Source organism: Saccopteryx leptura, chromosome 4 (assembly GCF_036850995.1).
Source record: "Saccopteryx leptura isolate mSacLep1 chromosome 4, mSacLep1_pri_phased_curated, whole genome shotgun sequence".
Classification (NCBI taxonomy): Eukaryota; Metazoa; Chordata; class Mammalia; order Chiroptera; family Emballonuridae; genus Saccopteryx; species Saccopteryx leptura.
This window is the reverse complement of record NC_089506.1, coordinates 146,507,928-146,652,106: the sequence shown is the minus strand read 5'-3', so window position 1 is coordinate 146,652,106 and position 144,179 is coordinate 146,507,928. Positions and strand designations below refer to the sequence as shown.

Genomic DNA, 144,179 nt, shown 5'->3' with positions numbered 1-144,179 from the left:
GTTCTTCTTTTTCTAGTTCCTTAAGGTGTGAAGTTAAGTGGTTCACTTGGGCTCTCTCTTGTTTGTTCATATATGCCTGAAGTGATATGAACTTCCCTCTTTTCACTACTTTTGCTGCATCCCATAGACTCTGATATGTCGTATTGTCATTTTCATTAGTCTGTATATATCCTTTGATCTCTGCACTTATTTCTTCTTTGACCAATTCATTTTTTAAAAGTGTGTTGTTTAGTTTCCTCATTTTTGGGGGATTTTTTCCCTCATTTTTGCAGTTGAATTCTAGTTTCAAGGCTTTATGATCAGAAAATATGCTTGGTACAACTTCAATTTTTCTGAATTTGCTGATGATGTTTTTGTGGCCCAACATATGGTCAATTCTTGAGAATGATCCATGTACACTGGAGAAAAATGTATCCTCAGTCACTTTGGGATGAAATGTCCTGTAGATATCTATCATATCCAGGTGCTCTAGTGTTTTGTTTAAGGCCACTATATCTTTGTTGGTTCTCTGTTTGCATGACCGATCTAGAGCCGTCAGCGGTGTATTGAGGTTTCCAAGTATGATTGTATTTTTGTCAGTTTTTGTTTTAAGGTCAATAAGTAGCTGTCTTATATATTTTGGTGCTCCTTGGTTTGGTGCATATATATTAAGAATTGTTAAGTCTTCTTGATTTAGTGTTCCCTTAGCCATTATGAAATGGCCATTTTTGTCTCTGAGTACTTTTGCTGTCTTGTAGTCAGCATTATCAGATATGAGTATTGCTACACCTGCTTTTTTTGGATGTTATTTGCTTGGAGTATTGTTTTCCAACCTTTGACTTTGAATTTGTTTTTATCCTTGTTACTTAGATGAGTTTCCTGTAGGCAGCATAGAGTTGGATTTTCTTTTTTAATCCATTCTGCTACTCTGTGCCTTTTTATTGGTGAGTTTAATCCATTTACATTTAGTGTAATTATTGACACTTGTGAGTTTCCTATTGCCATTTTATATATTGCTTTCTGTTAGTTTTGTGTCTTGTTTGATCCTTCTCTTTCGTTTTTCTATCTTTCGTTTTTATTTGGTTGTATTCCATACATCTTTCCTCTGTTGCTATCTTTTTTATCTCATGTGCTTCTGTGGTGGTTTTTTCAATGGTGGTTACCTTTAATAATGAAAAGGGTTCCTACCCTGTTCATTGTAGCGCACTATTTTGTGAGTACTTTTGCATTCCATCGTCCTTTGCTACTGTTAATCTCCATCCTCTCCCCCCTTTCTTTTTGTTGTTGTCACAGTTTAAATTTGGTTTTATTGTGTTCTTCTTGGAGCTTTTACTTGTGGATTTATTTTTATTTTTTGTTCTTTGTATCTGATTGGAGAACCCCCTTTAGTAATTCCTGGAGTGGGGGTTTTCTGATGATAAATTCCCTCATCTTTTCTGTATCTGTGAATGTTTTTATTTCTCCTTCATATTTGAAGGATAGCTTTGATGGGTATAGTATTCGTGGCTGAAAGTTCCTCTCTTTCAGGACTTTAAATATTGGGGTCCACTCTCTTCTAGCTTGTAGAGTTTCTGCTGAGAAATATGATGATAATCTAATGGGCCTTCCTTTATATGTTGTATTCTTTTTTTCCCTGGCTGCCTTGAGAATTTTTTCTTTGCCATTGGTTTGTGCCAATTTCATTATGATGTGCCTTGAAGTAGGTTTGTTGGGGTTAAGAGAACTCAGAGTTCTGTTTGCTTCTTGAATTTAAGGCTTCAGTTCTTTCCACAGGCTTGGGAAGTTCTCATTATTATTTGTTTGAGTATGTTCTCCATTCCATTTTCTCTCTCTTCTCCCTCTGATATACCTATTATTCTTATGTTATTCTTTTTGATGGAGTCAGATAATTCTTGTAGGGCTATCTAATTTTTTTTAAAATTTTCAGTCTCTTTCTTCTTCTCTCTGTTGTGCCTCAAGTTGCTTGTCTTCTATTTCACTAATCCTCTCTTCTATCTGGCCTGTTCTATTAGCTAAGCTTGTTACCTCATTTTTCAGCTGGTGAATTGAGTTTTCATCTCTGTTTGATTTGTTTTTATAGTTTCAATTTCCTTGGAAATATATTCTTTGTGTTTGTTGTTTTCTGAGCTCCCTAAATTGCCTTTCTGTGTTTTCTTGTATATCTCAGAGGATTTTTAGGATTTGTATCTTGAATTCTCTGTCATTTAGCTCCAAGGTTTCCAATATATTAAATTTTTTCTCCATAGATTTTTCCTCATCTAGCTGTGTCACCTCTCTTTCTTTTGTATCCATGATATTCGATTTTCTTTTTCTTAATGGCATCTGAGGGTGGTTTTGTTGATAGTATTAATGAGATTTAATAAAGAATAAAAAGTTTAAAAAAATCGAAACGAGTTGTTTTTTTAAAAAAATTAATAATGAAATAAAGAAAAATAAAATAAAATAAAAATTTAAAAAACGGAAATTATTCCCCCCCTCCTTTTTTCTCTCCTCTCCTCTCCCCTCTTTCTTGAGACTAAATAGAACAAACAATGCCTGTAATGGAGGGCCTGAATTGGGGAGAAGTAATAAAGGGGCAAAAAAGACCAAAAAAAAGGGGTATGGACCCACAAAAAGCAAATAAGAAAAGAATTTGGGTCAAGAATAAAATGATTTGCTTTTAGGTGTTGGTTGACTAAGAGTTATGATGAGAGGAATAAGAGGGAAACAGGAAAATGGGGGGACAAATTTAAAAATTACTATTGTAGTTAGTGGAACAAGAACTAGATAAAATGGAGAGCCAGGGATCGGAGCACTTTTAGTGTGTTAAAAAGGTGAAGTAAAAAAAACCCCAGAATGCCACAAACATAAGTTTGAATCCCAGATAAGATATTGTTCATTATTGATGTTTGAATAAGAGGAGACGTAAAGGAGAAAGGAAGAAACTAATATAGAGGGAGAAAAAAAAGTGAGTGAGAGGAAAAAAAGGGGGAACCACTAAAAGAAGAAAAAAGAAAAAAGAGGAGAAAAAGAGAGAGAGTTAAGGGTTTTGGAGTGCAACGCTCATAGAGAGAAAGGAAGAGGAAAGAAAAGATAATGGGAGATGTAACACTTATGGATAGTGTAGTTCAAGGAGAGGAGAGAGTAAGACTGGCAGAGAGTTAAATGACCAAATTGGGGGAGGAAAAAAAAAATATCAAGAATGAAGATAAGAGAAACAAACGAACAAATATAATAAAATGGGATAGGTTATAAAGTCTGCGGATTATTCTCGATTTTGAGAGGTTATCTTCTTGCTTTTTCTTTTCTCTCCCTCTTCCTGGTCGGTGACTCTGTACCCCGGGTTCTGCCCCTTTGGCATGCTCAGGTAGAGGTTTGCAGTTGATAAGTCTCTATGGCGATGTCGTGTATAGTGCTTCAGTCTCATTGGCAGTCGAGGCTCATTAGCATTTATAGGCTGCGCCAGTGAGAGAGTCCGTGTTCCTGGAACCTCTCTCCTAGTCTTTCCTTCCTCAATTAGTAGCCTGATAATCCAGCTATGGGGTTGCTGCTGCCTCTGCCTGGATAGTAGGAGGCTCAAAGAGCTGGCAACTCCCCACTCTATTCCCACTCAGCACAGGGCTCTGGGTAAGGCTCAGTCAGTCAGAGCTACTAGCATAATCAGGCAGGGTTTCCGCCCACTCAAAGACCTCTGGCTCTGCCACTCTGTGGGATAACACAAGCGCGCACTGCCGGGGCACTTGGAGGAATCTCTCGCCCACTATCTGCACGCGCAGACCAGGATATCAGGCTGGCAGTCTCACACTCCGAGTGAAATCTCCACCCGCACAGAAAAGTTCCAGCGTTGGAAATGGCTCTCGCTCCATCCCCGTGCGCGGCTTTTTCAAGGCACTGGGGTGGTCGGAGATTCTGCTTTTGGCCCACACAAAGGCCCCTGACTCTGCCCCTCTGTGGGACAACACGGGTGCCCACTCCCGGGGCTTTGGAAGGAATCTCTCGCCCACTATCTGCGCGCGCCGACCAGAAGATCGGGGAAAATGGCTGCCCCACTTGTCGTTCTTTGTCTTGGTTTCACACGAGTGTTAGCTTGTGTTGTCTGGGTTGCCACAGGAATAGTTTTTCCTCGGCTTGGATCTCCGTGCCACAGCCTGGTTTGGCCGTTTGTGCTGTGGCCTGGATCTATTCACCCCCTTTGCCCGCCTTAGTTTCTATATTCTCAGTTCTCAGTGAAAGCTGCCCTGTTTAGGTTAGTGAGGAAGGTGGAGCATTTCTTTCTCCCTATTTCCTTCGGGGTTTGATTATATATTTAGCCAATTTTTCGCTCGACCATACCTTCGGGTGTATTGCGAAACATCTGGAGGCTCCAAGGATAGGTTTTTCTGTTTCTGGTTGAAGATCTTGTTGAGTTTTGGGGGAGATTTATCGGTATCGCTTCCTACCGTGCCATTACTCTGACGTCATCCGAGTCTGATATCTTAATCCAACTACTCACATGTGTGTTTTCAGCTATCACCAGGCTAAATGCAGTGCAGAGCTCATTGATACTATTCAAAGATGAAATTATGAGACATTTTCATAAGTATAGATCTGCCTGACAAGATCCTGAAGTGTCTTTGAAGCTTCTTTGACATGTTGGGCCAGGTTACAGTAAGAGAGGACCAGCTTCTCTTCTGTATTCCTCTTTCTTCACTCCTCCTAGGGCTGAGAAGTGTCACACTTAACATCCCATGACCTAGACCACTTCTATTTGGATCTTCCCAGGATTTTGCAATTCAGTTATCCTCAATGGGGTGAGTCTACACCAGATAACATGATGCAGTCATCTCAGTTGGGTTATAGGATCTGCTGTCCCAGGAGTCCTACCTGGTAGCTCTACCAAGGACTCCTCCAATCTGAGGTATTGTTTATTTTACTAATGGTTGTAAGCAAACAAAGACCCCACTGTCTTACATCCCACATGGGTGGGAAAATCAAGCACAGTTAAAGAGAGGTTTGATGGATGGTATGTTTGAGGATCATGTGGGACCTTGCAAAGTTTATATATTTGTGGGTGCCTGATCCACTTAACACAGATATCTCTGCCAGCATCTTTAGACTTAAGTTTGAAGTGCTCTATCAGTCCAATGTCCAGTCAGCTTTCTTAACTTACAGACCTTTAAAGAGCCATAAGAATTTTGAATCATACATATAGAGTACCCTTTGTAGCAGGGGTCCTCAAACTATGGCCTGTGGGCCGCATGCGGCCCCCTGAGGCCATTTATCTGGCCCCCGCCACACTTCCGAAGGAGCACCTCTTTCATTGGTGGTCAGTGAGAGGAGCACAGGATGTGGATGCATCCTCATCCTGTGCTTCTGGATACTGTATGTGGCGGTGCCGCAAAGTGCGAAGTCGCTCACGTAGAGTATTACTTCCAGTGACGCAGGGCGCACGCATCACGGCTCCAGAAGCACGTCATATCACTTGTTATGGCTAGCAGTGACAAATATGGGACTGGACATTGACTATCTCATTAGCCAAAAGCAGGCCCATAGTTCCCTTTGAAATACTGGTCAGTTTGTTGATTTAAATTTACTTGTTCTTTATTTTAAATATTGTATTTGTTCCCATTTTGTTTTTTTACTTTAAAATAAGGTATGTTCAGAGTGCATAGGGATTTGTTCATAGTTTTTTTTTTTTATAGTCTGACCCTCCAACAGTCTGAGGGACAGTGAACTGGCCCCCTGTGTAAAAAGTTTGGGGACCTCTGCTCTGTAGTTTTTGCTGAAGGCAGCGATTTTCAACATTTTTTATCTCTTAGTACACATAAACCAAACTAAAATTCTACAGCACGCCAAAAATTATTTTATATTCTGCTGATCTGACAAAAAATAGGTATAATTTCGGTTCATTTCACATTGGAAAGCTATTGTCGTATTGGATGTGTCATTTTTTAATTTGACAATCTAAGGAAAAAGAGGTCAGTGGCCCTGACTAAATAGTCAGGTATTGAATGTTTTAAAATTCTTGCAGCACACTGGTGTGCCTGCTATGGCATACCTTTGAAAATTCCTGCCTTAAGGTGATGAAAGGTTGTGGAAGTAGATAAACAGCGATGGTTGCTTAACACTGAATTAATTATTGCCACTGAACTGTACACTTAAAAAATAGTTAATTAAAATAGCAAATTTTATTTTATGTTTATTTTACTACAATTTTTACATAAATAATGTTGTATATCAAAAACCATTTCACATTTAAATGTATGAATTATACAGTATGTGAATTATGTCTCAAGAAAGTGGTTGCAAAGGAAGGGAAAAGGAGTACTCTAAAGAAAGCTGTAATGCTTTGTCTGTAGCTTATATATGTCATGTCATGTCAGAAAACTTACACCGAATGTGTCTCACTTTTCAGAAAATCAAAATTCTTTTGAGTTTTCTTCTTAGTAAGGTTCAGAGAAAGTAAAAAGGTTTTTTAAGATTGTGCTTGAAAGGTACCAGGCAAATACAGCTTTAGCATCGTATTGAAGCAATCCCACATGGAATACTTCCAGACAAAATGGAATTCTCTATTAGTCCTTAGTTTTCTCTTTTCTTTTTTCTGAAAGCAAGGAAGTGAATTGTGAATATTTCCCACAAGAAATGCTGAGCTGGTTAATTTCTGATAATTACAAAATCATGGGTGGTCACTAGTTCAAAGAAAATTTTTCCCAAATAAAACCAAGTATGAGCGGAAGACTTTTACTGTGTCCCTTTATCCACTGCCAAAATGCAGTATCAATAGAACAGAATGTGAAAGTTGCAGCTTTGATATGAAAGGTACTGAAAGTATTCATCTTCTGGTAGTTGTTCTGCCATATGGAATGGAATAAAAGAAAAAATAATTATGCAGCATCAACTTGAATTATACAACTGGAGAAAAAGTAAGGCAAATCATAACCAGATGCATCCATGCATACATTTTATAATAAAAATTTTCTCTGCTATCACTAGGCACCCAATGCACTCTCTTGGCAGGGTGAAGTTATTGAAAATAATACAAAAGAAAATTTTAGACTAATGTATTATCATTCATTTACAGTAGAGAAATACTATCAGAAATGTCTTTAAAATATCAATATTAGCCTGGACCACATGAAATTGGTATTTTCTTAAGTTAAAATGGTCAAACATTGGTGAAGTGGTTGAATAATAACAATTTCATATGATTCAACCTAATACATAATTTTCATCCTAACTTAAAATGGCAGTCTGTTTTGTTCTTCATCATCACCGTTCAATAGAATAAAAGACATTTATTTAATTTTATGTAATTTATTTAATTTCAAGTTATTTCACATTTTAGCTCTTTAATGTAAAATGACTCCATAAATACGCAAATCAATTAGTGAGGTTTTTTTTACCCTTTAATTAAAAAACATTTTTTAAAGCTGGATATACCAAAATTCCTTCTTCCTCAGTCTGTTCAGGCTGCCTCTCAGCTGATCTTGAGGCGCTTCAAGGGGAACCTTCTCTATATGAGGTGAAGGAACATACTCTTCCCCAGATCAGCTCTGCTCCTCTCTCCTTTCTATAAAATAATGATGTAAGCTAAATACCACGCTTCCTCTCTTTACTACCTTGACAGACCCAGAGGCAGGTACTGTGGTCATGTCGAGAGATTGAACAATCTGAGCATGAGGTCTCGGGCTGCTGGAGTGGGACTGAGTGAAGTTTGATAGTAATGGAATGAGAGGGAAAAGGCAAATTCTACTCTAAATGAGCAACCTCCCTCCACTCAGGAAAATCATATCTCTTCTAGGGTCTGGAGATAAAGACTAATACTGCAAATAGAAGGTAAAGCCAAAGATTAAAAGCTAGATCAGCTTAGCAACAGTGTTAAAAGGAGAACAGGAGAAGCCCTGGCCGGTTGGCTCAGTGGTAGAGCATCGGCCTGGCGTGCAGGAGTCCCTGATTTGATTCCCGGCCAGGGCACACAGGAGAGGCACCCATCTGCTTCTCCACCCCTCCCCCTCTCCTTCCTCTCTGTCTCTCTTCCCCTCCCACATGCAGCCAAGGCTCCATTGGAGAAAGGTTGGCCCAGGCGCTGAGGATGGCTCTGTGGCTTCTGCCTCAGGTGCTAGAATGGCTCTGGTTGCAGCAGAGCGATGCCCCAGATGGGCAGAGCATCGCCTCCTGGTGGGCAGAGCGTAGCCCCTGGTGGGCGTGCCGGGTGTATCCCGGTCGGGCGCATGCGGGAGTCTGTCTGACTGCCTCCCCATTTCCAACTTCAGAAAAATACAAAAAAAAAAAAAAAAAAAAGAAAAAAAAAGAAAGGAGAACAGGAGAGAAGGGGGGTGAGAAGAAGGGAAAAACAGGATAGAGTTGAAAGAGAAAAAGAACTTGGACTTGGAGTGCTGCCTGTACAACCTAATGTAAAGATGTAGCAGTGGGGTTGAGAAGGGGCAGTGGATGGGCATTGTCTATATTCCAGAGCTCAGTGGCCAGGGCACAATCAATACACAAACAAATGCTTGGATGGTGTTCAGAAAACTGCAGTTAACTCCCACTGTGGGGATAGAATTTAGGTAGCATTACTGAAAAAAATGTCATGTTGTCAGTGACAATTTACTATTCAACAACTGGAAGAGTTCTGTTTGCAGTTAACACAAAGGAAACACAGCACACAATTTTGGACATTTTCCCAGGAGAAGAATAACCATTAAACAACTGTTCCTAAATTAGAGTCAAAGGTCAGAGGCAGTCTAGCAGTGACTGAGAAAGTTCTTTTCCAGCCCCAGCCAGATGGCTAGGTAGGTTAGAGCATTTTCCTGAAGCACAGAGGGTGCTGGTTTGGTCCCCGGTCAGGGAACATACAGGAGCAGATGGATGCTCCTGTCTCTCTCTCCCTTTCTCCCTTCCTATCTCTCTCTCTCTTTCTAAAATCAATACAATAAATATTTTTTTAAAAAGAAATTTCTTTTCCAGAGTTTAATATGAGACTAATATGAGGAGAAAGTTTTGGAATGGGGTTTTCAATACCTACGTGACCAGTTCACTGAATTCAGTTTACTGAATAAAATTTGCACTGTTAATCATTCTTTTCTGTTCTCAGATTGAAACCTTGGGTGGATCTCATGTTTCATATTCATTTGCAATTATTAACAAACAGTCTCCTCTCAGATTATACAATGCAAAGCTTAACATCCCATTTATACTCTGAGAGTTAGCTCTGTGCGTACTGGAGCCTGATCCAGGTTGTAAAGCCCATGGTGGGGAAGGAGGGTGTGGTCATTATTTTTCTTGATTCCTCCCAACTCTTACTTATCTCTTTTCATTTTGCTCTTTCATGGCTCCTTTGGGGTTGGAAAGCAGGGGAATAGATATATAGAAGTAAAGGAAGTTTCTTTGTATTATCAGCACAGATATGCAGACAATAGGAAAAATTACATTTAAAATTATTGCACATTTGTCAAATTGAATTAATGTACTGACTCATGGATTTTCTAACAGCTTCTTCACCCACCATTTACCTTTACCAACTCCCAACACTGATCTTTCTTTAACTTCTCCACTCTTCCCTTCAGACCACTAATAATATAGCCTCTGACTTTCTTGTTTATATTTTGGTAGGTAATATAATCAGCATATGTTTTCTATATATGCTTTAATCTGTAACATTTAAATTCACAGATGACATATAAAATCTTTGTGCCTTCAAACTCACACAGTGATTGGCTTAGATCATTTTAAGGCTACACTTTACAATATAGCTTAGTAGATCTCAAAGGTTTTAGTGTCAGGGCTCCTTTATTCTCTTAAAGATTGAGAACTCAGGATTTTGATTAGTTATAGCTATTAATACTTACAATATTAAATATCAAAGCCAAGAACAATTTAAAATATGTATTTATTAATTCAATTAAAAATAAACTTATTTCATGTTAACATAAATATTTTTATAAAAATATATGTCCTCAAACATAAATATTTAGTGAGATCAGTAGCATCCATTACCATTTTACAAATCTCTTTAATGTCTAGCTAATAAAAGACAACTGAATTCTTTTTTTTTATAATAATTGTGGTAACATTCACATAAAATTTACCATTTTCACCATTTAAAAACATACAGGTCAGTAGTATTTAGTACATTGACAACCATCACTATTTCTGAAACATTTTCAGAACCCCAATAGGAAAATCCGTACCCATTAAGCAGTCACATCCTATTCCTTCCTTCCCTCAGCCACTGGCAACAACTCACCTGCTTTTTGTCCCTATGGATTTGCCTATTCCTGATACTACATATAAAAGGGATCATATGATATGTAGTCTTTTCCATCTGGCTTCTTCCCTTAGCATAATGTTTTGAAGGCTCGTGCACGTAGTAGCATATAGCAGCACTTCATGTCTTTTCATGACTGAATAATACTCAGGTGTATATGTACATTACATTTTGTTTGTTCATTACCCTGTGGACGGAAAATTTGGGTTATTTCTACCTTTTGATTATTATGAATAATGCTGTAATAAATATTCATATACAGTTTTTTGTTTGAACTTCTATTTTCAGTTCTCTTGAGGATCTGCTTAGAAGTAGAATTGCTGGGTCATATGGAAATCTATTTCGCAGTTTTTGAAGAATGGCCAAACTGTTTTTCACAACAATTGCACCATTTCACATTTCCATTAGCATTGTATGAGGTTATTTCTCTGCATCCTTACCAATATTTTTTATTTACATTTTTAGAACTATGGCCAACCTAGTGGATATGAAGTGATATCTTATTCTGGTATTGATTTTTATTCCCCTAATGACTAATGATGATGAGCATCTTTTCTTATGCTTGTTGGCTGTATATTTTCTTTGGAGAAATATCAAAATAAGTCTTTGGCCCATTTTTTAAATGAGTGTTTGTCTTTTTATTGTTGAGTTGTATGACTTCTTTGTATATTCTGGATGCTAAACCAGAAGTATGACTTACAAATATTTCCTCCCACTCTGTAATATGTCTTTTCACTCTGTAGATAGTGCCCTTGATGTCCAAAAGTTTTTAGTCTTAATAAAGTCCAATTTATATTCCATTTTGTTGCTTATATTTAGGTCTTTGATCCATGTTAAGTTAATTTTTATATAAAGTGTGAGATAAGGGTCTAGGTTCATTCTTTTGTATAGGATATCCAATTATCCCATCACCATTTGTTGAAGAGCTTTTTCTTTCCCCCTTAATTTTCATCTTTGTCAAAAATCAATTGACCATAATTGTATAGTCTATTTCTAAACTCTCAATTCTATTCCATCGATCTACATGACTAACCTTATGCCAGAAACACACTGTTTTGATAAATGGACCTTTGTAGTAAGTTTTGAAATTGGTAATTATGAGACCTCCAACTTTGCTCCTCTTTTTCAAGATTGTTTTGATTATTTGGAATCCCTTACCATTTGATATAAATTTTAGCATCAGCTTTTCTACAAAAATGTCTGTTGGCATTTTGATACAAAATGCAATTAAACTGTAGATCTCTTAGCAAGCATGTTGCCATCTTAAAAATATTAAGTTTTCCAATCTATGAACACAGTCTGTCTTTCCATTTATTGATATTCTTTCATTTTAGCAAGGTTTTGAGGTTTTCTGTATATGTCTTGTATCTTACTAATTAAATAAATGTTCTAAGTATTAATTTTTCTTGATATTCTGTAAATTGAATTTCCTTTTCAGATTTTTCATTGTTAGTGTGCAGAAATACCAGTGATTTTATGTATCGGTCATGTATTGTCAACTTATCTAAATGACATATTATCTCTACTGACATTGCTGTACATTCAGTTTGTTGCCATATATTGTTTTGGTTAAGTGAAATCAGAAAATAGGAAGGAGATGATGTCAGAGTAATGGCAGGGTAGGAAGCGATACCGATAAATCTCCCCCAAACCTCAACAAAATCTTCAACCAGAAACAGAAAAACCTATCCTTGGAGCCTCCAGATGTTTTGCAATACACCCAAAGTTATGATCAAGCGAAAAATTGGCTAAATATATAACCAAACCCCGAAGGAAATAGGGAGTAAGAAATGCTCCACCTTCCTCACTAACCTAAACATGGCGGTTTTCACTGGAAACTAAGAATATAGAAACTAAGGCAGGCAAAGGGGGTGAATAGATCGAGGCTGCGGCACAAACGGCCGAACTAGGCTGTGGCACGGAGATCCAAACCGAGGAAAAACTGTTCCTGTGACAACCCGGGCATTACAGCTAACAGTCGCGCCAAACCCAGACAAAGAAAGACAAGCGGGGCAGCCATTTTATCTGATCTCCTGGTCGGCGCGCGCAGACCCCAGGAGGGTGTGCCCGTGTTACTCCACAGAGAGGCAGAGTCAGAGGCCTTTGTGTGGGCCGAAAGCCTCCGGGCCCCCCCAGCACCCTGGGAGAGCCGCACACAGGGAGGGAGCGAGAGCTAATTCCAACACTGGAACTTTTCAGTGCGGGCAGGAGGTTTCACTCCGAGGGCAAGACTCCGGCCTCACATCCTGGTCTGCGCGCACGGAGAGTGGGCAGGAGACTCCTCCCAGCACCTCGGGAGTGGGAGCCCGTGTTGTCCCACGGAGGGGCAGAGTCGGGGGCCTTTGTGTGGGCCGAGGGCAGAGTCTCAGGCTGCCCCAGTGCCTTGAAAAAGTCGCACACGGGAATGGAGCGAGAGCCAAGTTCCAACTGGAACTTTTCAGTGTGGGCGGGGGGCTTTCCCTCAGAGGGTGAGACTTCCAGTCAAACATCCTGGTCTGCGCGTGCAGATAGTGAACGAGCGTTTCCTCCAAGCGCCCCGGGAGTGGGTGCCCGCCCGTGTTACCGGACAGAGTGGCAGAGCCAGAGGTCTTTGAGTGGGCGGAAGCCCCGGCTAATTATGCTAGCGGCTCTGACTGACTGAGCCTTACCCAGAGCCCTGTGCTGAGTGGGAATAGAGTGGGGAGTTTCCAGCTCTGTGAGCCTCTTACTATCCAGGCAGAGGCAGCAGCAACCCCATAGCTGGATTATCAGGCTACTAATTGAGGAAGGAAAGACTAGGAGAGAGGCTCCAGGAACATGGACTCTCTCATTGTCAGAGCCTATAAATGCTAATGAGCCCCGACTACCAACGAGACTGAAACACAATACATGACATCGCCATAGAGACTTATCAACTGCAAACCTCTACCTGAGCGTGCCAAAGGGGCAGAACCCGGGGTACAGAGTCACCGACCAGGAAGAGGGAGAGAAAAGAAAAAGCAAGAAGATAACCTCTCAAAATCAAGAATAATCCGCAGACTTTATAACCTATCCATTTTATTATATTTGTTCGTTTGTTTCTCTTATCTTCATCCTTGATTTTTTTTTTTTCCTCCTCCAATTTGGTCGTTTAACTCTCTACTGGTCTTACTCTCTCCTCTCCTTGAACTATACTACCCATAAGTGTTACATCTCCCATTATCTTTTCTTTGCTCTTTCTTTCTCTCTATGAGGGTTGTACTCCAAAACCCTTAACTCTCTCTCTCTCTCTCCTCTTTTTTCTTTTTTCTTCTTTTAGTGGTTCCCTCTTTTTTTTCTCTCTCTCTCTTTCTTTTCTCCCTATATATTAGTTTCTTCCTTTCTCCTTTACGTCTCCTCTCATTCAAACCTCAATAATGAACAAATTATTTTATCTAGGACTCAAACTTATGTTTGTGGCATTTTGGGGGGTTTTTACTTCACCTTTTAAACTCACTAGCAGTGCTCCCATCCCTGGCTCTCCATTTTATCAAGCTCTTGTTCCACTAAATACAATAGAAATTTTTTAATTTGTCACCCCATTTTCCTGTTTCCCTCTTACTCCTCTCATCATAACTCTTAGTCAACCAACACCTAAATGCAAATCATTTTATTCTTGATCCAAATTTTTTCATTATTTGCTTTTTGTGGGTCCATATCCCCCCTTTTTTATTTTTTATTTTATTTTATTTTTTTATTATTTTTTTTCTTGCCCCTTTATTACTTTTCCCCAATTCAGGCCCTCCATTACAAGCATTGTTTGTTCTGTTAAATACAACATAATTCACAGTTCACCACAAGATTTTCTCAAGAAAGAGGGGAGAGGAGAGGAGAGGAAAAAAAGGAGGGGGGAAATAATTTCCTTTTATTTAATTTTTATTTTATTTTATTTTTCTTTATTTCATTATTAATTTTTTAAAAATAAAACACAACTTTTTTCGATTTTTTATTTTTTTAACTTTTTATTTTTTATTAAATCTCATTAATACTATCAACAAAACCACCCTCAGATGCCATTAAGGAAGAGAAAATTGAATATCATGGATACAAAAGAAAGAGAGGTAACACACATAGATGAGGAAAAATCTATGGAGAAAAAATTTAATATATTGGAAACCTTGGAGTTAAATGAGAGAGAATTCAAGATAGAAATCCTAAAAATACTCAGAGATATACAAGAAAACACAGAAAGGCAATTTACGGAGCTCAGAAAACAACTCAATGAACACAAAGAATATATGTCCAAGGAAATTGAAACTATAAAAACAAATCAAACAGAGATGAAAAACTCAATTCACGAGCTGAAAAACGAGGTAACAAGCTTGGCTAATAGAACAGGCCAGATAGAAGAGAGGATTAGTGAAATACAACACAAGCAACTTGAGGCACAACAGAGAGAGGAAGAAAGAGACTCAAAAATTAAAAAAAATGAGATAGCCCTACAAGAATTATCTGACTCCATCAGAAAGAATAACATAAGAATAATAGGTATATCAGAGGGAGAAGAGAGAGAAAATGGAATGGAGAACATACTCAAACAAATAATAGATGAGAACTTCCCAAGCCTGTGGAAAGAACTAAAGCCTCTAATTCATGAAGCAAACAGAACTCCGAGTTTTCTTAACCCCAACAAACCTACTTCAAGGCACATCATAATGAAATTGGCACAAACCAACGGCAAAGAAAAAATTCTCCAGGCAGCCAGGGAAAAGAAGAATACAACATATAAAGAAAGGCCTATGAGATTATCATGAGATTTCTCAGCAGAAACTCTACAAGCTAGAAGAGAGTGGACCCCAACATTTAAAGTCCTGAAAGAGAGGAACTTTCAGCCACGAATGCTATACCCATCAAAGCTATCTTTCAAATATGAGGGAGAAATAAAAACATTCACAAATACAGAAAAGATGAGGGAATTTATCATCAGAAAACCCCCACTCCAGGAATTACTAAAGGGGGTTCTCCAATCAGATACAAAGAACAAAAAAAAATAAAGCCACAAGTAAAAGCTCCAAGAAGAACACAATAAAACCAAATTTAAACTGTGACAACAACAAAAAGAAAGGGGGGAGAGGATGGAGATTAACAGTAGCAAAGGACGATGGAGTGTAAAAGTACTCACAAAATAGTGCGCTACAATGAACAGGTAGGAACCCTTTTCATTACTTAATGGTAACCACCATTGAAAAAACCATCACAGAAGCACATGAGATAAAAAAGATAGCAACAGAGGAAAGATGTATGGAATACAACCAAATGAAAACAAAAGATAGAAAAACAAAAGAGAAGGATCAAACAAGACACAAAACTAACAGAAAGCAATATATAAAATGGCAATAGGGGCCCTGGCCGGTTGGCTCAGCGGTAGAGCGTCGGCCTAGCGTGCGGAGGACCCAGGTTCGATTCCCGGCCAGGGCACATAGGAGAAGCGCCCATTTGCTTCTCCACCCCTCTGCCGCGCTTTCCTCTCTGTCTCTCTCTCTTCCCGTCCCGCAGCCGAGGCTCCATTGGAGCAAAGATGGCCCGGGCACTGGGCATGGCTCTGTGGCCTCTGCCTCAGGCGCTAGAGTGGCTCTGGTTGCAATATGGCGACACCCAGGATGGGCAGAGCATCACCCCCTGGGGGGCAGAGCACCGCCCCTGGTGGGTGTGCCGGGTGGATCCCGGTCGGGCGCATGCGGGAGTCTGTCTGACTGTCTCTCCCTGTTTCCAGCTTCAGAAAAAAAAAAAAAAATGGCAATAGGAAACTCACAAGTGTCAATAATTACACTAAATGTAAACGGATTAAACTCACCAATAAAAAGACACAGAGTAGCAGAATGGATTAAAAAAGAAAATCCAACTGTATGCTGCCTACAGGAAACTCATCTAAGTAACAAGGATAAAAACAAATTCAAAGTGAAAGGCTGGAAAACGATACTCCAAGCAAATAACATCCAAAAAAAAGCAGGCGAAGCAATACTCATTTCTGATAATGCTGACTTCAAGACAACAAAAGTACTCAGAGACAAAAATGGCCATTTCATAAAGGCTAAGGGGACACTGAATCAAGAAGACATAACAATTCTTAATATATATGCACCAAACCAAGGAGCACCAAAATATATAAGACAGCTACTTATTGACCTTAAAACAAAAACTGACAAAAATACAATCATACTTGGAGACCTCAATACACTGCTGACGGCTCTAGATCGGTCATGCAAACAGAGAACCAACAAAGATATAGTGGCCTTAAATAAAACACTAGAGCACCTGGATATGATAGACATCTACAGGACATTTCATCCCAAAGTGACTGAGTATGCATTTTTCTCCAGTGTACATGGATCATTCTCAAGAATTGACCATATGTTGGGCCACAAAAACAACATCAGCAAATTCAGAAAAATCGAAGTTGTACCAAGCATATTTTCTGATCATAAAGCCTTGAAACTAGAATTCAACTGCAAAAATGAGGAAAAAATTCCGACAAAAATGTGGAAACTAAACAACATACTTTAAAAAAATGAATGGGTCAAAGAAGAAATAAGTGCAGAGATCAAAAGATATATACAGACTAATGAAAATGACAATACGACATATCAGAATCTATGGGATGCAGAAAAGCAGTGATAAGAGGGAAGTTCATATCACTTCAGGCATATATGAACAAACAAAAGAGAGCCTAAGTGAACCACTTAACTTCACACCTTAAAGAACTAGAAAAAGAAGAACAAAGACAACCCAAAACCAGCCGAAGAAAGGAGATAATAAAAATCAGAGCAGAAATAAATGAAATAGAGAACAGTAAAACTATAGAAAAAATTAATAGAACAAAGAGCTGGTTCTTTGAAAAGATCAACAAAATTGACAAACCCTTGGCAAGACTTACCAAGGAAAAAAGAGAAAGAACTCATATAAACAAAATCCAAAATGAAAGAGGAGAAATCACCACGGACACCGTAGATATACAAAGAATTATTGTAGAATACTATGAAAAACTTTATGCCACTAAATTCAACAATCTAGAAGAAATGGATAAATTCCTAGAACAATACAACCTTCCTATTCTGAGTCAAGAAGAAGCAGAAAGCCTAAACAGACCTATTAGTAGAGAAGAAATAGAAAAAAACATTAAAAACCTCCCCAAAAATAAAAGTCCAGGCCCTGACAGCTATACCAGCAAATTTTATCAAACATTCAAAGAAGACTTGGTTCCTATTCTACTCAAAGTCTTCCAAAAAATTGAAGAAGAAGCAATACTTCCAAACACATTTTATGAGGTCAACATAACCCTCATACCAAAACCAGGCAAGGATGGCACAAAAAAACAAAACTACAGACCAATATCTCTAATGAATACAGATGCTAAAATACTAAACAAAATACTAGCAAATTGAATACAACAACATATTAAAAAAATAATACATCATGATCAAGTGGGATTCATCCCAGAATCTCAAGGATGGTTCAACATACGTAAAACGGTTAATGTAATACACCATATCAACAAAACAAAGAACAAAAACCACATGATCTTATCAATAGACGCAGAAAAGGCTTTCGATAAAATACAACACAATTTTATGTTTAAGACTCTCAACAAAATGGGTATAGAAGGTAAATATCTCAACATGATAAAGGCCATATATGATAAACCATCAGCTAACATCATATTAAATGGCACTAAACTGAAGACTTTCCCCCTTAAATCAGGAACAAGACAGGGTTGTCCACTCTCTCCACTCTTATTTAATGTGGTACTAGAGGTTCTAGCCAGAGCAATCACACAAGACAAAGAAATAAAAGGCATCCATATCGGAAAAGAAGAAGTAAAGGTATCACTTTTTGCAGATGATATGATCCTATACATCGAAATCCCCAAAGAATCCACAAAAAGACTACTAGAAACAATAAGCCAATACAGTAAGGTCGCAGGATACAAAATTAACATACAGAAGTCAATAGCCTTTCTATATGCCAACACTGAAACAACTGAGAACGAACTCAAAAGAATAATCCCCTTCATAATTGCAACAAAAAAATAAAATACTTAGGAATAAACATAACAAAGAATGTAAAGGACTTATATAATGAAAACTATAAACCATTGTTAAGAGAAATCGAGAAAGATATAATGAGATGGAAGAATATTCCTTGTTCTTGGCTAGGAAGAATAAATATAATCAAGATGGCTATATTACCCAAAGCAATATACAAGTTTAATGCAATTCTCATCAAAATTCCAATGACATTTTTTAAAGAAATAGAGCAAAAAATCATCAGATTTATATGGAACTATAAAAAACCCCGAATAGCCAAAGCAATCCTAAAGAAAAAGAATGAAGCTGGGGGCATTACAATACCTGACTTCAAACTATATTGTAGGGCCACGAGAATCAAAACAGCATGGTATTGGGAGAAAAATAGACACTCAGAGCAATGGAACAGAATAGAAAGTCCAGAAATAAAACCACATATATATAGTCAAATAATTTTTGATAAAGGGGCCAAGAACATACAATGGAGAAAAGAAAGCATCTTTAATAAATGGTGCTGGGAAAACTGGAAAGCCACATGCAAAAGAATGAAACTGGACTACAGTTTGTACCCCTGTACTAAAATTAACTCAAAATGGATCAAAGATCTAAACATAAGACCTGAAACAATAAATTACATAGAAGAAGACATAGGTACTAAACTCATGGACCTGGGTTTTAAAGAGCATTTTATGAATTTGACTCCAATGGCAAGAGAAGTGAAGGCAAAGATAAATGAATGGGACTACATCAGACTAAGAAGTTTTTGCTCAGCAAGAGAAACTGATAACAAAATAAACAGAAAGCCAACTAAATGGGAAATGATGTTTTCAATCAACAGCTCAGATAAGGGCCTAATATCCAAAATATACAAAGAACTCATAAAACTCAACAACAAACAAACAAACAATCCAATAAAAAAATGGGAAGAGGACATGAACAGACACTTCTCCCAGGAGGAAGTACAAATGGCCAACAGATATATGAAAAGATGCTCATCTTCTTTAGTTATTAGAGAAATGCAAATCAAAACTGCAATGAGATACCACCTCACACCTGTTAGATTAGCTATTATTAACAAGACAGGTAATAGCAAATGTTAGAGAGGCTGTGGAGAAAAAGGAACCCTCATACACTGTTGGTGGGAATGTAAAGTAGTACAACCATTATGGAAGAAAGTATGGTGGTTCCTCAAAAAACTGAAAATAGAACTACCTTATGACCCAGCAATCCCTCTACTGGGTATATACCCCCAAAACTCAGAAACATTGATACGTAAAGACACATGCAGCCCCATGTTCATTGCAGCATTGTTCATAGTGGCCAGGACATGGAAACAACCAAAAAAGCCCATCAATAGATGACTGGATAAAGAAGATGTGGCACATATACACTATGGAATACTACTCAGCCATAAGAAATGATGACATGGGATCATTTACAGCAAAATGGTGGGATCTTGATAACATGATACGAAGTGAAATAAGTAAATCAGAAAAAACCAGGAAGTGCATTATTCCATACGTAGGTGGGACATAAAAGTGAAACTAAGAGACATTGATAAGAGTGTGGTGGTTACGGGGGGAGGGGGGAAAGGGAGAGGGAAAGGGGGAGGGGGAGGGGCACAAAGAAAACTAGATAGAAGGTGACAGAGGACAATCTGACTTTGGGTGATGGGTATGCAACATAATTGAAAGACAAGATAACCTGGACTTGTTGAACTTTGAATATATGTAACCTGATTTATTGATGTCGCCCCATTAAAAAAATAAAATTATAATTAAAAAAAAAAAAAAGAAAATAGGAAGAAAATTCAGCCTCTCATAAATATGTAGTTAAGATAGGGAGAAAGGTTTTACAGTAATTCCTTTTTCCCAGATAATTGTGAATTTTTGTCTTTGATACTATACAAAGACTCATTAAGTAACAATTTTTTATTAATTTTAATTTATTGTGTTAACATGGATTCAAATGTCCCACTCAATATAACTCCCTCACTCCACCCTCTTGTTCCCTATTACCCACCCTTAGCCCCTCTCCCCCTAGCTCCCCCCTTCCCTTTGGGATTTACTGTCCTGTTATCTGTATCTCTGTGTTATGTATATATAATTTCACTAATCCCTTCACCTTCTCTGATCCCATCCCTTCATCCCCCTTCCCTCTGACAGCTGTTCCTCTGCTCCCTGTGACCCTGCCTCTGCCTCTATTCCATTCCTCAGTTCACTTTGTTCATTAGATTCCACATATAAGTGAGATCATAAGATATTTGTCTTTCTCTGCCTGGCTTATTTCACGTACCATAGTAATCCACAGGTCCATCCATGCCATCGCAAAAGGTAAACTTACCTTCTTTTTCACAGCAGTATAGTATTCCATTGTGTATATGTACCAGGGATTTTTAATCCACTCATCCACTGACAGATACTTAGGCTGTTTACAAATCTTAGCTATTGTAAACAATGCTGCAATAAACATGGGGGTGCATATCTTCTTTTGAATCAGTGATTTGGTATTCTTAGGCTAGAGTCCTAAAAGTGGGATAGCTAGGTCAAAAGGCAGTTCCATTTTCCATTTTTTTAGGAAACGCCATACAGTTTTCCATGCTGGCTCCATCAGTCTGCATTCCCACCAGCAGTGCAGGGGATTTCCCTTTTCTCCACACCCTCACCAGCACTTACTGTGTGTTGATTTGTTAATAAGCATTATTCTGACAGGTGTGAGGTGGTATCTCATTGTGGTTTTAATTTTCATTTCTCTGATGATTAGTGGTGTTGAACATTTTTTCATGGCCTATTGGCCATCTGTATGTCCTCTTTGGAGAATTGTCTATTCAGTTTTTTGCCCATGTTTTCATTGGATTGTTTATCTCTCTGGTGTTGAGTTTTAGAAGATCTTTATAAATTTTGGTTATTAACCCCTTATCAGACATATTGGCAAATATGTTCTCCCATTGTGTGGGTTGTCTTTTTATTTTGTTAATGATGTTTTTCTCTGTGTGAAAGCTTTTTAGTTTGATATAGTCCCATTTGTTTATTTTGTTCTTTGTTTCACTTGCCCATGGAGACAACTCATCAAAAATATTGCAGCGAGAGATATTGGAGAGTTTACTTCCTAAGTTATCTTCCAAGATGTTTATGGTTTCATGACTAACATTTAAATTGGTGCTCTAGTTTCATTTTTTTGCATGTACCTAATTTTCCCAACACTATTTATTAAAGACACTGTCTTTCTCCACTGTATGCTCTTACCACCTTTGTCAAATATCAATTAACCATAAAGGCATGGATTTATTTCTGGGTTCTCTGTTCTGTTCCATTGATTTGTATGCCTGTTCTTATGACAGTAACAAGCAGTTTTGACTACTATAGCCTTGTAGTATAACTTGATATCAATAAGTGTGATACCTCTCACTTTATTCATCATTTTCAAGATTGCTGAGGCATTTAATGTTCTTTTTTGGTTCCATATAAATTTTTGGAATATTTGTTCTATATCTTTGACGTATGTCATTGGTATTTTAATAGGAATTGAACTGAATCTATAGATTGCTTTCGGTAATATAAACATTTTAATGATGTTTATTCTTTCTATCTATGAACACGGTATATGCTTCTACTTGTTTGTATCTTCCTTGATTTCTTTTATCAATGTCTTATAATTTTCTGAGTACAAGTATTTTACCTCCTTGGTTAAATTTATTCCGAGGTACTTTTATTTTTTGTTACAATATTGAAGGGGATTGTTTTCTTAATTTCTCTTTCAGACAGTTTAGTGTTGATGTATAAAAATGCCACTGATTTCTGAATATTAATTTCATATTCTGCCACTTTGCCGAATTCATTTATCAAGTCTAGTAGTTTTTTTACTAAGACTTTTGGGTTTTCTATATACAGTATTATGTCATCAGCAAATAGTGATAATTTTACTTCTTTTCCAATTTGGATGCCTTTTATTACTTTTTCTTGTCTGATTGCTGTGGCTAGAACCTCCAGAACTATGTTGAATAATAGTGGTGAAAGGGGCCACCCCTGCCTTGTTCCTGATCTAAAGGGGATTGCTTTTCATTTTTGTCCATTGAATTTGATTTTGGCTGTCAGTTTGTCATAGATGGCCTTTATTATGTTGAGGTATGTTCCCTGTATTCCCAGTTTGCTGAGCATTTTGATCATAAATGGGTGCTGGATTTTATCAAATGTTTTTTCTGCATCAGTTGATATAATAATGTGATTTTTATCCATCCCTTTTTTTATATGATGAATCACATTGATTGATTTGTGAATATTGTACCAGCCTTGCCTCCCCAAAATAAATCCCACTTGATTATGATGTTTGACTTTTTTAATGTATTGCTGGATCCAGTTTGCTAATGTTTTGTTGAAAATTTTAGCATCTATGTTCATCAGGGATATTGGTCTATAGTTTTCTTTCTTTGTAGTGTCTTTACCTTGTTTCGTAATGAGGATAATACTTGCCTCATAAGGAGATTAAAAGTCGTCCCTCCTCTTGAATGTTTTAGCTTGAGAGGATAGGTGTTGGTTCTTCTTTGAATATTTGGTAAAACTCACCTGTGAAGCCATCTGGTCCAGGACTTTTATTTGTTGGGAGTTTTTTTGTTTTGTTTTGTTTTTCTTTTTTTTTTTACTTTTTATTGAAGCTGGAAACGGGGAGAGACAGTCAGACAGACTCCCGCATACGCCCGACCAGGATCCACCCGGCACACCCACCAGGGGCGACGCTCTGCTCACCAGGGGGCGATGCTCTGCCCCTCCGGGGTGTCACTCTGCCACGACCAGAGCCACTCTAGCGCCTGGGGCAGTGACCAAGGAGCCATCCCCAGCGCCCGGGCCATCTTTGCTCCAATGGAGCCTTGGCTGCGGGAGGGGAAGAGAGAGACAGAGAGGAAGGAGGGGTGGGTGGAGAAGCAAATGGGCGCCTCTCCTATGTGCCCTGGCCGGGAATCGAACCCAGGTTCCCTGCACGCCAGGCTGACGCTCTACTGCTGAGCCAACCGGCCAGGGCCTGTTGGGAGTTTTTTGATGACTTTCAATTTCATTTGTTGAAATCAGTCTGTTTAGGTTTTCTGATTCTCCCAGATTGAGTCTTGGAAGATTGTATGTTTCTAGGAATTTCTCCATTTCATCTAGATTGTACAATTTTTTGGCATATATATCTTCATAGTATTTTCTTACAATACTTACAACACTGTATTTCTGCAGTGTCAATTGTTACTTCTCCATTTTTATTTCTAATTTTATTTGAGTCCTCTTTTTCTTTCCTTATGAGTCTAGTTGAAAGTTCACCAATCTTGTTTACCTTTTCAAAGAACCAGCTGTTGATCTCTTGTATTGTTTTTTTAGCCTCTATGTCATTTATTTACACTCTGATCTTTATTATTTCCTTCCTTCCACTTCCTCTGGGTTTAATATGTTGTTCTTTTTCTAGTTCTTTTAGATGCAGGATTAAGTTGTTTATCAGAGGTTTTTCTTGCTTCTTAAGGTGTGCCTATAATGCTATAAACTTCCCTCTCAAGACTGCTTTTGCTGTGTCACATATATTTTGAGTTTCTCTATGTTCACTTTCATTTGTTTCAAGGAAATTTTAAATTTCTTCCTTAATCTTGTTGTTAACTCATTCATTATTTAATAACATGCTATTTAGCCTCCAAGTGTTTGAATGATTTTCAGTTTTTCTATTGTACTTGATTTCTAGTTTCATGCCATGGTGATCAGAGAAGATGCTTGATATGCTTTCATTATTCTTAAATTTATTGAGACTTGTTTTGTATCCTAACATGTGGTCTATCTTAGAGAATGTACCATGAGCACTTGAAAAGAATGTATATTCTGCTGCTTTGGGGTGAAAGGTTCTGAAAATAGCTATTAAATCTAGTTGATCTAGTGTATCATTTAAGGCCACTGTTTCTTTGTTAATTTTCTGTCTGGAGGATCTATCCATTGATGTTAGTGGGGTATTAAAATCCCCTACTATTATAGTATTGCTGTTGATCTCGCCCTTTATGTGCATCAAAATCTGCTTTTTATGTTTAAGTGCTCCTATATTAGGTGCATAAATATATACAATGGTTATGTCCTCCTGTTGGATTGCTCCCTTATCATTATGTAGTGACTTTCTTTATCCCTTACTATAGCCTTTGTTTTAGTCAATTTTGTCAGATATAAGTATTACTAACCCAGCTTTTTTTTTCATTTCCATTTGTATGAAATACTTTTTTCCACCCCTTCACTTTTGCACAAAACATTTTTTTCCATCCCTTTACGTTCAATCTATGTGTATCTTTTGTTCTGAGGTGGATCACTTGTAGACAATATATGTACAGGTCCTGTTTTCTTATCCATGCAGCTACCCTATATCTTTTGATTGGAACATTTAATCCATTTACATTTAAGTTTATCATTGATATGTCTTTATTTATTGCCATTTTATTCTTTTATCTACAATTCTCTTTTTCTAGATTTTTTTCCTTTGCTCTTTTTACAATAGGCCCCTTAACATTTCTTGTAGTACTGGTTTGGTTGTAATGAATGCCTTGAAATTTTTTTTGTCTGGGAAGCTTTTTATTTCTCCTTCAATTTTAAATGATAGCCTTGTTGGATAAAGAACTCTTGGATGTAGGTTCTTGTTTTGCATCACTTTGAATATTTCTTGCCAAACCTTCTGGGCTCTAGTGTTTCTGTTGAGAAGTCGGATGTCATCCTTATGAGGTCTCCAATAGAGGTAATTACCTGCTTTTCTCTTGTGGCTTTTGTATTCTTTCTTTGTCTCTCAATTTTGGATCTTTATTTATGATGTGTCTTGGTGTAGGCCTCCTTGTGTTCCTCTTTAATGGAACTCTCTGTGCTTCTTGAACTTGTGTGGCTTTTTCCTTCATCAATTTAGGGATATTTTCAGCTTGATTTCTTCAAACAGGTTCTCTATTCCTTTTTTGTTCTCTTCTTGTTCAGGAACCCTTATGATGTGGATGTTGTTTCTCTTCATGTTTTCACAGAGCTCTCTTAGAGTTTCCTCAGTTCTTTATGAGTCCCTTTTCTTTTTGCTACTCTGCTTCCATTTTGTGTTTATTTTTTTTTCTAAATTGCTGATTTGATCTTCCGCTTCATCCAGCCTGCTGTTGATCCCTTCTAATATATTCTTCATTTCTGATACTGTATTTGTCATTTCTGACTGGCTTTTTTTTAATGATTTCAATATCCTTTTTGATGCTTGCTATCTCTTTATTTGGGTGCTTATTTGTCCATCCATTGTTGCTCTAAGATCCTTGAGCATCATAAAAATTGTTATTTTAAACTCTGCATCTGGTAGTTTTGTTACTTCCATCTCATTCAGTTCTTTTTCTGGGTATTTCACTTATTGATTTATTTGGGTTGCATTTCTCTGTCTGCCCATTCTGTCCGTGTATTAGATAGCACTGTCTGACTTTGAAATTTTTGTGGAGTCTTTATGAAGATGTGCTCAGTGGTAGTGACTTCTAGTTCACCTGTTTTTCTTGTTCTAGGGATGCCTCTTGAAGGTACTATTTTCCATCTTGTTGTATGTGAGTATTAAATGCAGTTGGTAATTTCATGGGTAATGTTATTCCTTCAGGGTGGCTGTCTCTAAGCGTCAACCTTGAGTATGTGTATTACACACTGTGCAATGTTTGTCCTCTTAGGCATATTTATTCTCCACAGTGTCTGGTGCCTGTTAGACTCCACCTTTGGGTGCGCTGCTTGTCTAGGTAGCTAAGTCTAGGGTTGGTGCTGTCTGTCACCCACTACCAGTTGTGCTGGCTCTAGATCTTCTTGGGTTTGCTTCAGCTGTTGATTGTAACCCACTATGGGCTACCTGTCTGCAGCTACTGCACTTTTCACTGTTTGTGTCTGAATATTCTGTGCCTGGGTAGTGTGGGAGGAACTGACCTTTGTATAAGAATTATCTTCCTCCTGCTTAGAGGTGACAGCAGCTCTGTAAAAGCACCAAGCTCTGTAAGATTTGTCTCCACTGTTCAGCTTTTCCTCCTCCTCTTGCATCTACCATCTACCTGGTCTTCCCACAGAGTCTTCTGTAGAAAAACTATAGTGTGAGCTCAGACTGGCTTCACCCAACCAACCCCTCTACAGTTTGCATGCTTGGTGGGTTAGGGCAGCTGAGGTTGTGAATACAACATTTATGGGACTCTCTACTTCAGCAGTCTCTTGGTCAGGAGTTCAGTACAGGGAATGTGGCCCCTACTCCAGAACTTGATCTCTCAGCCACTGCTGGATACTCATATTTTATTTCTCCTCAACAAGGTGAGCAGTAGGTTCAGACTGAGTGTGGCCAATAGTCCCCTCTGCAGAAGTTCTTTCAGCTGGCAAGACCCTGGTCAGGGAGTAAGACTGAGGGAGTCCTGTCCTGGGGCTGACTATGCCCTCCTGAAGGTGGCTAAGCTCCTCAACCAGATCCAACAATAGACTCACAGGGACCCACACATTAAATATCCATGCTCCAAGCCTCTCTCCCTTCCCCCTGTTTAATCTAGCCCAGCAGAGCAGGATATCCAGTGCCCAGACCGGCTGACTGTGAAGCTCCACCCTATCCAATGCACATAAGCTGCTGTGATGGTGCTGATCACAGAAAATGGAACTTGACTCAGCTAGGCCAGGTGGAGGAGACTTTCCTTAGGATACCACTCTAGCAAGAGTTGTTAGGTCCTGAATCAATGCTTTCCACAGCCTGCCCCTGGATGTGCCAGCCCTGGGCCTCCCTGGCAGGAACCTGACACAGACCAGTGGGAGACACTGCCCATGACAGGCCTTCAGCAACTTTTTTAAAGCTACAAGAATCCAAACTTTGTGGCTGCCTCTGCTGGGCCCAGGTGTACATTGAAATACCAACCTGCCCTTGTAGGCTGGCTTTTACCTGCAATGGGCCTGGGGGAAGTTCTGCTTAAAAGGCCAAGTTTCCCTAGGTCGTGCCTCCTGTAACCTCTGTCTTCTGGCTGCTTGTTGGGCTCAGCTGCTGTAAAAACCTCTGCTAGGGTCTAGCACCTGCAGCAATTGAAGGATTAAGAAGGGTGGTGGGTGTGGCTCTGCCCATCGGCCCCAGGTGTCAGTTTGTCCAGACTTTTTTCACAGCCCTCAGTAAGGTGTGGTACCAGGAGCCTGGTGAGTATGGCCTCTGAGACCCAGTGGTGTGGTCTGGACAGTTTCTACTGAGTTTCTAATGAGGTGGAAGCACCAGTCTTAGCGTGGGGAGCAAGCATGTGGGGGAAGCTCCGGTCTCAACTTCAAAAACTGAGTCACTGATGTGCCCCCTGCTTCTTGGCCTCTCAGAATGATCCATCACCACAACTGGGGTAGAATAGACTCCCAAGGGTCGAACAGTTGCTTTTACCCAGGCTGATGCTGCACAGAAGGGATGCTCCGCCCCAAAGAGATGATTACTGCAGTACTGGAGAATGACTCAGCACAGGGGTTCTGGTGCTGTCCCCCACAGCATCTCTCTCTGGACCTCCAACTTTACACTCTTCTCACGCAACTCCTGTCCTCTCAGCTCTTCTTCTGGAGCTCCAGTTAAGTGTGAATGAGATTTTTTGTGTGGGCCCTTTACTTCATAGCCTGCATCTCCGATAGCTCAGAAACCTGGCTCTTTTCACTGCCAAATGCTGTCTGGGTGCCTCTTCTCGAAACTGGGTCTCTAGGCTGGGGCTCCAGGCCTAGGGTTGAGCACCCACTCCTCTCAGGGTGACCCTCCTTTATAGTGAGAGTCCCTCCAGACCCTCAATCACAGCTTGCTCCTGGGAGTGGGGTAGCCCTTTCTGCATCTCTACCCTTCCTAACAGTCTCAGTGTAGCTTCTTCTGTGGTCCTTGGTTATAGAGTCCTCTTTGTTTAGTTCAAAGTTGGTTTTCAAGATGATTGTTCTTAAATTAAGTTGTAATCTAATTTGGTTCTGGGAGGTGACAGTTGGAAAGTCTGCCTACTCTGTTACCATCTTGGAGTCCCCCTCTCAATAAGTAATAATTTTTTGAAGGTTAGTCACAATGTGGCATCTAATATCATATCAATAAGCATTTTTTACTTTGTCACATTAAAAGTCTTGGCCTTATACTTTTATTCATGTATTATATTGTGACATTGTACAATTGGAAAATATTGAGTCATTGTTATACAAATTTTCCAAGTATTAACACTTTTATTATATATTTTAAGAACCATGTCATTAATATCACCTCCGATTTTATCACAAAATCTTTCAGTTTTGGGACATTTCCAGGCTCACTGGAAGCAATAAAAGTGTTCTGAATGTAATTTTTGCTTGAGATAACACTGAAGTCTTATGGATGGTAAAAAATTCTGTTTTGTTTTCTTTTAAATAACTGACTTACTTTGCTTATTTAAAAAAAAATATCCAAGTCTATTGACTACATTTTTTTTTGTCATTCTTTCTATTAAATATTTTACCCTATAGTAAAAATAACTTGTTCAGCTCCCAACGCAAACAAAGGCTCATAATCTTTTCTTCCAGGCAACCATTATACTTTCATATGCAGCAAAAAAAGTTTATTCATTATTCCCACTTCATCTGAAAAAATAATAAATATCCATGTAGTCCAGTGTCAAGATTTATTAAAATGGCCTAGTCTGGGTGGCTCAGTGGATAAAGCATCAACCTGGAACACTGAAGTTGCTGATTCAAAACCCTGGGCTTGCCTGGTCAAGGCACATATGGGAGTTGATGCTTCCTGCTTCTCCTCCCTTCTCTCTCCCTACTCTGTCTCTGTCTCTGTCTCTCCTCTCTAAAATGAATAAATAAAAATCTTAAAAAAAGAAAAAAGATTCAATGAAATGAATACCTTTTACTGATTAATCAAGGAATATTCTTAAATAAAGTTTTTAAAAAATAAATATGCAGATCCAGGAAGATGGCAGCAGAGTAGGCAGATGCACAGACTCCCAAGTCACACCACCAAACTGGATTACAAATTTATTTAAGAACAATCAGTGTGAAAAACCAACTCTGGACTACAAGACCAGCTCTCAAAAACCAAGGAGCAAAGAAGAAGAAACACTGAGCCTGGTAGGGAGTGCAGAGGAGCAGTGAGTCTCCCCTGCTTACAGGAATAAAGGGGGTGTGAAGTTGAGAGCCCAGAAGGGCTCTCATTCCAAGGAAAAGAATAGTAAATATTGCTCACAGCCACTTGCCTGGGGAACTGGGAACGAGGTGTGTTGAAAGGGCTGGCTTATCTTCCAAAAGGAAAGGAGAGAGACAGACAGTGACTGGCATAGGAATGTATGGGAGGACCTGAGAAGCTGACTCATCCAGTGCTGGAGGCGGCCATAGCTGGGGGAGGGGTTGATCATTCCACATAACACAAGACTAAAGTGCTTCTGGATCATACATTGCAAGACATCTCTCCAACTCTAATCAGCGCAACAAGACACAGCTGAAAACAAGAAGTGGGGATGAGGGGCAGTAACTCAGGTCTCCATGGAGATCTGAAATACACCTCCCCTGAAGTGGAGAAAGTACCCTGCCCCCAGAGAGAGTAACTGGCATTTCAGGCTTTCAGAGTCTCAGGTTACACCCACCGCATTCCTGCATACAGTTTCAAATAAGCCCCCTGCTGAGATCAGTAACAAGACTACAACTGAGAAGAAAACAAACAAATCAAGACTACCAAGCAGCCCAAATCTGAAAGTGGATTACAAATAACAGCTGATGCCAACCCAAGAAGACCTAGAAATAACACAACTGAAAATTGGAGGCAGACAACACCAAACCTAGACTCAACCAGCCCTACAAACAACACATCCAAACACACAGACATAATGAGAAGACAGAGAAGTGTAATCCAAATGAAACCACAAGAGAAATCACCAGAAAAGGAACTGAGTGATATGGAAACAACCAAACTGCTGGATGCAGAGTTTAGAATAATGATTGTTAGGATGCTTAGGGATCTTAGAACAACAATGAATAGTCATTATGAACACCTAAATAAAGAGATAGCAAGTATAAAAAAGGACATTGAAATATTAAAAAAGAATCAGTCAGAGGTGACAAATACAATATCAGAAATGAAGACCACAATGGAAGGAATTAAAAGCAGGATGGATGAAGCTGTGGATCGAATCAGCGAGTTGGAGGACAAGAGGAACAAAGTCACAAAAGCAGAGCAAAAAAAGAAAAGAGACTCAAAAAGTCTGAGGAAACCCTGAGAGAGCTCTGTGACAACATGAAGAGAAATAACATCTGCATCATAAGGGTTCCTGAAGAAGAAGAAAAAGAACGAGGGATAGAAACTTTATTCAATCAAATCATAGCTTAAAACTTCCCTAAATTGATGCAAGGAAGGGTCTCACAAGTTTAAGAAGCACAGAGAACTCCATTTAAGAGAAATTCAAAAAGACCTACACCAAGAAACATCATAATTAAAATACCAAAGCTAAGTGATAAAGAGAAAATATTAAAAGCTGCTAGAGAAAAAAAGGCTATCACCTACAAAGGAGCCCCCATAAGAATGACATCTGACTTCTCAACAGAAACACTTGAGGCCAGAAGGGAATGGCAAGAAATATTCAAAGTAATGCAGAACAAGAGCCTAAAACCAAGACTACTTTATCCAGCAAGGCTATCATTTAAAATTGAAGGAGAAATAGAAAGCTCCCCAGACAAAAAAACAAAAACAAAAACAAAAAACAACCAAAAAAACACAACAAAAAACAAACACAAGGAATTCATTACAACCAAATCAATACTGCAGGAAATGTTAAGGGGCCTGTTGTAAACAGATCAAAGTGGGAAAAGAATATAGCAAAAGAGGAATACAGCTTTAAAGAATAAAATGGCAATAAACAGCTACACATCAATAATACCTTAAATGTAAATGGATTAAATGATCCAATCAAAGACATAGGGTAGCTGTTTGGATAAGAAAACAGGAACCATACATGTGCTGTCTACAAGAGACACACCTTAAAACAAAAGATGCACATAAACTGAAGGTAAAAGGATGGAAATAAATATTTCATGGAAATGAAAAAAAAGCTGAGGTAGCAATACTTATATCAGACAAAATGGGACTTTAAAACAAAGGCTATAGTAAAAGATAAAGAACATCACTACATAATGATAAAGGGAGCAATCCATCTGGAAGATATAACCATCATAAATATTTACGCACCTAATATAGGAGCACCTAAATATATAAAGCAGACCTTGATGGATATAAAGGGCGAGATCAACTGCAATACTATAATAGTAGGAGATTTCAAAACCCCACTAACATCACTAGATAGATCCTCAAGAAAGAAAATTAACAAAGAAACAGCAGAGTTAAAGGATACACTGGATCAACTTGACTTAATAGATATCATTAGAACATTTCACCCTAAGGCAGCAGAATATACATTTTTTCAAGTGCTCATGGTACATTCTCTAAGATAGACCACATGTTAGGACACAAATGCAGTCTCAACAAACTTAAGAAGATTGAAATCATATCAAGCATTTTCTCTGATCACAATGGCATGAAAATAGAAATCAACCACAACCAAAAAACTGAAAAACACTCAAACACATGGAAACTAAATAGCATGTTATTAAATAACAAATGAGTTAACAATAAAATCAAAGAAGAAATAAAAAAAATTCCTAGAAACAAATGATAATGAGCAAATAACTACTCAAAATTTATGGGACACAGCAAAAGCATTCCTGAGAGGGAAGATCATAGCACTACAGGCATTCCTTAAAAAGCTTGAAAAAGATCAAATAAACAACCTAACCCTTCATCTAAAAGAACTAGAAAAAGAACAGCAAGTAAGGCCCAGAGGTAGTAGAAGAAAGGAAATAATAAAGATCAGAGCAGAAATAAATAACATAGAAGCTAAAGAAACAATATGGAGGATCAATGAAACCAAGAACTGGTTCTTTGAAAGGGTAAACAAGATCAATGAACCTTTAACAAGACTCACTAAGGAAAGAAGAGAGAGGACTCAAATAAATAAAATTAGATATGAGACTGGAGAAATAACAACCGACACAACAGAAATGCAAAATATTGTAAGAAAGTACTATGAAGAACTGTACGCCAAAAAATTTAACAACCTAGGTGAAATGGACAAATTCCTTGAAACATATAATCTTCAAAAAATCAATCTGGAAGAATCAGAAAACCTAAACAGACCAATTACAACAAAAGAGATCGAAACAGTTATCAAAAAGCTCCCAAAAAACAAAACTCCTGGGCCCGATGGCTTCACTGGTGAATTCTACCAAACATTCAAAGAAGAACTAACTTTTATCCTTCTCAAACTATTTCAAAAAATTGGGAGGAATGAACACTTCCAAGTTCCTTTTATGAGGCGAGCATAATTCTGATTCCAGAACCAGGCAAAGACAACACAAAGAAAGAAAATTATAGGCCAATATCCCTGATGAATTTAGATGCTAAAATCCTCAACAAAATATCAATAGTAGCAAACTGGATCCAGCAATACATGAAAAAAATCATACATCATGATCAAATGGGATTTATTCTGGGGAGGCAAGGATGGTACAACATTCATAAATCAATTAATGTGATTCACCACATAAACAAAAGGAAGGAGAAAAACCACATGATAATTTCAATAGATGCAGAAAAAGCATTTGTTAAAATCCAGCACCCATTTATGATCAAAACTCTTAGCAAAGTGGGAATACAGGGAACATACCTCAACATGATAAAGGCCATCTATGACAAACCCACAGCCAACATTATAATTAATAGAAAAAAATTAAAAGCAATTCCCCTAAAATCAGGAACAAGGCAGGGGTGTGCCCTTTCACCACTCTTATTCAACATAGTACTGGACGTCCTAGCTACAGCAATCAGACAAGAAGAAGAAATAAAAAGTATCCAAATTGGAAAAGAAGAAGTAAAACTATCATTATTTGCAGATGATATGATATTGTATATAGAAAACCCTAAAGTCTCAGTCAAAAAACTACTGGGCCTAATAAATGAATTCAGCAAGGTGGCAGGATATAACATTAATACACAGAAATCAGAGGCATTTTTATATGCAATGAACTGTCAGAAAGAGAAATTAAGGAAATAATCCCCTTCACTATTGCAACAAATAAAATAAAGTACCTAGGAGTAAATTTAACCAAGGAGGTTAAAGACGTGTACTCGGAAAATTATAAAACATTGAAAAAAGAAATCAGGGAAGATACAAACAAGTGGAAGCATATACTGTGCTCATGGTTAGAAAGAATAAACATAATTAAAATGTCTATATTACCCAAAGCAATTTATAAATTCAATGTATTACCAATTAAAATACCAATGACATACTTCGGCCCTGGCCGGTTGGCTCAGCGGTAGAGCGTCGGCCTAGCGTGCGGAGGACCCGGGTTCAATTCCCGGCCAGGGCACACAGGAGAAGCGCCCATTTGCTTCTCCACCCCATCGCCGCGCTTTCCTCTCTGTCTCTCTCTTCCCCTCCCGCAGCCAAGGCTCCATTGGAGCAAAGATGGCCCAGGCGCTGGGGATGGCTCTGTGGCCTCTGCCTCAGGCGCTAGAGTGGCTCTGGTCGCAATATGGCGACGCCCAGGATGGGCAGAGCATCGCCCCCTGGTGGGCAGAGCGTCGCCCCTGGTGGGCGTGCCGGGTGGATCCCGGTCGGGCGCATGCGGGAGTATGTCTGACTGTCTCTCCCTGTTTCCAGCTTCGGAAAATGCAAAAAAAAAAAAAAAAAAAAAAAAAAAAAAATACCAATGACATACTTCAAAGTTATAGAACACATATTTAAAAAATTTATATGGAACCAAAAAAGAACACAAATAGCCTCAGCATTCTTGAAAAAGAAGAATAAAGTGGGAGGTATCACACTTCCTGATATCAAGTTATACTACAAGGCCATTGTACTCAAAACAGTGTGGTACTGGCATAAGAACAGACATATAGATCAATGGAACAAAACAAATAACCCAGAAATAAACCCACATCTTTATGGACAATTGATATTTGACAAAGGAAGTAAGAGCATACAGTGGAGTAAAGACAGTCTCTTTAACAAATGGTGTTGGGAAAACTGGACAACTACCTGCAAAAAAATGAACCTACATGGTGATGGGGCCAACTTGGACTTGGTGAACATGTTAAGGACACTACTCTTTTATGGATTCTTGCTGTATTGGCCAAGAGTTTCCTTAAAGGCTTTTAATCACTGTAAAAAAAAAAAATAGAAGGCTGGATAAAGAAGATGGGGCACATATACACCATGGTATACTAGTCAGCTAGAAGAAATAATGACATCGGATCACTTACAGCAGATTGGTGGAATCTTGATAACATTATGTGGAGCGAAATAAACGAATCAGAAAAAAACAAGAACTGCAGGATTCCATACATTGGTGGGACATAAAAGTGAGATTAGGAGACATGGACAGGAGTGTGGTGGTTACGGGGGGTGGGGGGAGGGAAAGATGGAGGGGGGGAGGGGAGGAGTACAAAGAAAACTGGATAGAGGGTGATGGGTGATGGAGGACAATCTCTCTTTGGGTGATGGGTGTGCAACAGAACTGAATGACAAAATAACCTGGAAATGTTTTCTTTGAATATATGTACCCTGATTTGTTGATGTCACCCCATTTAAATAAAAATTTATTTATAAAAAAAATAAATAAAACATCGTTCAGACTTAAATATAAATAAAACAAAAATAATATATAAAAAAAAAGAACCTAGACCACCAACTTACACCATGCACAAAAATAAACTCAAAATGGATAAAGGACTTAAATGTAAATCGTGAAACCATAAGTATCCTTGAAGAAAACTTAGGCAGTAAGCTCACTGACATCTATCGCAGCAATATCTTTGCTGAATTATCTCCACAGGCAAATGAAATAAAAGACAGGATAAACAAATGGGACTATATCAAACTAAAAAGCTTTTGCACAGCTAAAGGCAATATGAACAGAATAAAAAAACAAACCACACAATGGGAGAACATATTCAACAATACATCTGATAAGAGATTAATAACCAAAATTTATAAAGAACTTGTAAAACTCAACACCAGGAAGACAAACAATCCATTCAAAAAATGGGCACAAGAAATGAATAGACACTTCTCCAAAGAGGACATACAGATGGCCAATAGACAAATGAAAAAATGTTCAACATCACTAATCATTAGAGAAATTTAAATTAAAACCACAATGAGATATCACCTCACACCAGTCAGAATGGCGCTCATTGACAAAACAACACATGATAGGTGCTGGCGAGGATGTGGAGAATGCAGACTGCTGGTGGGAATGCAGACTGGTGTAGCCACTGTGGAAAATAGTATGGAGATTCCTCAAAAAATTAGAAATGGAATTGCCCTTTGACCCAGCCATCCCATTTACAGGAATATATCCCAAGGACACCATATCACCGACTGAAAAAAGAAATGCACGCCCATGTTTATGGTAGCATTGTTCACAATAACAAAGATCTGGAAACAGCCCAAGTGTCTGTCAGTGGATGAGTGGATTAAAAAGCAGTGGTACATATATACAATGGAATACTATGGGGCCATGAAAAAGAAGGAAATATTACATTTTGCAACAATATGGAGGGACCTGGAAACTATTATGTTGAGTGAAATAAGCCAGGCAGAGAAAGAAAAATATCATATGACCTCACTCATTTGAGGAATCCAAGGAATAATGAGAACTGAGGAATGGAATTGAGACAGAGGAGGGATCAAAGGGACCAGAGGGAAAGAGGATGATAGGATGGGATAAGCCTGAAGGGAAGGGGGGAGGGTGCTGTAGGGAGGAGGGTAAGGGAGATGGGAGGGGGGATGCATTAAGGGTGATCCTAGAATCTATGTAAACACAATTAATTAAATAAAAATATTTTAAAAATTGAATATGCAATACTAAACAATACAATGACTACTAATATAGTGTGTTGCCATTGTCTTGATTTATGCTAAGGATTTACTATGAGTGCACCTGATAACACAATAAATAAGGCAAATTTCTCCCTAGAATTATTGCAAAAATATTTTTGACCTTGACATTATGAAGTAATCTCAGGGATAGGCAAGGGTCTACAGATAATACTTTGACAATAGTTGATATAGCTATTGAATCTTATCAAATGTTTTTTTCTGCATCTACTGATAAGATCATATGATTTTTATCCTGTTTTGTTAATATAGTGTATTACATTGAATGGTTTGCATATGTTGAACCATCCTTGTGGCCCTAGAATAAACCCAAACGTGGTCATGATGTATTATTTTTTTAATGTGTTGTTGTATTTAATTTGCTAGTATTTTGTTTAGGATTTTTGTATCTGTCATCACCAGAGATATTGGTCTGTAGTTTTTGTGTGTATGTATGTGTTGTCATTGTCAGGTTTCAGTATTGAGGTTATGTTGGTTTCATAAAATGTGTTAGGAAGTTTTGCCTGTTCTTTTTTTTTTCTTTTGGAAGACTTTGAGAAGAACAAGTACCAAATCTTCTTTCAATGTTTGATAGAATTTACTAGTGAAATTATCTGATCTTGAACTTTTATTTTTTTACGAGATTTTTATGGTAATTTCAATTTCCTATTTATCAGTCTATTTAGGTTTTCCAATTTTTCATAATTCAGTCTAGGTAGGTTATTTATTCCTAAGAAGTTATACATTTCTTCTAGGTAATATAATTTGATAGCATATAGTCTTTTATAGTATTCTAGTATGATTCTTTGTATATCTGTGATGTCTGTGGTAACTTCTCTTTCATTTCTCATTTTATTAATATGAGTCTTTTCTCTTTTTCCCTTAGGGAATCTAGCCAGGGTTGTCAATTTTATTAATATTTTTAACGAGTCAACTCTTCATTGTATTGATTTTTGTACAGTCTTTTTGTTCTCTATTTCATCTAATTCTGCTATAATTTTTATTATTTCTTTCTTCTGCTTACTTTAGGCTACATTTGTTCTTCTTTTTCTAGTTTTTTTATGATGTAATGTTAGATTGTTTCTCTTGTTTCCTGAAATAGTTCTGCAATGAGTCATTGCTTTTTTTGCTGCATCCCAATAGTTTTGATATATCGTGTTTTCATTCCCATTTGTCTGTCTATATCTTTTGATCTCTGCTTTTACTTCTTCTTTGATCCAGACATATTTTGATAGTATGTTGTTTAATTTCTACATATTTAGATATTTTGATAGTATGTTGTTTAATTTCTATATATTTAGATATTTTGATAGTATGTTGTTTAATTTCTTTAGCTCCTTTTTGCAGTTGATTTCTAATTTCAAAGCATTATGGTCAGAGAATATGCTTGGTATAATTTCAATTTTTTTTATTTTGTTGAGGCTTATTTTGTGAGCCAACATATGTTCTACCCCTGAGAATGTTCTATGTCCACTGGAGAAAATGTATAATCTGATATTCTGGGATGGAAGGCTTTGTGTATATCAATTATGTCCATTTGATTTAATGTGTCATTTCAGGCTTCTTTTTTTTTCCTTTCTTTTTTTAAAGAGAGGAGAGGGAGAGAGAGAGAGAGAGAGAGAGAGAGAGAGAGAGAGAGAGAGAGAGAAAGAAAGGGAGTGGACAGGAGCAGGAAGCAGAAAGTTGTAGTAGTTGCTTTTCATATGTGCCTTGACCAGGAAAGCCCTCTGCTTCAAACTTGTGACCTCACCATTCCAGGTCCATGCTTTCTCCACTGTGCCGCCACCACAGGTCAGGCTAAGGACAATATTTCTTTATTGGTTTTCACTATAGCTATTGAAATGTCAGTTTTGCACAGACTGCCTGAACTTCATAAATGTTGAAAGACATAGATGTTAATCATTCTTGTCATAAACTCCTGGTTGAAGTTTTCTAGTCCCTTAGCAATGCATTTGGGTGCTCTCACTACACACATCCAACAAGCAATTAGCAGTTTCTATTTCCAGTTCTTATGAAACTAGAATTTTAATGGGTAAAAGGCGAATATTTAGAGAAAGGTGAATATGGATCAAAGAAGGTAGAACAAGGCAGGAGGAAAAGATAATTTACTATAGACCCATTTGGGTATCCACGTTGCATTCACTGCCAAGCTCTAGCCACCCAGTTTCATTAAAAAAATAATGTAGAAGGGCTAGCATATTTTACTAGACTACATTAGGGAATGGTTTTATGGCTTTGCCTTATAAGCGACTATAATATTTTTATACAAAGATTATCCTTTCTCAAATGAATGTCTTCTTTTGTTATCAGCATTAATTATAAAGCCTACATAAGTTGTGTTTGACAAAGCCAAAAATAACACACAAGGAATTTTCTTTTGAGGACTGGCATAGTAAAATATTTATGTTTCAGTGAAATGACCGAAACAGTAAGATGTAGGCATCTTTACAAACCAAATATTCATTTATATTGTTACTAGAAAGCCCGGCGGTCATATGAAATGACCACTGTTCTAGATATTATAAATTGTAATTAAAATAATTTGTGCAAAGGTGTCTGCTAATTCAAACTGAATTACCCAGGGCAGGCGGCGAAGACGCCCCTTTGCTTAGTGCCCCATGGGGTTTCCCCCTTCTACTTGCTTAATTGCTTAAAGTAGAGTGCAATGAAGGAAACCACTGGTGGTACATTTCTTAAGAGCCACCGCTAGCTCAATAAATAAAGGTGATTTAAATAATAAAATATTAATTCACATGTCAAAGATCTCTTTGTACACAACATTTCAATTAGTGGAACTACAATCTTTTCATACTTGCAACATTGAGAAAATCCTTTCTTGCCACGGTCAAATCGATTAGTTTCTAACTTGAAGTTTAAGGACTGACAGTGTTCACATTTAATATTCATGTCACCAGAGGAATGCTCAAAAATTAAAGTTTCTCCATCTGAAACTGTTTTAATCCTTTTTGCGTTTCGGTCAGCATTACTCTGTCGTTTTTTTGCATTTCTCTCCTGCCTTTGTTCAAGGGACTCATTTTGTTGAGACAGGCTTTTTTGTCTTGCATCTGAGGCAAGCCTTGTTTCTCTATGCTCATCAGTCTCATTTTGCCGAGAAAGACGCATTTGCTCTGTGACTGAAGCAAGCCTTGTCTTTCTCTGCTCAGTGGTTTCTTTTTGTCAAGAAAGCCGTTTTTGTGCAGCTTTAGCTCCTTTTCTCTCCTCTTCAGTGCTGTATTTTCTAGGAGGCATTCTTAAAAAAAATTACGTTAAGACGTAGTTTTTATGTAAAACAGATGATTGCCAATGCAAACAAATGTTCACCTTCCCCCTGACATGCTCAATTTGCATTCAGCCGTGGCAACTTAACCCCATTGGCTAGTACAGTTACGCAAGCAACCAATAAGCTATCGGCAACAAACAGACACTTAAGCAGCATATAATAAAGATGCTATAGATAACTAAATCTTTGGTATGATCTTAAGGATGGGGTAATGAAAGTGAAGTTAATCAAGTTTCTATTAATACAAATCAATTTTCCTACAAAATAACAGATTAGATTTAGAGTTGAAAAGTATTCCAAATGAAAATAAATTCTTTTCAAAACAACCAATCAAATAAATGAATTTCAGTGTGTTTCTTAACAGACTACTCACCCATCAGCATATACCACTGCCAAACACTGTTCTGTATAAAAAGGAAGGGAAGTTGCACTACTCTTGCTATATACTCTACTGAGTAAAGCCAAATATGAAATACTCTTTGAAGTCAGCAGGCATTTTTTGCTTCAAATAATTCTGAAGGGATTTAGAAGTAGATAGGATTAAAGCTTTGAAAAGGGAGTACAGGGAATCAGTTCAACCTTAACTGTAAGTAAAAGAAAAATGGTGAGAAGGAAGAGGGAAACTTTATTTAGATCTAACAATTGCTACAGTGGTAAAGCATATTTATTTAGAATTAATGGGGAAAGGGGATCCTAAATACAAACTCACTAATCAAAGTATGCAAGAAAGAATCAGTAAAAAATATCTTTAAAACCAAAACTAAGCAACCTCACAAATTTGAGTGCTTTGAAAAAATATTTTAAATGAAATTCTTGTAATCCCAATCAATCTGAGATTTGATCTCTTTGTCTCCAGCCAACCTCCCTGTTGCCCTAGTTACTGCAATAGTCTCCTAACTGATCTCCCTGCTTCTACCCAAGCCCTCCTAAGTGATGCTTTAAAAAGGTAGATAATATCCTTCTCTGTTCAAAATCCTCCCATGGTTTCTCATTTTGCTCCAACTAAAAGCTGAAGACCTGGCAACAGTCTTATCCCACTTGGCTTCCTCTAACCTCATTTTTATTTCTCTGCCCCTATGTGTAATCCACTCCAGACATATTGGCCTTCTTGCTGTTCCTCCAATACACTAGGTACAATTCCTCCCAGGGACCAACATGGCTCACACACTTAACTTTCTTCAGGCCTGTGCTATTCTATCAGCTTTCAACCAGGTCTTTCCTAACTCCCTGTATTACAAATGCAAATGCCTCCCCATCCAAAACTCTCCAACCTTCTTCTCTATTTACTTTTCCTCCATTAATTTATCACCATGCAATATACTAATATTTTCTTTATTTATTTTGGTTTTTTCTCTCTACCACTGTAAGAAAATAAGCTGCATGAGAGCAAGGATTTGGGCCACTTTGTTTAGCACCTATCCCCAGTGCTTAAAACAGGGCTCAAACACATAAGGTACTTAATTAACATTTGGGGAATGAATAGATGTAATTATGAAGGGAAAGACCCTGCACAAATATGAACGGTAGTTAACTTCAGAGCAGGGGTTACTTGGAGACAAGAGATCTCAAAGTGTGTTAATCATATAAGGAGACTGGCCTGAGGTTACTTGAAGGCAAGTGCCCAGGATTCTTGGAGGAATGCCATCAAGAACTAGATGTCCTTTATGATTGATAAGCTCTGAGACTCAGGCTCCTCTCGTGTCCTTGATCATGAAGGAAACAGTAGACGTGCAGGATTGGGGATGGTATGGTTGGGAAAAAGGCTTTTGTAGCATTCTAGTTTTGTCTGCTGAGCTGTGGCTTTTGGAACTCAATAAATATGCAGTGGTGCAGTCTCTCAGGGCTGATTCCACTTCTGAGTTTCAGCCCTCTGCTTATGCTACTTTCATCTGATGTGTCCTATTCCTGCAAGTCCAAACCAAAAAAGAAAAATTGTAACATCTGGCACCTAACGGAAGGCTCAAAAAGGAGCAAGTTTGAAGTCTCAGGATCATCAGGCCTAAGGGGAAAAACGTCCTCTCAGTGGTAAGCAAAACCTTTGGGATATCTTAGGCAGAGTCATGGGGAATTCTCCATCTATTGAGACCCAGTATATAAAAATACTGCAAGCATTGTTAAGGGGTCTGGTATAACTGTTAAAAATAAGAATTTTAAGTTACTTTTAAAAAAATGTTAGGGAGCATTGTTATTGGTTCCAGCCACAAGAAAAAGCTGCTTTAAGTTTGAAAACATGGAAACAAGTAATGAGAACTTTTCGCTGTGCTCATCAACAAGGAGGTATTATTCCTCTTTCTGTTTGGACTCTTCGTAATTCAATTTCCTTGGCTTTGCAACCATTACAGTCTGATTCTGAATCCTCACGGCCTTCAGCTCATGAAGTAACGTCTGATATTGATAATGGTTAGGTAAAAACCAATACGGGTTGAGCAGTGGCCACTAATAGGAGAGAAGCTTGAAGCTTTACATCAATAGGTACAGATTCAATTAGAATTAGGACATATAGAAGAATCACAAAGTCCTTGGAATTCTCTAGTCTTTGTAATAAAGATAATACTGGAAAATGGAGAATGTTTACTGGTTTTCTTTACAATCCTCTGAACTATCATTTTGTTTCTTTCTTATTCTTTGACGGAAATTTAGACCAGGGACTCCTGATGGATCTGAATAAAAAATCTCCCAGCAGCTGTGAGTTTTTTTCTTGGGAGATTTTGCTTAGTTCCATCCATCGTTAGTTTCTCTGAAAATGCCCTGACTAAGGTCAGGCAAGCATCCTTCTAGTCTGTGCTCTGAAATCCCAGGTTTCTCTTTGGTTTGTCTGCTTTATCTGATTCAAGTTTCTGTTTAGTTTTTGCTTAATGTTGTCTAAAATGTAATTTTTTAAGGCCTGAATTAAGTTCTTGCATGCAAATATTGGAAATGCCGGCTGGCTCTTATGTTGAAAAATAGTTTCATCCCTTCATCTTTTGTTTTAAAATTGGAATTTATAAGGAGCACTCATTTAAATTTAAATTGAATAGAATATGGATCCGTAAGACTTGCTAATTTGGTTAATGCATTATAAGGTGTATTCAAAGTTAGAAGCCAAATAGTAATTCAAGTATTAGGATTAATCAAAGTTATGTATTATACTTGTGTTTCTGTGCTGAAAGTTGTCTTGTTTGTGTGTAAAGATATGCTCAGACCTTTGAAACAAAGGAATTAAACAAAATTAAGCAGGGCCCTGATAAGTCATTTCAAGAATTTGCCTCAAGTTGCTTCAGGCAGTTGGCTGCTTGTCAGGCCACATCCTGCAAAAGGGGCCCTGAAGAAATCAGGAATTTGGCCTCTGATAAAGAAGAACATTTATCTTCTGAACAATTAAAGGAGCAACCTTTTTTTTGTTTTTTCTGAAGCTGGAAACGGGGAGAGACAGTCAGACAGACTCCCGCATGCGCCCGACTGGGATCCACACAGCACGCCCACCAGGGGGCGATGCTCTGCCCCTCCGGGGCGTCGCTCTGCCACAACCAGAGCCACTCTAGTGCCTGGGGCAGAGGCCAAGGAGCCATCCCCAGCGCCCGGGCCATCCTTGCTCCAATGGAGCCTTGCTGCAGGAGGGGAAGAGAGAGACAGAGAGGAAGGAGAGGGGGAGGGGTGGAGAAGCAGATGGGCGCTTCTCCTGTGTGCCCTGGCCAGGAATCAAACCTGGGACTTCTGCATGCCAGGCCGACGCTCTACCACTGAGCCAACCAGCCAGGGCCTAAAGGAGCAACTTTTTAAACTACAGTTTAAACTTTCTGACAAGAAGGTTTGACATATTATTAACCCTTTCAAAATTGACCAAGATAATTGGCCTCCGCCTCTTCCTTCTGTTGCTCCCTCTGCTCCACCACCATTTGCCTTGTATCTAGCCCTACCCACAGAAACCCCCTCTGCTAATCTATTTGTAGATTCAATATCTATTGTTGTACCTGAAAAACAAGCTAAGGGACCTATTCTTACACCTCTTATGAAACGAATAATGCACGCTAGACAAAAAAGGGAATTATAATTCCTAAGTCCAGCATTAGAAGCTTTTCCTGTCATGCTCACTCCATTTAGACATAATCCACAATTCCCCCAAGGAGGTTTTTATACTCAATATGACCAAATCCCTGTCAAAACTCTTAAAGAGTTAAAAATGGCTTGCTCCCAGTATAAAACTAACTCTCCTTATAGGCAGGAACTGCTATCCTCCTTCACAGACTCTGAATGTTTTATCTCAAAAAATTTAGAGATGTTAGCTCAGACTGTTCTTTCAAAAGTGGAATAGTTATGCCTAACCAGATGATGGCACAGTGGATAGAGTGTCGGACTGGAATGCGGAAGACCCAGGTTTGAGACCCTGAGGTCGCCAGCTTGAGCACAGGCTCATCTGGCTTGAGCAAAAAGCTCACCAGCTTGGACCCAAGGTTGCTGGCTCGAGCAAGGGGTTACTCAGTCTGCTGAAGGCCGGTGGTCAAGGAACATATGAGAAAGCAATCAATGAACAACTAAGGTGTTGCAACAAAAAACTGATTGATACTTCTCATCTCTCTCTCCGTTCCTATCTGTCTGTCCCTATCTATCCCTCTCTCTGATTCTCTCTCTGTCCCTGTAAAAAAAAAAAGTGGAATAGTTACAATTTATGACTTAGTAGAAGGATCAGGCTCGTATTCAAGCTAATCAGAATGCTAACTTTAACCCTCCTGTTAATATTATACAAGATAAACTTTTTGGACAGGGACAGTTTACTGATTTACAATAGCAATATAGGCAAAATATAGGGGTGAGGATTTGCGCTTATCTCCACAGATACAGGAGACCAGTAGATACCTTTCAGAAAATTGAAGCCTTGTCATGAGTCGGAAATAGATGAAAGGGAGATTTGACATCTTTGAGCTGCCAGGAGAAGAAATAAAAAGACTAAGCTTAGAGCCAAAGGTTATTAGAGAAATGAAGATGAAGGCAACTACAACACAAAAAACTGAACTGCCTACTTAGGGGCAACTGAAGAAACTTACCCAGGAGGCAAAAAAATGTTTTAGTTAGGACTAAGACTCCAAAAACACCCTTGACTCTGTTTCTGGCAATGTTGGCTGTTGTGTCCATAACAATAAGCAGAAATAACTATTCTTACTAAGTTTATATTCTTTCCACAAAAAATGTTGAATAGCCCGATATTGTGTCAAAATTATGTAAATCAACCTTTAGAAAAAATTTGTCATAAATATCCTCAATCTTTGATAATCCATTTTATAGATGACATACCAATAGCTTGTAAAAATAATGCTGAACTTTCAGTCATCCTTAAAGATGCTTCTGAAACCTTGAATCAATACAGTTTAATCATAGCTGAAGACAAAATTCAAACATTTTGTCCTTTTAAATATTTAGGGCATATTATTGAAAATCAAAAAATTATTCCTCAAAAAAGTCAATTTATAAACTGACTCCTTAAAAACCTTAATGATTTTCAAAAATTATTAGGTGATATTAATTGGTTGAAACCCTCCCTAGGAATCCCTACTTATGCAGTAATGAATTTATTGAAGGAGATTCTGATTTAAACAGTCCTAGACAGTTAACAGAAATAGCAAAACAAGAGCTCTCACTTAACAAAAAAATTATGCAGACTGCTTATTTAGGTCGAATTAACATACATCAATCTATTCAATTAATTATTTTTCCCTCAGAACATTCTCCTTCTGGCATCATATGGCAACAAAACAAGATATTAGAATGGCAATTTCTGCCACATAAGACTCAAAAGAAATTATGTACCTACTTAAAGAAAATCTGTATAGTACTATAATTATTAAAAGTAGACTTAGGATAAGAAAACTGACTAGAAATGATCCAGATAAAATTATTGTACTGGAAATTGATATTGATTGGCAAATTGCATTAGCTGATTATTTTGGCACCGTAAACAATCACTATCCTACAGATAAAAGAATTCAATTTTTTTAAAAAAGAACACAGTGGATTTTGCTGAGTAAAGTATTGGTTTAGCCAATTCAAAAGGCTTCTATTTTTTTTTTTCTGAAGTTGGAAACAGGGAGGCAGTCAGACTCCTGCATGTACCCAACCGGGATCCACCCGGCATGCGCACCAGGGGGCGATGCTCTGCCCATCTGGGGCATTGCTCCGTTGAAACCAGAGCCATTCTAGCACCTGAGACAGAGGCCGTAGAGCCACCCCCAGCACCCGGGCCAACTTTGCTCCAATGGAGCCCTGGCTGCGGGAGGGGAAGAGAGAGACAGAGAGGAAGGAGAGGGGGAAGGGTGGAGAAGCAGATGGTTGCTTCTCCTGTGTGCCCTGGCTGGGAATCAAACCCAGGACTCCTGCATGCCAGGCCGATGCTCTACCACTGAGCCAACCAGCCAGGGCTAAAAGGCTTCTATTTTTTATACTGATGTAAATAAATTAAATATAGCTAGGTATACTAGACCAGTGACAACAGTAATAAAAACTCCATATACCTAAGTTAAAAAAGCAGAGTTAACTGCTATATTATTACATTTTAGTAATTTTCTTTGCCCTATTAACATTGTTACTAATTCACAATATGTAGAACATATAATTAAACTTATAGAAACTGTTTATATTTCAAATGATAGTCCGAATTACACAAATTATTTTAAGAGTTACAACTTTTATTGTAGGAACAAAATTTACCTATCTATATAACTCACATTCATTCTCATACAGCTTTACCAGGTCCTATGTCTAATACAAATAATAAAATTAATCAGTTACTTATTAGATTTGTGGAAACAGCTGCTAAATTTCATGCAGAGACTCATATGATTAGAAAAGGTTTAAAACAAAAATTTAAGATAACCAAGCGAGAGGCTCAAAATATTGTTAGAAAATGTCCTCAGTGCAGAATTATAAATACTCCTCCATTACCAGGAGGAACAAATCCTAGAGGACAGAATAGTAATGACCTGTGACAAATGGATGTAACTCATATTTCTTCTTTTTGAAAACTATCTTATGTACACTGTTCTATTGATACTTATTCTTCCTTTCGATGGGCCACACCTTTGTCTGGAGCAGGGTTCTCCAAACTTTTTACACAGGGGGCCAGTTCACTGTCCATCAGACCATTGGAGGGCTGCCAAATACAGTGGTCCTCTCACTGACCACCAATGAAAGAGGTGCCCCTTCCAGAAGTGCAGTGGGGGCTGGATAAATGGCCTCAGGGGGCCGTAGTTTGGGGATGCCTGGGAGAAAAGTCTGATTGTGTCATTCAACATCTTATAGAAGCTTTTAATTTTATGGGCATTCCTAAAGCAATTAAAACTAACAGTGGTACTACCTATACATCTGCTAAACTTCAACAATTCGTAGGATTTTGGAATATTAAACATACTACTAGAATTCCATATAATCCACAAGGACAGGCAATTATTGAGTGCAGTAATCACATTCTGAAAATATATGTTAATTAAACAAAAATGTGGAGAAGGAAGGAGATTATCCCCTAGAATTATATTACACAAAGCTTTATTTATTTTAAATTTCATAAGCACAGGAGAGGATAATTTGCTGCAGACAGACATTGGACAAAAAATAATAATTCTAAGATTAATCAACCTGTGCATTATAAAAATGAGTTGGATCAATGGGTATCTGGTGTAGTGCAACATTGGGGAAGAGGGTTTTCTTGTGTCATTGCAGAATCCGGTGAAGTCCTTTGGATGCCTGCCCACCGAATTAAACTAACAACATGAGCAAGAGAAATAGATTCTCTCCATATGCTCCCATTGCTGAGATGGAAGAACCTCGAAAGAACCTTAAAGGTGCTGCTGCCTAGTACTGTGAGGGCTAAAATACCAAGTAAGGGTCAACTTAAAAAGCTGACCTTTGAGGGTAAAAAGATGCTACAAGCTACTGGAAAAGAACAAAATGCTACTAATCTGTTCTTAGCAATGATTGCCTTGGTAACAATTCCGGTAAGTATGGCTGAAATTGTAGTTACTGGGCATACATCCCTAATCCTCCATTAAGTAGAGCAATTCATTGGGAAAATAATGCCGTTCCTATTTTTATTATGATTCTAATTGGCTTGAGGACATTTTGATGATAGAGTCCCCTTAGTATCTTCAGAAGAAGGAATAAGATTAGAATATTATACAACAGGAGTTGAGGGATTACCTATATGCATAGGATATGAGCCACACTGTTTAAAAATAGAAGTTCAAGCTTGCTCTCTATTGTAAAAAAAATAACAGTAAAGGAGAAGAAAAAAAAGTTTGTTTTTGTTACAAGGATATGAATTTAAATGTAATACATCTGTACATGATCCTGAACCTCCACCCGATTTACCACCCTGTCACACTGCAATCGTTAATCAGCTAGGTGAATGGGTACATTGGGAAAATCGCAGAGGTGAAACTGCTCGGGTTTTACTTAATATTTCCTATGGGAACACCATACATTGGAGTCCTCATGGTTCCGCCTGAGTTAAAGGACCGGGTACTGATCTAAGGTGGCATAAGAACAATGGTTCAATTACAGCTGACGGTCCAGGTAATCATACTATCATATGGCATGGAGCAGGGAAGTTACCTCAAGCTCCTCACATAAAACTTGGTCCTATACAATATTATTTGTAAAATAGCTATGGCACTTAAACATATGTCAGCATGGAAAAGAAAAATCTAGAGAAATCATTCTTCTAATCATACTCTGTTAACCATTAAAAAGAATGAAACATGCCTGACCTGTGGTGGCACAGTGGCTAAGGCATCTACCTGGAATGCTGAGGTCACTGGTTTGAAACCCCAGGCTTGCCTGGTCAAGGCACATATGGGAGTTGATGCTTCCTGATCCTCCCCCCTGTTCTCTCTATCTCTTTTCTCTCTCTTTCTCTCTCTCTGCCCCCTTCTCTCTAAAAGTGAATAAATAAAATCTAAAAAAAAACTCACAAAAAACTTGTTAAAAGAATGAAAAGCATTTTATATCTGCTTGTGTTAGATTGCCTTAAGTGTTTATTACTGGTGAAACCAAATTGACAACTGAAAATTACTCTATAACTTGCAACAACTGTGCTTTTTATACATGTATTAACTCTTCCATTCCTTTTAATGAGAGTAATAAAAATCTATACATTTTAGCCTGACCAGGCAGTGGTGCAGTGGATAGAGCATTGGACTGGGATGCGGAGGACCCAGGTTAGAGACTCCGAGGTCACCAGCTTGAGCACAGGCTCATCTGGTTTGAGCAAAAAGCTCACCAGCTTAGACCCAAGGTTGCTGGCTTGAGCAAGGGTTACTCGGTCTGCTAAAGGCCCGCAGTCAAGGCACATATGAGAAGGCAATCAATGAACAACTAAGGTGTTGCAACAAAAAACTAATGATTAATGCTTCTCAGCTCTCTCCATTCCTGTCTGTCTGTCTCTATCTATCCCTCTCTCTGACTCTCTCTCTGTCTCTGAAAAAAAAAATCTATACATTTTAAGAGCCAGACAGGAGTATAGATTCTAGTACAAATGCATCGGATGTGGCGATATACAGTGGTGCAGTTTCTCAGGGCTGATTCCACTTCTGAGTTTCAGCCCTCTGCTTGTGCTACTTTCATCTGACGTGTCTTATTCCTGCGAGTCCAAGCTGTAAAAGAAAAATCATAACATAATTATTGTCTATATTTTGTCAGATAAGCATTATCTTCACTTTAGTTGTATATACTTCACAGTTCTATGATTCTTCATATGGACACAGAAACTTTTCTTTTGAACTTCTTGCTTATTTTTTCAGATACAGTTGGTTAAGCTGAGAATTGTCATAGAAGTGGTCTCTAAATACTTGGAAAGACCCAGACTAGAATGAGAAGATGCTGTTTCCTCTTTCATTCTCCCATTGTGCTTCCCCACACCCTAATCTTTCTACCTCCATGAACACAATACCAAACACCTAAGAAATTTAACTGGGTGTGTGCTCTCTAGACTCTATTTTGACTTGCACTCTACTTCTGGATGATCACTTCTGCCCTCATCCAGTTTCATATACTGGGTCATCCTTCATGCTTTCTGTTGGTGAAATAAACTTAATTAAATTCTGTCTGACCATCTTAGGTCTTTGGCAGAACAGATACAACAGCCAGCAGGTTATAGGTTCTAGGGCAGTGGTCCTCAACCTTTTTTGGGCCATGGACCGGTTTAATGTCAGAAAATATTTTCACGGACTGGCCTTTAGGGTGGGACAGATAAATGTATCATGTGACCAAGACAAGCGTCAAGAGTGAGTCTTAGACAGATGTAACGGAGGGAATCTGGTCATTTTTTAAAAATAAAACATCGTTCAGACTTAAATATAAATAAAACGGAAATAATGTAAGTTATTTATTCTTTCTCTGTGGACCGGTACCAAATGGCCCACGGCCCAGGGATTGGGGACCACTGTTCTAGGGTATTCACCTGCACCAATTTACTTATGTGACAATAGTGATTATAAAGATCATGAGAAACAAAGCATTTCAAGTTATAGTCTACTTAATTATAAACAAGTAATTACTTATTTCTATATGTACTACCTAACTAAAGAATTTAAGGATAGTATTTGTGAGGCTAGTTTTCATCTAGTAATATCTGTATAGATTGGTTACTGTCAAGTCATATTTAATACCCTTGAATTACTTACTGGTATTTATAAACAATTCTGGATGCCTGAAGTTATGTTGACTCATCCACATTATTGAAGAGTGGTTATTATGAAAATCAATATGTTTTAAAATCAGAGTGAACAGCAAGTAGGGAGGTCATCTGGTTCATCACTAGCAGAACATAGCTAAATCATGTAGTCTTTTGATTTGCTTTTTAAAAGACTTCTAGAGAAGAATCACAGTAATTTTTTCAATATATAGATTGTTTTGTGGTAGGCAGTTAGACAGCCCAGCAGGGCTAGCACTACAGGCCAGGCACAGAAAGCCACGAGGATGGAAAACCCGGAGTGACTAGCAATGGCAAAACTGAAACAAGGACCTCACCTTCAGGGTGACCTTCCTGCCCTTAGCTGGTCATGCAGATTAGACCCGCTGATTTCATATCACTAGTCATGGAATTTGGATCCTCCCCGACATTTCTTCCCCTGGCATTCATAAGTCATGTGTTTTTAGACCCTGAGAGGAAGAACAAACAAGAAAGCTGGAAAACAACACTTAAGCATTAACCCGTAGAGATATCATCTAGGCCTCAGTTGTGTTTCAGCTCCAGGCCCAGAAAAGCAGCAAAACCAGACAAAGAAAAGCCATGGCTGACCTCAGGACCAGCCATATTGACTAATGACCCCCTCCTCTAACACCAACCAATCACTGAGAACATGACCCACCGCGAAAGAACACACTTGGAAGCCTGATGAATATGCTATTAAGATCCTCCCCTGAAACCTCCCCTAAAATATCTACCCTTAAAATCCTTTCGGACAGAGGTCCCAGTGCGCTCTCCCTTCAGGGAGTATGCTTTTGTTTTTCCCTTCCCCCTTCTCCTTCTCCTTCTCTTCCCCCAGGTGTGTATTCCTTGCCCTCTCTTTCTCCTAATCTCTAAGGAACCCCACAGAAGTTGCAACCAGGGGAGGAGTGGCAGCAGCAGCTTGTCCTGGGCTAACCTCCTGAACCTGTCTCCAAGGTCCCCTTTCCTCTTTCTTTCCGAACGGTCAATAAATTCTTCCTTTACTTGCTGCATTTTGTCTCTTGATTGAATTTTTTCTCTCAAGAAGAATTGAGGTCCCTTTGCTCCTCCTGTAACAGTTTAATGATGAGGGGAGACTTTTTAGGTTTCACCCCATAATCCAATTTTAAATTCATCCAATATTAAGAATTTCCTTAGTGTACAACAGTCTTTTCCAGTTTTGCTGCTAGAAAGTAGGATTAGCAGAAAGGCTGATAAAAGGTATAGGAAGGAGCAGAGAGTAAAAAAAAAAAAGAGGAATGAATGATATCTGGCAGAGGGAAATCAAGAAGAAATGTAAAAAGAATTTAATGTTTTGTTACTCTTTCTTTTTTTTATTTCCAAGGGACTTGATCTGGTTCTTTTCTCCAGACACTCACTTTGAATACAAAGTACAGACAAAAATGATTAAGAGTTGAATGGTTGACTATTTGTTAACTGTGGATACAAGTTCAGTTATTCAACAATAAAATGTGTTCAGTCTTGATATTTTTTAATAATAAAAGCATGTGGTAATAAAAATTCAATTTATATAAAAAATTCTAGGAAAAGGCAAATGTTCTCCTACTTATTCGCCTGCCACAGCTAGTCCTTTCCAACCACTGTTATAGAGTCCTTTAGTAATTTTCCAGAAGGAAAAATGAAATGCATCTCCCTACACAGATAAATGGATATGTGTGGGGTGAGGGTGTACACATTTAAAGTTTTATCTAAAAAAATAACATCATATTGTTATAAAGTACTGCACCTCAGATTCCGAAAGGCACTATACCTCATTTCATGGAGTTCACGTAGAGACACCCAGTCCAGTTGAATTTGGAAAAGTTTTATTAAAGGAGGAAATTTATTAAATATGCCAGCCACATATAGCTTACATGGGGCAGCAGTCCCAAATCGTGTGCCCCTATAATAGTCTAGGGCAGGGGTCCCCAAACTACGGCCCGCGGGCTGCATGCGGCCCCCTGAGGCCATTTATCTGGCCCCCACCGCACTTCTGGAAGGGGCACCTCTTTCATTGGTGGTCAGTGAGAGGAGCATAGTTCCCATTGAAATACTGGTCAGTTTGTTGATTTAAATTTACTTGTTCTTTATTTAAAATATTGTATTTGTTCCCGTTCTATTTTTTTTTACTTTAAAATAAGATATGTGCAGTGTGCATAGGGATTTGTTCATAGTTTTCTTTATAGTCCGGCCCTCCAATGGTCTGAGGGACAGTGAATTGGCCCCCTGTGTAAAACATTTGGGGACCCCTGGTCTAGAGGCTGGATATATACCATTAATTATACATGGGTGGGGAAAAAGCCTGACTCATGGCATAAGCTTTGTTTTCACCTTTACAGGTTTGGGAAAAGGATGAAGGGGGGATGGGACACAATTCATTAGCAAGTTTATAACATTTGTCTATAAGATTCATAAAAAGATGTTTCTACACATTAAAACTTACAAGGTAACACAATAGTAAAAGTGTCACTCTACATATTAAAAGATATTCCTGTATTTTCTAGTGTTCATCTGCTATTCCTTTGTTCAGAGATATCTTTATTATATGCGGCTTAAGTGTCTGTTTGAGGCCGATAGCTTATTGGTTGCTTGCGTAACTGTACTAGCCAATGGGGTGAAGTTGCCACAGCTGAAAGCAAATTGAGCGGGTCAGGGGGAAGGTGAACATTTGTTTGCATTGGCAATCATCTGTTTTATATAAAAACTACATCTTAATGTAATTTCTTTTAAGAATGCCTCCTAGAGGCCCTGGCCAGTTGGCTCAGTGGTAGAGCATCGGCCTGGCGTGCAGAAGTCCCGGGTTTGATTCCCGGCCAGGGCACACAGGAGAAGCGCCCATCTGCTTCTCCACCCCTCCCCCTCTCCTTCCTCTCTGTCTCTCTCTTCCCCTCCCGCAGCGAGGCTCCATTGGAGCAAAGATGGCCTGGGCGCTGGGGATGGCTCCTTGGCCTCTGCCCTAGGCGCTAGAGTGTCTCTGGTCGCAACAGAGTGAATCCCTGGAGGGGCAGAGCATCGCCCCCTGGTGGGCAGAGTGTCGCCCCCTGGTGAGCGTGCCGGGTGGATCCCGGTCGGGCGCATGTGGGAGTCTGTCTGACTGTCTCTCCCCGTTTCCAGCTTCAGAAAAATACAAAAAAAAAAAAAAAAAAAGAGAGAATGCCTCCTAGAAAATACAGCACTGAAGAGGAGAGAAAAGGAGCTAAAGCTGCACAAAAACGGCTTTCTTGACAAAAAGAAACCACTGAGCAGAGAAAGACAAGGCTTGCTTCAGTTGCAGAGCAAATGCATCTTTCTCGGCAAAATGAGACTGATGAGCATAGAGAAACAAGGCTTGCCTCAGATGCAAGACAAAAAAGCCTGTCTCGACAAAATGAGTCCCTTGAACAAAGGCAGGAGAGAAATGCAAAAAACGACAGAGTAATGCTGACCGAAACGCAAAAAAGATTAAAACAGTTTCAAACGGAGAAACTTTAATTTTTGAGCATTCCTCTGGTGACATGAATATTAAATGTGAACACTGTCAGTTCTTAAACTTCAAGTTAGAAACTAATCGATTTGGCCCTGGCTGGTTGGCTCAGCGGTAGAGCGTCGGCCTAGCGTGCGGAGGACCTGGGTTCGATTCCTGGCCAGGGCACACAGGAGAGGCGTCCATTTGCTTCTTCACCCCTCCGCTGCACTTTCCTCTCTCTCTCTTCCCCTCCCGCAGCCAAGGCTCCATTGGAGCAAAGATGGCCCGGGCGCTGGGGATGGCTCTGTGGCCTCTGCCCCAGGCGCTAGAGTGGCTCTGGTCGCAATATGGAGACGCCCAGGATGGGCAGAGCATCGCCCCCTGATGGGCAGAGCGTCGCCCCATGGTGGGCGTGCCGGGTGGATCCCGGTCGGGTGCATGCGGGAGTCTGTCTGACTGTCTCTCCCCGTTTCCAGCTTCAGAAAAGTGAAAAAAAAAAAAAAAAAAAAAAAAAAAAGAAACTAATCGATTTGACCGTGGCAAGAAAGGATTTTCTCAATGTTGCAAGTACGGAAACATTGTAGTCCCACTAATTGAGAATTATCCACCACTCTTGAATAAATTATTGACTAATCAGCATCTAAATAGCAAACAGTACATGGATAGCATTCGATCCATTAATAGTTCGTTTGCTTTTGCGTCCATGGGAAACAAACCAATACACTTGCCTGGACCAGGACTTTATTGCTTTCGACTTCGAGGTTCTCCAATTGCACAAATCATTTTAATTACAATTTATAATATCTAGAACAGCGGTCATTTTGTATGACCACTGGGCTTTCTAGTATATACATTAACCTCATGCTTTCAGGAGGGGAGGGGTACTTTCCATGGGGACAAATGCCTGTAAATGGCCCATTAATATAAGAAAAGGTTTAACTTAATCTTTCTCTTCCTACACCTGGCTAGCCATTCACTGGCTTTCTTATAGGTGTGGGGGAAGGTCAGAGAATCCAAATCTCCTTCCCCTCTGCATTTACAATACAATGCCATCGGCCATTCTGGTTTTGATGCTAATCTCACAAGCATAGAAATCACACTTACAAAAACCCTCTGCAGGCCTAGCCCAAATTAATAAGATGTTCTCTAAGCTTCCTAAAATATTAATATTAATTCTGTAACTTTTGGTACCTTGCAACAATACCTCCTATATGGCAACTTACTTTTTTCTCTTTAAAACACATTCTGAAGATTTTTCTACATGCCTAGTCATGGGAGCTCCATGAGTAAAGAAACTTTTTAAAGTACTATATTCCCAATGTCTAGAATAGAGGTTTCACATTTACTTTTTCTCCAACAAAACATTGATAGATAAGTGAATACATCAAAAAATATAGTTCAACTTCATTGTTTGAAACAAAAGTATAAAATTACATTATTTGAATCTACCAGAGTACCTAGTTGGCTATTGATGAGCATTTAAAATATTTGCAGATTTTTGGCTATTACAATAGTAAAGATTCTTGAACATTTCTGTTAAATCATAACCTTATGTAAATATGTGTGAATCAAAGGGAATTACTTAGTAATATAATAGTTTGATCAATTGAATGTTTAACTATTATTGATATTGCCAGATATTGTACTGGGCCAAATCACAAAACCTAAAGGTTAGTGACAGAAACACACATTCTTAGAAACTACATATTCTTTCATCTACAGCCTTTTAATAAAAACTGTGTCAGATGAGATCTCAAAAAACTAAAAAGACTTTTGGCTTTGCTGAGCAATGGGGACATCCTTTTTCTCCAAGACAATGTATTTGTTCCTACTGGCCAGCTTTTTGGAACTTGGCTAAAATTCATGCTTAACTGCCTCCTTTGTACATTTTAATAAAATATAATTCTAGAAAGCCCGGCGGTCATACGAAATGACCGCTGTTCTAGATATTATAAATTGTAATTAAAATGATTTGTGCAAAGGTGTCTGCTAATTCAAACTGAATTACCCAGGGCAGGCGGCGAGGATGCCTCTTTGCTTAGTGCCCCACGGGGTTTCCCCCTTCTACTTGCTTAATTGCTTAAAGTAGAGTGTAGTGAAGGAAACCACTGGCGGTACATTTCTTAAGAGCCACCGCTAGCTCAATAAATAAAGGTGATTTAAATAATAAAATGTTAATTCACATGTCAAAGATCTCTTTGTACACAACATTTCTTGTGTAGATCTTTTCATCATTTTTAAGCTCGCCTTGCAGACGACCATCAATTATTTTTAATTTTATGTCTGTTCTTTCACGAACTCTTGAACAGGCAACATAAAGTTGACTGTGTCCAAATGCAGGCTCAGGTAAAAAAAATGCCAACACACTTAAGCGTTTGGCCCTGAGACTTATTGATGGCCATAGCAAAGGCAAGTTTTACAGGAAATTGTCTACATCTCAATTGAAATGGCAACCCTGTTTGAGATGGAGCCAAATCAATTCTTGGAATGACATGTATTTCACCTTTAGAGAAACCAGTCAAAGACTTAGCTATTATGACATTATTTTTCAATTGGAAGTCAAAAGCAATAAAGTCCTGGTCCAGGCAAGTGTATTGGTTTGTTTCCCATGGACGCAAAAGCAAACGAACTATTAATGGATCGAATGCTATCCATGTACTGTTTGCTATTTGGATGCTGATTAGTCAATAATTTATTCAAGAGTGGTGGATAATTCTCAATTAGTGGGACTACAATGTTCCCGTACTTGCAACATTGAGAAAATCCTTTCTTGCCACGGTCAAATCGATTAGTTTCTAACTTGAAGTTTAAGAACTGACAGTGTTCACATTTAATATTCATGTCACCAGAGGAATGCTCAAAAATTAAAGTTTCTCCGTTTGAAACTGTTTTAATCCTTTTTGCGTTTCGGTCAGCATTACTCTGTCGTTTTTTTTGCATTTCTCTCCTGCCTTTGTTCAAGGGACTCATTTTGTCAAGACAGGCTTTTTTGTCTTGCATCTGAGGCAAGCCTTATTTCTCTATGCTCATCAGTCTCATTTTGCTGAGAAAGACGCATTTGCTCTGCGACTGAAGCAAGCCTTGTCTTTCTCTGCTCAGTGGTTTCTTTTTGTCAAGAAAGCCGTTTTTGTGCAGCTTTAGCTCCTTTTCTCTCCTCTTCAGTGCTGTATTTTTTAGGAGGCATTCTTAAAAGAAATTACGTTAAGTCATAGTTTTTATGTAAAACAGATGATTGCCAATGCAAACAAATGTTCACCTTCCCCCTGACCAGCAATTTGTGTTCAGCCATGGCAACTTCACCCCATTGGCTAGTACAGTTACGCAAGCAACCAGTAAGCTATCGGTGACAAACAGACACTTAAGCTGCAAATAATAAAGATTATTGTCTTTTTATAAAAAGTTGAATAACTGCATCTTTGTTAAATATAAATAACAATTCAAGAGTATGCAGATATCATTGAGAAAGTATTTAAACAAAAGAAACAGGCAGCAGCCCTGTAGAAGTGGTTTAAATGCTATTACTCAGGCTTCTCACATGGCTGCCAGTGCCTATTGACATTAAAATAAGAAAAGTAACCTATATGTAGAAAGAAGGTTGTATTCACATTAACATTCATGAAGCCTAAGCAGCAGAAGCCCTACACATCAAGTAGGGGATATATCCTTTGTCTACTGATGAGAAAATGTCTCAGTGATAAATGGTTACAGACAGAGGTGTCACAAGGGCAACAGTATACAGATCAGCTCCAGCAAAGTTTAAAATATATTTTTAAGTTTTCCTCTCCTGCAGTTCTTTTTGTAGCATTGTGGAGCACAGTGACTATCCCCTCAAATAAAAGAAAAATATTGCACTACCAAATTCCTAACCTTTACTAAGATACTTCCCAGAAAACAAAAAATTATATACTTTGAAAATAATTTAAAACAAAGCTTTAAATGCTTCATGATGCATAAATACTGTATGTTGGAATCCATGGGAGTCTGAAAGACCAGAGTAACAGGCTTTATTGCAAGGAAGAAAGGAACCCTGCTGGGCACTTCTCCCGGGGAGAAGAGCGCTGGTTACAGACTAGGGGCGAGTTGTATAGTGTTTGGGAGATCCTGAGGGGATACTGAGGCAAAAGTCCTAGTATGTCCGGAATTCTCCTCCTTGGGGGGCTTTGAGCATGTGGGTGTTGAATCAAAAGTCCTGGTATGTCCAGAGCCCCTCCTTGGGGTGGCTTGTCAGCTTTTCAGAATTCTTCTGTCTCAGGGGCGATAGTCCAGTAAGGGTGAGGTCTGACAGATAAGCAGAACATCAAGAGAGCAGTTTGGAATACACATATCTATCATTTCTCAACTCTGTGGTTACATATAAAAGAAAGGCAGTTATTAATTTCATAATATATGGTAAGGGATGATGAGGAGAAAGGGGAGAAAAAATTGGAAAATTATTGTTTCTTCTGGAGAGAATTCAAGAGGGAACCTTGCCATGCCAAGTCCCTCATCCAGTTAAGGAGGTCGTTAACTTCTGTGCTGTGAGGTCTAAACCAGGCGATGTCCTTGAACACCTGAATGAGAAAGTAAAAAAATCTTGCGAGGTAATAATTGTGCATTGCTTGCTGTGAGTGCCAAGTGGACAGAGTGGCATGGTGATACATGGTCTCCTGGACAAACCTCATGAGACGTGCTGGTCTGGTTCCTCTCGAGTGGGAGGACATGTGGAGATTTTAAGAGACAGGAAACCTGTTGGTGTAAGTTTTTAGAAGGATTGAATATGTGTGGTTAAAAAGGAAGGCAGTTTGGAGAACATTCAGGAGGGAACTTCTCGGGCTGAGGGGCGGCTTCTTCCTGCTGTCATCCCTACCTATTTGATATTTTCCTCGTGAAGTTCTCCTTGGGGTATTGGGAAATAGGAGTGTAGGAGCATTTGATTATAGATAATTCTAGAGATTTCTCTCATCTGGGCCTGTAGGAACTTGATAAAGAAGGGGGAAAGTATGTGGAGATTAGGAATGCAGAGATAAGGAGGGTTGTATAGCGAGGATGAAAGTTCTTCCATGGTAAAGTTAGAGATATTCTTTCCTGGTAGCCCTGGAGAGAGAGCAGTTAGCTTGAATTAAAAGAAATGTTTCATGTCTGTTTGTAGGCTCTTCTTCAGCCAAGAAGACCCAGCGGTCTTGTCCCCTTACTATGTGAAGGGTAAAAAGACTGAGAAGCATTAAGAGGTGAATGCTATTCATTCCCCTAGTTCTTCAGGGATATGGGAGAGCTTTAGGGTTAGGGGACCTGTAGGAGTTGAAAAGTAGGATTTAGGAGGTTTGCTGATATAGGGTTTCAGATTTTTCTGTTTTGCAAGGGCAGGTTTCAGGGTTGGTGTGTAGGGTTAGGTAGATTTTTCTAATTTTCTGATTGGTGATGGTCTGCATGCAGTTCTGTAAGAAACTAATGAACAAATGTAAGAGGCAGGGTCCAAAAATTATAAAAATAAATAGGAGAGTGAGTGGACTAATGAAAGGCAATAGTCAAGATGCCCAGTTTGCTTGAAACCACTGATTCCATGTATACGGACGGATTTGCTGGGCTTCAGAGAGAGAGAGAGAGAGAGAGAGAGAGAGAGCAGGAATAAGACAGGGAAGTAGCCAGTCCCCCTGCCCCTAGACCTACTTTTATAGAAATTTTTAAAGCAACAAGGAGAGGATTTACCTGTATAGCTCATTTGGTCCTTAGATTGACTAGTGTACTAGAAACTGGAAGAGGCTCATGAGGTGGGATTAGGTTCATATTTGGGGTGAGATAGATTAGGGTACATTTTGGGCAGATAAAATATATTATGCTCACTTTGTTAAAGATGGCACTGCCCACATGGAAGCCTGTCGCCAAGGTGATATTAATGTGTGTTGGGCGCAGGCTGTGGGCAGGCAAGATGCTGGTAGCCTGGGGCTTGGTTTTAGGACTAAGCCTTTCCCACCCTTTTTGATGTGGGGTGGTACAATCCCATCATGCCTCAGAAAGTGACTTTGTATCAGAGACTTCCCTATTTTGTATATTGGATTAAAGGTTTTGATTTCTACACTATAAAATGGGGGCAGAACGGGAGCTTGCTCTCTCGGTTCCTGAGATTAGCATTAGAGAGGAGAGCAGAGAAAGGCCACGTGGAGGAGGCCAGGAGAAGCAGCGAAGATGGCGGAGTGTTGAGTGAGAAGCCAATTTCTGCAGAGTTTGTGCAGGGAGCAGGAAAGAGATGGGAAACAGAGGTCAGTAAGTCTGGTGAGCCAGAAGCCTTTGATTCTAGGACACTCGGATAAGTCAGTAGCTTTGTGAGCACTGAATGAGTGGGTTTTGGAGCCCAATGTGTGTTTTACTTGCCCACCGGGTGCAAGCTAGGATTAAAGATAATGGCCCACCAGTTTTTAGCTCTGGTGTGTGGACCTATCCATGTGAAAGTCAGTCCTTGGGTGATGTACTGCTGGAAGCGCCTCTTGGACAGTCTTTGAACAGTTTTTTGAGTAACCTATAAATCCTTCAAGTACTTAGGAAAAGGGTGGTTACATTTCTACACTTTGCAGTTAGAGTTTAAGTCCTAGTGACCGCTGCTTCTAGCTGGAATTAGCAGCAGGTCCCAGCCTACAATAGGTATGGGGCATTGAGAAAGAGGAATAAAGGACACATCATACATTTAAAAAAGTAACAAAATCAAACTGTCAATACCCACAGTAGACATCTTTGAGGGATAAATAAAACTCAAATATTCAGGGAAGGCATAGTAGATGGCCCTTGTGTTTACAAGAAATGAGTTCAGTTTATCTGCTACTTGGAAGAAATACCTTAGGCTCGTGAACGATATCTTTGGGTGTTCAGTGGCAATTCCCAGCATGCTGGGCAAGGTCGGGTCACAGGTAGCTGGAGCAGGGCTAGAAGAGACTGAACCCTCCCTCTATGGAGCAAGGGGGCAGCTTACCTTCTTGTGTCCCTCTTTCCACAGCACAGTCGTGTCAACCCATGCGGCTGGGAAGCCTGGCAGGCTTCAGTTCAATGAACTTTCTTTCCACTCTGGAGCTGGACCCTGATTGAATTCTATGAAGCCCTTTAGGGTGTGGGAGCCTTTAAGAATATATGCCAAAAGCTGGTATTTCCTGACCTCTTTTGGGCCTTATTTGCCTTTTCTGTTACTTTCTTGGCCATTATAGACCTTAAAAGCCATGCTCAGAAGATCTCATTGAGGGGCTTGACTAAGAGAGAAAAATTGGGAATCCAGTGTCTAAAAAAGCCTATTAGACCGAGGAAAGAAAAGATTTGATCTGTGGTGGTAGGTGATTGGAGACTGTGGAAGGTCTGGTTCGATCTAGGGTGAGACTTCAGGTTGTGGGGGTTAAGGTGATGCCTAGATAGACTACGGACTAAGAGTGAAGTTGAGCCTTAGCAGAGAAGACACGATATCCCTTCATGGTGAGGAAGTTAAGAAGGGTGGCGGTGTGTCTCCTTGAGGCAGGCAGGGAGGGGTTTTAGAGGAGTAGTTTATCTGCATATTGTAAGAGAGTACTAGTTTTGAGATTGCATGCTGTTAAATCCTGAGCTAGTGCCTGCTGCAACAGGTGTGGGCTGTTTTTGATCCCCTGGGGTAAGACAGTCCATGTAAATTACTGGGCCTAATTAGTGTCCGGGTCAGTTTAAATAAAGGTAAATGCAAACAGAAAGTAAGAGTCAGGGTGTAGAGGAATGGTAAAGAAGGCATTCTTGAGGTCTAGGATTGTGAATGAGTGGTGTTTGAGAAAATGTGTGACAGTAACTTGTAGAGATTAGGGACTACTGGATGGAGGAGAATTATCGCCTCATTGATTAGGAGTAAATTTTGTACGAGGTGATAAGCCCCTGAAGGTTTTTGAACAGGAAGGATGGGGGTATTGTAGGGAGAGTCTGTGGGGATGTGTAAGCCTGGTTTAAGAGGTGGGTAATTATTGGTTTAAGGCCTTAGAAACAGACACAGTTACATATTAAACAAAGATTTCAGATACACATTATGAATTAAGGAATTTTTTAAATATTTTATTTATTCATTTTAGAGAGGAGAGAGAGAGAGAGAGAGAGAAAGAGAGAGAGAGAAAGAGAGAATGGGGGAGGAGCAGGAAGCATCAACTCCCATATGTGCCTTGACCAGGCAAGCCCAGGGGTTCAAACCAGTGACCTCAACATTCCAGGTTGACACTTTATCCACTGTGCCACCATAGGCCAGGCTGAATTAAGGAATTTAAATGAACGTGCTTTACTTGTTTCAATTCAAATTATACTAGAGATATTTTCTGACAAAGAGACAAGACGGATCACTTACTCACATAGCTTAATATACAATTCTGCTTTTTAAAGTTTTTCGAGATGGCAGGGAGTTGCCAGCATAGAGGGGAGGAAGAGAGAAAGTAGATGGATGGACAATGTGAGCAGCTGGATGGAAACGAAGGAGGGTCAGAATTTGCAGGAGGAGGGGGAGGAGGAGGATAAAGTATTAGTGTGGCCCCACGTGGTCAGTCAGAGTCGTCAAAAGGATTTAGAGGTCTGAAGAGAGGGGAGGGGGCAAGGAGGAAAGAGGCAGTCACAGTTTGTAAGGAGGGAGGAGGGGTTCAAGAATACAGTGGAGAAGGGAGGGACCCCAGGCCAGCGGGGAGGAGAAAAAGAGTGTGGTGTTTGCAAGTGAATGAGAAACAGGATCCTGTGAAGGGAGGGAAGGAGGCTCTTGTAGGAAAGAGACTCGAGCCAAAGAGGTTCACTGAGGGACCAGAGAGGAGTCTGGTGCCCTCGGGGGTCAGGCAGGAGGGAGAGAGTTGGGAGTCCGTGAAGAAGGAAAGATTAGGAGCGGAAGTTTTAGGTGAGGTTTCTCTGGCCAAAAATGGCCTGCGTGTAGAACAGGCGGCACAGAAATTAAGGACAGGAGAGAAGGGAGAAGAAAAATCTGCATGTAAGGAATTTCTGATGCCTTCCCCGTCTGGTGGCAGAAATTGTCAGTATCTCTTAGGATATTGCAATGGTAGTAGAAAGCAACCTGGCTAGGTGCCTAGACTTTCAAGGAAGTCTGTAGAAGCAGGCCGCTCGGAGTAGAAACCTCCCAAACTATGAACCTCAGAGAGTAGGGTGAGTCCCGAAGGAGTAGAGGAGTAGTCTCTGAGGCCTGAGATTGGGAAGAGCCCACGTTCCGAGGGGAGTCTGTCTGGACGGTTTGGACTGAGAGGAGCCCACAGTAGAGGAGACTGGTGAGAGAAGGGGGCGTCCCCGCCTCCAGTCACAGTTCCGAGAGGAGAAAATCTCCGTAAAAAGAGTCTCAGACAAGAGGTCGTCACCCCAAGGCCAAGATCCCAGGATGCAGGAGAGTGGCCTGGCTAGGCGTGCCTAGACTTTCGTAGAAGTCCATAAAGGAGTAGAGGCAGACCACCCGTAGATATGGGGTCCGAAGTCAAAACTGTCCAACCAGGAAGGGATGTTTTTGGAGAAAAATTTGGAGGCCAACCGGGGGAGGGGAGGGGAGAAACTCCTTACCTTTTTGGTCTAGCAGGGGTTCTGGACAGGGTTAGACTGCCAGCCAATCAACCTACAATTACAGTCCAAACAGAATCAGGGAGTAAGCCCGGGACAAGCTGCCGCTGCCCATTGTTTCCCTGGTTGTAAGTTTGGATGGCAAAGAGGGATCATCCAGGCAGTTAGTACCCTGTCTCGGGTTTCGGCACCAAATATTGGAATCCATGGGAGTCCGAAAGACCAGAGTAACAGGCTTTATTGCAAGGAAGAAAGGAACCTTGCTGGGCACTTCTCCTGGGGAGAAGAGCACCAGTTACAGATTAGGGGCGAATTATATAGTGTCTGGGAGAGCCTGAGGGCATACTGAGGCAAAAGTCCTAGTATGTCCAGAATGCTCCTCCTTGGGGGGCTTTGAGCATGTGGGTGTTGAATCAAAAGTCCTGGTGTGTCCAGGGCCTCTTCTTGGGGCGGCATGTCAGCTTTTTTGAACTCCTTTGTCTCAGGGGCAATAATAGTCCAGTAAGGGTGAGTTCTGACAGATAAGCGGAACATCAAGAGGGCAGTTTGGAATACACATATCTATCACTGTATTCATACATTTTTAAAAAAAGTGCCCTGCATCCTGCACCTTGTCTATTTGCATCTGAAATGTACATGTTCATACAGTCAAAGTGCAAAGTCTGTAACATCAACACTGGGAGATATTAGGCCCATCAATAAAACAATTTACATTAGTGATTTTCAACCTTTTCCCTCTTGGCACACATAAAGTAATTACTAAAATTCTCTAGCACACTAAAAAAAATTTTTTGCAAGTCTGAAAAAATATAGCTACAATTTTAATTGATTATATATATAAAACCTCTTTTTGCTCCAAAGTGACTTTTAAGAAAACCAGGTGACTACACTTGCATATAATAATTTCTGTTACTAAGAATTAACCAATCAGATGCAACTTTATTATGTGACATTACCAATAAGATACAAATCTATTGTACAGCCTATATATTATGGTTCAAGATAGTACATTCACACCTGATGCTATTGTTGTATTAGCTGTTGCCATTTTTTTTAAAATCTGACAATATAAGGGAAAGGAAGTCAGTTCCTCTGACTAAATAGGTGTTACATGGTTTAAAAATTCTTGTGGTACCTGATCATGCAGTGGCACAGTGGACAGTGTCAGAACTCCGAGGTTTCCGGTTTGAGCATGGGCTCACCAGCTTGAGTGTGGGGCACTGGCTTGAGTGTGGGATCATAGACAGGACCCCATGGTTGCAGTCTTGAGCCCAAGGTTGCTGGCTTGAATAAGGGGTCACTGGCTCAGCTGAGCCACCCCTGGTCAAGGCACCTATGAGAAGTCATCAATGAATAACTAAGGTGCTGCAACTATGAGTTGATGCTTCTCATCTCTTTCTCTTCCTGTCTGTCCTTGTCTATTGCTCTCTCTCTCTCTCTCTCTCTCTAAAAAAATAAAAATAAAATTCTTGTGGCACACACACTGGTTGAAAATTACTGCTTTACACTTACATAAATTCAAATATATTATTGTACTTACGAAGTTCATCAGGATAATCATGTATGAAGTCATGAGTTTGCTATTGAACAAACTAGTGTCTCATACACCTCAACTTTAACTACCAGTGACTTTTGATTATTTTCAAAACAAAGTAAATTACAATTTGTAGACAGCTTTGTCTCCTTGAGAACAGGAAGCCTGAGAACCAGGGCTGAAGGGCAAACGTTTCCCAGGGTCTGACTCTAGGTGGCTCACTTTCCTCGCCTATATACACAAAAGCTGAAACAACCATCCCCGCCGCCCGAGGGCTTTTCTTCCGGGGTTCGCCTCTTCTGCAGCAGTCTAGAGACTTCAGCATAAAGAATAGTAAGCCTTGTGATTTTCCAAAACATGGACGTCCACACTATTCTTTTGAGCGCCCATCTCACCCTACAGAAACTTCCAGATGCCGCGCAAGAAGAAATGCACAGCAGTCTCCGACAAATCTTCAGCACCTCCGCCACTCAATGTTCCCTAGACAGTTTTGTCAGCGCTATGTGGACGAAGGACAAAGACGCACTCGACAGGTACCCGGGAATCAGGGACTAGGCTGACGACTTGGCCCGTAGCGCAACGCCTAGAAACGCCGGGCCTCGGCCAAACACGCCTGGAAGGAGCGGGGCTGGAACTTGGACCCCGCCCCCTGGCCCGGAGGCGTCCGTGCGCCTGCGCGCCCAGCAGAGGCCTGGACTTGAAGAGCCCGGGGTTTGAGCTCGCCCTTGCGCCTCCGCCCCCGCTCTCCGCCCCCTCCCACCTCCGCCCCCTTGACGCGATGACGCACGGCAGGTTTGCGGACGTGGCGGCCGCGCAAGCCCGGGAAGGCGGGGACTTTGGCCTCCGCAGCAGCGGTGGAGGGGGGCAGGGGAGGACGGTGGTACCCCAAAACGGAGGCTCAGCTATGAACTTGCCCGGGACGGCAGCCGTTTCTTCGTGACGTCCCCCTTGCTAACGGGACAGGTAAAGATGGCGGCGAGAGGTGGGGAGTGGCTTCGCCCCGGGTGGCGGGGTCGGGCCCCTGCGGCGTCCGCGGGCCATTGGCCGCAGGGGTGGCGGGGCGGCTGCAGGAGACTGGGACTGGGGAGACCTTGGGGACCGCCCTACCAAAGTCCCTCCACACATTGTTGGGGAAGCTGAGGGTCAGAGGAAGGGCTTCTACGTGCCCTGTTCCCGGTGCGACTCATTTTTCACCCAAACACCTGTATTTCTTTCACAACTGTTTTTGTATGGAATAGTCGCTGACGGCATCTTGTCCACATCGTCCAAGCGTGATGGTGTGACATAAAAATCTGATGTTTAACCATCGCAGGGGATGACAGGGAAAGGAAAAACTAGACTTGTGGAATGAAGAGGGAGGGAAGTTAAGTTTTCAAAAACTGAATTGGCTCTGGAGGGTACGGCCCCAGTGATCCTGACCCGGTGGACGCCTTCCTGCCTTGAACCCGTGGCCCTCTTATTGTTCCCTCTTTAAGGATGTCAGCGCGAAACACCCGACAGCAGTTACTCAGAGTGAAGGTGTTTGGGAAACCATTTTCACATACAGACTCAGCTCATGAATCCATTGGTAATTTTTGTGACTGCTTGTAATCTACGTAGCTGGCAGAGGTTTGTTTTAGTTTTCTGAAGAGGGAATTCGTGCTTTTTTCTTGCCCAAAGAAAACTAAGACAGGTGAAGAGAACTGAGTCAGATGACGGGAGGACTGTGTACTTCCTAATCTCTGGTTGACTCAGATAATTATCTGCCTGGGTCAAAGTCTAGCTTTTCATTTCAATGAGACACACAACCAATTCTTGATTATTCAGAAACAGAATACTAGTTTATGGTATTCTGCAGTCAGCATTTCATTACAAGGGGGAGTTAAGTGATAAAGTTCAATCTTTTAAGTATTTAGCAATATATCATAGACAGAAGTTGATATAAGTATCTAAAATGGCTTTGCTCAGTGACTTTCATCCATGCGAATCCAGTTTAGGATTTTAAGAACAAAATATGAGGGAAAAAAGTCTCTTACTACCTGTCCATTTCTCTTCATTTTTCACAACAACTGAAAGTGATCCTGTGAACAATTAATATGAAACTAAAACTGTGAATGTGGAGTTAGTTCTCATATTGTTCATTTTTAAAAATTTTCAATTTTATTTATTTTTATTTAGAGGGACAGACAGGAAGGGAGAGAGATGAGAAGCATCAACTTATCTTTCTGGCACTTTAGTTCATTTATTGCTACCTGTCTTGACCAGGGGGGCCCCCTCCAGCTGAGCCAGTGACCCCTTGCTCAAGCCAGCAACCATGGGAACATGTCTGATCCCACGCTCAAGATGGTGGCCCCCACGCTCAAACTGGTGTTTTGTGATACATGGTCTGTAAGACTGGATTACCTTTTCATCCCACCCTCATGTCGTCATTGCCAAATATACTCACTGTACTTCAACAGCTATAAAATTTGAACCTGAATTATTTAGTAACCAAAACCAATTGTTAAAAAAAAAACAACAAAAGATAAAATGTTCTGAATATAAGTTTCATGTAAAATCAGTCAAATGGATCAGCTCTATTTCAAAGTTTTCTCTGCCTTCTCCCCTCAACCCAGGTTTTGACAGTATGTCAGGAAGGCATCAGAATCGTAGTTTTCCTCTTCCAGGAGTTCATTCATGTGGTCAAGTACATGCATTTGGAAATTGTACAGAGGGTGATGTGTTGGAAGAGGATGCTGAAGTGTATGAGCTTCGATCCAGAGGAAAAGAGAAAATCAGAAGAAGCACATCAAGAGACAGACTTGATGACATTATAGTATTAACAAAAGATATACAGGAAGGAGATACTTTAAATGCGATAGCCCTTCAATATTGTTGTACGGTAAGTTTTAACTTGATTTTGCATAATGCAGTCCAAAATAAATTATTTTTCATAGCACAAATTGAAATAAATTACTGTCTTTTCCTCTGCTCCCCCTTTTCCTTTTCATGAAAATCTATCTGTTTGTGGATGTTAACTTTTTAAATGTTTAAGTGAATACTTGAATTTATTGTTATGTCTAAATCGGTGATTCTATTTTCAGTATTGAAAAATATCCAAATTTGTTATCTTCTTTTCCTGATCTAAGTTGTAAGAAAATGTATAAATATATAAGAAAGTTTTCCCCTGCCTCAATTTCCTGAGATAACACACTTGCGTTTCATTTCATACCTTTTTGTCCTTTTACTAATATGGGTGTTTGTATATATCTATATATACACATGTGTGTATACATATAGACCTTGGCCGGTTGGCTCAGTGGTAGAGCATCAGCCCGGTGTATGGGTGTCCCAGGTTCGATCCCCAGTTAGGGCACACAGGAGAAGTGACCATCTGCTTCTCTTCCTTCCCCTCTCCTTCCCCTCACAGCCAGTGGCTCAGTTGGTTTGCACATTGGCCTCAGGCGCTAAGGATAGCTGGGTTGATTTCGAGCATCTGCCCCAGAGGGGGTTGCCAGGTGGATCCTGGTCTGGGTTCATGTAAGAGTCTGTCGGTCTCCCCTCCTCTCACTTAGAAGGAAAAAAACATATATAAAATACTGTACTTGGGAAATTTCTGATTTTTGTGTTTAAAATTGTTTTATACCACGCCTGTTACTCTGCAATTGCCTTTGCTTTTTTTATTTCTTAGTTTATCATGGGTATTACCTCATAGCTTTATAGATTTAGTTCATCATTGTCATTAGCTATAAACTTTCCATAGGATGGATGTACTATAATTAAGCCATTCTTATACTGTGGATAGCCAAGATTTTCCCATGTTTTGCCTTGTACTCCAACAGTCATCATGACAATATCTTTAAATGGAGTTACTTTTATTTCTGTAGAATAGATTCCCAAAAGTGGGATTGATAGCTCAAAGGAAAGTTTTATTTCTCATTTTAGTAGATATTAAACTGTTTAAACCTATTTTATATCTGTCATATATCTTGCGTCCTTAGCCTAGAATCAGTTTTCATGTAAACACTTTGATATAACTGTTTAGAACATTGGTTTTAAAACTTTGTTCTCATGCTACCAATGGAATTTTGAAATGCATGTGTACCTCTTTGCACATTTTAAAGTGAACTTATACTTCCTAATAAATTAAAATAGTTACCAAGGATATAATTTCTATAAGGTTGTAAGTATTGATATTTAAAAATAAGACTGTTAGAATATTCTTTAAATGTATACATGGAATTCTAAATACTAATTCAGGATTTTCCCCTGAAATAATTTATTTTTAAAATATAGATATATGCTCTTTTTTATGAGCATGACATTTTATATCATTTTTTTCTGCTTAATATTTTTATTTTCATCTCCAAAATGTATTTTTATACTTGAAAACCAATTATGACTGTCATAGTTATCTGAAATAGAAACACATATTTATAAACTTTTATATATAAATTTAAGTATATTTTAAAAAATGCTGTATGACCATGAGGTGCTATTTTTTTTTTAAATTTTTCCATTGATTTGAGAGAGAGAGATGAACAGAGAGAGAGAGAAGCATCATCTCATTGTTTCACGCCATCGTTTCATTCAGTTGTGCACTCGTTGATTGCCTTTTGTGTGTACCCTGACTAGGGGTGGAACCTATGTCTTCTGGTGTGCTGGGTTGATGCTTCATCCACTCATCCTCAGCCAGGGCATATTCTGTTTTTTGGGTCGAGTAATAATTGCAATTATTCAAAATTGATCAAAACATATAAGTGTTGATTTAAAAGTAAAATAAAATGTGTTACTGAAACGCATTCCTTGATGAGGTCAGAAAAACTAGGTTGTATGGTTTTTTTGGCAATTCATGTTTGGCAATACCGTTTATTATTAAATCAGAAGATATCTGATCTCATCTTTTAATGTAAGTAAGCATGTGTATGTGTGGTTTGTAGAGAAATAAGAACACTGAGAAATTACACAATGTGCCTTAAATGATCAGTTATAGAAAGTAATGAAGATTTTAAATTAGATGAAAGACTAAAGATATCATTGTAGTCCAGTTTCATTGCAGAGACATTAGTTTTCCTTTCATGAAATTAAAGTTTTCTTAGAAATGTGAAATGTTATGTGAATACTAGAAAGCCCGGCGGTCATACGAAATGACCGCTGTTCTAGATATTATAAATTGTAATTAAAATTTGTGCAAAGGTGTCTGCTAATTCAAACTGAATTACCCAGGGCAGGAGGCGAGGACGCCCCTTTGCTTAGTGCCCCACGGGGTTTCCCCCTTCTACTTGCTTAATTGCTTAAAGTAGAGTGCAGTGAAGGAAACCACTGGCGGTACATTTCTTAAGAGCCACCGCTAGCTCAATAAATAAAGGTGATTTAAATAATAAAATGTTAATTCACATGTCAAAGATCTCTTTGTACACAACATTTTTGTGTAGATCTTTCCATCATTTTTAAGCTTGCCTTGCAGAGGACCATCAATTAAGTGTTCACATTTAATATTCATGTCACCAGAGGAATGCTCAAAAATTAAAGTTTCTCCATCTGAAACTGTTTTAATCCTTTTTGCGTTTCGGTCAGCATTACTCTGTCGTTTTTTTGCATTTCTCTCCTGCCTTTGTTCAAGGGACTCATTTTGTCGAGACAGGCTTTTTTGTCTTGCATCTGAGGCAAGCCTTGTTTCTCTATGCTCATCAGTCTCATTTTGCTGAGAAAGACGCATTTGCTCTGCGACTGAAGCAAGCCTTGTCTTTCTCTGCTCAGTGGTTTCTTTTTGTCGAGAAAGCCGTTTTTGTGCAGCTTTAGCTCCTTTCTCTCCTCTTCAGTGCTGTATTTTCTAGGAGGCATTCTTAAAAGAAATTACGTTAAGACGTAGTTTTTATGTAAAACAGATGATTGCCAATGCAAACAAATGTTCACCTTCCCCCTGACTTGCTCAATTTGCGTTCAGCCGTGGCAACTTCACCCCATTGGCTAGTACAGTTACGCAAGCAACCAATAAGCTATCGGCGACAGACACTTAAGCCGCATATAATAAAGAATTAAAAATAGGTCATGTTTTTTCAGTGAGATGGATGAAGAGGACAAAAGTATTCTTGGCATATGACAGTAATGTAGAAAATATTTCAAGAAGGAAATAAGGTGAACAATAGGAAATTTAAGGTGTTTCAGAAATAAGCATCATAGACTGATTGGGATGAAGCACTTTGAGGTAACTGAGGAAAACTTTGACCCCTATAAGAGAAACCAATGTACAGTTTTAACAAGAGTTCTGCAAAATGATGGGGAAGTCTGCTGTGAAATGGAGGGGACCCAGGAGAGAGGGTATTAGAATAATTCAAATGAAGATGATTAGGGCTTAGAATAAAATATTTGTCGGTAGGCCCTGGCCGGTTGGCTCAGTGGTAGAGCGTCGGCCTGGCGTGTGGATGTCCCAGGTTTGATTCTGGCCAGAGCACACAGGAGAAGCGCCCATCTGCTTCTCCACCCTTCCCCTCTCCTTTCTCTCTATATCTCTCTTCCCCTCCTGCAGCCAAGGCTCCATTGGAGCAAAGTTGGCCCAGGCTGAGGATGGTTCCAAGGCCTCTGCCTCAGGCGCTAGAATGGCTCCGGTTGCAAGGGAGTAGCGTCCCAGATGGGCAGAGCATTGCCCTCTAACGGGCATGCTGGTGGATTCCGGGCATGCTGGTGGATTCCGGTCAGGTGCATGCAGGAGTCTGTTTCTCTGCTTCCCTGCTTTTCATTTCAGGAAAATACAAAACAAAACAAAAAAACAATTTGTCACTAAAAATAGAGAAGAACCTGATAGAAAATGTAATCACATTATGTATCAGCTGATTTCTCATTTAGCATGAAGAATCATGAAAACAGCTTAACATTAGAGGAAAGATGACATTGGCCATAGTAGTGGGAAAATTAATAATGTAGAATTAGGGAGTTAAGATAAGCAATGCTCAAGTAGCAGAAAAAAGACTAACCTCACCAAAGGATTAATCATTTAAAGATGCAGTATTTAGTGCTGTATTCTACTTACTATATATTGAGTCATAGGAATTATTAAAAACATGCCAGTTATAAAACGGTAATAAACCCAAAAAAGTCCAAGGTTGGAATCCCAAATGCATTAAAGAAAATGAGCTTAACAGAAAATGTAGGTCCATTCATAGATAATCTAGGTAGATAATAAATCTTTGGAAACCTAGTTCAGAAAGAGTATTGAGCAATTATTAAGATATAACCAAGCAAAAGAACATTAAAAAAAAATAGGGTCTGGTTTAGGGTTTGTCAATGAAGCTGTTTTTCTTTTTTGCTTTAAATTTATTGGGGTGACATGGATAATAAAATTATATAGGTTTCAAGGGTATGACTTTATGCATCATATATGTATTGCACTGTGTGCACACCACCCAAAGTCAAATCTACTTCCGTCACCATATATATTTGATTCCTTTTATCCACTCCCTCCTTTCCCTATGGTAACCACCATACTGTTGTCTGTGTCTGAGTTTTTGTTTATTTTTCTTGTTTGTTCATTTGTTGCTTTTAGTTTTATATCCCACATATCAGTGAAATTATATGGTTGTTGACTTTTTCTGTCTGACGTATTTCACATATCATGATACTCTCGAGATTCATCCATGTTGTCACAAATATTCTTTTCTTATGGTTGAGTAAGTATTCCATTATATATATGTACCACATCTTTTGTGTGTGTGTGTGTGACAGAGCCAGAGAGAGGGACAGATAGGGGCAGACAGGAAGGAAGAGAGATGAGAAGCATCAATTTTTCACTGTGGCACTTGAGTTATTCATTGATTGATTTCTCATATGTGCCTTGACTGGGGGCCTTCAGCAGCCTGAGTGACCCCTTGCTCAAGCCAGTGACCTTGGGCTCAAGCTGGTGAGCCTTCCTCAAACCAGATGAGCCCGTGCTCAAGCTGGCAACCTCAGGGTCTGGAACCTGGGTCTTCCACATCCCAGTCCGAAGCTCTATCCAGTGCACCACCACCTGGTCAGGCCTGCATCTTTATCTAGTCATCTGTTGAAGGACACTTCGGTTGTTTACATGTCTTGGCTACTGTGAATAAGGCTTCAGTGAACATAAGAGTGCATATATCTTTGCAAATGTTTTCCAATATTTGAGGAAGATAATCCAGAATATGGGTTGCAGGGTCATATAGTAACTCTCTTCTAAATTTTTTTGAGGATTCTCCATACTGTTTTGCATAGTGGCTGTACGAGTTTATATTTCCCACCAGCAGTGAATGAGGGTTCCTTTTTCTCCACCACCTCTCTAATAACGCTTATTGTCTTGTTGATAGTAACAGTTCTTATAGGTATGAGGTGGTTTGTCGTTGTAGTTTTGATTTGCATGTCCCTAATAGCTAGTGAATTGAGTATCTTTCTATATACCTGTTGGCCATTTGTATGTCGTCTTAGAATAAGTGCCTATTCAGGTCTTCTGCCTGTTTTTTAAATGGATTGTTTGGTGTTAATTGTATGAGTTCTTTATATATTTTGGATCTTAACCCCTTCTCAGAGCTGTTGTTTGGAAATATCTTCTCTCTTTTGGTTAGTTGTCTTTTGTTTTGTTGTCAGTGAATCTTCATTTGCCTTAAGAAAATACACTCTCAGACAAGACCCTTTATCTTTACTGTCTCTCGTCTCCTGGTTATTCTTCAGTCTTCTCCTTCTCCTCCTCCCATACATACACTTCAAGGGAGTTGGTTTTTCCAACAGGAACTCTGTCTTCATTGGATTTGATAAGCTACCACTGATCCAGTTCACCACTCCCTCCTACAAACCCTCTCTGACCTTGGGTTTCTGATTTTCCTACTGTTAATATTTAAGAACAGCCTGACCTGTGGTGGCGCAGTGGATAAAGTGTCGACCTGGAAATGCTGAGGTCACCGGTTCGAAACCCTGGGCTTGCCTGGTCAAGGCACATATGGGAGTTGATGCTTCCAGCTCCTCGCCCCCTTCTCTCTCTCTGTCTCTCCTCTCTCTCTCTCCCTCTGTCTCTCCCTCTCCTCTCCAAGAATGAATAAAAAAAAAAAAACTTAAAAAAAAAAATTTAAGAACAGCTATTATTTGCATAATGTACAATATGTCACTATTCTAAATGTCCTTCATACATTTTAATTGATTAATCTTTACAACAACCATATATGGTAAATATTATTACTGTCATTTTACAATTGTGAAAACTGAATTTGTGAGAGGTTAAACAACTTGCCCCGAATCATACTGCTAGACAGTATCAGAGCCAATTTTCAAACCTAGATGATTCATGCTTTTAACCATTATATGTTGCTTTCCTGGTCACTCTTAATTTCCTCTGTGGATTTCTCTTACTCAACATATCCCTCAAATGTTGGCGTTCCTCCAGGGTCTTTCCTATGTCACCTTTTATTCCTGTCTTTTTTTAGTGAATCCATCTCTTGTGACTTCATTTACCATTTTTGCTGGTATTCCACAAATATATACCTCTAACTGAGATCATCAGCATTTCAGACATACATCTGTAACTATGTACTGGACATCTTCCACTTACATATTTAAAGCACCTCAAAGACAACATGTGTAAAATCTGCCTCCATTCTTTTTTCTTCCTCTAGTATTCCATATCTTAGTGAATGGCGTCATTATCCATCAAGTTGACCAGGCCAGATATTTGAGTTTTATTTATTGATCTGATGATAAATAATCAGGGCTAGGGTTACAGCTTTGATGGAAAAGATGAATGGGACTAACTCAAAAGACAGTGGGAGAGCCTGGCATAGTAATTGCTAATCTGAGAAATACTGCCGCCGACTATGTCTCCTTACAAGGGCAAATGGATGGAATACACAGATAGGGAAAGGGCTGTATAATATTTAGGGAAAGCTTATAAAAATGACTGACCTTGGTAGTTGAATAATGCATTTACACTGGTAAGTTTGGGAAAATGGCTTCAGAAATTAAACGAGGGGGTAAGTTTTATTTTATCAAGTATAAGATGTTTTTCACATTTTAACATCTTTGACGTTGGAATGGTGGCATCTTCCAATATTTGGTGGGGTATTTTTGCCTTAATGAGACATAAAATAGTGGCGTATCTTGGCTTGACGGCATCTTAGTTTTGATAAAATATGATAGTTTTAGTTAGGTAACTATATTACTAATTGCCACTTTATTTTTTTCTTTTTTAGTGAGAGAGGTGGGGGTTGGCAGATACGGACAGACAGGAAGGGAGATGAGAAGCATCAACTCATAGTTGTGGCACCTTAGTTGAGCCAGTGATCCCTTGCTCAAGCCAGCGACCATGGGGTTATGTCTGATGCCATGCTCAAGCCAGCTTCCCTGCACTCTTGTGCTGAAGGTGGTAACCTCAGGGTTTCCAACCTGTGACCTCAGTGTCTCAGGCAACCACTCTATGCACTGTGCCACTGCCTGGTCAGGTGCTAATTGCCACTTTGGAAGAAAGAACATAAGAATCAGTAATCCTTCTTTCACAAATTGTTTAGTGTGATATTTATATAGACCCTAGTCAGGTAGCTCAGTTGGTTAGAGCAGTGGTTCTCAAAGTGTGCGGCAGGGTGCACTGGTGTGCCCTATGGCAGTGGTACCCAACCTTTTTTGGCCCACAGACCAGTTTAATGTCAGAAAATATTTTCATGGACCAGCCTTTAGGGTGGGACAGATAAATGCACAAAATAAAAATATGCGACCGGCATAAAAAGTTGTATTTTTTAATGTAACTGTCGAACTTACAAGACAAGCATCAAGAGTGAGTCTTAGATGGATGTAATGGGGAAACTGGTCATTTTTTAAAAATAAAACATCGTTTAGACTTAAATATAAATAAAACAGAAATAATGTAAGTTATTTGTTCTTTCTCAGCGGACCGGTACTGGTCTGTAGCTCAGGGGTTGGGGACCACTGCCCTATGGTGTTCCAGAGAAATATGTGCCTGTTGGGGACCAAAAAACCAACAGGGTTTTTGGAGTTTATTTTTGGGGGACAGAGGTGTGGGGAATTGGCTGTAAGCTGACAGTCTGCCCAACCCCCACCTCACTTGCCTGATTAGGTTGCAAAAGGCTGTTAAGCTGTGGTGCTAGATCGTTTACACTACCCCCCATGTTCCCCGGAAAGACTGGAGGCAAGTTTTTTCTATCCTTTGTTTGGTGTAAAGTTAAGATGATATGTATGGTGGGGGTTTTCTACACTCAACACAATTAAAGAGTAAAAAGAGAGGAATTCTTCAATGTATTGACGAGGAAATGAGAGTTTGCCTTTCAAATATATGCCCAAACATTGAAGAAATCGCTAGGACACATCAGGCTCATGTTTCTCATAAACACAAGAATGAAAAAACTTAACACATTCATGCTGGGACCTGCCGAATTTACTAAATCTTACTAAGAATGTATCTATCTATATAAAAAGATAACTTTTTTTTTTTCTTCTTCTTTTTTCTTTCTGAAGCTGGAAACGGGGAGAGACAGTCAGACAGACTCCCGCATGCGCCTGACTGGGATCCACCCGGCACGCCCACCACGGGCAACGCTCTGCCCACCAGGGGGCGATGCTCTGCCCCTCCGGGGCGTCGCTTTGCTGCGACCAGAGCCACTGTAGCGCCTGGGGCAGAGGCCAAGGAGCCATCCCCAGCGCCCGGGACATCCTTGCTCCAGTGGAGCCTTGGCTGCGGGAGGGGAAGAGAGAGAGAGAGAGGAAGGGGGGGGTGGAGAAGCAAATGGGCGCTTCTCCTATGTGCCCTGGCCGGGAATTGAACCCGGGTCCCCTGCACGCCAGGCCGACGCTCTACTGCTGAGCCAACCGGCCAGGGCCACCCCTCTTTTTTATGAATTCTAAAAAGCATAACTCAAAAAATGTAACATTAAAAGGTTTTTTAATGTCAGAATAAATTTAATTGTCATATTTATTTTAATTACTGTAAACGCACGCTTAGACTTTATATTTTTTTCTTTGTTTGACTTATATTTTTCAGAAATTTGTGTATAGTGCACCTAAAATTATTTATAGATTTTAAATGCGCCCTGACTTCAAAAAGTTTGAGAACCACTGGGTTAGAATGTCATTCCTACATGCCAAGGTTGTGGGTTTGATCCCGTCAGGGCGCATACAGTGAATGCATAAAATAAGTGGAACAGCAATTCTTTCTCTCTCTCATCAATACATAAAATAAAAAAGAGAAATAGGATCCTAGAATCTACTTGAAAATAGCTAGCATTAATGTTACTTCCATAGGGGATATCCTAAGACTGGTAGATCAAAAGTGGTATAATTTTATCCATAAATAAAATACAATCTCCCTGGGTGTAACCACTTACTACTGTTAATTAAGCTCTTTTTCCCCCTCCAAAAATAAGTGGATGAATGAATATTTCTACCTCTATTTTGATTTAGAATTCAGTTGAATGGTTTTTTGTTTTTACAGGTTGCAGATATCAAGAGGGTTAACAATCTCATCAGCGATCAAGACTTTTTTGCCCTTAGGTCTGTCAAAATTCCAGTAAAAAAGTTTAGTTCATTGACTGAAACACTTTATCCTCCAAAAGGAAGACAGGCTTCACGTTCTTCATCTGCGCAACATGTTCCAGAACCACAGGATATTTTGTCACGTAATGATTCTCTTTCTTCCAGTGAGTCAGCAGGTAGCTTTTTAAAAGAAGTAGACCGAGACATAGAACAAATAGTAAAATGTACAGACACCAAAAGAGAGAACCTTAACGAGGTGGTGTCTGCTTTAACAGCACAACAAATATGTTTTGAACCTGATAACAAAAACATTCACCGGAAGGATCCTTATTATGGAGCAGACTGGGGCATAGGATGGTGGACAGCTGTAGTGATAATGCTGATAGTGGGTATAATAACACCAGTGTTTTATTTGCTATATTATGAAATTTTAGCTAAAGTGGATGTTAGTCACCATTCAACAATGGATTCTTCACACCTGCATTCAGGAGTCACACCTCCATCACAACAGAGAGAAATGGAAGGTGGAATTGCTCCAACCAAAGGAATACCCTTTGGCCAACAAGATGATCATAAGCTGTATAGTCACAATTCTCAGTCTCCTGCTGCTCAACACAAAACATAGCAATTAGCTCACAATTACAGTGTTTGTGGTCACATGTTCATCTGGAATGTGGTGAATCAGTTATATTCAATAACCACTTCAAAGTCAGAATTTAGGGAGATGAAGATGCTTTTGTTTTTTACTTTTTTTGAGCCATTTACAAATGGATCGAGTATAAAATCCCTGCAGTTGCTAATTGCTGATACTGAGAACAGTACATCTATGTATTTGTTATATCAATGCTTAAAGCAGAAATGAATTTAAATATGTTTCTAGGAAGTTCTTAACTTGGCAAACACTTCATTTTTCTTATTCAAGATCGGTTATGTTTAAATTTATTTATTGTTTGGTTTAAGGTTATTAATGTTCATTAAGCTGAATGATAGCACCAGATACCTACAACTGAAGAAAATTTACTACTGTGATTCATCAAAATATTTAGTTTTAACATTTGATTCTAAAATTATTTATGGTAATACATACTTAATATTCCATTTTAAAACTTTTTGAAAATAAGTTTAGCACATATGCTATGAAGACATAAGTAGGTACAAAAGTGGAAAAGCAGTGTATAATGTCTGTAATAGAGGCTAGGATAGAGATGAAATATTTTTAAACCCCAAAATAATGTTGTGGTTGGAAAGTTGCCAGTTGGTTACTAGAACACTGGGTTAGGTCAAGAACCTAAAAGCAATCTTTGTCTCTTAAAGAATGCTGCCTCTGCTTCTGATTTTGAAGTCATTGTGTTTGCCTCTGATATTTGAAAGCACTTTTGTAATTCTTTGATGAAGAGTATTATACATACATATACAGGTTAGCATTATTTAGAAAATAATTCCCTACATACTGTGATAAGTTATTGCTATGTTACATGTGGTAACATGCCTTAATTACATTTAATGCCTTATAAAATATGTAAGCTTATATTTTTATAATTAAAAGTTGACATTATTTCTAATGGTCCAATGGGATTCATAACATAGGCTATATAAATTTGTCTCCACTTTTACTATCAAGTGTAAGTTAATGGGGTCAAACCAGTTTTCACTGTCTGCCTCTGAGGTTTGTTGCAAAAAAAAAAAAGGTTAATTAAGCAAAAGCAGAAGTAAAGATACCTTTGGTATTAGCAATAACAGACACTTTTTATTTATTGATCCCTTAACCTGTTTTCAAAAAGAAAATGTCCAACTTAAACCTTTTTTCCCTTGAATAGCATAAAATTGGGGAACAGGCCAAAAGCATTTAGGCAAAAGAGCTTGATAGTGCCACTTTTTAAGGTCTGCTAGATAAGAAGTATTTGCATACTGATTCCATCATTTAAGTTTTTAAAAGTTGTGTTTTTAAAAATGTAACCAAAATGATGCATTAGACGCAAGATTTGGTGGAAATTGCCTGTTCTGTATATAATAAAGTATGAACCTTAAGACCTACAATACCACCTCATTTTCTGGCCTTATTTCCTAATTTTAATGTTTCAGCTTTTTGACCATTTTATGTTTCAAACTCCAATCTTGATACAAAGTAGTGTTAATAAAGATATGTGGTAAATAAGGTTTTATGTACCTTCAGTAGCAAAGTATAAAAAGACAGAACAAAGAAGTCAAATATTAAAGCCTTTGTATTAGAGCAGTGGTCCCCAACCCCCGGGCCGCGGACCGTACCAGTCCATGGGCCATTTGGTACCGGTCCGCAGAAAAAGAATAAATAACCTACATTATTTCCGTTTTATTTATTTTTAAGTCTGAACGATGTTTTATTTTTAAAAAGTGACCAGATTCCCTCTGTTACATCCGTCTAAGACTCACTCTTGATGCTTGTCTTGGTAACGTGATACATTATCTGTCCCACCCTAAAGGCTGGTCCGTGAAAATATTTTCTGACATTAAACCGGTCCATGGCCCAAAAAAGGTTGGGGACCACTATATTAGAGGACCTTAGATAATTACCAAAAAGTATTAATGTGGGAATTATAGCACAATGATTATTTGAATAACTTGTAGTTTAAAATTAAAAAATTGTTTTAATGTGCCTTGGGCATATTGAAAAGAGGAGTGTGATCTTTCTAATTTATGCTCGATGTTAACTTGGTCAGTTTACATTGTATTTATTAAGCCTGCTGAAAAAAATCAAGTGTTAGGGAAGAAAATAGAGTATTTTAAAGTAGAATGGCTAGATGTTTTTTGAAGAACTTTGTTTACATCAAATTGATGAAATTATGGAAAGTCAGTGATTCCTTTTTGCTAGTGGTACTTTGAAATTGTGATAGAGGTCTGATATCCAGTATAAGTAACTTATTTTTAAAGTAGTAAGGTGTACTATGTACTTATGAGTGTCCTAGTCGTGGAAGGAAATAAAACATCCTATGACACAATCAGGCAGTTTCCTTTTTCTGTATATCTGAATTATATATTTTTAATTGATTGGAATATAGATTATAATTGTCACTAAAAAAATTCCTAAACATTTAATATAGAAAAATTTTAGCTTTAAAAATATACTAATATACATCAAAATTTGTAGCAAATGCAGATTACTCTGTAAAACTTAAGAAAAATTGTGATTTTTTAAACTATTGAAACCCTTATTTAAATTTACTTTCAGGCGTCACAGTAGGATCTATGTATGTGCACAACTATAAAAGTACCACAACTGTGTCAGTCATTGCGTTTGGTTCACTCAAAAAGTTGGGAATTACAAGTGGAGAAAAATCTGCTATTGGTGGGGCAGATTTTTTTTTTAAAGTTTGTACAAATGGTTAAGGTTGCTTTGAAAAATTGACTATAATCTGCTGGCCACATCAAGAATTAAAAGATTGCAATGTTTAATTTATCCAGAGGGCTTTTTGTTTTTAAAAGCTTTTCTTTTTCTGTTCTCAACTTGCTTATTCAGTGGCCTGAAGAGTTCTTTCAGTGATCCATAATGGTTCATTACTTAGTAATTAGTTCTTTTTAAAGTTACCTACTTCTAAAGTTACCTACTTTGGAATATGAAGGATACAGTTAGTTTTAGAAATATGAAGCAAGGATCCAGTGAGTGCTGTAAGTTATAGACATAGTTTTTAGAAGTATTTAAACGGTGCTTTGTGATGGGAATCATTCTTATTTTGAATTACAACAATGTTGCTCAGGAAGTTAATATTTTTCTTTTAAGTATGTGCATATTGCACTGTTAGATCATAGAAATATCTGAATGCAATATTTAATTCTTATATATGCAAGTACTATATATCTTGTATAATAGATTTTATACAAATGCAAAATGGAATTGTAGAACACTGTTAGCATGTACATTTGTAAAACTGTTTTTAAAAACTTTTGCCCTTTTTTCATATTTCAAAAGATCTTCAAAATAAAGTTTCTATTTTATTATTCAATCTGAAATGGAAGCTGGTGAATTTAATTGAATAAAGCAAACCTTTTCTCTTTCAAAGTATTTGATATAATAAAGATATTATGTAAGGTAGATCAAGTTGCCACAGGTTTACCAATTCAAGTTTTCCCCTTCTGATATTGAAACAAAAATCTACTGGATTTCTTAAAGGATGAAAGTGAAATGAAATAAAAACTTCAGATGTGTATTCTTTGAGAGATCTTGAACCTCAGAGAAGAAGATCTCACTCATAAAGCAGGGATAGGACTTCATACCAAGTTATAGATTAGTCCTATAATATACTGCTCACAAAAATTAGGGGATACTTCAAAATAAATATGAAGCTATAAAATATCCCCTAATTTTTGTGAGCAGTATAATATGCTCTATTAATAGATTTTATTATGAAACAAAAAAACCTTTCTACATATTAATTTTAAAAAAATTACCAACAGGAGCAAAAAAGAATTGAGAAAGTTCTTTGGAGCTTTTATTTAATGGAGGAATTTATGATACAGCTCCCTACTTTTGTAATCATCTGGATCTTAAAATTGAATTTAATTACATCTTTTTTAATATAAAAAGTTTTACTAACTCTGGAACTTGAAACCATATTAAGGCCACGCCACTGACCTTAGGAAGTAGTGGGGAAGGAAAGGTTAACATCCTCTGAATTTGTCAGCAATGCCGTCAAGTGATCCACTGTCTGTCAAATCCGTTAATCACAACTTTAATCACCTCGAGTTTTCATTTGTTGGTTTGTTCAAGAATATTTGATACTGGCATCCTGATAGCTGTTTTACCTGGTAAAATCTGTATTAAATTGTTTTCTCTATAAAATATATTTATGTACCTTCAAGGTAAAACAACTCTATAAAACAGGACACCATTTTGTTTCGTAAGAATTTAATATGTAAACAAATACAGAAAAATAAGCATTATAGCAAACAAAACAGTATTGCTTGTTTGATAGCAAGTTAAAAGACACTTAGCCAATAAGTATGTGTTCATATATAAGATGCTAGCTCTGCATTAAAGTTTACCTTCTTATGAAATAACTTCACAGTCTCTGAGATTTTAAGCCACAAAAATAAGATTCATGCTGGCAAAGCAACCTGTAAATACTTCCTGCCTGTTCCCATAATTAGTCTACTTAACATTTGTAAAGAGATTTTTCCAAAGGGGAAGCACAATGCACTTAAGGGGAGGATGGCTACAGCTTCCCAAAGACCCTGCCCAAAGGGCTGTCTTACCATCTGCAGGACTAAAGTGTTGGAGCACTGAAAGCTAGGGGAACAAGTACCTCTGTCATTGGTGTGTTTGCCATATTCAAGCAGTAATCTGCAGATTTACAATAAAACAAACACAACCACAGAGGTAAGACTTTATAAATTAAGTGATACTAGGTTAAGGTACTAAGGTGAGAGACTAAAACACACCTATATAATTAGAAATCATAAATGACTATTTTCCCATTACAATAGAAACTTTAAGTGAGGTTTCTACTCTAAGTACAGTAGATAGCTGCTTTAAGGTAGACTTATTTTAGTCGTTTTCCATTTAGAATCTTTAAATTTTTTATAAATTCCTTTAAACAAGACATTCACATATGATCACATATGCACTGACCTAATAATGGTCCTCACACCCATCCTAAATTATCTGAGGAACTGCTACAACTGAGAGTGATCTTTTTCCTGAGAAAGTCATTTTACAAAACAGCACAAGATAATGTTTAATTTCCTCCCCCAGAATAATGGGAAAATCAAATTACAATATATTTTGTGAGGAAAACAAGTTTGTTTCTCAAAACTGTTTTCATTCACTTTACAAATTACCATTTTTTAGAAGGCCAAGCCAAATGTAAATGAAGAAGAGATTATTTCTGTATGCTAAGAGAATGAATACATACAGTAAATTTTGGTTGGTCTTTAAGCAGTTTTTGTAGGAAACTGACAGAAAACAAAGCTCAAATTCAAAGTTGAGTTTAACAGTAAAGGCAGAAATAGAACTCCAATTCTCAGGTTAGAGGGTAATGGGTGATAGCTTCCCAAAAGGGAAAAATAAATTTATTTCTTTTGGTAGGTAATATTAATAAATCATTTTTGAATACATAATACGAATCCCTTTCAAAATCTTTGGCATTTATGAATCTTTAGAGACTAAGGTTTTTGATATCTCCCCTCCCCACCCTGCCCCCAATATAAAAAGTCAGGGGAGCTAGTTTTTAATTAAAACAAAAGAAGCTTAATCTTCATTTCAAAGTGACCTGAGTTATTCTACATTGTTATATAAATCAATTAACATGAGTTCTTTGAAATATAACAGAGGCCATTATACCTCACAAACTCCACACATGCATCCTGCAGTGAGATTTATGACTAAAACTTAACTCATACGTTTTTGTAAAATACAAACTTACATAAGATGTCTCAGTCCAATTTTTCATAAACCCAACCATTCGACATATCAAACCAATTACAGTGAGAAGGTGATTAATTTGTATATTGTATAGTATGAAGTTAGCTCCCAATTCAGTATTTTATACCCATCCCAAGTCTTTGTACTGGCTAAGATGTAACCTATGACATTTATATACCTCCACCTGGCATTTTTCCCTGTGATTATTTTTGATCACAAAACTTCTCATATAAAGAGCTCAGGTAGGTTTATGTAGTCATAATATAGTAGCATAGAACATAATATGTAAAAGTAAAATTATTTTCAAGATTTTTTGTTTTTAAAGTGCTCCATGTGCAGTATTACATCAAATTTAAGGTTACAGAAATCCATTATGATGACTAGCAATAGTTTTACAAAAGATCAACACAGTTGAATAAGAATAATTTGTTCAAGTATGAATACATAGCTGCAGAAACTTTAGGCACATTCTAATCCAAATAAAAGCAAAAATAAAATTTTCACTTGAATACTCATGAGGGATAAACAGGTGTTGAGAGGAATGTCAGAGTGTCAGGGACTAACTGGTAAACTAACTACATAGTATGTAAAACTCAAAGTGGCTCTGAGTATTTTGGTAACAAGAATTGTCGAACAAGACAAAAAAACTCATTCCTTACCAGAAATAAGGAAACAAGGCTGTCCAAATTTTCAGAAGCCATATCAAAAAAGTGCATTTTGAGAAATTTCATAGCTAATACGTTGCTTCATCCATGTTGTCATCACTGTCTGCGCCAAAGTCATCTCCGTCTTCAAAGTATGAGTTAATGTAGTCATTTTCCTAAGCGAAACGATTGATTCCTCAGTAAACATTAAAATGAGTGATAAATTCCTCAGTAAATATTAAACATTGTTAAAGAACATAAGGCTGTCCCTCCGAATTTATAAATATTAAATTTAGATAATAAAAAACACCAGACTTAAAAGCAGTCTCTGCTACGCCATCTGCTTTGAAAGCACATTAGCTTTCACTTACATCTACTGTACTTGTGCTGCTTTCTCCAAGCTCACCTCCTCCCTCTATTCTCAGGCACCAACTAGCTAAAGAGATGCCCATTACATTTTAGTAGGATGACACATTTAATTCACTACACCTCAGTGGAATGATACGTGGTTTAGTTAGCTAAACCATTGAACACTTATTTCAAACAAACATATGACATTCAAGAAACAAAGCCAATTTACATTAACACCAGATCTGAGGGTTTTAGTCACAATGCACAACTGAGCAGAAACAAGAATTTTTGCTTTTGATCATAAAAAGGCCTCAGAAAATCAAAACTTAAAGATGCCATATTACACCTTTCTAGGGCAATTCAATTTCCATTATGTTAATAGGGATTAGCCCTTGGGAACATTCCAATTCTTATGGCTAAGACTATTATCCATGTAAGTGAGTCAAGATATCTCTGTGCTTTTAATAAAAAATTCAAAAGCCCATTTTAGATACAAAAAGAAATTTAAGGAAATTATTACCCAACTGCAGTATAAGGACTGTATCTGGATTTTGACTGGAACAATTTTTTGAGACAATAAAAAAATTTTGAACACTGGCTTAATATTTGATGATATTAAGGAATTATATTTCATTGTGTTGGGTATAAGAGTGATACTGTGACATTGTTAAAGAGCCCTTGTTTTTGCGTAATACTGAGTTATTCATGGATGAAATGATACAATGCCTAGGATTTGCTTTACAAAATCCAAGGCAGATGGGTTTTGATGTGGGGGCACAAGAGTGGACTGGATGGATGAATGAGTGATTAAGAGTGCCTATGCACTGATCACTGTTAAAGCTGGGTTGTGTATTTCAATAGGCACTAGATTTTTGTACATGATTGAAATCAGCCACAATAAAAATTAACCTCCACATCTTTACCATCTACAGCAGGATTTATGACAAAGTAAGACATAGAGACTATTCCCAAAAGGAAGTCTCCTGGATATCAGTTTATTTAGTATCCACATGGTAGATTTTATATATAAATTTATACAGATAATGCAAGAAAGGTATCTTGTATTCAGATATATATTTTATTACTTTGTCTTCACTAAATACTGTAATAACCTTACCATTTCCAGGAAGTTGACTTGGCTTCTCTGGTGCCAAGAAATCCAATAATGTCTGGAAATTAGCAGAAGCCTAAGGCCAATGTACAGGGGAGGCAAGGCATGGTTGAAGATACAAAAAGGGAAATGACATGAGGAATATGGTCCCCAAAGAGGGAAGGACCATTAGCTCCACACTGGATGGACATTTCTTCCATTGATAAAAAAAGAGAAGAAGAAAGGAAGACAGTCTGAAGACAGATGACATGAAATAAAAGTTTTCTCTGAGTGGCTTTATTTTCTGTATAAACATGCTATATCTGCTAAAAGTAGAAAAGCTAATCAGGAGAGAGGTTAAGAAGAAAGACAATCTAAAATACTTATGAAGGACAACAGAAAACGTTAGCCAGCAAAATGGGACTAGTGTTCTCAGTGGCATGAGTTTCTGTGATTTCTCAGAAACGCTCAGTAGGCAGGTTCGGAGGGGCAATGAGGGAGACAATGGAACTGATCCAAGGTTTCAGGTAGGGACCGGGAGACCAAGGGACAAGAGCAACAGCAAGAAAGAAGTTGAAGAGCTAGCAAGGGCTCCTTAGGGAAGGAAATGAAGACAGGGAACCAATAAAGGAGAGACTGGATCAGAGGGCTTGGCAGTTTCAATCAGGTCAGAGTGAAGGAATAAAGTGAATGATCTGAAAGAAAACTGGAGACAAATGTGATATGTTTAATTTAAAAATGCTTAGAGCAAAAATTTACCTGGAAGAATAAATAAAGAATACTCAGGAAAATCCTGAAAAAAATGGGTAGCATGCCCTACAAATATTAACAAATAATCAGAAGATTCTAGTTATTGGAACAGCATAGTGATGGTTCAGAAACAGATCAATGGAACAGAATCCAGAAATACATCTAAGTAGATGTAGAATCTAACAGTTAATAAAGGAGAATTTCAAATCAACAAAGGTGGCAAATTATTTAATAAATGTGGTTAGCTAATTTGAAAACATAAAAATAGATCTGTCCCAATAAAAAAGAATCTGAAATTTAATGCAAATAAGGCATGTAATAAACATTTCATAGCTGGAAGCATGTAATAAAGATTTCATAGTTGGAGGAGTTTCAGGTGAAGAAAAATGCAGAGTGTGATGTGAAAAGCTGAAACGGAGTGAAGACAAGGGCCACTGGAATGGAAAAGAAACTCTCAGCCTAGGGCTACTGCAGGAGGTCTCGACAAAGTCCCAATGAGCCTGTGACCAACAAAGTTTCCCTACTCAAAGATATCTGGATTGACTCCAGTTTACTTTGAAATGCACCATGTTTCTCAAAGTTGCAAATCCAAAATCCAAAACACTGACTCGTGACTCAGTCAGAGACTTGAGGTTGGATTATAAATGTTTTCAGTGTCCACGTCCAGTCTAGGTTTTGAAACACACAATGGGACAATGATTCCTCCTCAGACCTACATGACTAAGCCCTTAATTGCTGACTTAAAATTCTATGTCGACAAATTTTAATTAAAATAATCTGATCAATTTTCTTAATTGGTGGGCTATCAAGATACTTTTTACTTCCTAATTCAATTTGGTGTCATTATCACTTCAATGCTATAATTCTGTTGATACAAGGGAAGAGATGCCAATGATAATAAAATGGCCGTGATTCCAATCAACTTGGTTTTTGTTTGTTCATTTTAATCTATCCCATATATCTTATTCCTTATTAGATAATTCTTAATGTTACTTTGTTACCCTTCCAAAACAGACCATTACCATACTCTGGTTTCTCTTCAGATCGCATAAATCTTTCGCCTTTTACCAAAATAGACCATTACCTCTTCTTGCTCTTCTTCATCATATTCCTCTTGTTCGGCAGCATCATCTTCCTCCTCCTCATCGCCTTCTTTACTTTTCTCTTTGCTTCCTTCTTTCTCTTCATTTTCCTCATCTGATTTTTCACCATCACCTCTCTTTTCCAATTCCTGTTACAAATGAATTTCATTAACTTATTTGTTAACCACTAGATTTTGACCTCCCTGCTCAGCGTTGAGAATACAATTACCCTCACCTTTTTCTACCCCACCCTTACCAACACTACCAGACATCACACAGGAAATCATGAGTTAACTCAGAAAAGGAGGAACTCACTGTCCTATCACAACACTAGTATTTTCTTTGATTTTGTTACTTTATAATTGGGTCCCAGGTAATGCTGGGGCATCAGCTCTATGCACAGTGCTTTATTTTTATAATTTCTATAATACCTTCTTCAAAAATACTACAATGACTCAGTTTATGAAGATTTTTTTTTTTTAATTTTTTCTGAAGTTGGAAACAGGGAGGCAGTCAGACTCCCGCATGCGCCCGACCGGGATCCACCTGGCATGCCCACCAGGGGGTGATGCTCTGCCCATCTGGGGCGTTGCTTGGTTGCAACCAGAGCCATTCTAGCGACTGAGGCAGAGGCCACAGAGCCATCCCCAGTGCTCGGGCCAACTTTGCTCCAATGGAGCCTTGGTTGCAGTAGGGGAAGAGAGACAGAGAGGAAGGAGAGGGGGAGGGGTGGAGAAGCAGATGGGCGCTTCTCCTGTGTGCCCTGGCTGGGGATCGAACCCGGGACTCCTGCACACCAGGCCAATGCTCTACCACTGAGCCAACTGGCCAGGGCCTATGAAGAATTTTAAGAATATTATTTTTGCCTGACCAGGCAGTGGCGCAGTGGATAGAGCATTGAACTGGGATGCGGAAGGACTCAGGTTCGAGACCCCAAGGTCACCAGGTTGAGTGCAGGCTCATCTGGCTTGAGCAAAAAGCTCACCAGCTTGGACCCAAGGTCGCTGGCTCCAGCAAGGGGTTACTCGGTCTGCTCAAGGCCCGCAGTCAAGGCACATATGAGAAAGCAATCAATGAACAACTAAGGTGTCGCAATGAAAAACTAATCACTGATGCTTCTCATCTCTCTCTGTTCCTGTTTGTCTGTCCCTGTCTATCCCTCTCTCTGACTCTCTCTCTGTCCCTGTAAAAAAAAAAAAAAAAAAAGAATATTATTTTGTTTTCCTTCTAACATAAAAGGGGAAGAGCCAATGTAAGGGTACTTTTCTAAAATGTCTATGTTTTAGTTTATAAGCATAATTATTTAAAACAATCATAAGTCATATTGGGGTGAGTTGTCCCATTTGCAGATTATCCAAGTCTTTTTATTTCTTTTCTCCCTCATTATTTACTCCCCATTTCCAGGAATTTTGCTTCTTAACATACCTGGTAGGTTGAGAAAAAAGAAAGCTTAAAACTCAAGTCACAGTCAACATAAGTGCTTATTAACAACTGTACAGGAGGAGGCAAAACAGAGGTGCGGAATTAGGAAAGCTTTGATTGCATGATGGTTCTACTTATCCACCCTGTTAAAATGATTATACTACTATCTCATAACTTTTTTGTGTGTTTTTAGGTGAGAGAAGGAGAGATGGTGAGGCACATTCCCACACAAGCCTGGACTGGGATCCACCTGTCAAACTCCTTCTGGGACGAATGCTCCAGTACTGAGCTATTTTTAGCACCTGAGGCTGTCATGCTCTAATGGAGCTATCTTCAGCGCCTGGAACCAATCGAGCCACTGGCTGCAGGAGGGGGAAAGGGAGAGAAGGGGGAGAGGAAGCGAGCGGGGTTGGTGCAGATGTGCCCTGACTGGGAATCGAAGCCAGGATGTCCATACACCGGGCCTATGCTCTATCCACTGAGCCACTGGCCAGGACCGCATCCCATAACTTTAACACACAAATTTAACTGTAATACAGCTTCATATTCCTATTATGATTACCAACAATTTTCGCCCATTTGATAAAAATGAGCTGTTTTCATTACTATCACTTTGTTCACTAAATTGTTCTATGCTTAATTTGTATAAGTGATAGGATTTCACAAGCTTTCTGGGAGGTAGGTGCAGCAATAATTTCACATTTCAATAGTCATAAGGCATATAATCACTTTAGCTAAGATATGCATATTCTTAAACAGTAATCAGAACATTAATTCATAACCTGCAAATACTCCATTCTATTATAAGATATATGCTTAGTGTATTACCTATAGAGATAAAACACATTCTACATTTGGGGTGATTACAACTTAGCCATTCCCTTATTGGTTCTTAAATATTTATTTAAAAAATTTATTACATTCAAATATGAATTTTAGGATAATCAAAGGCAATGGAAAGACTACAGCAGATAAACTCAGTTTCTAATCAAAATTCAAACTCTACTTTCCTGTTGTCACTTCACCCCACTCAGACAGAACAAATAAGACCAAGATTAATTATCTTCGTACTGACCCAGCTTGCCTTATGTGACTTATTACTACAATAGAATGTGTGCAAGTCTTCTAACTGGCAATCCTTTGGAAAACTGCAAGTAAACAAAACAATATTTATAGAACTCGGAAGTATCTATAAATACAACACGTCTCTTTCTGCCATCATTGCAGGCCATCACAGTGGTGTGCATGACTGCCCTGCCTGATGCTCCCAAGAGCACCAGTATTGCAGAGAGACACAAACACCAGGTTCTCATTAGCTCGTGCTCCAAAGTCATTGTCCAGCTTCTCACTATGATGATGAAGCACGGTTATATTGGCAAATTTGAAATTATTGATGACCACAGAGCTGGGGAAATTGTTGTGAACCTTACAGGCAAGTGAAGATCTGGAACCTCAGATCTGATGTGTAATTCAAAGATCTAGAAAAATGGCAGAACCACCTGCTTTGTTCCCATCAGTTTGGGTTCACTGTACAGACAACCTGAGCGGCATCATGGACAATGAAGAAGCAAGAGGAAAACACAGAGGAGGGAAAATTCTGGGATTCTTTTTCTAGGAAGGCAATATATACGTGCAATAAAATGCCTCAATGGATAAAAAGAAATATACACGTATACAAATAATGATGCTAAGTTAACATTAACATATGGATTTTTCTTTTCTATTTTAATGAAACCATAGTAAAAGGTGTACAGCCCATAACTTTGTGTAGTTAAGAGGAATTATAGTACAGTATTTAACTCTGTGCAAGATATGTACTATATTTGAAAAATCATGCAATTGGCTATTATTTCATAATTAGCAATGGAATTATTTAAACCAGTTATGTAAAAATATTTTTAAAATACAGAATTCATTCTATTCTTTATTTTCATTACTGCCACCTCAAATAACTTTACATAAATAACCTTAACTTTATTTCTACCACACAGACCTAAAGCAAACCCATAAAATACCTGAATCAGTTAATAAATAACACATTTGTGTAATTTAAAAAATGATCTAAAAGTTATATATATATATATATGTGTGTGTGTCTCATTATTTCATTCTTTTTGTGTTAAGCTCCTACCATTTTCTCTTCTATGAGATATAACTATTTAGCCTTGCTACTTGACATATTTGTTTTAAGAATAATGTGAATAATATAATGAGAAAACCTTTAAAAGGGTTAATTTATAGATAAAGAACAGTTTTTGTAGTTTAAATGCTAAATGGCCACCCCATTACAGTTCTCTCTGCATGTCATACAGAAACAGGAAGCTCAAATATTAGTTTACAGGTGTCTGGTGATTCACATGTTAATTATGAAATTTAAGTGAATGTCACTCCCTCTCTATCCAGTTTTATTATAAAACTTGAAACTGCTTTTGCTGAAGAAATGAACAGTAACAGAGTCATCTGGAAGCTAATTTTGCTCTACTGAAACTGCAACTCATTGGGATTTTTAGATTTAAAACTTCAGTTTGTACTGAAAAGGTGTTCAAATGCAGAGAATAAGGAAGCACAATTTGTTTTGATGAAAAACCACATTCCGGCCCTGGCCGGTTGGCTCAGCGGTAGAGCGTTGGCCTGGAGTGCGGGGGACCCGGGTTCGATTCCAGGCCAGGGCACATAGGAGAAGCGCCCATTTGCTTCTCCACCCCCCCCCCTTCCTCTCTGTCTCTCTCTTCCCCTCCCGCAGCCAAGGCTCCATTGGAGCAAAGATGGCCTGGGCGCTGGGGATGGCTCCTTGGCCTCTGCTCCAGGCGCTAGAGTGGCTCTGGTCGTGGCAGAGCCACGCCCCGGAGGGGCAGAGCATCGCCCCCTGGTGGGCAGAGCGTCGCCCCTGGTGGGCCTGCCGGGTGAATCCCGGTTGGGCGCATGCGGGAGTCTGTCTGACTGTCTCTCCCCATTTCCAGCTTCAGAAAAATACAAAAAAACAAACAAACAGACAAACAAAAAAAAACACATTCCAAAGTCCAAATCAAACTTCCTTATAAGACATGCCAACGTAGCAACTTCTTTCTAGGAAGCTTTAAGAACAGTCAGAATCTGTGTTTGATCAATACAAGCTGGCTAGGTCTGCAACCCCATCCATTATTCCACCACAGTTAAACCTGACAGTTAACACTATTCCTTCTACAATTCTCTTGGCTTTACTTTCAGACATGTTATTTCCAGCTCAAGTACTGTCAAAATACAATAACAAAACTACAAGCTTCTATTACCATGTAGCTGGTCAACTTGGCCAGGCAAGTCAAGTTTTAAAGTAAGTAAAGAAGGAATAATAATACCCATCTTATCTGTAGGTAAGTAACAATAATATTCATCTCAGGTTTCTGTTGTAATTAAGTCTTCAGGACATAATGAACGTAAACAGTTCATCAAAGGGCCTGGTAAGTAATAAGTTTTCAATAAGCGCTCGCTGCTATCATCATCGTCATCATCACTGCAAGGTAATACATGCACTAACAGAATAAACTGGGATACCCTTCACGGAGCATGAGCTGTTCAAATTTACTCATCTTACACAATACATGTAACAATTGTCCCAACAAATACATATCTAGAAATCTACCCTACACATGTGAGATGATATAATTAACACGAATTCATTGCAGCAACATAATGTCCATCAGTAGGGCACTGATTAAATAAATCATGGTTCATTCTTACAGTGCAACCAAAAAAAAAAAAACCCAAGTCTATACAGATTGACATGGAACCATCTATAAGATATAAGCGATAAAATGAAAAGGGAAGAATATATATGCTACCTTTTGTCATTTAAAAAAATTGAGCCTGACCAGGCAGTGGTGCAGTGGATAGAGCATCGGACTGGGATGGGGAAGACCCAGGTCCGAGACCCGGAGGTCGCCAGCTTGAGCGCAGGCTCGTCTGGTTTGAGCAAAGCTCACCAGCTTGGACCCAAGGTCGCTGGCTCCAGCAAGGGGTTACTCGGTCTGCTGAAGGCCCGCAGTCAAGGCACATATGAGAAAGCAATCAATGAACAACTAAAGTGTCGCAACGAAAAACTAATGATGCTTCTCATCTCTCTCCATTCCTGTCTGTCTGTCCCTATCTATCCCTCTCTCTGACTCTCTCTCTGTCTCTGTAAAAAAAAAAAATTGAGTTTGCTACACATAAAATATTTCTGGAAGGACATATAAGAAACTGGTAATGTTGGTTGTCTATAGGAAGGGAACAGAATGGGAGGGAAATTTTTCAGTTATTAAATGTTTGAATTTTAAATCTTTTTGGTTTTGAATATTAAAAAAATATATAAAAATAAGTTCCATAAATTAAGGTCTTCCTTCAATAGAATATTCTATACTTAACATGAGACAGCAGAAAAGCATTAGAAAGTACATGTATAACAACAGGAGAAAAACTGAAAGGTTTTTAAAAGAAATACATTCTAGGGATGCAACTCATTTCTTGCCCATGCATAATTCAAATACAAGGGGAAAATAGGGACAGGATAGAAAAAGCATGTGACAGAAGGCGAAGCAAGCTGACAGGTGAGTGGGAGAGAAGGACACACTGGAGCCCTTATCTCCCAGCCAACGGTGTTCAAACCTTTCCCGTTACCTGTGTGCTGGGCTCGGATCTGTCAAATCCACATGTTGTTAAAAAGTGAGAGAAGGTGGAAAGGCTGAAGAAGGCAAAAGGAGGTATGACAATTTTTCAGTTCACTCTTATAGTAAGAAAAAAACCTTACCTCAATTTTTTTCAATACATCCACAGTATTAGTGAGTGAAGTGTCTTTGCTGGTATCATTCACCTTTTTGGATTTTGGACCTGCTGAAGTAAAATCACTGTTAACACATTTTTCAGTAACAGCAATGGTGTGTTATATTTTGTTGCCTTTTAATATGCTGCCTAGCATAGTAGTATGTCATACCAGGTAGACACATAATTTGCAGCGTGAATTCACGTTTTTAAAGAATAAACATAATAAGTAAGCACTCCTCACCAATTTTCCATGATGGAAATTAAATAATAACTTAATAGGGTATTTTCTACGACTGCAACCAGATTATCTACAGTGTGTCCGTAAAGTCATGTTGCACTTTTGACCGGTCACAGGAAAGCAACAAAAGACGATAGAAATGTGAAATCTGCCCCAAATAAAAGAAAACTCTCCCAGTTTCATACCTATTCAGTGCAGTTCGATGTGAGCTCACGCACAGATTTTTTAGGGCTCCTTAGGTAGCTATCCCGTATAGCCTCTACAGACCTGTCACTGACTGATGGCCTACCAGAACGGGGTTTCTCCACCAAACTGCCGGTTTCCTTCAACTGCTTATCCCACCGAATAATGTTATTCCTATGTGGTGGTGCTTTGTTATAAACGCGCCGATATTCACGTTGCACTTTGGTCACGGATTCAAATTTAGCGAGCCACAGAACACACTGAACCCTCTGTACTGTCCACATCTCGACTGGCATGGCCGTGGGCTGCTCCGCTGTATACACGGTGTTACGTCATCATCTGTGCATGTGCACATGCTGCCACATCATCCTACAGAAACTGGGTGGGTTTTCCTTTTATTTGGTGCAGATTTCACATTTCTATCGTCTTTTGTTGCTCTCCTGTGACCATTCAAAAGTGCACCATGACTTTACGGACACACTGTATTTATTAGTCCTGGAAATCTGTACTGGCAATTAATATAATTCATGTCAAAACTGCTAAAATATTACCTCTGAAAAAATTGCTAAAATATTACCAGAAAAAGATTTCACAAATATGTCATCTATACTGGCTTCCTATTCACCGATAACTGTATTTTAACAGGGGCAATTTTTACCAAGTTTGGAAAATAAAAAACATGTATAGAATAAATATGCATGTGCACAATGAAAAACTAATGATTGATGCTTCTTATCTCTCCGTTCCTGTCTGTCTGTCCCTGTCTATCCCTCTCTCTGACTCTGTCTCTGTAAAAAAAAAAAAAAAAATGAGTGCCAATGATTAAAGAAATGAGAAAGAGGTTATATTCAGTGCAACATAGCACTATATTTGGAATGAAAATTAAAAATGTTAAAGTGAACATATCCATCATATGAATCTGAATACTCAAAACAATACAAATGTGTTAATGGCTTTGGGACAATTTTTTAAGCCATACAAAAAATACCGCATTTTTAGGTAATTCTGAAACTGTAAGAAACTACAGAATTATTTTACATAAAGATCCTGCCAATCTGTTACCAAACAAAGCATTATGTTATGATACAAAATTGTCATTGTTATAGAAACGCATTATAGTGTTTAGTCCCCTAAATCAGGCTAAACACCTACAAAGTAGTTGGTAATAGAAAAATAATATGGCTCAGAAAGATGTAGTTTTGGTAAAGATGAACATTTAACCTACAGAAAAAAAAAAGTGTAGACTATCGTGGATGACCCATAACTAATGAAATTATAATTTACTGCGTTATTTCAAATTAAATTACCTCATGGGGAAACACCAAGCTTAGAACTCCCAAATGTATAAATTAGTGAGGTTTTGCTCAAACAAAAGTAATGGTTAGATTTAATGATGGGTAAGTTTCTTGATCCCCTTGTGGGCAAAGACTTTAATTTGAACTGTAGCACATAAAAATATAGTAGTGTCATAAATGAACAGTAGCCCTGGCCAGAGAGTGCAGTTGGCTAGAGCATAGTCCTGAAGCACAGAGGCTGCTGGTTTGATCCCAGGTCAGGGCACACACAGGAAGAGATTGATGTTCCTATCTCTCTCTCACTCTCTCTTTTCCTCTCTAAAAAAATCAATAAAAAATTGAAAATAAATTAACGAGATTGCAACATATGATACTGATGCCAGATAGCATTAAGAATATAATTTACTCACAGCATTAAGTGTTTTTCTTTAAGGCTCTTTTATACATTATTTAAATTTCATAACACATAGTCTGTTCAATGGCTTTTATAGAATATTGTCAGTTAACAAACATTAAAATTACTAATTTCTTAACCAAGAAAGTAAGTTGTATGCTCCAGTCCACTCATTATCTTGTCCTATTTATCATTCTGGCTTTATATAATGCCTAATACTTAGGCATTATAACTAGGGGAGAAGTATCAAATTACCAAAAATTCTTAAAAGACTCTTTTAACCCCAAAACATTAACATGAATCATTCTTCCATCTTTGGCCAAATATGTTATTCTAGCAAATCAGATTCAAAGAGTGGGAGGTCCTAGGAACATCTGATTTGTAGCCAAATCAGAGAGCAGTTTGAGTAACCTAGGGACCTACTATTCAAGATTAGTATCTGAAGTAGGGAGCAGTCTTGTGGAACTGAGCCCTTAACCTGTGGCATCGGTGCTAACTCTAGTTAATATCAGAATTGAATTGAATTGTAAGGCACCCAGCCGGTGTAGCACAGAATCGCTTGTTATGGGAAAATAAGTCCACATATCTGGTGTCAGAATTGCAGCCTGATCAGGTGGTGGCACAGTGGATAGAGCGTTAGACTGGGATGCAGAGGATCCAGGTTTGAAACCCCGAGGTGGCCAGCTTGAGTGCAGGCTCATCTGGCTTGAATGTAGGATCACAGACATAACCCATGGTTGCTCGCTTGAAGCCCAAAGTTGCTGGCTTGAGCAAGGGGTCACTCGCTCTGCTGGAGCCCCCGGGTCAAGGCACATATGAGAAAGCAATTAATGAACAACTAAAAAGCTGCAACAAAGAATTGATGCTTCTCATCTGTCCCTGTCTATCCCTCTCTCTGTCTCTTTCTCGCAAAAAAAAAAAGAGAAATTGGGAATGATAGTAGTATGACAGTAAAGGAGAAACATACAGCAGGAGTGTGTTTTTCCTACAGACAGTTATCCAAAATATACCAAGAACACTTAAAGCTCAACAATAAAAACACAATAATCAATTAAAAAATGGGCTAAAGACCTTAACAGACATATCACCAAACAAGATATACAAATGGAAAGTAAGCATATAAAAAGATGCTTCACATTACACGTCATTAGGGAAATGCAAGTTAAGATGAGATGATAGCCAAAATCTAGAACACTGAAAAACCAAATGCTGGTCAAGATGTGGAAAAACAGAAACTCTTATTTCTTGCTTGTGGGAATGTAAAATGGTATGGCCACTTTGGAAGACAGTTTGGTGGTTCCTGATACAACTAAACATACTTTTACCATGGAATCCAGCAATCATGCTCTTTGGTATTTACTCAAGAACTGAAAACTATGTCCACACAAAAATGAATGTTTGTAGGAGCTTTATTAATAATTGCCCAAACTTGGAAGCAACCAGGATGCCTTTCAGTAGGTGAATGGATAAATCAACTATAGTACAATTAGATGATGGGACATTATTCAACATTAAAAGGAAATAAGCTATCAGCCCTGAAATGTCATGGAGGAAAATTAAATGCATATTGCTAAATGAAAGAAGCTAACATGAAAGGCTACACAGTGTGATTCCAATTACATGACATTCTGGAAAAGGCAATGTCATACTATGGAGTCAGTATAAGACCAGTGGTTGCCAGGGGTCAGGAGGAGGTGGGAATGACTGGCCGAGTACAGAGGATTTCTAGAGCACTGAAACTCCTCTGTCTGAAAATATAATGGTAAAGACACACAGCTACACATTTGCCAATAGCATGTACAACACCAAGAGAGAACTCAGAGGATTTCTAGAGCACTGAAACTCCTCTGTCTGAAAATATAATGGTAAAGACACACAGCTACACATTTGCCAATAGCATGTACAACACCAAGAGAGAACTCAGAGGTAAACTATGGACTCTGAGTGATAATGATGTGTCACTGTAGGCTAATCGACTGTAACAAAGGTATCACTCTGGGGGGAGGTGCTGGCAATGTGGGAGGCTAGGCACGTATGTGGGGCAGAGAATATATGGAACCTCTGCATTTCCTGCTCATTTTTGCTGTGAACCTAAAACTGCTCTAAAAAAGCTTATCAACAAACTCAAACAGGGCCTGAAAAAATAAAAGAGGTATTTGGGCAGAATTTCTTCTCTTACTTATTAATCCCATTGTTCGTTTTGTTTTGTTTTGTTTTGTTTTGTTTTCGGAAGTGAGAAGTGGAGGGGCAGAGAGACAGACTCCCGCATGAGCCCAACCGGGATCCACCCAGCATGCCCACCAAGGCGTGGTGCTCTGCTCATCTGGGGCATTGCTCCATTGCAACTGGAGCTGTTCTAGCGCCTGAAGTGGAGGCCATGGAGCCATCCTCAGCGCCCGGGCCAACTTTGCTCCAGTGGAGCCTTGGCTGCAGGAGGGGAAGAGAGAGATAGAGAGAAAGGAGAGGGGGAAGGTGGAGAAGCAGATGGGTGCTTCTCCTGTGTTACCTGGCCAGGAATCAAACCCGGGACTTCCACATGGTGGACCAATGCTCTACCACTGAGCTAACTGGCCAGGGCCCCCATTGTTCATAACCTCTTCATTGTTTTTTAGCAAAATTCTCTACAAACTCTTCTATGCTGTCTACATTTCTTAAACTCCCATTCCAATGCTTAACCATTAGTCTGCTGAATTCCACCTCTCAGAATCTTTTAAAAAGCTCTCACTAAAGTCAGCAATGACCAGCACATCAAAAATTAATTTATATTTTCCAATCTTTACCTTATGGACCTCTCAGCAGCATTCTTTAATGTCCTTTAACACTGTTGACCACCTAATGAAAGACTTCACTTCTGAATACTCATCTGTAACACCACTCTCTTCTGTTTCCTCTCCTCTTCTTTTTCTCTTTCCCTCTCCTTTCTTTACTGATTCAATTTTCTCTACCAGTCATTAAATTCTGGTATTTCCTAAGCTCAGTCTTAGGCCACCGTTTCTTCAAGTCCTTTAATTTCATCTTTTTCATAGTATCAAGTTTAATATCTATTCTGATGACCACCATTTCCATTTTAAGATCCATCTCCCCATATCCAACAACATATTCAACTTTGCTATCTGTTTACCTTAGGAAAAAAAACACCTTAAAAACCACCTTTGAATTAAATTTATGATTTTCCATCTCAAACCTGATTTTTCTCCAAAATCATCTTAGTAAACTCCTACTCATTCTTTAATCTGTATACCAATTCTATCTCCTCAAAGAACTTTTCCCTGAGAGCAGTGGGTTTTTGCTAAATGTTGTTACTACATTTTGCTGTATGCTCCATTAGGGCAAGGACTGTTCCCACTTTGCCCACTGTTTGATTCCTCTTAGCACTGTCTAGCAATAGTTAGATGCTCAACAGTTATTTTCTCAGTGGAATTATGAAAGTGCAACACAACAGAAAATGTCACTTTTGTATCTTATGTACAACATAAAGCTCTATTCTACCAATCCCTAAATTTTACCATTTTCAAATGTTTCAGTTAAACACATAAAAATCAGGCCCTGGCTGGTTGGCTCAGTAGATAGAGCATTGGCCCGGTATGCAGAAGTCCCGGGTTCAATCTCCGGTCAGGGCACACATGAGAAGCAGCCATCTGCTTCTCTTCACTCATTCTCCCCCTTCTCTCTCTCTTCTCCTTCTGAAGCCAGTGGCTGAATTAGTCTGAGCATCAGCCCCCTGCACTGAGGATAACTCGGTTGGTCTGGTCAGCCTCAGGCACTAAGGACAGCTCGGCTGATTCGAGCATTGGCCTCAGCTGGGGGTTGCTGGGTAGATGCCGGTCAGGGTACATGCAGGAGTCTATCTTCCCTCCTCTCACTTAAAAACCAAAAAACACATAAAAATCAGGCAATATAACCATTTAAATATTTTCAAATATGCAAATAAAATTGTCTCCATAATTGAAAAGGCTTTCTTAGCACATCAAAATTCCATAATTAAAGAAAGAAAACTTAAAAAATAAAGCAAATCAACAAAGAAAGCTTTAGCAAAATATTCAAAATGCCAAACATATTTTAACAAAAAGCATTTGGAACACTAAGTGCAGCTTCAGATTGAGAGTTCCATATTAGAATGAATTTAAGCAGTATGTTTTCCTACCTGGATAATTATATTAGTCAATGTACCTTTTTTGGTTTTTTTCCTTGGTCTCATCTCTCTTGGGAGTCTTCGCCAATCTGTGTGTATAAAAGAAGAAAAATATAAAAATTGCAATTTCTTCTACAAAATAGTGGCATTGGATATAACTACATATTTAAAAAATACAACAGTTGTTCAAGCAATGAAAATAAAATTTAATATCTGTGCAGATTTAACCTGGGAATCAAAATATAACTGCAAGGTTTTTTCTACTATGAAGAAAAAGTGTTCATTAAAATAACTTTGAAATAGTGCTATAAAATTTCTACACTTTTTAAAATTAAATCTAATGTGGTCACACTGGTTATAAAATTATACAGGTTTCAGGTGCACAATTCTACAACACATCTTCTGTACCCCATACTGTGTGTTTATCCCCCAAGTCAAGTCTCAATTCATCACCATTTCTCCCTCCACACCCCCTCCCCACCTCCCTGCCACTGCTCCACCTCCTTGTCTGTGAGTTTTTCCCTTTCTTTTGTCCTTTCTGCTCAATCCCTCCACCCTCCCACCCAGTCCCCCCAACAGCTGCCAGCCTGCTCTCTATGATCTGTCTCTTTTTTGCTTGTCTACAACATTCTTTTAATAGCTATTTATAAATACAGTATTTACATGAACAATTTTTTAAAATTTATTTATTAAATTTAATGCAGTGACATTGATAAATCAGGGTACATATGTTGAGAGAAAACATCTCTAGATTATTTTGACATTTGATTGTGCTGTATACCCCTCCCCCAAAGTTAAATTGTCTTCTGTCACCTTCTATCTGGTTTTCTTTGTGCCCCTCCCCTCCCCCAACCCCTCTCTCCTTCTTCACCCCATCCCCCCTCCCCCCACCCCCCACCCTGTTGCCATCACATTCTTTTTACATGAACAATTTTAAAGATATATTTTCCTCACAAGAAAAAGGTAGAAAAATGTTTTCCTACATAAAAACGTTCTGGGCCTGACCAGGCGGTGGCGCAGTGGATAGAGCATCAGACTGGGATGCGGAGGACCCAGGTTCGAGACCCCAAGGTCGCCAGGTTGAGCATGGGCTCATCTGGCTTGAGCAAAAAGCTCACCAGCTTGGACCCAAGGTCACTGGCTCGAGCAAGGGGTCACTCAGTCTGCTGAGGGCCTGTGGTCAAGGCACATATGAGAAAGCAATCAATGAACAACTAAGGTGTCGCAATGAAAAACTGATGATTGATGCTTCTCATCTCTCTCCATTCCTGTCTGTCTGTTCCTATCTATCCCTCTCTCTGACTTTCTCTCTGTCCCTGTAAAATAAATAAATAAATAAATAAAAATTAAAAACAAAACAAAACGTTCTGGGTAAAAACGGACATGAAAGTTATTCATGATCTACTGTTGAATAAAAAAAGTTATTAAAACAATCTGTATAAAATCCCATTTAAAAATAAACCCAACTATAACTATTTATGCATGGTGTGCCAAAAGTAGGTCTACAGTTGTATGTGAAAGTTTATTGTTGTATTATTTATTAATTATTGTCTTATTTTCCATATGAACTGTGAACTTACTTTTGCCCCAACTTGTGTGTGTATGTATGTACATTTATACATATATATGTATATATATATATATATTTGTGCAGAGAAAGTTGTAGGTTGTGAACAAAATATTACAGTAATTTTTGTGGGTGTTTGAATTTCAGCTGTTTTCTTTAAGTATTATTTATTATTTGACTGCTCTGCATTTTATAGCTTTTCTGTAGTTGATATATATTTCTTAGGTAATAATTTTTTCCAAAAGTTAAAATATGTGGCTGCATCCCAACACATGAAAATTTAAATAATTCCATTCTCTAAAAACTTTAACACTGAAACCATAAAGAGCTGTGGAAAAGTAAATTCCCTCCAGTAATTCTGCCTACATAAACAATTCCTCTAATTTGTTACTCCTTTTAATTTTTAAGCATAGACTAGTTAATCTATGCTTAAATTGAAGTAACAAAAAAATGAATTAAAAAATACTGCCTAATTTAAAAAAATACAAACACCTTAGTGTATTTGGTAGAGAACATCTACATCTCAAACTATTTTTCCTGAACTAATAAATTTGACTATATTTGCTTTTATAAATAATTCTTATAATCATGAGAAACTATGTAATAAGAATGATTTAAAAGATGAATATTTATAAAGTGGAAGAAATGAGAGATCTAAGAAATAGAAGAAACGAGAGATCTAAAAAGAGTTTCCAGGGGACACAATCTTGTCAATAATCAATCAACACTGAAAAGAAAAAGCACTCTAATCCATGAAAGCAATAATTCTATAAATGCCATTTATGGTTTTACATAAAGACGGCTTTTAGAGAAGACCCAGGGCAGACATGTCTAAAAGAAAGTGAGTTAAAATGCGGAGATCTAGGTTCTAATAGCACTATCCAAGTCACCCTGACAGGTCACTGCATTTCAGTGGCAACCGTTCTTTTCCAAAATAAATGAGCTGGGTGAAACCTCTCCAGCTCCCTCCACCCTGTCAATAATGTTGAAAACTACCATCTTAGGGTATGGTTCTTTTGAAAAGGCATCTTAACGACTAAAAACAGTCTGTGTCTGCTTGAAAGAAAGGAAGAGCTATGAGCTTAGCTTAAAAATTCAGAACAGTAACTTTGTTTTTTTTCTTCAAAAGCTACAGAATCACCAAAAAGCGCAGAGCTGACTACTATTGGGACTACAGATTGAAACTGTGATTGTGGCAAATGAAAATGAAAAATCCAGATGGGTCTGGCAGATCCTAGTTAAATAACAAAAACTACTTTAAGAACTCTCTCAACATTACTTCAAGCTCTTCCTTGTTACAGTATAAAAAACTTTTCATCTTAATTTTCATAAGATATACTTTACTAATTAATTGCAGGAAAAGAGACAGACTCTATTTTGCTATGGTAAAACAGAAAATTTGTCCTAAAAAATATAGGGTAGGAAATTAGTCTTTAAATATTTCAACATTGTCAGTTTTATAATTACCTGGTATCCACTCTTCTTTGTACACCTTCATATATCTTTTACTATATCTTTCAATATCTAAAAAAAATAAAAAAGTGTTCATTAGAAAAATAAAAAATAAAAATGAATTTAAGCCATCCATTAAGTAACTGAAAACACCAGATACCTTTCACTTCACATTTAGGGAGTTTCCTACATTTGTACCTAATCTATTCCTGAACATATATTGAGGAGTTCTATGAGCATTATGTGTTTAAGAAAGTGGCAAGAAGCAGCTGTGTATGAATGGCAGGTGGTGAGCAGAAACCTGAACCCTAATTATAGTTCTTAGAATCATTTCTGAGGATATTCACGAAAGGCCAAAGCCACGTCAGAAAACCACTTACATGTAAGGCAGGGAAGCGTACCTGGCATCTCCTGTGTTCTTCTGCTAACACTGGCCTCCAGTCCCAATCTTTAAACTTTGTGTAACTGGGATGTACTAAGTACTTCAGTGGGGATTGAGGGCTATTTGCTTATTTCCAGCATTTAATATACATATTCAGGTAGGCTTCTCAATGAGCTACTTTTCACAACCCATTGCAAAGGACAGTGGGGAGAAGGGTAGGAGCAGGCAAGGCTGGACTTGATGGCCCAAGAAGGAGCAAGCTCAAGGCCTCCATGCCAACTACTGAGAACTCTGCAGGGATCTTCTGAGCCTGCCAAAAATGGAAGAGCCATAGCTGAGTCTCTTGCTTCTGCTTTCTGCACTTTGCCACAAGAAGCTCCTTTGAAGAGGGCCCAAACTCCACTGTCATGCTATTGGGTGAAACCATGGTTCCTCATTAAAAGTGGTTCTGGAGTATGGCCATGAAAAAGGAAAGGTAATATAAAAGATGACAATATAAATATCAAGACCCAAATATGTACTGATTCTTCCTCTAATTATGCTTCCAATAATACTAGGTCTATGGTGTTAGGCAAAGATAACCAATGACAACCAAAGCAGATCGAAGACCAAGAGACCAGGCTTTTCTAAGTATTTAACTGACTTCATTCAATCTTACTCTTAGGTTATTTTACCTATAAAGAGAAGTCAGCACAAATAAGAAATATTCAGCATTTGCATTTTATAATTTTCTCCAAAATTGATTCCATATTTTGAAAAAAAATTAACCCAAAGTATACTAAGAAAAGCAGTTGTTACCATTTATTATCTTGCTTCAATGAACCACTTTTTTTTAATACATTTAGGTTAGTTTCAAAAAATTTACGGGAGAATAAGAGATACTGAAAACCAACTACTAGGACCCAATTAAAAAGAGGCAAATAATATGAATAGACATTTCTCAAAAGAAGATCTATATGGCCAAAACAAAACAAAAACACATGATAAGATGTTGAACATCATTAGTCTTTAGGGAAATTCAAATCAATACCACTTTATACCCAGGACGGCTAGAACCAAAAAGACAGTAACAAGTGTTGTCAAGTATGTGGAGAAACTGGAACCCTCATACATTGCTGGTAATGTAAAAATGTGTAAAACTTTGTAAAATAGTTTGGAAGGTCCTCAAAATGTTAAATATAGATTTATCATATGACTCTAGATATACACTCAATAGAAATGACTTATGTCCACACAAACACATATACATGAATGTTCACAGCATTACTCATAATATCTTCAAATCAGAACTTACCTCCGAGTCTACCAACTGATGAATGGGTAAATAAAATATGGTATATACATAAAGTGGAATATTATTCAGCCATATAAAGAAATGAAGCACTGACATATACTACAACATGGACAAACCCTGACAATATAAGTGAAAGAAGCCAGTCACAATATGATTCCATTTATATGAAATAGCCCAAACAGACAAATCACTAGAGACAAAGCAGATTAGTGGATGCCATGGGCTAGGAGGAGGAGAGAATGGGGGTATGACACTACTGAGTACGGGTTTCTTTTCAGGATGACAAAAAGCTTCTAAAAATTAGTAGTATGGGCCTGACCTGTGGTGGCGCAGTGGATAAAGCGTCGACCTGGAAATGCTGAGGTCGCCGGTTCAAAACCCTGGGCTTGCCTGGTCAAGGCACATATGGGAGTTGATGCTTCCAGCTCCTCCCCCCTGTCTCTCTCTCTCTGTCTCTCTCTCCCCCCACTCCTCTCTAAAAAATGAATAAATAAAATTAAAAAAAAAATAATAAAAAAAATAAAAAATAAAAATTAGTAGTATGGTTGCACAATTCTGTGACTACACTAAAAGCCACTGAATTCTATAGTTTAAAAAGTAAATTTTATTTCAAAAAAGTTGTCATTTCAAAAGAATAAAAATTATTAGAAATTTTAATGAGCAATTAAGTATGGTAAACTCAAATTAATATTCCATTACTTTCTTGTTTTTTAAAGTATATTTATCTAAAAAGGGCAAGTCCTTTGAGGGCAGCACCCTGTGCATCAGCTGTGCATTCTAGGTTTGCCATGCACAAAACTTGAATACGTGTATTTCATATATCCTGACTCCAGGTTTCAAATATATCTTTAATAAGGACTAACTTTTTACTTCTGCTGCTTCTTACACTTGCACCATCTAAATGATTTTAATTACAAATGTATTTCTAATGGGTTCTCCTTTATAATGACTTCCAATTCTTCTTATACTTGTAATACATTTTATTACACTAAAATGTAATACTTTAAAAAACATTGATGGCTCACATTTTTGTTGAAGAGAGAATGAGCCAACCATCTTCTTTGGTCTATAATTGCAAAACATTTTCATTATTAAATTTATAATTACCAATTAGCACAATCAATTCATTAACTTGTTTCATTACTAAATAATCTACTTCCTTTCAATCATCTTTGTCTTTTCCTTCAGCATTTATCTAGTTATAAACTACAGCAAATAAAAAAGAAAAAAATATGGTCACATGTCATTTTAGCAAATAGGATGTTCTAGACTTAAAAAAAATTTTTTTTTAAACTTTGTTTTAGAGATGAGAGAGAGGAAGAGAGAGAGAGAGAGAGAGAGAGAGAGAGAGAGAGAAGGGGGAGGAGCAGAATCAACTCTCATATATGCCTTGACCTGGTGAGCCCAGGGTTTCAAACCAGCGATCTAAGCTTCCAGGATGATGCTTGATCCACTGCGCCACCACAGGTCAGGCAGATGTTCTAGACTTTTATCACAAAATATTATATGACATGCTTTCCAAAGATTACATGAGATTACCATATTTCCTTTATATCCTTAGAAATATATTGTTTACTCAATGATTCCTGAGATTGAGAAAATTAATCTAGAGTATTGTCAAAATGAGCACTCAATCTGAGATATTGCTTATACAATCAATTTCACCATCTTCATTAGCAAGCAGAGAGCTTTGCATTCAACTCTTGAATTGTCTAGTAATTGTGAATCATCTTCTTGTCAATGTTTTCTTTAATATTATGAGCAGAAATGGAAATTTTTAATTTTTCAATTGTATTCTATAAAAGCTAAAACAAAACAAGTACAAAGATAAAGAGTTTCTTCAGAGACTTCTTTTATATCTTCTTAAAAATTAATGTAATTCTTTGGGTAATACAATAGAAAAAAAACTAAAGGATGATGTAATAGTGACTTATAATTTATTTCAATATTGTGAAATAATTTCTATGCAATTTTGTCATTTTTCTATTTTTTTATATGTTGCCTTTTTATTTAGCATAGTGGGGAGTAATTGATGAATGATAAAATAATATCTATGATGATAAAACACCCCAATGTTTCAAGGCAGGAAAAATAAGATCACTGAGATTCCCAAATGTATTTTAGATTAATAAAAGGGTCAAAGGAGGTGATATGGTAGTGCTAAGATAAAATAAAGTGGGGTTTTTTTTCTTTTTAAAATTCTCTTTGTTCTTTGGAAGATCTCTATGATAAAATATGTTATCATTATCAATCATTACATATAGTAAGAACTGCTCAAAAAGAAATTGAAAAATTAAAATAGGGTCACAGGGAGCCTGATGGTATATCAAGGGTTAATAAAACAAACCTCATTTATTCATTATAAGACCTCGTAGCCATATTGCAGGTAAATGTGTAGTTTCCATTGAGCTTTAAGTTTTGAAGTCACAGAAAATATTTTATTGTGCAGTTATCAAAGATAAAAAGCCTCTCGATCCAAGTATAAACCAACCACTCCTAGAAACCAGCAATAAAATTATGTTCTTAATGTACCTATGTAAAAGACTCACACAGGTACTTTAATGCTATGTACTTATACATATGCTTTCAAATTAGACATGAGCTGCCTGACCAGGCGGTGGCACAATGGATAGAGCGTCAGACTGGGATGCAGAGGACCCAGGTTCGAGACCCCAAGATAACCAACTTGAGTGCGGGCTCATCTGGCTTGAGCAAAAAGCTCACCAGCTTGGACCAAGGTCGCTGGCTCGAGCAAGGAGTCACTCGGTCTGCTGAAGGCCCGTGGTCAAGGCACATATGAGAAAGCAATCAATGAACAACTAGGGTGTTGCAACGAAAAACTAATGATTGATGCTTCTCATCTCTCTCCGTCCCTGTCTGTCCCTATCTATCCCTCTCTCTGACTCTCTCTCTGTCCCTGTAAAAAAAAAAAAAATTAGATATGTGCTTTCATGAGAAGCCATTTAGTTAACTAAATCTGTTCTGCAGTCTGGGAAAAAAGGCTAATTTTAAAAAGACTAAAGTATATGCTACATTATTTTTCTAATAAGAATGAATGATAGTTCATTTAATGTTACTTCTTAAAATCTTTAAAATAAGAGCTTCATTTTGCTTTCAACTAAAAGATAAAAGCATGCAACATAATCATGAAAGTTATCCAGTATTTTTGAGATTAAAAAAATTTAGTATGTTTTAGGTAAAATGATCTCTTCTTAAACCATTATGCAACTTCAAGCAGTTATGTTTTAAAAAATTAAGAACTTGTCTAAAAAGTTCTCATAATTACAAGCACATGTAATACTATATATTATATAAGACTTCCCTTTTGACTCTTAGAGAATTTCATCTTTCAGAAAGTGGGAAAATGGAATGCATACATTTTTATTACTACTGGAATGAGATGATACAATATGAATTTCTCATGTTTTAATGATGTTGTTTTCAAACCTCAAGAATGATATCGCTCTAATTTCAACATTCAAGAGCAGATACTGAAAATCAATATAGTTGTATAGTGCCAAACTACCACTCAGGAACGGGTTCCCTTCCTCTAAAAGCACTTCCTACTTCTAGTCTAAGAATGTCAAGCCTTTTCCAACTGAATCTCCTCTCTGTCCTTAGCATAACCAATGAATGTGTGTTTTATACTCTATTATGTCTGATATATAAATAAGGCAAAATACAGTCAAGACATTGAAAAATTTTAACCAAAATATGAAATAATCAGACTTGCAAAAAGATTTATGAATGATAGTAATCATGGCATTATATATGAGACAGAAACATTAGAAACAACCTTAAATTTAACAGCAGGGGATTAGCTACTATTAATGTTATACCCACAAAAGAATACCACAGTCATTAACAATCATATTTTCCAAGAATACTAAGGATATGTAAAAATGCTAATAATATGCTCTTGAGTAAAAAAGATACAAAATAATATGAATCCAATTTTGTGAAAAGAACACACATACAAAAGAAAAATTCTGGAATGTACAATAAAATTATTAGCAGTATTATAATCTAGACATAAAACAATTATAGGTGATTCTCACTTTTTAAAAATTTCTTTTGTTTTTCCTAATTTTCACTGAACATATAAAACTTTTATTGTGAAAGGTAATTTTACAAATGAATTATCAAAAAATTTAGTATAGATTTTGTTAATTTAACATAAATGCATTTATTCAAGGTAGTTGATAATTTCCAACTGAATTGATTCAAGCAGTACTAAATGAGCATGTATCTTATGCCGAAGCACCGTTTCATTTGTATACACTGAACCACAAAATCAGAGACCAATACACACCTTGTTTTTCTTCAGGAGTTTCTATGAAATAAGGCATTCTTTTCACAGTTTCTCTCAACTCTTGTTTCAAGGCCAGCATATACTCTTCACCCTCTCCTGTTTTCAGTGGCACTGGTTTATAATCTGTATCCTATTTAAGTTAAGAGACAATGCTTTTTTTAAAAAAGTATTTTAATATCCCTTTTATCTACATAATGGAAAATGTCTGTTATTGAAGAACTACATATTATGGGTACTAAGTTTTACAATCAACTTAAAAGATGTTGAGCTTCTGTAATCTATTTAATGACTATAAAAAAATCATTTTGCTATATAGTTTGTTTACTGTGACTTCATATTTTAAAAATCAAGGCACCCAAATGAGAGTACCTACTTTAATATCCTATTCATGTCAACCAGTGGTGTTGGTACTGGTTGGAGCAGTAGCATAAAAACAGCAACAGTAGCAGTTATCATTTAGCACGTGGTTACTGTGACCAAAATGTACTGTCTTCAATATCCATGATTTCACTTAAAGTATCATCAATATTTTCCTTTTACAGTGAAGAAACGAAGCAGTGAACAATTTATAAACCTATAGAACATGTAAAGCAGGAGTCTAAAACTACAGCTTCAACTTTTTAAAAAATTACATGCACACACACATGTATATATATATATATTATACATCTGCATACATATATTCATAAAAAAGTGAATCCTCGGGGTATAAGTAAAGACATTTCTAGTTTCAGAAGCTAAGTATAAGATAAATTTTCAAAATTTCACTCCAAATTCACTCATTAATTCTACAACTATTTATTGAGTACCAACGATAAGACAGACGTGGCTACACCACAGGGGATACTATGATGAACTACTCAAAGTTCTTGTTCTTAAAAAACTTACGTTTTAGGGGAGAAAAACCCAACTATGTACACAAAGGAGGTAATATATAATTTTGGGTAGGGATGAGGGCTATGAAACAAATGAAGCTGGGTGGAGGAAGGCGTGACCGACAGAGTATGTGGAGGGTGGAGGTGGCTGGTCCACCAAGGACAAGCCTGCATGACCGCTCAGGGAAATCAGGTGTCATCAGAGAGCTGGATAAAATTTGGAAGCCGTCCATGCAAAGACTTGGGAAATAGATGGCTCCAGCCAGGGAAACCAGCAGAGGAAAATGCCAAAGGGAACAAGGAGGCTGTGATTGCTATGGAAAGAGAATAGTGTGGTAGGAAAAGGGGCGGGAAACATGCAAAAGGCCAAATCAGACAGCCTCTTAGCAAGTGGTAAGAAATTTGTTTTAGTCCATGTATCAAACAACAGTATGTACTAATAATCCCGGTGTCCAGAAGTAATCTCATACATGGGAAAGAGCTTGTTTTAAAAGAAATAAAACTAAAGTGACATCATGCCTATCCCTGAGATATTTATCTGTTTTCTAGCTATAGTGAATATTAGGCAAAATACCAAGAGCAAAAAGTAGAGACTCCCTATGTGAGACATCTAGATCCCCAGATTTATTTGTCTGGGTCCTCTACTTACATAAATCTTTCAGCAAAGAACTTCTTTTTAAATTCATTCAAAAATTTTTTCCATTGATTTGAGAAAAAGAGAGAGAGAGAGAGAAAGGAAGGAAGAAGGAGAGAAAGAAGCATCAACTCGTTGTTTCATTTGGTTATTCCATTTAGTTGTGCGCTCATTGATTACTTCTCATAAGTGCCCTGACCTGGAATCAAACTCGCGATCTTGGTACACCAGTACAATGCTTTATTCTCTGAGCCATGAGCCATGGGCCTCAACAATAACTTTTCTTTTCTTTTGTATTTCTCTCTAAAGCAAGAAGAGGGAAGCAGAGACAGACTCCCACATGAACCCGACCGGGATCCACCTGGCAAGCCCACTAGGGGGCGATGCTCTGCCCATCTGGGCCATTGCTCCATTGCAACCTGAGCCATTCTAGCGCCTGAGGCGGAGGCCATGGAGCCATCCTCAGTGCTGGGCCAACTTTGCTCCAATGGAGCCTTGGCTGCAGGAGGGGAAGAGAGAGATAGAGAGAACGGAGGGGAGGAGGGTGGAGAAGCAGATGGCCACTTCTCTTGTGTGCCCTGACTGGGAATTGAACCCAGACAGCCACACATGGGGCTGATGTTCTACCACTGAGCCATCTGGCCAGGGCCAAGAACTTTTCTTTTTGAAATACGAAAAAAAGATTCCTGGAGGAGGTATCTGGTTACTTATAATTTTTTTGTCATTTTTTTTTTATACAGCAGCACATGCACAACTGGAAATATATGCTTACATTTTAGACTAAATATAAAACAAAAGCATTAGATATAAACATTATGCCAATTAAGCTTACACCATATTCATTAAATTTAAAAGCAACACTAAATGTAGAAGAATTTATATTTTGAGAAACTAACAAAATTTAAGCTTACTTTAATAAAATGTGGAAATAAAAAGAAAAGTTCAGTGGGAAAAAAAGGCCAAATGGTAGCGTAGGGAGCAAAATTAAATCCTAAAGATGCAAGATAAGAAAATCATTAAATGAAAGTCTGGTAGAATGGAAACTGAGGACCACTGTAAAAACTTTCCTTTAAAAAATATTATTTTAGTATTGTAATGTATCAATTAACAGCAGTATAAGATGCATAAATTTAAAAAATTCTTTCTTAGTTCACACAGTACTGAATACATTCGTGGAAAGGTCTGTATTTTAAGAGAGCAGTCTGAAAATTAGAAGAGGTTCAAGAAACCTTTAAAGGTAAGTGGAACATATTCTTACTTTTTATACTTTAGGATATCACATATTCAAGCGCTATATAAAATTTTAATTTTCTCTGAAATATGAAAAAACACACTGAGAATTTGTTGTTAATACACTTACAGGAAACAGTGGGGGTGGTTTCAATACCACATCAGGTAACTTTTCACCTCTGTTAAATCCAACGGCCTCAATATTAAAGGTATATGCAGCACGTCCTCTTCCTTTGTTCCCAGCCATTGGGACTAGTTATACCAGAAAAGTGGGCAAATTCTGAAAGACACTATTAACGATTAAGATTTACTGGGTCATATGAAAAATGAAACCAACATTTTAAAGCAAAATACACTTTACCCTTTAAGTAGCATGGCTGACTTAAACACTTCTGTTTAAAGCCAAACTTGTAAAGAAATAAGCATGTGATAAACTGATCTCTGAACCCCTCCTATCTAGTCATGCTTGGCATGTAAAGTGGCAATGGCCTCAACTACCTCACCCAGGTCCTGGGTGGAGGCCGACCTGGGTTTCAAGTGCTGCCACAACCACTGCACCGCCAGCTGGCGCAATTTTCTCCACTCCTGTGGTTTGGCAACAAGATTGCGGATAATGTAAAAATGTGGACAAGGAAAGGTCAGGCAGATGGAGACAGGACACTGTGCTTTTTCATTCAACTTGAGACTGACTATCAGCAGTCGCACATACTTTAAATATTGTAATGATTATTTTTGAATGACAGAAAAGAGTCTTGAGATCAAGTCTCATGTCCTCCCTTTAGAAACGGGAATGGGCTCAGTAAGACTCTGAAGAGGTCTAAGCAAAAACATAAATAAATAAGTTCAAATAAAAATATCTGAAATTGAAATTGTTAAAGGTAAGATGAGCCTGCATTCTCTTCAACTTTGGGGACAGTAAAAATCTCACATACTCAAGTCCTGTACTGACTGTCTGAATTGTCTAAAACACGATTTTTCTAAAATGTGGTAACAGAGCCAGCAGTGTATTAACAGGGATTTCTGCAAATTAAAACACAAACTTTTGAAATCTTTTTTCCAACTGGTAAGACTGAGTATCATTTAACCCTGTAAGCTCAAAAAGCAATAATACACCCCCCCCTACTACTGTACCAGTTCCCTTCCCTCCTGTTTTGACCTTGCCATATATTTATTTAAAAAGTCGTGGTCATTCTACATATGATGCTTCTCCAAATTTAGGGCACATGTGAATTACCTAGGAATTTTGTTTAAATGCAGATTCTGATTCAGCTGGTCTTGGGCGGGACCCAGTAAGCTGCACACTGTCTCACACTTTGAATTTGAATGGTTGCATACATGAAATGTGATTTAACACATTCCTCTATTCCTTGTATTTTCTATACAGGTGGATTAGAGGCTTACTCAAATTTGGGTTTGATTTGTTTGCAAGAATCCTTAAAACAGGGGTCGGGAAGCTTTTTGGCTGAGAGCCATGAACGCCACATATTTTAAAATGTAATTCCGTGAGAGCCATACAACGACCCGTGTACGTTATGCACTATCCAATAAAAATTTGGTGTTGTCCCGGAGGACAGCTATGATTGGCTCCAGCCACCCACAACCATGAACATGAGCAGTAGGAAATGAATGGATTGTAATACATGAGAATGTTTTATATTTTTAACGTTATTTTTTTTATTTAAGATTTGTCTGCGAACCAGATGCAGCCATCAAAAGAGCCACATCTGGCTCATGAGCCATAGGTTCCCGACCCCTGCCTTAAAAGATACGCTTGTTTATCCTACTGTATCACATCAGGATGCACAGGAATTGTCTATCCCAGTGATGTTCTCTGGTCTGTGGGTTCAGGTGCTATCAGTCTGTTTCATCTATTGTAGGATAAAGTTCTGCTCGGTTTTCACCAGAGGATTTTAGCCACCATTGATGATCATAGCCCATGATTCCATTATGGATTGCAATCTGGTGATATACAAATTTTAATATCCTTTCTGTATTTATTAACTGAAATTCTACCAAGAATCAATTCCTCTCATCCACTATTTAGTTACTATGAAACACAATTCATATAGGAAAGGTGCTTACTTTAATAATCAAGCTCATTTCAGCTGTCCACTCTAAAAGAGAAGGAAAATATCCAAATGGCCTTGTTTCAACTGCTGAGTTATTAAAGCAGTGGTTCTCAAATCTTTGGAAGTCGGGGCACACTTAAAATCCTATAAATTGGCGTATTATATACAAATTTCTGAGAAATATGTTATAATAATTAAGTCAAATATTAAAGAAAAAGAATATAAAGTCCAAGCATCCTTTTATGGTAATTAAGCGAAATAAATACAACAAAATTAAATTTATTCTGACATTAAAAAACATTTTTATGTTACATTTTTCAGTTATACTTCTTAGAATTTGTAAAAAAGAGGGGTTAAAAATAAAAAAAACTACAAAAAAGTTACCTTATATATATAGATACATTCTTAGTAAGATTTAGTAAATTCAGCAGATCCAGGCGAGAATGTGTTTAGTTTTTTCATTCTTGTGTTTATGAGAAACATGAGCCTGATGTGTCCTAGCGATTTCTTCAATGTTTGGGCATATATTTGACAGGCAAACTCTCATTTCCTTGTCAATACATTGAAGAATTCCTCTCATTTCACTCTTAATTGTGTTGAGTGCAGAAAACCCCCACCATACATATCATCTTAACTTTACACCAAACAAAGAATAGAATACACCTGCCTCCAATCTTTCCGGGGAACATGGGGGGTAAACAATCCAGCACCACAGCTTAACAGCCTTATGCAACCTAATCAGGCAAGTGAGGGGGGCGGTTGGGCAGACTGTCAGCTTACAGCCAACTCCCCACACACACCTCTGTCCCCATAAAACTCTAAACTCCAAAACTCTGTTGGTTTTTTGGTCCCCAGCAGGCACATATTTCTCTGGAATAGCATAGGGCACAGCTGCAAATCTTCTAGGGCGAACCAGTGCACCCTGGAGCACACTTTGAGAACCACTGCATTAAAATATATGCTGGGTTTTCAGAAAGCAGGTCTCCCAAGTATGAAAACTGATAAGCAGAAGGGCTCATACCTTTGCTCTAAGAAACGAATTGTAGGAGCCCAGTACATAGGGTTGAGACCACTGGGCAGAATTCCAATCCAGGATTTGCCACTAATTAGGGATTAAGAACAATTCTAGGTCATGTCTCCCAAACTTGCCTGATCATGAGAATTACCTGGCAGACTTTTTAATTAGAGTCCAAAGTAATCCTCAAGTCCTCAAACTTATTACCCAGAATCTTTGGAGGTGGGCCCAGGGAAGTAGTTGGAAAACTCATCCTAAAAAGAGTGGATTAGCTACCACTGCTAGATTGTAGGTAGTATCATTAGTGAGTCCACTCCCTTCCACAGAAAAATCAGTCCTTGTTCTGGAGATACTCTAATAATTACTTGCTTTCTGGTTTACAAATCCATCTCTTTTTAGTTTGGTTATCATGAGTCAGTTCTCTTGTACCTAGAGAAACTGCTACATTCATTTGTTTCTTCTCTGGCAGAGCTGAGAGACAGTCCCTTGACTGGCAACTATCTCATGGGAAATATGGCTCACAAGTGATGCTTAAGCGTCACTCTTTGAAATCCTTTGAGTCAACAATTGCTTTGTTTCTTTTTTACCCTGCAACATTTCTTAAATGAAGTTTTTTTTAAACCCACTTTTCCCCATTTTCTCACTATCCAAATCTTCCTTTACTTCATATTGGCCAATTTCATTGAGTCATTCATTCAATCAATATTGAGCATTCTGGACACTGTGGCAAGACCCAGATAGCATTGAATAAAACCAGTTGCTGCCCTCAGGTCTTAAATTTCAATGCAGGAAAGAACACAAGTAAATAATTATGTAACATAATATTATCTGTTTTTGTTGTGAGTTGAATTGTTATCACCTCCAAAAGGATGCTGAAGTCTTAACTGCCTAGAACTGTGAATGTGACCTTCCTTATATGGAAATCAAGTCTTTACAGATGTAATCGAATTAAGATGAGGTCACATTGAACTAGGGTGAGCCTTCTTCCAATGACTGGTCTCCTTATAAGAGGGAAATCTGGACAGAAAGAGACATACACAGAGAAAACATGTAAAGGTGGAGGCAAAGATGGCAGTGGTACAGCTGCAAGCCAGGAACACCAAACAAGGCCAGGAACAGGAGAAGCTAGGAGAGAGGCATGGAACAGACTCCCTCAGAGCCTCCAAAAGGAACAAACCCTACCGACACCTTGATTGCAGACTTCTGGCCTCCAGAACCATGAGAGAATAAACTTCTGTTGTTTTAAGCCATCTAATTTGTGATAATATATTAAGGCAGCCCTAGAAAATCAATACAGCTCTGAAAAAAGTACATCAAAAATATTTTTGAAAAAAAAATAACAAAGAAGTATGGCAGTGATTTTTTCATACAAGGAAGTCTTTCGTGAAGGATAAAACAGCCCTGTGCTGGAGAAGGTCCCTGAGCCACAAGAGGGAGGGATGGGTCAGAAGAAGATGATTAGAGAGGAGTAACGGCAAGGGCAGAGAAGAGAGCCACAAGCTGGGAGTGTCTGTCAAACCAGAAGTCCATGTGGTTGGTGAACAGCAAGAAGAGGCCGGTCCAGGCCAGGTCCCGTGGAGGCCAGATCTGGGTGAGCTGTGGTCAACGGCTGGCTTCTGTCTTGTGATGGGACCTACCCTCATGAAGGTGCTGAAATGCAAAGGTCCCAATGGTCCCCAATGGCAAAATCCACTGATCCTTTTTGTCTTTGTTCTTTATTTTGGACTTCTAAAGCCCATAGCTCATTACTAACTCCTCTTTTGAAAACTCTCTTTTATTAAACCACAGTTTAATAAAACTCCAAGTTCTTCTATTCCTCTGACCATATTTTTCATCTACTTCTCTTCTTAAACTCTCTAAATATGAATTTCCTTAAGGTTCAATCTTTAGTCTTCTGGGGTTTTTTTGTTTTTTGTTTTTTTTTTTTTGGTCTTCAGAAAATGCATGCACTGTCAGGGTTTGATGACTTCTCCCCCACCATTATCTCCAGCACTAACCTGTGTCCTGAGTTTCAGTCCATGTGCTTACTAACAAAAGAATATTTGGACAGCACAACAAACAACATACTGATAATCTTCCCTCTACATTAGCTTGCCTTTCATGTATAAGACCCTGGTTTATATCTATGGTATGTTATTTGCCCAGTCACCAACTTTGAAATTTTGGAGTGAGTCAGTATTAATTTCTTGTTCTGTTCCACCCCTCCTATCAAATCAGTCATCTAGTTCTTCTTTCAAAATGTCCCTACCTTTCTATTTCTCCATCTATAATCCAGCTCAGCCCTTTTCCTTTTCCACCTTGTTTTTTATTATCTGCAAATTTCATGGTATCCCTTGCTTTTCCTGTTATTTTAATTTATTCTTCCACAGTATTCATAGTTCTTATTCATATTTATAAAGCCTAGTCCTGATTATGCTACTCTTCTCATCTTTTGTCCTGGCTAAAAAATTAAACCCTAACTCCCTATCTAAGTACTATATTCAGAACCCTTTTAAGATGGTCGCACCTACCCTCCTGACTCCTGCTGTAATCAGGTCTTGACTACCATTCTCTCTACTGCAACCTACTTCCCTCACCCTTCCTGACTGGCTACATCCCTTTCACCTTAAGATCCACTTTAAAACCTTCAACATCCACAAAAGTCATTTCATCCCACCTTGCTCTTGGAAAGATCCTCTTGGATTTTGTAATGGATTTTTAAAATTTGAGGTGATACATATTGCTGTGCTCCTCAATTCTCAAACACAGACATGCCCCATTTGGGAAATGGGCTTTTTCCAAAGGGAAAGAGTTTCACTTTTTTTTTTGTTTGTTTGTTTCCTTGACTATATTAACAGTAGAGATTTTACACTCCCCACTGTCTTTCCTAGAATTCTTGAGAACCTAGGTCATGGCTATCTTCACACATCATCTAGCTCAAAGACTTTAATATAAGAATAGCCCTGAACAGAGTAACTGGAAAAATTCTAACTAGGTTAGAGAAATACTCAAAAAGGCTACATCATCACCTGAAGCCTTCAGAGTGTAGAGGAGGAGAGTACACGTATCCTTGTATGAAGGCTTAGCAGATGCCACAGTAAGGGTTTTCATAATTATCTTTTATAACACTGTCTCATGGGTCTCTAATTATTCCAGGTTGAGTAGGGGATTAGTCAAGTTCTTGCGGGATTTTTTTTTTTTTTTTTGTATTTTTCTAAAGCCAGAAACAGGGAGGCAGTCAGACTCCCGCACGCGCCTGACTGGGATCCACCCGGCACGCCCACCAGGGGGCGATGCTCTGCCCATGGGGGGGGGGGGGTGTCGCTCTGTTCCGACCAGAGCCACTCTAGCGCCTGAGGCAGAGGTCACAGAGCCATTCTCAGCAATCGGGCAAACTTTGCTCCAATGGAGCCTCGGCTGCGGGAATGGAAGTGAGAGACAGAGAGGAAGGAGAGGGGGAGGAGTGGAGAAGCAAATGGGCGCTTCTCCTGTGTGCCCTGGCCGGGAATCGAACCCGGGACTCCTGCACACCAGGCCGACGACTTTCGGGAATTTTTGAAAACTAAATTGATATTTCAATAGCTGGGCGGTGTGGATAGCAAGCTGATGTTAATGGAAGGGTGATTTATGTGGCTGGCTGGGCTACAACCAGTTATCCACTTTTTTTGTCCTCACAAAGGGTGGCTGCCTTTACTTTTCTTAGTTGAGTCTGCCAACTCTCTTTGCTCTCTTCCAAAAGTGAACAAATTATCATAAATAAATAAATAAGGATGAAGAAAGATCATATAGTTTAATTTCTGGAAGAGAAGTAAAACCTCATCAACAAGCCCTCTCCCCAAGATACACAGGATCAAGTGCCTACAGTGATGAAACGTCTGCGGCAATGATTCGTGCCTGAATCAATACATAGTAGTCACCCGATTTGAAAATTTACCTACAGTAACCATAAATTCCTTTCTAACTCACTGCAAACAGTTCCAGGAAGAGGCGAATCGGTAAAATCTGGAAACGACGATTTAAAAACATTTGGAATGGACTAAAGGTAAAGCTATCTCTCAACGACCCAGAGACGCTTTAATGGATCTCCACCCCTAACTCCCCCTCACCTTCTTCATGTGCCCCTTCAACTCCCCTCTACCGTTTCCATCTCCTCCCAAATCCTCATTTGCTTCTGTTACCTGCTCACTAAGCATCGAGGCTGGGGCAAAACTGCAGCCGACGCGCGGCCCGCCAAGAACCGATGTGGACCGTGGCGCCGGCGCTCGGGTCTGGTTCCACCTCTGGAGAAGCGCGCTCCACCCTCCACGCGGCCTCGGAGCCCAGTTCCGAGCCCAACCACTTGGCCCCGCCCAGCCCCTAACTCGGCTCCGCCCATTGGGGGGAAGAGCTTTTTAGCCCTTGGCAGGCGCCGTAGTCGGCCGACCGGCTTGGTCTGACTCTTTCCGCGCCGGCTGGAAGTGCGCATCGCGGTTCGCGGTGGGTAGGCGGACCTGGTGCAGCCTACGTCTCGCCCCTGGTCTCTGCAGTCAGAGCCCCCGAGGTGGGGAAGTGTTGCCTTATAATCTGCAGTCAGCTGCAGTGGTCCTTGCGTTCACGCTCCCTCGTGGCGTGACCACTGAGACTGCGACTGCCGCAGCGCCCCGGTGCCAGCAGAGCCCTCCGCTCTCAGGGCCCCGCGAGAGAGTGGGGGTGGGCGCTCCAGGCGGCGTCCCCACGCCCCCTTTCTCCCGGTTCTCGCCCCCGCCCCCGCGCAGGCCCCGCCCCCTCCTGGCTCCGCGCCTCCTCCCTGGCTGCGGGCAGAGAGCCCCGCACCGCCGCAGTGCCTGCAGTCCGGACAGCCTGCCGGAGGCACCCACGCCCACATCCACTCCGCCGGCCGCACCCCTGTTCAGCATGTCTGCACTCGAGTGGTACGCCCACAAGTCCCTGGGCGACGGCATCTTCTGGATTCAGGAACGCTTCTATGAGTCGGGCAACCGCGCCAATATCTGGCTAGTGCGTGGCTCCGAGCAGGACGTGGTGATCGACACCGGCCTGGGGCTCCGCAGCCTTCCGGAGTACTTGTACTCCTCCGGCCTCTTGCAGGACCGCGGGGCCAAAGAGGACGCGGCGTGCAGGCCGCTGTTAGCCGTGGCCACCCACGTGCACTTCGACCACTCTGGCGGCCTTTACCAGTTTGACCGGGTGGCCGTGCACCATGCTGAGGCCGAGGCACTGGCTCGCGGGGACAACTTTGAGACCGTGACCTGGCTGTCCGACAGTGAGGTGGTGCGGGCGCCCAGCCCCGGCTGGAGGGCCAGGCAGTTCCGAGTACAGGCGGTGCAGCCCACTCTCATCTTGCAGGATGGTAATGGGCCCTTCACGGGCGCGCGCTTTCTCATTGAGGGAGGGGATTGGGATGAAACTGCCCAAGGGATGCATGTTGCAGATGTGCGTGACTAAGAGGCTTGTTTTGTCACATCGCAGAAACGCCAGTTTTGTTTCTCCCTTCCCTGAGTGAAAGCCCACTCGACCAGAGCGGAGGCCATCGCAGCCTTCCCTACCAGAGATCCATCAGCTCTGGCACCGTGTAGCAATGCTGAGCACTCAAAGGAAAGCCGGCCTCACCCCCTAGTCAGTTTCCTGTGTAAGGTACTGTAGCGCCACAGACTTGTGACTAGAAATTTCCCATTCTTTTTCCGAACACCTGTTTGACTTTTCCAGGCGCTTTTCAAGCAAGAAGACTTTTAAATTACGCCTCACAGAGTGCATGTTATGCCCTGTGCTTTTGAGAATGCTGACTTGTCTGCTCGGTAACCAGTAACCGTGGGCTGTGAGCAGTTCCCACCTGTAGGCTTAGAAAGCCATTAGAGACTGGTTTCGATATGCTTGTGCATCCTTATCTTCCAGATAGATTTCTGTTCTTGATGTTGCTTCACGAGGGAAAAATCGTGATAGGGTACACAAAAAGTGGTATGTATGTCTTGAGTCTTAAACTATGACATATATCCAGTCCGGTTGAAAGCAAGGCCTGCGAAAAATTAATGAGGAAATTATTTACGATGATAGTGAAGGATGTGGACTATTATCTATATATAGATATCCATTGGCCTCTGACTCTGAGAGAAAGGATGGTGTTTAGAAAGAAATTAGTGGAATAAAATAAGAGTAGGACCCCAGTTCTCCCAACCCCATGCAGGCACTTAAGTAATCCAGCTAGTTAGATACAACAGTAATATTTGTATATTAATTTCCTTTATTTTTTTGAATACTTTTGCTGACTTCATTATATCCTCACAACACATTTAAAGTGAGGTGAGAGGCCCCCCACCGACACACAATTAAATAGTGTGCCTACAGTGCACAGAGCAAGACAGCTGGCAAAAGCTAGGGTTTGAACCAAGGCATGAGATCAAAGCATGAAGGTCGTACTTAAATCCTACCCAATAAATATATTGTGGTAATTCTGAGTAGAATGTAAAACCCCCTTCTTTCCATTCCATTCTTGAAATCATTATAATTGCCACTTTAATTTATTAAAACATTTTTAATGAGGTAGAAAAATCCAGTGGCTGCATTACAATAAGGTTCACTTTATGACCTACCAATATGACAAATAATGAAATATTTTACAAAAATCATTTTATCTTTCAGATGAAATCCTAATCACTTGTGATATAAAAAAAATAGCATGATTCTATACCTCACATTCCACCCAAAAGAGTCTTTCATTAAAAATATAAATCTAGGCCCTGGCGGGTTGGCTCAGTGGTAGAGCGTCGGCCTGGCGTGCAGAAGTCCCAGGTTCGATTCCCTGCCAGGGCACACAGGAGAAGCGCCCATCTGCTTCTCCACCCCTCCCCCTCTCCTTCCTCTCTCTCTCTCTTCCTCTCCCGCAGGCGCAGCCGAGGCTCCATTGGAGCAAAGATGGCCCGGGCGCTGGGGATGGCTCCTTGGCCTCTGCCCCAGGCGCTAGAGTGGCTCTGGTCGCAACAGAGCCACGCCCTGGAGGGGCAGAGCATCGCCCCCTGGTGGGCAGAGCGTCGCCCCCTGGTGGGCGTTCCGGGTGGATCCCGGTGGGGCGCATGTGGGAGTCTGTCTCTCCCCGTTTCCGGCTTCAGAAAAATACAGGAAAAAAAAAAAAAATAAATAAATAAATATATATATATATATATAAAAATTTAAAGATTAAAGTGGTTTAGATGGCAGTCTTGTATTGTTTAAGATGAAAAAAAGTATACTTAATGTAATTTAATGTCCTTTTACATTACAGTATGTTTAATATAAATTTAACAATACGTTAAATGTACTTTTAATTACTATACATTTGATTAAACTGGTAATTTTAGAGGTAAGATTTCCATGCAGCTGATGAGTGTACATACTAAATTTTTCTGGTGTACAGACCAAAAAATGTTGACATTAGTATTTAAAATATATTTAAATTGGCTAACGAGTAAATCACTTGATTTATTTACTTTTCTTTCTGCCAACAATAGGAAGTCAATGGTGAAAGAGTGATAGGAATACCTGTTTCATAGATAAAGAGTTCAAGCAGGCCTGAATATCGTGCTTGAGGTCACACAGCCATTTAGGAAAAGAGCTGGGACTAGAATCCAGGTTTTCTAAATACCGGTTGATGGTAGAATTATAGCCTTATAATTATAATTAAAGCATTTGGGAATTGTAAAGGCCTGTAAGCTACCTGTGTGGTGCTTTAAGCCTTTAAAGGTGTGAAAAGAAAAGTTAATATTTAACAAACACATTGAAGGTGATAATTCTGTGTTATATTGAGAGTTTCTTTTTCTTTAAATTAGGAGCTGAATGCCTCCTCCTCTCAAGTAGTATCTAATTTTCTCTTTTCTCAGGAATATTCTCCTGTCTCTTCTGAATTGTGTGGTCTGCTAACTTGCTATTATTGTAATCCGGATGCCTGGAAGGAGATATAAAATATTTATATTAAAAATTCATACATAGTCAAGCACACATACACAGCAACACATACCCAAACAGCATAAAGTCTTCATTGCTTTGGTTAGGACATAAGGAGGCTGAAGTCGTTATCGAATTACACTTGAAGTGAATTGATGGTCACCTGTCTTGGAGAAACAGCAATCTGTACACTGTATTATTAACCCAAAAGCTGACTTATAAATGAGGGACAAGGTGGACAAGGTGAGATCATCACACAGTGCAGCATCTTTAACAGGAAAACAACTAGTGAAATAGTATCTTCTTATTAGATAGCAATAAACTTTAGATTGATACAGCACATTCTTATTGAATGGGCATACATTTTACCTATTTTTCACAATATTCAAGTGATATGAAGTGCAGGCATTTTTGTTTCTATTATGCATATTTAAACAATTTGCTCAGAGTCACCAACATATAGGGTGGGGCAAAAGTAGGTTTACAGTTCATATAGAAAATAATACAATAAATAATAATACAAGTATAAACTGTTTTGCATACTCAGAACTGAAAACCCAGTTTTGTATTAAAACAGTTGTTTCAGATGGACTTGAATCATTTGGGAATGATAAAAAAAAAACAGATCGAACAAACACATCTAATTTGATTTTCTTTCAAACCCCACTGACATTACTATAAAAGGACTGTGGTTTGCTCATTTTAGGTATTAATCTACATTGACTGAGGAACTGTTTTGCATTCTGGAGAATAATATGTCTGATGACTGAGTCAGCAGTTTTATCCTATTTCAGCATGCGGAGTCAAGAACCAATCCAGTTTGCTCTGCACGAGCCTTGAAAGGTATTAGCAATAGCTGGTACCTTAGTGGCAGCAAAAGGAAGACTACTAAAAAAAAAAGGAAGACTACTAAAATAAGTAGAAAAGGTTAAAAGCCATTTGAGAAGCCATTGAACCTCTAGAAACCTTCTTCCTAAGTGAATGCTCATCCAGTTAGTTTGTTCTCTGGAGAGAAAGAGAAAAACAGAGGGGTTTCTTGATTGAGGGATGTTAAGTACTATTGAGCTCAGAGGTTCAGAACTGAAAATAGGAGGAATAAGTGTGTGTGTGTACACTCCCTACTAGTTCCCAGACAATGACAGCCAGGCTTTTACTACCTCCCACCACCACCTCCCGCCCATAAGAAAGAATCTTATGTGAGATGCTGCCCAGACATAGATGAAAGACTAAGATGCTGACCTCTAAGTAACCCCTGGCTTGATCTCTCTACAGTGAAGCCTATATATATATATATTAATAGGCACCTTGCATATGTTTCAAGCAGCCTTTTTCATCCTCCACTCTTAAACAGACAACCAAGCATTATTTAAAATCTGGGAAAATCCTTTAACGACATCAAATACTAAAACAGCTTAAAGCAACTTGAAAGCGTAGGACTATCATTAATTGCATCAGGGGACTATAGTAGGTATTGCAAGATATCCAAGAGACAATAGGATGCTTTCAAAATAAGCAACAGAGAGAGCACACACATAAAGGGCTATTGGAATTTAAAACGTCAAAAAAAAGTAGAAGATCCAGAAGATAACATTGAGAACTTACAAAAAGAACAGATAGGCAAAATGGAAACTAGGAGAGAACCAGTAAAGGATCAGTTTAGGAAATCCAACATTGGAATAATAGGAGTACAGATAGAATTTTAAAATAGGAAGAAAAGAAAGCACAGTAGAAATAATTCAAGAAAATATCCTACAGGTGAAGGATATAACTTTCCAGATTGAATAAACCCACAGAGTTTCCAGAAAAATGGAAGAAAACACATCCAACCCAAGCCACATTATTGTAAAGTTTCAGAATACTGGAAATCAAGCTTTCAGAAACTTAAAAAAGATTATCTGTAAAGAAAGAGCATAATAGTTTTGGAGCTTGAAAAGAAGTGTTATGCCTTATTTAAATAAAATTGATTTCCAGCTTAGAATTCTATATCTATTCCACTAATGACCAAAGTTTCAAAAAATTATTTCCTACATGTGTTACTTTAGAATATACTCAGATAAACCTTTATCCTATTTATTCCCCTCAAAACAAGGAGGTAAACCAAATGGAAGACATGGAATATAGGAGATATAAAACAAGAAAAAGTTGAAAGGAAAAATCAGAATGATGGCAAAGTATGACAGTCTGACAATGATAGCACCCCAGGCATAGAGGGTTCCAGATTGGAACACTTAAATCACTACTTTTTTGGAGGATGAGAGGATGGGAAATGTATACATATGTGGAGAGTGAGAAGTAAGAAAGCTATCCTTATGTTTCTTAGTGGAAATCAACAGATAATATAAATATTTAAAATTTTAAAACCAAGTAATGGTAATACATGAATAAAATCAGTACAATTTATTTAATTGGCAAATCAAGACTCAAGTATAAACATTATCTAAAGATAACTACATTTAGTAGAGGCAACTACCTGAAACAAATAGCTAAAACTGTTCAAAGTGGTTTGCCTTCTTGGGAACAGGATTGGATAGAGCCAGAATCGGTCAAAGGACTTTTTTATTTTTTACATTTAACACCTTCTGGAATATTTGATTTGAAATATGTATATATACTTTGGTTAAAATGAAATGAAGTAAAAGACCAGGAATGCCAAGATGAGAAAGGGTATTGGAAAAGGCAAGAAAACTCAGGGACGGCTGGAATCTGGGAACAAGTGGGTCAGGAGTATGTGTGTGTACATTTCATGAGCAGTTCTGGCTTGTGTAAGAAAGCTTTTGTTGAAATTATGTGAGCATTATAAGCATATAGAAGGCATTTATAAAGCCACAAGGTAATAGCAAATCTAATGATATTCAGCTACAATGGTCTTATCAGTTGCTTACAGTTGATATCTGTTTTGCTAGGTAGTGTGTATATATCTTTTCTGTTTCTAAATATTTTGAATATCATCTAGACATAACCTAAGATCAATAAGACTCTACATTAGTAATTCTCCAGAGCTGCTTTTTGAGGATCAAACTTTCCTTACTCCCTTCCTTTCTTTATACTTATTAAATAATCAGTCTCTAACAGCTATATTATTATATTAAGTCAACTTAGCTATAATTTTCTTTTAACCTTACCTGCCAGTCATACTGTAAATGGCAATGGTTTGTGATTCCACAGAGGCACCTAAGTCTGGAACAATTATCCTTTAAAGGAATCTGGCTCCTTATGACTGGAATGCTGGGAAATTTGGGAGTGATACTATTTCAATGTAATTACTAGGATTCAAGTCAAGACCAGGCAAATCCCTGTTCCTACCTCTAACCTCACTGATCTGTTTTATGTCACTACAATTGATTTTTTTCTGAACATTTTCTACAAATGCAATTATACAGGAGTGGGCAAAAGAAGGTTTACAGTTGTTTATATGAAAAATAGTAACATTAATTAATAAATAATACAAGATTAAACTGTTTACATACAACTGTAAATCTACTTTTGCCCACCACTGTGTAATATATAGTCTTTTTGTGTCTGTCTTTTTTCATCTGGCATGATATTTTGGAGATTCATCCATGTATCGATTAATAATTCATTCCTTTCTATTGCCTAAAAATAATCCATTTATGGACATAACATATCTATTTACCTGTTCAAGAAAATTTGAATCTTTCTAGTCTGGGGCTATTATGAATAATGTTGCCATGAATAATTGCATATAAGTCTTTGTGTGGATACATGTTTTCATTTTCCTTGATAGATACCTAGGAATAGAATTCCTGGGCCTTATAGTAAGTGTATGTTAATTGTTTAAGACAGTGTCTGTGGGTCAAATAAGTTTGCAAATATGATGTATATGTTTGCTCGCTTATAGTTTGCATTGGGCATAGGGGACAGGCTGTAAGCTGGCGAAGTCATTATAGCCTAATGCTTAGTTTTAAGACTAAGCTTTTCCCCACACCCTTGACTAATTGCATGATGTGGAGTGGTGCACTCTCATGAGGAATCCCATTATGCCTCAGATAAGTGACTTTGTATCAGAGACTGCTTTCTTTGTATATTGGATTAAAGGCTTTGATTTCTACACTATAAAATGGGGCAGACCAGGAGCTTTCTCTCTCTTGGTTCCTGAGATTAGCATTAGAGAGGAGAGCAGAGAAAGGCTATGTGGAGGAGGCCAGGAGAAGCAGCCAAGATGGCGGAGTGCTGTAGGAGAAGCCAGTTTGTGCAGAGAGAAGAGATGGGAAACAGAAGTGAATAAGGCTGGTGAGGTAGAAACCTTTGATTCTAGGAAACTCGGATAAGTCAGTGGCTTTGGGAGCCCTGAGTGGAAAGGGAAGTGTTTTCCCACTGTGTGTATTTCTCGCCTGTCGGGTGCAAGCTAGGATTAAAGGTAGTGGCCCACCGGTTCTTGGCTCTGTTGTTTCATTACCATCTGTCCGAATCAAATGCAAACCTGCGTGGGCCAGGCTACTGTGATGGTGGCCATGGCTACAGGCTTTACAGTGTCTTAAGACTGTTTTTCCAAAGTAGTTATACCATTTTACATTCCCAACTGTATTGTATAAGGGTTCCAGTTTCTCCATTTCTTTCTCAATAGATGTTAGCTATTCTAGTGAGTATGAAGTATTTCATTGTGATTTAATTTGCATTTTTCTAATGACTAATGATGTTGAACATCCTTCAGGTACTTATTTGCTATTTAAGTATCTTTTTTTTTTTTAACAGGGACAGAGAGAGAGAGTCAGAGAGAGGGATAGATAGGGACAAACAGGCAGGAACAGAGAGAGATGAGAAGCATCAATCATTAGTTTTTCGTTGCGACACCATCGTTGTTCATTGATTGCTTTCTCATATGTGCCTTGACCGTGGGCCTTCAGCAGACTGAGTGACCCCTTGCTTGAGCCAGCGACCTTGGGTTCAAGCTGGTGAGCTTTTTGCTCAAGCCAGATGAGCCTGCACTCAAGCTGGCGACCTTGGGGTCTCGAACCTGAGTCCTTCGCATCCCAGTCTGACATTCTATCCATTGTGCCACTGCCTGGTCAGGCTAAGTATCTTCTTTATTAAAAGAACTATTAAAATCTTTTCTCCCTTTTAAATGTGAAATTTTTGTTTTCTTATTATGGTATAAGAGTTCTTTATGTATTCTGAATTCAAGTCCTTTATGAAATACACAATTTGTAAATACTCTTAGTGTGTTGCTTATTTTTCATTTTCCTTCCTTCCTTCCTTCCTTCCTTCCTTCCTTCCTTCCTTCCTTCCTTCCTTCCTTCCTCCCTCCCTCCCTCCCTCCCTCCCTCCCTCCCTCTCTTCCTTCTTTTTTTCTTTCTTTCTTTTGTGACAGAGACAGAGAGAGGGACAAATAGAGTCAGACAGGAAAGGAGAGAGATGAGAAGCATCAATTCTTCATTGCGGCTCTTTTGTCTCCTTAGTTGTTCATTGATTGCTTTCTCGTATGTGCCCTGATTGCGGGGGGAGCTACAGCAGAGTGAGTGACCCCTTGCTTAAGCCAGGGACCTTGGGCTTAACAACAACCTTGGGCTTTAAGCCAGAGACCTTAGGGCTCAAGCCAGTAACCATGGGGTCATGTCTATGATCCCACACTCAAGCCAGCAACCTGATGCTTAAGCTGGTGAGCCCTCAATGAAGCCGGATGAGCCCATACTCAAGCCGGTGACCCCAATGTGACACTGTATCCACTGCACCACCAACTTGTCAGGCAATTTTTCATTTTCTTAATGGTGTCCTTTAAGCAAGAAACTTTACAATTTGGATGAAGTCAGTTAGTCATTTTTCCTTATGTTTTATGGGGGTTTTTTTAGGTCTTATATAAGAGCTCTGTGTCTAGCCCAAGATCACAAAGATTTTTTTCTAGAAGCTTTTACATTTAGGTTTATGATCCATTTTGAATTAGTTTTTGTTAATATTGTGAAGTAACAGTTGAGAGCTTCTGTTTTGCTTATTTGTTTGCATGTGGATATATGAAGAGCTACAGTCTAATTTGTTGAAAAGATTATCCTTTTACCCATTGAATTATTTTGATAGACACCTTTGTCAAAAATCCATTGAACACATGTATGTGTTCCTTTTTGGATTCTGTTCTCTCCCATTAATTATGTATATCATATAGCCAGTACCACACTATCTTGATTATTGTAACTTTATTATAATTCTTAAAATTAGGTAATGTAAGTCTTTCAACTTTGCACCTCTTTTTCAAAATTATTTTGGCTATTATAGGTCATTTGCAGTCCTATACAAATTTTAGAGTCAGGTTTTAAGTTTCTGTAAAAAAAAGCATGTCAAGGTTTTGACTGAGATGCTATTGAATTTCTAGATCTACACTGACCATTACAGATACCACTAGCCATATGTGACTATCCAAACACAAATTTAAATTAACTGATTAAAATAACTAGCCTTATTTCAAGTGCCATTTGCTACGTGCTAATAGCTACCATATTGGACAGTGTTGATACAGAATATTTTGATAATCTCAGAAAGTTCTATTAGACATTGCACCTATAGAAAAAAAATGAATTCAGTTATCATCTTAACAATTTTGAGTCTTCCAGTCAATGAGGTGGAATATTTCTCCTTATGTTTATGTCTCCTTTAATTTCTCTTGATAGTATATGATTTTCAGTGTTCGGATAAAACATCTTTTAGTTTCTGTTGTTGGTACATGTACATTTATAATTTTTATTTTTTAATGTATTGACCTAATATATATCTTCATATAATGTCCCTCTTTTCTCCAGTAATAGTCCTTATTTTATCTGATATTAATATTTTGATATTATAGTCCCTTTAGAGTTAATATGTATATGTTATATATAATGTTTTTAACCTATTTTTGTCTTTGATCTTATATTATATAGACTGACATATAGCTTGCTTATTATAATCTAGTGCAACATTCTTTGCCTTTGATTAGAATGTTTATCTCACTCATATTTAATGTAATTATTGATATAGTTGTATTTGGGTCTGCCATTTTGTTGTTTTCTGTACTTTTATTTTTTTTTAATTTTATTTTTATTCATTTTAGAGGGTGGGGGAAGTAGCGGGAAGCATCAACTGCCATATGTGCCTTGACCAGGAAAGCCTGAGGTTTCAAACCAGCACCTCAGTGTTCCAGGTCAATGCTTATCCATTGCACCACAACAGGTCACGCTGTTTTCTTTGTCTTATTTCTTGATTATCCCTCTGTTTCTTCTTTATTGTGTTTGTTTATGTTTCACAAATCCTGATTATTACACTTTAATTCTTCTATTAACTTTGTTAGTGTATTTCTTTGATTTTACTTCTATGTATGTGTATTTGCACTAGAAATAAGTGTGAAAACTTTTAACTTAGGATGATTTACATAGGTTAGTACTTATTTAACCCAGTAAAATAGAAATTTTGCACTCATATAAGCTCAATTTTCTCTCACTATCAAAGCCTGGGAAGAGTCTGAGATTATACCCTACTTGCAAGTTAGTAAATTAGTCTGCCACAGTTTAATGGATTCTTACAGAAGACATGATGTTCCTGGATTAGAAATTAAGGCCAGTTTATTACAGCAGTTGCAGCCACCAGAGCATTATCATTTATACCAATTCCTTAGTTTCCACAGACTGACAAACCAAGGGGTAAAAATATAATACTGTTCACTAGAGCAGCATTCATGAATTGTGTCATGAGGATGCTGGTACCGCGGGTGGTCTGAAAAATAAAAGTTTGTGGTCACTAAGTTGAGAAAGTATGCAGCCAGATCTCCCTCACATCTGGCCACAGTGTGCATTACTGTGCTAAAGAAGGCTTGCAGAAAAAGAAAGCTGCTGAATTTTCTTTGAAGTCTCAAAAATTATATGACCACAGAATCTTCTTTTCTTCTTTCTTTTATTTATCATAACAATGTGCAGAAATAATGTTCCACGTTACTCATTTTGGCAAACACTGGTCTAGCAAACAATAGAAAGGAAATTCAGGCAACTTATTTATTTTTAGTTTTATGTTTTTACTGATTTTTAGAGAGAAGGGAAGGGAGACAGAGAGCAAGAGAGAGAGAAACACCAAGTTGTCTAACTTTTTATTCCACTTATATTCATGTCATCATTGGTTGTTTTTTGTCTGTGCCCTGACTGGGGATTGAGCCCACAACCTTGGCATGTTGGGATGATGCTCTAACCAACTGAGCTACCTGGCCAGGGCCTAGGCAACTTAGTTTTAAATCATCAATAAGAAAAATGGTATTTTGTCTGACAAGCTGGTGGTGCAGTGGATAGAGCATCGGACTGGAATGCAGAGGACCCAGGTTCGAAAGCCCGAGGTGGCCGGCTTGAGCGCAGGCTCATGCAGCATGAGTGTGGGTTTGCTGGCTTGAGCGTGGGGTCATAGACATGATCCTATGGACACTGGCTTGAGCCCAAAGGTTGCTGGCATGAAGCCCAAGGTCGCTGGCTTGAACCCAAGGTTCCTGGCTTTACAAGGGGTCACTAGCTCTGCTATAGCCCCCTAGTCAAGGCACATATGAAACTGCAATCTAATCTAATGAGCAACTAAGGAGCTGCAACGGTGCATTGATGCTTCTCATCTCTCTCTCTTCCTGTCTGTCTGTCCTTCTGTCTCTCTCTATGTCTCTGTTACAAAAAAAGAAAAAGAAAAATGGTATTTTAAAAATAAAACTATAAAGTAAGTGTCATCCTTCCCAACCTCTTTGAAACCATTTAATGTTCTTCTATTCTTTAAGTAACTGAAGTCATATGTGCAACACGCTTATCTGTAAACCCTTTTTCCTTTTGTAGGGGATATAATCAACCTCGGTGACCGACAGCTCACTGTTATGCACATGCCCGGTCACTCCAGGGGCAGTATTTGCTTACATGACAAAGACCGAAAGATTCTCTTCAGTGGAGACGTTGTGTACGATGGATCACTGATTGATTGGCTCCCATACAGCAGGATAAACGACTATGTTGGAACCTGTGAACGTCTGATAGAGCTTGTGGATAGAGGTCTGGTGGAGAAGGTGCTTCCTGGGCACTTCAATACCTTTGGTGCTGAAAGGCTCTTTCGATTGGCTTCTAACTATATTGCAAAAGCTGGGATATGTCATAAATTTTCAACTTTTGCCGTAAGATCTCTTGCAAGTTTAGCCCTACGTGTAACAAATTCTAGGACCTCACCCTAGTATCTATACTTATAACACATTTAGATTAATTCTATAAATTAATCCCATTCACTTTGTGCTGGTTAAAAATGATTAATGGTGAGCATTTGAAAAAGTGCCATTATACTACTGTTGTATATTAGAGAAAAAAGGTTGAGAATGAATAAGCCAAAAAAGGAAGTTCTTAGTTTAATTTTTTTCTTTCTTCCAAATAATAAACCTCTTAAGTGAGACTATAATTTTCCAAAGCTGTCATCTTGTAATATTTGCTCTAAAATTAACAAAATATATGGGAAAACAAGGAGGCATTTTGTAGTAAAAGAACTGTCCTTGCCTCTGTCCAGATGACCTAGAAACAGGGCATAAAAAGTGTTATGCTTATACTCCGAACTAGATATTTTTAGTATATTATTTAAAGGTAAAGGTTCTTGGGTTTAAAATACATTAGAACTTGATACAAACATATAAACTAAGATTTAATAATAATAGCTAAAACAATCCATTGTTATGATACAGAATTTTTATGCTTTGTTTTATTTATTCTTAATGTAGTTATCACATACATTATAAATTGTATAATTTTACATACAAAAGTACAATGAATTTTGTTTTATTGCAAAGCTTTAAATGTAAATTGCAGAGTACTTCAAAGTAAAAAGATGATATATATTGTTGTTTGTTATTATATATGTGTAATATTTTTAATCATAAAAGTGAAATTCAAATGTCTGTAATCTAACTACAAATTGTCATATTTCTCAAAAGGACACTGTCAGGCAAACCTCAAAAATATACAATTGAGAATAATTTTTTTATTATATCCTATTTTAATATTAACAGTTATAAACAAAATTTTTCTTGTGAAGTAGCTTCAGTATATGTCATATTTTATAGTATCAAAACAACTACAGACATCTACAACATCCTGATCAAAACCATTCTTTTATTTAGCATAACATACATATGTACCACAGAAGGCTTTTCAAATTAATTGCAAAGTGTGCATTAGATACTGACTTAGAGTGAATTGCCTTTTTAATCCTGATTCACAACACCTATTCCTGTTCAGTATTTTTTGTCTTAAATGAAATGAAGTCTACATTTGTACAGTTATAGGAAAGTTATACCAGTAGTTAGTAAAATGTTTTGGTTTGGTGCTCTTAATAATTTCTTTTAAAACCTTTCAGAATATTTCATAAAGGTTTTTTTAAAAAAGTTTTTTCATTGCCTTTTTATTATTGACATATCTAAGACTAAACTGAAATAACTTTGGAAATCAGATTTTTAGGTTTTAGGAAGGTCCAGCAATTGATTTCTGAAAAATGTTGGAACTTTTCCTAACCTAAAGCCACTGAGGTTCTTTCATTTTTTATTCACTCAATACACACATCCACACACACCCACATGCATACACACAGTCACATACATACATGCACAGCATTGTGCTAAAGACTGTGGAAACACAAAAAGTCAAAGAGATTAGATTCTAGCTGGAAATAGAAAGCAAAATATGAATAATATTATATACAGATTGAAGTTGATACAAATTACACATGAGTGTCAGGGACATAAATGGAGGGATGTGAAATTTAGGGAAAAGTTTTTGGAGGAAGGGTTTTTGATTTGGAAAGATAGTTTGTTAGGTGGTCAGGATAGGAAACAAAAAGATGCAAGAGAGGGATGGAAGCATTGCTGTCTGAGTAAGGTATTCCCTGTGACAGTTTAAATTTCATTTTCAGGAAGCTCAGAGTTTTCAAAGACCAAGTATTGAGTATGAAAAAAATGAGGTTGTGATTGTGTATAGAAGAATCATCCTTAATGACAGACAAGCTGTACTGCCACATGAGACCAAATGAACTTTTACTTAAAATCAGTAAGGAGGCCATGATTGTTCAGATGTAGACTGTCATAGGTGTTTCTCTATGGTAGTCTCAAGATAGTAGGTCTGTTTCAGCTGATAGTGCAACATCAAGAATATAAATTTGGTTCAGGGCAACTACAGATAATCACTTAATGAGCCTTAAATATAGCCATTATTTTTATATCACTAGCACAAAAGAAACCAAAAGTCCTTAACCATTGACCATTTTATCATACTTTTTTTTAAATCAGGGTATAGTAGGCACTAATTTTTAAACCTGATGAAGGCTTTATTTCTTAAAAGTGCAATTCTTCAAAACACACTGATTTTATTTTTAATTTTTTTCCATTTTTCCAATTGTACCAAAACATAAAATTGTGATAATTTACTATTGCTTCAATATGAATAAATTGGGGAAAGCATCTATCATTCATTTAGTGCCCATGCCATGAATTGAAAAATGTGCATTATTTAATTTAATCCTGGCCCAGTGCCAAGAAGAAATTGACCAGCCTCCCACAACACAACTCTGGACAGAGCTGGTGATTGAACATAGGTCTGTCTGCCACCCAGCTGCGCTCTTGCGCTTAGACCCGCACAATAACAGGAAATTGGCAAAGTGTATTTTTACTTTCCAAGATGCCACATGTGCCAAGAAGAAATCAAGTGATGTTAAAGCATAATCTTAGCGTATTTTAAAAAAAGCTTTAAAAATATATATATCACCCTGACAGTGACCCTTGTTGTAATTTGTTTTTTTAAATGATAGCATGTAAATGTACTTCAAAGTTGTCAAAAATAGAAGACATTTAGAAATAATTTTTATTTTTATTGTTAATAACTGAATCTTTGGAAATTCATTTTCCCTATTATTTCCTTTTAACTGAAAGGTCTTAAACAAAAACCTTGTATGTTATTCTGATATAGATGAATAAATGGTGATGTGTAGTTCTTACATGGTTAGTAATATGAATGTGACATGCACAAGTTGTTATCATACTTTTCAGATAAATGTAAGTAAATATTTGTGTGACTAATATTAAAATGGACATTTTATTTCAATCTCTGGTATTTTTTTATAATGTTAACAAATTCCCATTTAATTTCTTGCAAGGGTATTTCCTATATGATGTGCAGTTTTGAAAAGCTGGTAATAAATAAGATCTCTAAACCATGGCACAGAGAGGGCACCTTTCTCATGGGAAATTGCATGTCCCGTGGTAGGTAGAAAGAGGGAGGTCAGAGACCTCTTCCTATATTCAATTTCTCTCATTGCTTTCAGCTCAATCAGTATGCCAAATGGGATATTTTGGGTAGTGTATTCTGATTCCCTTCATTAATTACTGGAAAAATGGGTAAATTATATGAACAGGTTATTCATAGAAGAGGAAATGCAAAGGGCCAATAAACATATAAAGTTATGTTGGAACTCAGTAGTAATCAGGGAAATGCATATTTACATAATAATATAGCTTCACCAGATTGGGAAATTTTGAGAATATGGAATGTTGGCAAGGATAAGTGGATATTTTTTACTGTGCTACTAGCAGTGTAAACTTCCAAACATTTGTAGGAGTGGGGGGAGGGTCAATTTTGGAATAGGATTTAGCACATTCTGGGTTAAGAATGGAGACTGAGCATACACCTTAACTTCTGCTTCCTTTTGAAACAGTAAAATAACAGGCATTTTTTTTAATAGCATAAACTAGCAAGAACAACAAGAATGGTAAAAGAAACAATAGCATCAACATTTTGGACACTGGAAAGCTGATAGATCAATAAAAATTAATTTGGCAAACCCAAGCTGAAAACAGGAATGAGGAAAGCCAAGAAGCAATTTTATTACTACCACTCTCCCTTAAAAAGGCATAAAAATGTATAGTACTAGGTGTCTCTAAAACTTGGGGTGAAAGTCTTTTTGATTCAGATTGTGTTTATGATTTATTACTACTAAGCAATTCCATACTACTAAGCAATTTGGGGTCCTCATCTCAGGAAAGACTGGAGGCCAATTTAGATTTACCATGAAGTTAATCTTTAGCCTCAGGGCCTACAATCCACTGGGACCCCTTCCAAAGTCCTGGAAGGGGCCCAAGAAATGTGTTTAAATGGTCATTTTAATTTGCAAAACAGTTATTTTTATTCTTTCTCTTAAAGCCCCTAAATTGCATAAATTTCTGGTCCCACAAAACTAGGATCTACTCCTAAAGTAGAGGATTATTATGTAGGTAGAGTAGGGTAAAACAGGTCTCTACTCGGAGGAAGCCAGACCTTGTTAAGCTTGGGTTCTATGTTTAAAAAAAAAAAGAAATTAAGCAAAGGTTTATGTACAATGAAAGACTGCATATTAAATATTCACATGCCCAGATGTCTCCAACCTAGCTCAAGGTTAGTTTAGGTGGCAGCTAAGAGTATATATACCCACAGGCAAGAGAATAAAAAAATGTTTTCTTAGAAATGTGAATCCCAAACATAAAACCAAATGATATGTAATCTGGAACCCCAAGGAAAGGGTCCATTGGGATCACCCTATAGTGCAGGGGTCCCCAAACATTTTACACAGGGGACCAGTTCACTGTCCCTCAGACCGTTGGAGGGCCAGACTATAAAAAAACTATGAACAAATCCCTATGCACACTGCACATATCTTATTTTAAAGTAAAAAAACAAAACGGGAACAAATACAATATTTAAAATAAAGAACAAGTAAATTTAAATCAACAAACTGACCAGTATTTCTTTTTTTATATACATAAAGTTTTATTAATTTTAATGGGGTGACATCAATAAATCAGGGTACATATATTCAAAGAAAACATGTCACAGTTATCTTGTCATTCAATTATGTTGCATAACCATCACCCATTTTGCTGTAAATGATCTGATGTCATCATTTCTTATGGCTGAGTAGTATTCCATAGTGTATATGTGCCACATCTTCTTTATCCAGTCATATATATATATACATATATATACATACACACACACACACACACACACACACATATATATATATATATATATTTTTTTTTTTTACTGTGATTAAAGCCTTTAAGCAAACTCTTGGCCAATACAACAAGAATTCATAAAAGGACTACTGTCCTTAACATGTTCACCAAGTCCAAGTTGGCACCAACACCATTCCAAATCCCTGCGAATGCAACCCAACCCCAATTCAGTCTGTTAGGAGCTATCACAAAAATAGGAGTCCAGAAAAAGTCCACATCCAGGAAAAGTCCGCATGGCACTGGAATTGTTGTCACAATTTTATATACTTTGCAGCTCACTTCCAAGTCCCAATGTCTGCTGCTTCTAGCTGGTAATGATTGAGGAAAAGCCATCTGCAGCATGTGTGGAGATGGAGCCTCTGTTCTCCTCTGCCTGGAGAGATGAGACCAGGGTGCTTTTCCCTGGAGCTCTGCGACTGTGGCGTGGTAAAGAGAACCTTGGGATACACTAAGCTGGGTGGCAAAGGTAAATTCACAATAGAAGTTGGCAAAAAGGGGGAGAAGGAGCTCTAAATTAGGAGTAGGTCCCAGCCTGAAATATGAGTGGGGCAATGAGGTAGGAGGAATAAAGGAAACACTATATATTGAACAAAGCAGCAGAAAATAGGACTATCAACACCCACAACAGAGATCTTTGAGAAAAGAATAAAAAACCTGACTATTCAGGCAAGACATATTTAAGTAGCCCTTGTGCAAATGAGATCAGATTACCTGCTTCTTGGAATAAATACCCTAGGCTCGTCCACAGTGTGGTAGATGGGGCTGATGACCCTGGGCACCTTCAGCCTTCAGTGGCAAACCCCAGCATTCTGGGCAAGTCTTCTATTGACGGGCTTTTTGGTTGTTTCCATGTCTTGGCCATTGTGAACAATGCTGCAATGAACATGGGGCTACATGTGTCTTTACATATCAATGTTTCTGAGTTTTGGGGATATATACCCAGTACAGGGATTGCTGGGTCATAAAGTAGTTCTACATTCACTTTTTTGAGGAACCACCATACTTTCTTCCATAATGGTTGTACTACTTTACATTCCCACCAACAGTGTATGAGGGTTCCTTTTTCTCCACAGCCTCTCCAACATTTGCTATTACCTGTCTTGTTAATAATAGCTAATCTAACAGGTGTGAGGTGGTATCTCATTGCAGTTTTGATTTGCATTTCTCTAATAACTAATGAAGATGAGCATTTTTTCATATATCGGTTGGCCATTTGTATTTTTTTTCCTGAGAAAAGTGTCTGTTCATGTCCTCTTCCCATTTTTTTATTGGATTGTTTGTTTGTTGTTGTTTTATGAGTTCTTTGTATATTTTGGATATTAGGCCCTTATCTGAGCTGTTGTTTGAAAATATCATTTCCCATTTAGTTGGCTGTTTGTTTATTTTGCTGTCAGTTTCTCTTGCTGAGCATAAACTTCTTAGTCTAATGTAGTCCCATTCATTTATTTTTGCCTTCACTTTTCTTACCTTTGGAGTCAAATTCATAAAATGCTCTTTAAAACCCAGGTCCATGAGTTTAGTACCTATGTCTTCTTCTATGTACTTTATTGTTTCAGGTCTTATGTTTAGGTCTTTGATCCATTTTGAATTAATTTTAGTACAAGGGGACAAACTGTAGTCCAGTTTTATTCTTTGCATGTGGCTTTCCAGATTCCCAGCACCATTTGTTGAAGACACATTCTTTTCTCCATTGTGTGTAGTTGGCCCCTTTAGCAAAAATTATTTGACCATATATATGTGGTTTTATTTCTGGGCTTTCTATTCTGTTCCATTGGTCTGAGTGTCTATTTTTCTGCCAATTCCATGCTGTTTTGATTGTTGTGGCCCTATAATATAGTTTGAAGTCAGGTATTGTAATGCCCCCAGCTTCATTCTTTTTCTTAGGATTGCTTTGGCTATTCAGTGTTTATTATAGTTCCATATAAATCTGATGATTTTTGTTCCATTTCTTTAAAAAATGTCATAGGAATTTTGATGGGAATTGCATTAAATTTATAAATTGCTTTGGGTAATATGGCCATTTTGATTATATTTATTCTTCCAATCCAAGAACAAGGAATATTTTTCCATCTCATTGTATCTTTTCCGATTTCCTTAACAATGCTTTGTAGTTTTCGTTATATAGGTCCTTTACATTCTTTGTTATGTTTATTCCTAGGTATTTTATTTTTTTTGTTGTAATCGTGAAGGGGATTATTTTTTTGAGTTTGTTTTCTAATATTTCATTGTTGGCATATAGAAAGGCTATGGACTTTTGTATGTTAATTTTGTATCTTGCAACCTTACTGTATTGGTTTATTGTTTCTAGTAATCTTTTTGTGGAGTCTTTGGGGTTTTCAATGTACAGGATCACATCATCTGCAAAAAGTGATACCTTTACTTCTTCTTTTCCGATATGGATGCCTTTTATTTCTTTGTCTTGTCTGATTGCTCTGCCCAGAACTTCTAGCACTACATTAAATAAGAGTGGAGAGAGTGGACAAACCTGTCTTATCCTTGATTAAGGTGGAAAGTACTCAGTTTTATGCCATTTGATATGATGTTGGCTGATGGTTTATCATATATAGCCTTTATTATGTTGAGATATTTTCCTTCTATGCCCATTTTGTTGAGTGTCTTAAACATAAAATTGTGTTGTATTTTATCTAATGCCTTTTCTGTATTTATTGATAAGATCATGTGGTTTTTGTTCTTTGTTTTGTTGATATGGTATATTACGTTAACCGTTTTACGTATGTTGAACCATCCTTGAGATTCTGGGATGAATCCCACTTGATCATGATGTATTATTTTTTTAATATGTTGTTGTATTAGATTTGCCAGTATTTTGTTTAGTATTTTAGCATCTGTATTCATTAGGGATATTGGTCTGAAATTTTCTTTTTTTGTGCCGTCCTTGCCAGGTTTTGGTATGAGGGTTTTGTTGGCCTCATAAAATGTGTTTGGAAGTATTGTTTCTTCTGCAATTTTTGGGAAGACTTTGGGTAGAATAGGATCCAAGTCTTCTTTGAATGTTTCATAGAATTCACTAGTATAACCATCTGGGCCTGGACTTTTATTTTGGGGGAGTTTTTTAATAGTTTTTTCTATTTCCTCCCTGCTAATTGGTCTGTTTAGGGTTTCTGCTTCTTCTTGACTCAGTCTAGGAAGGTTGTATTGTTCTAGGAATTTATCCATTTCTTCTAGATTGTTGAATTTGGTGGCATATAGTTTTTCGTAGTATTCTATAATAATTCTTTGTATATCTATGATGTCTGTGCTGATTTCTCCTCTTTCATTTTGGATTTTTTTATATGAGGCCTTTCTCTTTTTTCCTTGGTGAATCTTGCCAAGGGTTTGTCAATTTTGTTGATCTTTTCAAAGAACCAGCTCCTTGTTTTATTATTTTTTTCCATAATTTTTCTGTTCTCTATTTTATTTATTTCTACTCTGATTTTTATTATTTCCTTTCTTCGGCTGGTTTTGCATTGTCTTTGTTCTTCTTTTTCTTGTTCTTTAAGGTGTGAAGTTAAGTGGTTCACTTGGGCTCTCTCTTGTTTGTTCATATAGGTCTGAAGTGATATGAACTTCCTCCTTATTACTGCTTTTGCTGCATTTCATAGATTCTGAAATGTCGTATTGTCATTTTCATTTGTCTGTATATATCTTTTGATCTCTGCATTTATTTCTTCTTTGACTCATTCATTTTTTAAAAGTATGTTGTTTAGTTTCCACATTTTTGTGTTTTTTTTTTCCTCTTTTTTGCAGTTGAATTCTAGTTTCAAGGCTTTATGATGAGAAAATATGCTTGGTACAATTTCAATTTTTTTGAATTTGCTGATGTTATTTTTGTGTCCCAACATATGATCAATTCTTGAGAATGTTCCATGTACACTAGAGAAAAATGTATACTCTGTCATTTTGGGATGAAGTGTCCTGTAGATAACTATCATACCCAGGTGCTCTATTGTTTCGTTTAAGGCCAATATATCTTTATTGATTTTCTGTTTGAATGAATGATCTAGAGCCATCAGCGGTGTATTGAGGTCTCCAAGTATGATTGTATTTTTGTCATTTTTGTTTTTAGGTCAATAAGTAGTTGTCTTATATATTTTGGTGCTCCTCGGTTTGGTGTATATATATTAAGGATTGTTATATCTTCTTGATTCAGTATCCCCTTAATCATTATGAAATGATCATTTTTGTCTCTGAGTACTTTTTCTGTCTTGTAGTCAGCATTATCAGATATGAGTACTGCTACACCTGCTTTTTTTTGAATGTTATTTGCTTGAACTATTGTTTTCCAGCCTTTCACTTTAAATTTGTTTTTATCCTTGTGGCTTAGATGAGTTTCTTGTAGGCAGCATACAGTAAATTTTCTTTTTTAATCCATTCTGCTACTCTGTGTCTTTTTATTGGTGAATTTAATCCATTTACATTTAGTTTAATTATTGACACTTGTGGGTTCCCTATTGCCATTTTATAAATTGCTTTCTGTTAGTTTTGTATCTTGTTTGATTTTTTTCTTTTGTTTTTCTATTATTTGTTTTTGTTTGTTTGTATTCCATACTTTTTTCCTCTGTTGCTACCTTTTTTAAGTCATGTGCTTCTGTGGTGGTTTTTTCAAGGGTGGTTACCATTAAGTAACGAAAAGGGTATCTACCATATTTGTTGTAGTACCCTATTTTATGAGTGTTTCTGCAGTTCATCATCCTTTGCTACTGTTAATCTCCGTCCTTTCCCCCATTTTTTGTTTTTGTTGTCACAGTTTAAATTTGGTTTTATTGTGTTCTTGGTGGAGCTTTTACTTGTGGTTTGTTTTTTGTTCTTTGAATCTGGTTGGAAAACCCCCTTTACTATTTCCTGGAGTGAGGGGTTTTCTGATGATAAATTCTCTCATCTTTTCTATATCTGTGAATGTTTTTATTTCTCCTTCGTATTTGAAGGATAGCTTTGATGGGTATAGTATTCTTGGCTGAAAGATCCTCTCTTTTAGGGCTTTAAATATTGGGGTCCACTCTCTTTTTGCTTGTAGAGTTTCTGCTGAGAAATCTGATGATAATCTAATAGGCTTTCCTTTATATGTTGTATTCTTTTTTTCCCTGGCTGCCTTGAGAATTTTTTCTTTGTCGTTGGTTTGTGCCATTTTCATTATGATGTGCCTTGGAGTAGGTTTGTTGTAGTTAAGAAAACTCAGTGTTCTGTTGTTTCTTGAATTTGAGACTTTAGTTCTTTTCCAGGCTTGGAAAGTTCTCGTCTATTATTTCTTTTAATATAGTCTCCATTCCATTTTCTCTCTCTTCTCCCTCTGATATACCTATTATTCTTATATTATTCTTTTTGATGGAGTCAGACAATTCCTGTAGGGCTTTCTCATTTTTTTTTTTTAAATTTTTGAGTCTCTTTCTTCTTCTCTCTGTTGTGCCTGAAGTTGCTTGTCTTCTATGTCACTTATCCTACCTTCTATCTGGCCTGTTCTATTAGCTAAGCTTGTTACCTCATTTTTCAGTTCATTAATTGAGTTTTTCATCTCTGTTTGATTTATTTTTATAGTTTCAATTTTTTTGGTAATATATTGTTTGTGTTCCTTGAGTTGTTTTCTGAGTTCTCTAAATTGCGTTTCTGTGTTTTCTTGTATATCTCTGAGTATTTTTAGGATTTCTATTTTAAATTCTCTGTCATTTAGCTCCAAGATTTTCAATATATTAAATTTTTTCTCCATAGATGTTTTCACATCTATCTGTGCTACTTCTCTATCTTTTGTATCCATGATATTCGATTTCCTTTTTCTTAATGTCATCTGAGGGTCGTCTTGTTGATAGTACTAATGAGAATTAATACAGAATAAAAAGTAAAAGAAAAGTAAATAAAATGGAAAAAAATTTGGAAAAAAATCCCAATAATAATTTATTATCCCCCCCTTTTTTTTCTTCCCCTTCTCTCCCTTCCTCCTTAGGAAAATTTCATGATGAACTTTGAATTATATTATGCTAAATGGAACAAATACTGCCTATAACGGAGGGCCTGAGTTGGGGGGAAGTGTTCAAGGGGCAAAAAAAGAAGTAGGGACCCACAAAATGCAAAAAAGAAAAAATTTGTGTCAAGTATAAAATGATTTGCTTGTAAGTGATGGTCGACTAAGAGATATGATGAGAGGGATAAGAGGGAAACAGGAAAAAGGGGGAAAAATAACTATTGTATTAAGTGGAACAAAAACTAAATAGAATGGTGATCCTGGGTTGGGGGGAATGCTAATGAGTTAAAAAGCGAGGTAAAAAGCACCCAAAATGCCACAAAAAACCCTTGAGTCCCAAATTAAATAATTTGTTTGTGATTGAGGATTGAATGAGAGGAAAAGTAAAAGGAGAAAAGAAGAAACCAATAGAGAGGGAGAAATAAGAAAAAGGGGAAAAGGAAAAGAAGAAAAAAAACAAAAAGAGGGAGAGAGAGAGAGTTAAGGGTTTTGGAGTTTAACCCTCATGGAGAGTAAGAAGGAAGAAAAGAAATAAAATGTAACACTTATGGATAGTGTAGTTCAAGAAGAGGACAGAGTAAGACAGGCAGAGAATAAAAGGACCAAGGTGGAAGAAATAGAAATAATAATAATAAAGGCAAGAAGATGAAAGAAACAAAAAAATAGTGGAGCAAGTTATAAAGTCTGTGGATTTTTCTTGATTTTGAGAGGTTAACTTCTTCCTTTTTTTTCCTCTCCCTCTTCCTGGTCGGTGACTCTGTACCCCAGGCTCTGCCCCTGTGACATGCTTAGGTAGAGATTTGTAGTTGATGAGACTCTATGGCGATGTCATATATTAGGCTTCAGTCCCGTTGGTAGTCAAGGCTTGTTAGTGTTTGCAGGCTCCGACAATGAGAGAGTCCGTTTTCCTGGAGCCTCTCTCCTAGTCTCTCCTTCCTGAATTAGCAGCCTGATGATCCAGTTATGAGGCTGCCACTGCCTTTGCCTTCACCTTCAGTGTGTGGAACTCCCAGACGCTCCAAGGATAGATTTTTCTGTCTCTCGTTGTTGAACTTGTTGAAATTTTGGGGAGATTTGTCGGTCGCCCTCCTCACGGCGCCATTTCTCTGACATCTCAACAAACTGACCAGTATTTCAATGGGAACTATGAGCCTGCTTTTGGCTAATGAGATGGTCAATGTCTGGTTTCATATTTGTCACTGCTAGCCGTAACAATGATATGACGCATTTCCGGAGCTGTGAGGTGTGCGTCCAGCATCACCAGAAGTAGTACTGTATGTGAGTGACTCCGTATTTTGTGGATGCATCCTGTGCTCCTCTCATTGACCACCAATGAAAGAGGTGCCCCTTCCGGAAGTGCGGCGGGGCTGGATAAATGGCCTCAGGGGGCCGCATGCGGCCCACGGGCCGTAGTTTGGGGAACCTTGCTATAGTGTATCCTACAATTGCTGAGTCACCCTTCCTCACCACTTTCACACAGTCATGTGTCATCAGGAACATACAAACTAAGACAATGAGATAATAGTACATACCTATAAGAATGACCCAAATCCAAGACACTGATAACCCCAAATGTTGTCAGAGCTGTGGAACAATAGGAAATCTCTGTCGTGGCTGATGGTAATACAAAATAGCAGTCACTTCAGAAGACAATAGACAGTTCTTTTAAAACTAAACATGTTCTTACCATATTTCATTGAAAGAAATTTTCAAACCTGTTGAAAACTTTTATTAGTTT

The 144,179-nt window shown here is 38.3% G+C and overlaps 3 protein-coding genes, 1 long non-coding RNA gene and 1 pseudogene across 8 annotated transcripts; 3 read left to right on the top strand and 2 right to left on the bottom strand.

The window, feature by feature from the left end:
* Positions 1-63,040: 63,040 nt before the first annotated feature.
* LOC136403228 (uncharacterized) lies at positions 63,041-65,258 on the bottom strand. The gene is made up of 3 exons (XR_010751129.1): positions 64,967-65,258; positions 64,173-64,370; positions 63,041-63,092 (listed from the first exon to the last, which is right to left on the bottom strand). It is a non-coding gene; the product is annotated as an uncharacterized lncRNA (long non-coding RNA).
* A 121-nt stretch (positions 65,259-65,379) lies between these two features.
* On the top strand, positions 65,380-80,983 carry LYSMD3 (LysM domain containing 3). Its single transcript, XM_066381823.1, has 3 exons — positions 65,380-65,534; positions 67,166-67,431; positions 76,966-80,983. The coding sequence occupies exons 2-3, from the start codon at positions 67,177-67,179 to the stop codon at positions 77,629-77,631; spliced, it is 921 nt and encodes a 306-aa protein (XP_066237920.1). The 5' UTR covers positions 65,380-65,534; positions 67,166-67,176; the 3' UTR covers positions 77,632-80,983.
* Positions 80,984-81,473: 490 nt separating this feature from the next.
* On the bottom strand, positions 81,474-118,889 carry POLR3G (RNA polymerase III subunit G). 5 transcript variants are annotated; one of them, XR_010751128.1, is made up of 9 exons: positions 118,745-118,889; positions 111,634-111,793; positions 108,765-108,894; positions 102,792-102,848; positions 99,796-99,846; positions 93,502-93,584; positions 87,320-87,466; positions 84,060-84,220; positions 81,474-81,792 (listed from the first exon to the last, which is right to left on the bottom strand). XR_010751128.1 is itself a non-coding variant. In XM_066381826.1 (8 exons), the coding sequence occupies exons 2-8, from the start codon at positions 111,748-111,750 to the stop codon at positions 84,134-84,136; spliced, it is 672 nt and encodes a 223-aa protein (XP_066237923.1). In that variant the 5' UTR covers positions 111,751-111,793; positions 118,745-118,889; the 3' UTR covers positions 81,844-84,133. The 5 variants fall into 5 exon arrangements, 4 of the variants coding, with proteins under 4 accessions (XP_066237923.1, XP_066237926.1, XP_066237924.1 ...); XM_066381826.1 differs by lacking the exon at positions 81,474-81,792 and having other exon boundaries at positions 81,844-84,220; XM_066381829.1 differs by lacking the exon at positions 81,474-81,792 and having other exon boundaries at positions 81,844-84,220; positions 93,502-93,581.
* Positions 89,933-91,328, top strand: LOC136403227 (small ribosomal subunit protein uS8-like; annotated as a pseudogene).
* Positions 118,890-119,318: 429 nt separating the features above from the next.
* Positions 119,319-134,524, top strand: MBLAC2 (metallo-beta-lactamase domain containing 2). Its single transcript, XM_066381824.1, has 2 exons — positions 119,319-119,913; positions 131,255-134,524. Exons 1-2 carry the CDS (start codon positions 119,460-119,462, stop codon positions 131,638-131,640), a joined length of 840 nt encoding a protein of 279 aa, XP_066237921.1. The 5' UTR covers positions 119,319-119,459; the 3' UTR covers positions 131,641-134,524.
* Positions 134,525-144,179: the final 9,655 nt, after the last annotated feature.

Coding starts and splice junctions, on each gene's coding strand:
- LYSMD3 (XM_066381823.1), top strand. CDS start 67,177: ATGTCAGGAAGGCATCAGAATCGTAGTTTTCCTCTTCCAGGAGTTCAT. Junction 67,432..76,965: donor CCCTTCAATATTGTTGTACG/GTAAGTTTTAAC, acceptor TTGTTTTTACAG/GTTGCAGATATCAAGAGGGT.
- POLR3G (XM_066381826.1), bottom strand. CDS start 111,750: ATGGCTGGGAACAAAGGAAGAGGACGTGCTGCATATACCTTTAATATT. Junction 102,849..108,764: donor AACTCCTGAAGAAAAACAAG/GTGTGTATTGGT, acceptor TATTTTTTTTAG/ATATTGAAAGATATAGTAAA. Junction 84,221..87,319: donor ATGAAGAAGAGCAAGAAGAG/GTAATGGTCTAT, acceptor CGTTTCGCTTAG/GAAAATGACTACATTAACTC.
- MBLAC2 (XM_066381824.1), top strand. CDS start 119,460: ATGTCTGCACTCGAGTGGTACGCCCACAAGTCCCTGGGCGACGGCATC. Junction 119,914..131,254: donor CACTCTCATCTTGCAGGATG/GTAATGGGCCCT, acceptor TTCCTTTTGTAG/GGGATATAATCAACCTCGGT.